Raw genomic sequence first — 119,218 nt, 5'->3', positions numbered from 1 at the left:
GTCTCCAATGTATGGCTCTTTCATCCGTCTACTGGCTTCCCATATAAAAATGATATGTCCATTACCATCCACTACCATCACCTCTCTCTCAAAATTTGTGCTCTCAGGACCACTTTATACTTTTAAAAACTATTTAGGAAAAAACCCAATGTCCTTCAGCTACTGAATGGATAAATAGACTATGGCACATCTGTACAATGGAATACTACTCAGCAATAAAAAAGGAATGTACTATTGATACAGGCAACCATATGGATGAGGCTCAAATGTGTTATGCTGAGTGAGAGAAGACAGAGTCAAAAGACTTCTTACTGTGTGATTCCACTTATATGACATTCTTGAAATCACAAAGCCATAGGGATGGAGAACAGATTAGAGGTTGCCTGGGATTGGGGATGGGGGGAAGGGGTTGACTAAAACCATGTGGCATAGGGAATTATTTTGGGTGTTGGAACTGTAAACGTTGTTGTATAACTCTGCACTCATGGAACTATACACCCAAAAGAGTGAATTTTATGTATCTTTTCACATTTCATCACACAGAATATAAAACAACATGTATGTCAATTTAAAAATAAAGAAATAAGGCTTCCCTGGTGGCGCAGTGGTTGAGAGTGCGCCTGCCGATGCGGGGGGCACGGGTTCGTGCCCCGGTCCGGGAAGATCCCACATGCCGCGGAGCGGCTGGGCCTGTGAGCCATGGCCGCTGAGCCTGCGCGTCTGGAGCCTGTGCTCCGCAACGGGAGAGGCCACAGCAGTGAGAGGCCCATGTACCGCAAAAATAAATAAAGAAATAAAATAAAGAAATAAAAAGTACTAGTTAAAGAATTATTAAAGACTCCAAAACGGCTCCTTTTTATGGGTTCTATCGTTATTTAACATATTAGAAATTTAAATGGATAAAGTTTTTAAACTATTTTTAAATTTAAAATCACAATGATAAACCCACTGCATGTTAAAATAACATATATGGGCATCCCTGGTGGCTCAGCGGTTAAGAATTCGCCTGCCAATGCAGGGGACACGGGTTCGACCCCTGGTCCAGGAAAATCCCACATGCCACGGATCAGCTAAGCACAACTACTGAGCCCACGTACCACAACTACTGAAGCCCACGTGCCTAGAGCCTGTGCTCTGCAACAAAAGCCACTGCAATGAGAAGCCCACGTGCCGCAATCAAGAGTAGCCGCCACTCACCGCAACTAGAGAGAGCCCGCGCGCAGCAATGAAGACCCAACGCAGCCAAAAATAAATGAATAAACTTTCTTTAAAAATAACGTATATTTATGAAAAATTACTATTTTCCAGAACAAAAAAGTTAGCAAGAAAACCGGCATTGTATTACATTTTTGCAAATCTCTTTAATATCTGGTGGAATAAAAAGCAACTGGATTCTCGTACCTGCTCTTGCATTCAATCTGCTGCAATACGTTGTTTTGGTTAAAAGCATTGATATATGAAGAAAATCTAGCTTAACAAAGATATGTAGTTAGAAAAGGGGGTTATTTAATAGCTTTTTAGGCAGAATTCTAAGAATGATCTCCCAAATGACCCTCACCTGTGTATAAATTTCCTCTCCTTTGAGAGTGGGTGTTTACGATGTTTATCATTCCCATGATTATGTTTGTTAGCTATTTGGCAAGGAGAGATCCTCCAGGTGGGCTACTCTAATCATATGAGTCCTTTCAAAGCAGATTGCTTTCTCTGGCTAGTGACAGAAAAGGAAGTCAGAGAGACCGGACGCATGAGAAGTACTTGACGTGCCATTGATGGTTTGAACATGGAAGGGACCACATGAGAAAAAAGATGGGCAGCCTCTAGGAGCAGAGACTGGCCTTTGGATGACAGCCAGCAAGGCAAGAGGGACCTCAGACCTACAACCTGAAGGAACTAAAGTTTTCTAACATTCTGAATGAGCTTGGAAGCAGAACTTTTCCCCCCAGGGCCTCCAGATAACAGCCCAGCCCAGCCAACAACTCGACTAAGGAGAGAACTCAGGTGAAACCCCCTGGACTGTGAAATAATAAATAGGTGTTATATTAAGTTGTTAAGTTTGTGGTAATTTGTTATGGCAGCAATAGAAAACAAATACACTGTGGATATTCTTCTTTGATACTACACCTAAACTTCACAAGTGGTCATTTCTTAATGTTTATTGGCGATGTTGAATCTAAAACCACATCAGTGAGCCTTTTGTACTCGGTTACATTAAAATCCATTGGCTTAACTTGCACTTTGAATGGATCTATTATCCATGATTTTGTAACATCATGCGTTAGTCATTTGGAAAATATTGGTCCACCCAGTTATGCAGATCTTCCAATTGTTGACTCATTTCATGATTATACAATATAAAAACCCACATTCATTAATATCACTACTAATCTTATCAGAAATTTCCTTAGGGCATTGAGAAATTCTCAAGCTTACAGTAATAGACACAGGTTTTCCAAAATTCTACTTCTTACTTGAAAGCTTAGGGTTTATCATTGACAACAGATACTATCAATTGTTTGCCTTGCGATGACAGGCTCACTTGATTCATTTTCAGCAAAATGCTGGCCAATACCCAAGTCTGAGTAACCATAGTTTTTCTTTCAGTTGTTCTTTCAAGTTAAAAAAAGAAAAAAGTTCCATGAAAAACTGGCTAGTTTAGCTTGCAATTCAATCAAACAAGCGCTTTTCCTCATGCCAACATCATACTTCAGTATGCAGTAGAAGTGCTTTATATATCCTTCCTATTTGTCACACAGACCATTAAAAACAACATGTACTCAAAGGGTTGAGACTTATTAAAAATGAATCATCTTTACTGTTCAATCAAGACATTCTTAAGTGAAACTGATATTTCTTCTACCAGGAATACATCGATGATGAAGAATAACGTGAATATAGTTTGGTGCCACCACTTTGATCCATGCTTAGGTGCTTTGACCCACTGTTGCTTTTGCTCCATCAGTGCAAATGTCAACACAGTGAAAACTGCAAATAATGTCTCAGTATTATGTCTCAGTATTATCAAGTAGCTTTGACTGAACCCCCTGATGGAATCTGAGGGACCCCGATGGGTCTTTGGATCATACTTTTAGGGCTGCTGGTCTAGGCCAAGGCTGGAAGGAGAGGGAAAGGAGGGTGGAGATGAAACCTTAAACATGCTTAGAAATGTTCTGTCAAATAGAGCAGACAGCTGGGAATAAAGAGGAGAGAATTTCTGGATTCAAGATCATTTCTAGCTTCCCCCTGCCCGAGGACCTCTGCTATGCAGCTCCTTACTAATAACCTGCCTTGCTCCTGAGCTGTCCCAGCCAAGTCAACAGCTACCCTCTAAAACTCCCCCACCCTGCGATCTTGGATACTCTGTCTTACAGTACTGACAGCGAAACCCATCCAGGCCCGTGCACCTGTCACGGCTACTTGTCACCCTACCCTAGAGCCCCAAGGCTCTGCTAGACTGAATCTGTTAGTCTTCTCAGACCAATTACCCTGTGTCAAATGGCATTCCATTCACATGGAATGAGTGCCTGCGGTGTACCCAGTCCTGTGCCGGGTGCTGATGGGAGGGAGGAGAGATGACAAAGCCACGGCCCCTCCCCTGATCACCTCAATAGGGTACCTTGCTTCACATCTGAGAAGGGAACTCAGATGATAAGGCCACGGAAGTAGGCAGATATTAAGATTTCTTGGAGGCTTCCTGGAGTAAGTGTGGGTTCAAGGAGGACCTGGAAGGGAGAGGTAGAATTTGAGACATGGGGGAGACAGAAGGCATTCCAGACCTAGGCAGGGGTAGAGATGATCACGTGCAGGGCCAATGTAGTAACAAGCCTGCTGGAAGCGAGAGGGGAAGCTGGGTGGAGTCAGAAGTGAGGCTGAAGTTATAGGGAACACTGTGAATGCCTGGCTTATTCTATCAGTCATGGGTTGCCAATGCGATGTGTGAGCAGGATGGAAGCTGTGCTTTAGGAAGCTGAATCTGGCCAAGTATGCAGGAAACACCTGAAAGTGTGTGGGACAAAAAGAATTAATACCAATTTACCTACAGTATTTCATTCCATCCTCACTCAGGCCCTGTGAGATGGGTACTCCTTCAATCTTCACTACAACCCTGTGAGGTAGGCGCCATTACTATCTCATTTCACAGATGGGGAAATTGAGAAATGAGAGGCTAAGTTATTTGCCCCAGGTCACACAGCTAAGTGCTAGAGCTGGAACACACTCCCAAGTCCATCTAACTCTAAAGCCCAAGCTTTTCCACTTTAAGGTCTACTGCAAAAATATAGACGTTAGATGATAAGCTAGTGTGAGCTGAGTCCAGAGCTGTCACGAAGGAAGCACGGACAGAACTTCGGGTTGTCCCTATTTTGTAGTCGAGAGGTGGTGCCATGGACGGATCAGGCCCAGTCCCAGGGCACTGGTGATGGCTATGGTGGAGATGTGCTCAGCTTGTGACACCAGTCACCCACTTTCATTGGCCCCCTCTGCCACCCGCCTAACTCTACAGCAGCACACGGGCCTTGAAGCGGGGTACCCGGGGCAATTGCTAAATGGACCACACTCTCCACACAGCTGGATTCTAAAATCTCAAAGAGCGCTGAAACAAAACAGACTTGAATCCCAGTCTCAGATCTGTTCCTCACTAGCTATTTGGTAAGTCACTTAATCTTCCTGTGCTTCAGTTTCCTGCGTGCCTTTAAATGGGAGGAATCATAGTACCTACCTCATAGGGTTTCCACAAGGAGTAAATGAAATAATAAAGCAATAAAGCGCTTAGCACAGCGCCTGGCACATCGTAAGGGCTCAATACATGTTAACTATTTTTGTTGCGGTGCTGGTTATTCTTACTAGTTTGTCAGGATCCACCTCCCAAGAAGACATCTGGCGCTAGTTACTGGTATCTTTGCTGTTTACTTAGGCAGGATCTGCAGGATGCCGAGACTAAAAAGAAAAGAGAAGAGAATGCACTACTGAGAACGCAGCATCGCTGCATCTTCCCCAGGCCTCAGGCCAGGCTGGGAAAGGAAGCTGGCTCAGAGAAGAGGCTGGAGAGTCTGGCCAGAGGAGCCAGGGATGGGGCTGGATGGATCTGATGGAGGAGGGAGTGACCTTCCCAGGCATCCTCCCTCCCACGCCTCCTGCCTCCTCAGCGCTCTGTTTTTCTAGGCCCCTGCCGTCCAAACGAGGAGCAAATGGGGAGCTGGGAGGGGCTCTGTCCAGAGAGCCCATCACCACATGGGCCACAGCCCTGGCTCAAATGGCGGCCAAGAGGCAAAAAGCGCAGGGGGAGAGCTGACCCGGTGACAAACTGTTCTCCAGAGGGGACCCCCTGTCCCAGGCACCCAAGGGGCTGGGCCCAAGACTTGGCACATTTGGGACATTTGGACTTGAGGGCAGAAGCCCCAGGCACCATTTGCTAGTTCTGCTTTGGGGACAGGCTTGGGTAGGAAGAGAATTGTCCCCTTCCCTCCTCTCTTAGAGCAGGCCCTGCCTAGCTTCTTGCGTCCGCTTGGCCCCCATTCTGGTTTTTAGGCCTCCTGCCCTTAACCCCAGGGACCCTGGCTCAAGAAGCAGACGCTGGAGAGAACGAGTAAGATCTCCTTTCCCGAGGTGAGAGCAGAACCTGTTCTGGGCCTTTCAACCTGGCATTTTAGGTCCTCCTCCGGTTTCCTGCTGGCCTAGGCTCTCCCTCTCCTCTGCTCGGCCCGCTTTCTGCACCGGCCCCCAGTGGCAGGGGGTGCAGCTCAGTGCTTAAGAGCACAGAGACTACCCGAGTTCAAATCCCAGCTTTGTTACCTGTAGTTCTGTGACCTTGGGCAAGTACCTTAATCTCACCTATAAATGAGGCTAGAAATAGTATCTTCTTCACAGGGTTGTTTGTGAGACTTGAATGAATCCGTGCAAAATGCTTAGAACAGGGCCTTGTACATAAATGTTTAACAAATGTTCTGTCCTCTTACTATCCACTCCTGTGCCAGGATTACATTTCCCCTTCTCTCTGCCCACATAAGCCCAGCCCCACTCAATCACCCCTCTTCCATGAGGTCTCCCTGGCATCACCTGTTCTCCTGACCCCTGTTACACTCCCTAGTGAGACTGGACCCATTTTGAGAGCAAAGACTCTGACATGAACAGCACTAGTTAAATGAGTCCCAGAATAACCTCTAGCCCCTTGAGCGCAGTCAAATTTTATGACTGGGACCCACAGTAAGAAATGGATTTTAAAGCGTCATCCAGGACATGCATTTGTGTATCTTTCAATCTAGATCTAGATATTTGGCTAAAGCAAAAGCTTCACAGAACAACATATACCCTTGCCCCATGTGATTCACTTTTCTATCTGCTATTCATTCATTTTGTCAAATGCTGTCTGCAACCCACTAAATCGATTTTAAGCTCTGCCACTGGTTGTGACCCACAGTGTTCCCCGTGACAAGTCGCATACAGGGTGGGATTGAGACCTTCAGCATCTCTAAACCGTGAAATGATTACAGGTGCAAGGAGTGACCTGTTTATAGAGTGGAGGTCTCTAAAGGGGAGCTGCAGTGGAGGATGGGCAACAAAGGGCTTCGACTGCCACACAAAAGAGATTGGACTTTTCCCATAGGCAATTGGGAATCACTGGAAGTGTTTAAGCCCAGGAAGAGCATACTCAGTCCTGTGTTATAGAAAGACCACTGGAGTGGCTGTGAGGAGGATGGATCAGAAAGGCCAAGTCAAGGATGGGGGAGCCTATCTGGAAGCTGCTTCGAGCATCCAGGTGACAGAGGACAGATGAGGCCATAATTGAAGAAACAACCAGGAGAGTGGGGAGCACAGAGGGGACAAGCGTGAGAAATGGTGAAGACTACAACCAATGGGGCTTGGTGGCTGAGGCTTTTAGCTTGAGTGACTGGGCCAATATGATGCTGCTTATCGAGGCAGGTACAGAGGAAGTTTGTGGGAAACAAAACCAGTTTGGTTTTGGAATGAGTTTGAGACACCTATCGGGAAAACTTCAGGCTGGAAATATGGGTCAATTTTTCATTCGTTGAATAAACATTAATGGGACTGACATAGAGAAACTAACACTTTTATTTTGCCAAGTAGGGACATTAAAGAAATAAATTAATATCCATCATTGCCATCGTTTCAAGAAAGAGAGAATATTTTGCCACCCCAAAATTAGGAAAGGCATAATGTCAGAGTAAAAGACAATGTTTTATAATTGAATACATTGAGATTTTTGAAAAGCTCTACCTTTGATGTTTTTCCCATTTTGCCGTGACCTACTGAAAATATTACTGTGTATCAACCTCATTTGTGGACTCTAATTGAGAACCACGGACGTGAGGACTGAGCAGAGGAAGAGAGGTCAGCAAAAGATACCCAGGGGGATGGTTCCAGAAGTAGGAGGGAAACCAGGAGAGAGTGACCAAAAGAGAAGGGAGAGCCTCAGAAATGAGGATTTGGCCAACAGGGCCTTTGGCCACCCAGAGTTCAAAGAGATCATTGAACTTGGCAATTAGGAGGTCAGTGGGGACCTTTGGTAGTGCACTTTCCCTAGGAGGATGGGGCTGAGGCCAAACTGGAGTAGGTTGAGATATAAATGGGAAGTTGGGAAAAGTATAGACTCTACTTTCAACAAATCTGAGGGTGAAGGAAAGAAAAGAGAGAGGGAAGGAGGGAGGGGAAGAGAGAGAAAGAGATGGAGAGAGAGAGAGAGAGCAAGTTAGGGGAGCAAGAGAACACATCTAGGGAAGGAGGGACCTTGTTCTGGGGGATGACAGAGACAGGCACTTTATAATCAGGAGGGAAAGAGCTGGAATAAAGAAGCTGAAGTTTCCTGAAGAGAAAGGCCTGGAGGAAGGCCCCAGAGAAGGAGGGTGGATGAGGCCACGGCCCCCCGGGTGAACAGATTAGCCTTTAACGAGAGGGGCACATCGTCCCCTGAGAAGGGCGGGCTGGAGGGGAAGGAAGTTGGGGAGGCAGGCCAGGTTTGGGTGGGGGGCAGGGCATTGAGGTAATTCACGCTTGAAAGCCTCTGTTTTCTCAGGGAAGTGGGAGCAGAGGTTGTTCTGTGGGGAGAGGGTGGGGCGGGAATGTGGTAGGAGCTGAAGGAAGTTTGGAACGTGGCCCACGGATTGTGGAGACTGGAGCTGGGGAGTCGACAAGGGAACATGCTTCAGGGTGGTGGAGGGGTACCAGGCCTGGCTGAGGTTGACCAAGTCTTCCCCCCCTCCCTAGGTCTTGTCTCCCTCCCTAGGCTGTCAGAACCTTGAGGCAGTGTCCGCTCCTCTTTCTAGACCATTCTCTTGCCTGGCAATGCCCAGCAGTGTCTGGCCCAGAGGAGGTACCCAGCCCTCTCGATGCTCTGGCAAAGCCATCACCGACAAAACCCAGAGGCACTGTAGGGCTGTTAGGGGGAAACAGAGGTAGGATCGTAATTGCCCTGACAGGAAGTGCTTCATTTTGGTGGTCCCAGACCTTTCCTGCCCCCTTGCTGCCCACCTCACTCCTGTCGCGTGCTGAGGGCAATGGAGAACAGCCAGGCTCCCATTTTTGCCCAGCAACCCTTGTCGGCCTTAAATCCTTCAGGCTGGGGAGAGGCCCCCAAGAGGGGCCAGTGGTTTCATCTCCCACGAGCTGAATGAGACTGAGGTAATTCTTAGGAGGTAGTTAAGACAGAGCAGCTGTGTAGGGAGAAGAAAGATCCATGAACACAGGCCTGAAGGCTACCTGGGCTCTGGGAAAGGATGAGAGAGCTGGCGTGAGGGGGGAACTCCGAGGACTGCTGCTCAGGGGAATGAAGGGGCTGGACAGCCCTGATCATGAAAGACTGTGGCTGAGTAAACACAAGTTCACGGTTGGTTGGGAATGAGCCCTGGGCTCTGGAGGAATAGCTACCTCTTCTCCCATTCTGTCCCCGCTCCTGCCCATTTTCAGAGTCCATGGCCACCTAGAGATCAAAAAGATCCCCGGGTGTGACAATAGGTCTGTTTCTTTCTCCTTCACATACCATCTCCTTCCAGCCCAGTCTCTTCAACCTGGTTCCCTCTCAGGCGCTCATCTGAGCCATCGTATTGACACAATACAAGCACATTTTCATCTTCTGGAGGCAAATTTAGCAAGAACCCTCAGAGACTAACAGAAACTCGGGCTCCCCAGCAGAGCAGCCCTGCTCACTATCTCCTGCCCCACCCTCTAGATTTTCCACTCCAGGATCCAGGATCCACGATCCAGCCTGCACTTATACAATTCAGGGACAGAGAGCTTAGCCCAGCCCAAGGCTCCACTCATTTCGCCGCATATAATAAAGCTCTGTTTATTGAGGGCCAGTACAGTGCCAGGTCTCTGGTTTAGGTGTTGGCTGGACTGTTGCAAAGTTTTCCTTTGATTGAGCCAAAATGTGTCTCCCTGTAGCTTCTACCCATGGGCCTCAGCCCTACCTTTGAAGTCACACAGAACAAGTGTAATCTCATTGCAGTCTAATCCTCAGATATTTGAAAACGGCTGTCATTTTCCCAGGAGTTTTCTCTCCTCTGTGGATAAGCATCTCTTTCTTTCTTTCTTTTTATTTTTATGTGTCTTTACTTTTTATTACCCAAGGGGTATCAGGGCTTGCAGAACTTTTAGAAACACTCAGAAAAGCCTAAAGAAGGAAGTAAAAATCTACCACAATCTCACTCCCCAGAATGACCACTGTAACCTTCTCCTTTCTTCTAACCAGTCTCTCTCTTTTTTTTTTTCCTGTATATGCTACACCTTTTCTTTTTTCTTACCAAAACAGGATCATCCTCTAAGTTATATTGTACAGGTTTCTTTTTTTCACTCTTCAATATATTAACTTTTTCCCAATCCTCTACCAAGCCAATTTTAATATAAAATTGTATAACCGTTCAATGATTTATTTAACCAGCTTTCTAAAGTGAGACATTTGGCTTGTTTCCAATTTTCCTTTGCTGCAAAGAACACAGTGGGGCTGGAATTTGAAGTGGGGTGAAGGTAGGGGGTAGGTGAACAGAGAAAAGAAGAGCCCTTGAATCAAATTATTCATACTATTCTAGCATCTGATTTTTTTTTTTTTTTTACATTCTGTGTCGATAATTATACCTCCCAGAACATGGTTGTGAGTGCCCGCTCAGTACTCGGTTACAAGAACTTCCTCTAATTAACGTAACTGGTTTCCTATTATTGGACATTGAGGCGGTCTCTAGTTTTTGACGATTACACACCCGGCTGTGACGAATATCCAAGAAGCTAAATAAATCCGCGCCGGCGCTCGACACTGAGGTTAGGAGGCATATTTTCGGACCTCTAATGCATAAGGAACCTGCCAGTAGTTGTAACTGCAAACTTTTTGACAAAGACCCAGAAGACTGGCTGAGGCCGAGACCGTGGCTCAGCGGCTGGGCTTGCCCGGGGTCAGTACCCATTTATCCAGCCCCCCCGTCGCAGAGCGTTCAAGCTGATGGTGCCCTTTGGGACCACTGGGCTCGCATCCTTCTCTCACACGTGAGGGAGCCAAGGCCCCGGGGCCAGGGATGGTCAGCAGCTTTGCACCCTGGCGCCCCGACTGGAAGCTGAGCTCTGAGATCCGGATTCTGACCTGGAAACCCTAGAAATGCCACCCGCGCTCCTTTCCTGGACCACTGACTGCTGAGGCTGGAGAGGGGATTCAGGCACTTTTGCAAATGAACTGACCAGTAAACAGGAAAGCGTGGAAAGAAGACTTGAGGTTCACCCCCCGCAGGCATCCGGACCCGTCCTACCCACAAACCTCCTTTTTTTCCTTAACCCCGGTGATATGCTTAATGGCAGTCACCCCGTATCAGGTCCACCTGGCAACTCCATTTGGGGTCTGAGCTGAAATAACATGAGTCCCTCACTCGCCTTAGCCGGATCAGCTGTGCCTTCTCACTGGGAACCAGCTTTGCTAAAGGCCTGTCTACCCTGCCCTCTGCGCCAGAGAACTTTCTGTGGTTTCTAACGAGCTTCCCTCCTCCCCTCCCCACCCCTCAGGCCTTGCTACTGCCTGGGGAATTCGCACAAACAGTGTGCGATTTGCCCCTTTTGTGTTTTCCTTTCTGACTTGGAGGTAAAGAGAACCCCTTGCCCCCCACTGACTCTCTGTTTATTCAACTGGGAGAGATTTCACACCCAGCGACACAGTTCTCCCTCCCTGAGCCCCTTTTCCTAAATCTTCATTCCCCTCCCCTCCCCTACCCGTCAGGGAGCCCATCCTTGCACGGCCCTGAATAATTTATGAGTCCAGGCAGGCCTTATAAAAGGGTCTCCCAGGAAAAGCCAAAAGAGTGCGGGAGATTCTGAGAAATAGGAGGACCCCACAGCCTGCCTGGCCGTGACACCCTAAGGATGGACCCTGCTGCTCGCGCCCCAGCCCTGGCCCTGGCCCCGGCCTCAGCTCCAGCCCTAGCACAAGGCCCCCTGGTGCTCCCTGGCCTGGGAAACCCATCGCCCCTTCTCTCCTCTAGACAAGAAGTAGACAGAAGTGAACGGTAAGTGGAACTTGGCCCTTGGCAATTTGAACTCAGTCTTAGTGGGGTTCCTGGGAGAGGAAAGGAAATGAGATGTCCAGGGCACCCCTGTTCTCTGTGCCCTCTCCCCATCTCAGGCGCCAATATCTCAACTGGCTCTTCATGTCACTAATCCTTCCGGCTGGCAGGAGGGGACTTGGGGACAGTGGGCATTGCCAAAGCTGAAAGCCAAGCAGCCAGGCCCTCATGGGCCACGTTGCCCAGTCCACCGAGGGGCAAAGGGGGAGATTGCCATGAAATGTGGGTTGAACATGACCTAGGTTGCAGAGAGGGGAAAGAGGTCCAAAGTCCCCAGAGGTCTGTGACTGAAGGACCGTCTCTTTCCTGACCACCCCATAAGATTTCCATTTGCTCTTTTCCTACCTTTGGCAGGAAAAGGTAGTGGGGGAGCAGTGGACCCAGAAATATTTTTGGCCCCTTTCCCCAGCCCAGGAAGAGGGTAGAACTGTGAGCTCTACTTCCTGGAGCGGGGGCAAGATAGTTTTCACCCAAGCCTCATTCATTCCTCCAAACATTTACCGTTCACCAAACATTTACAGAAACACCTACCGTGTACCGGGCATTACGCTAGGTGTTGGGGATTCAGATATGATTGAACATAAATCTGCCCTTAAGAAGCTCTAAGGCGAGTAAACAGATAATCACCGAACAGCGTGATAACACTGTGGAAGCAGAGAGGAGGGGCGTCTGTCCTGACCTGGACCCAGGGTCCTTAAGAAATGCTTCCTGAAGGAGATGGAGTCCGAGCCACGTTTTTGGCAGGCCTCTTTTGTTATCTCAGGGAGCCCCGTCTCTTCTCCCTCCACCAGCTGATCTCTCCCCTTTGTCCTAGAGGAGCTTGTCTTTGGAGACCCTGGCTCTCCTCTACAAATGACCTCCCAAGGCAGGTGAGGAAACCTGTGGATTTGGTGAGTTTGAGCCCCTGTTCCATGTGTTCGCGCACACACACATGACCACGTGCGGGCACGCTGAACTGGTCCCTTCCCAAAGAGCCCCCGACCTCTGTCCAGGGCTGCAGTCCCCGGAAAGCACCTTCCCAGCCTTGCCGACTTTTGATTCCCACAACAGCTCTGGGAGGAAGGCGGAGCTGAGGTTTCTGGGTAATTTAGAAGATGAAGAGCCTGAGGTCCAGAGGGCAGGAGGGATGAGGCAGGCTCCACAGCACGTCCGCGGTGCAGCTGGCACTAGCGTCCCGGTCTCCTGGCACCCAACCCCGGTGCTCTCGCCCACCTCCACTCCGCCCCTGCGTCTTGTCTGCTCCAGTAGGACTCTGTCCCCTGGATGGTCTCCAAACAGGTGTTAGAACAGGGGCAGGAAAGCAAACAACCCCCCAGACTCTGTCCACTTGTTGTTCAACTAGAACCAGGACAGACCCCCTTACTGGGGGGGTGGGGACTGGACCCCAGAGATGTCTGAGGTCTCTTCTAGACCATCTTACCTACAGGCTGCTGACCCCTGACACGGAAGAGGCAGTTATCTGGCCATGCACTTTGAGCCACATGCTAGCTTTTGCTTTGGACAGGCTGCCGGTGGGGCAACAGGTGCCGAGGTCACCAAGGTTGACTCTGAGTTCCATCACCCTGTCAGGTAAGCTTCTGGCACCAGACTTGGAACTTGACATAGATCCATTCGCCCTTTGAATCCTCACAACAGCCCTGTGAGGCAGGAGGAGGGAGGTACTGCTACGATCACTATTTCATAGACCAGGAAACAGAAGCCCAGAGAGGTTAAGGGACTTGGCCAAGGTTGCCTTCCCTGGGGTCATTGTCAATGACCCCTAAGCCCCTATGGAGGGGTCAGTGAAGAAAGCCTTAGTAGGAGATGGAGGACACAGGGCTAGAAAATGCTTGGCTGGAGGCCTTCGGAGGTGGGCGGTGGGATCAGTGTCAGGACTGATACATGCCGGGGCTGGGGCTCCCCACAGCTATGAGCTATGGACCTTCCTGTCTGGAGCCATTTTGTAACAATCCAGAAGGTTCTGTTACAAAGCACCCTTTCTTCTTTTCCCTCTCATCCCATTACTGCAGGTAGAAGGGGTTTACGGGCTGGCTTCCTTCTTGGCCCTACTGACCCCTCTGCACATATGCGCCCTAAGTGGGGGCCGTGTTTCTTCTCTGTCCACAGGCTCTTCTGGCCTAAATCCCGTTCCTTTGACTACCTGTACAGCGATGGGGAGATTTTACTGCAGAACTTCCCTGTCCAGGCAACCATCAACCTCTATGAGGACTCAGCCAGCGAGGAGGAGGAGGACAAAGAAGAGGAGGAGGAAGCAGATGAAAAAGGGCCAGAAGGGTGTGTGAAGGCGCCAGGGCCAGCGCCGCACAGGGCCTCAGCTCCCTCTCCCTCCCTGCTCCTGACCTGTCCCAACTGAGCCAGTCAGAGTCTAATTGGGGTCCGGTATGCCTGGCAAGGCTTCAGGGCGTCGATTAGCCAGGAATCTCCAGGCACAGCTCTCTGGATTGAAAGTTGGGTCCTCAAGACACCGGCTCACCCTGGCTATACCCAACAGGCCTGCGAGCCCAGGCCTCTGGCATCTCACTGGGCTGCTGTTGTGTTGCCAGTGAGAGCGTCCTAGGAAGCCTAGGGGAAGGAAGACTTGCTTTCTGAAGCCCCCAGGGAGCAGATGAGGACAGAGCATTGCCACGCAGAGGGGAACTGTTACTCTTCAGGGCTTTTTGACTCTCCAGCCTTCTACGTGGCCACATACTCCTGTCTCCCCATGGAAAGCCTGACTTCTGGCTTCACCTCCACGGATTTGATACCAACACCAGATGCAAGCACAGCTGGGGTGCCTTTCTGATGGAACTTGCAAGAAAGGGAGGGGACATCTAAAAACTCAACTTGCTTTGGGGACCTCCCCCCTTTTGGCCCTTATCTACTGGGGTCTGTGTGTTGGCATGAGATGAATCAGGAGAAAAATAAACTAGATGATGTTTACCTTTTTTCCTGGAACTAGACTGATTTCTTAACTGAACTCTGCCCGCGTTGTGAACCCATGGGGAGAGGGTCAGACACCAGCTCAAGGCCACTTCATTGCTCTACCTGAGGTCAGTTGACAGATCCTTATTCATGGGAATGTACCGCGGGAGGCCCAACATGGGGCCAGGCCCTCTTCGTCAGCTTGTGCAATCAGGCTTGATTAAACCTCAAAGACAGCTTGGAAAGGGAACAAAAAGGCCCCCAGAGGGCAGCTTAAATGTCGGAAGCAGGGCTGGGGCTGGGAGAAGAGGTGAGAGGTGCAGCCTTGGTTATGAGCCTGTGCATGTGGGGAGGGGCCTTGGGAGGCTACTAAGTCCTATCAATTTTACCTTCTCAAGTCCCTTTGTATCTGCCACAGCTCAGGCCCTCAGGCCCAGCCCTGCCCCAATCAGCCTTCCTTTTCCCTCTGCAATTCATCGTCTACACTGGCCACCAGATCAGACCATGTTGTGCCCCCTGCTTAAAGCCCTATCATGGCTTTTCATTGCCTCACCAACAGTTGGACTTTTTTTTTTTTTTTAATCACAGGTCCTCTTGAGAATCCATAGCTTCTCTACTCAGACATTCGCGAATCAAGTCCTCAACTTGATATTCTAGGCCGTTCAATTACCTGGTTCTTGCCTATCTCTTCAGATTCCTATCTCAACACTCGAAGCTCATGCTGCCTGTCTTTGAATGTGTCATGCTTTCTAATCCCTCTGTGGCTTTAATCCTCTGTCTGGAATGCTTTTCCACTTTTGTATCTGATAAGCTCTCATGCATGCAACAGGACTAGCTCAGACACGTCTCCTGTGAGAAGCCTCCCCAGACCCCCAAGCCCAGGCTGGGTGCCCCCATCATTCAGTACCTCATCTACCATAGCATCTACCTCCCTTTCTGTGCAGTAAGATGGGACTGTGTTTGTGTTTGATATCCCTACGCGACTTCTTTGCACAGCACACTGCCTGGCACAAGGGAGGTGCCCAGGAAATGTTGAAGGAAAAAGATTCTCAGGTCTTCCTAAAGCAGTTCTTGGTAGAACGAGCTCTGTCCCCCCACTTGCTGGCTTCCCATATCTTTGCTGAGCTACGGACAGGACAGGGTAGCATTATCTGATTCAGTAGCGAAACGCTGGCCATCTCTCTTTCTCTCCTCTCTCAGCTTAAGACAGGCTGCTTCAGTTCTGAGCCCTCACTGGGACTTCCCTGAATTGGACACAGCCTTAAACAGCCCACGCAACTCACACACTGGTGCCACCTATCGGTCAGAATTTAACCTTGTTCCTTAATTAAGGCTGCCAGGCAGTTGCCCTTTGATCACTTTAATTCCTTTAGGCCATTCTGTTTCTGCTTGTAGGTAAAGTGGAATTTACCATGTGCTAGCTGTATGACCTTGGGCAAGTTACTTATCCACTCTGAACCCGTCTCCTCATCTGTAAAATGGGGAAAGTCATGATACTTCCTCTCAGGGTTGTTGTAAGGATTCAGTGAGATAATATATGCAAAGTAATTAGCACAACTCCTGGCACATAGTAAAAGCAAATAATAAGTGGTAGTATTCATAGTAATCATAGTTGTAGTAGTGGTTATTATTACTTTTATAACAGAAATGAATTAGTAGGCTAGAGTCAGCTAATGACTGGTTTTTGTTCAACTAATGACTGATTTATCGGTCATTTCCACCTGAGCTCCTTGGCACCATTCGATGGTTTACCAGTCACAGCATCTTTGTAGTGTTTGTCCCCCATTAAACAAACAAACAAAGAAACAGAGGCCAAATGTGGCTTCAACTTATCTTTTGTGCTTCAGCAGGAACATCCTTCTTTTGAATTGAAAGCAGAAAGCCAACATACCAACCAAATAAAGATGGAGCTGCCCTGGCCGGAGCCACAATGGGAGACACAGAATTCCTGCCTTGGGTGGCGGGATGAATTGGGAGATTGGGATTGACATATATGCACTAAAAGGTATAAAATAGGTAACTAATAAGAACCTGCTTTATAAAAAATAAATTTAAAAAATAAAAAAGAATTCCTACCTTGGTGTCCTCTCTCTGTAAACGAACTCTCTCCACCCCCTTTCTGTGAGGCACCTTCAGAGATCCCTAGATTGTGAGGAAGACTATTTGGAAACCACTATCCTAAGGGTTAAACCAAGACTGATTTGAAGTCAAAGGGGGATTAGTATTTTAACATGTCCACATGTCCAGCGTTCCGTTTAAAATCCTTGTTTTGTGTCCTAAGCTCCCAGCATTTCATTTCATTTGAACACTTCATATCTCAGAAATTGCTCGAGTCCTTGTACCATAGGTAGTAGAGGTTTAAAATCCTTGGAATCCCAATATCCTTGGCTTTAGGGTATTATATAGCATAGAATTACAAATCCTTAAATCCCCAGTGGCTTAAACACCCTAAAACCCTTGGAGCAGTAATTCTTAACTCAGAATGAGCTCTTCTGACTTCCCCCCCTCCCCCGTACTGCGCATGTGCCTTGGTCAGTGGCAGCCATTTTGTCTCATTTTCCTCCCAGTCCCCTGCCCTGAAATGGCTTCCAATCCTCTTCCCCAGATATGGTTGCTAAGTGATTGGAATTCACCGTTCTGACTAATCAGAGCCCAGTGTGAATTACCTTGTTACGGGTGTATCCAGTCCTTGTAGCAACTTCAGATCCAGTGCACAAACTCAGGGGGAAAAATAATCTTTGCAAAACTGAGTCCTTCCTCTGGCTCCACCCTAGCTGGCCCATCCTAGTGCCCCATACTTCCTCATCCCAGCACTGCTGCCTCCCGTTTCGCCCGCCCCATAGCAACCGAAAGAGGGCAAATCAGTTGAGTGTGAGACTTCATTTGAGCTGGGCCTTGAAGGATGGGCTCAGGTAGAGATGGAGAGAGAAAACTTTCCAGAAAGAGGCAGCAGTATAAATTCCTTCATTAAACAAATATTTATTGAGCACCTACTCTGTGCCAGGTATTACTATTGTAGTGATTAATAGCATGGGCTTTGGAGGCAGATGTACCTGGGTTCAAATGCCATATCTGCCACTGTTGGTTCTCTCCAGAGACCCACTCCCCTCAGGTGTCAAGGTCAGCTCTGTGCTCTCAACCCTCTCACCTCCATCTCTGTCGTCCCTGATTATAACACACACACACACACACACACGCTGCACATGCTCATTAAAAGAGTTGCCTATTTTCTCCCCTTTCTCTGGGCAAAGAAAGCCGCCTCCCCGACCCCAGTGGTTGTTACCAACCCCCTCCTCTCTCCCCTCCCCGCAGACTGTACCTGTGTGGTTATCTAGTGGGCAGTTTGTCTCCTCTCCGCCCCAGGCCCCTGCTGTAAAATGGTGGTGAATCCTCCCGAACAAAGTTGTTAGGTGGCCTGAGTTCACTGATTGGACCTATCGGGGGCCTGGTGTTGGTTACTATGTTTTGGGTTTACTCCCCAGCTGGCAAGTCCTGTAGCAACCTCCAGGCAAGCACACAAACCCAGGTAGAAAACCTGGCAAAGAGCGAGTCCTCAGGAAGTGGTAGCCACACCCTCTGCCAGGCACTTGCTGCTCACATTACCCCCATGATCTCCTACAGCACTATGATCGCAACAGTCCTCGGAGAGCGACACCGTTATTATGCCCCTTTATGACGGAGAAAACTAAGAGTTAGGTTTTTGTCCCTGGGTTTGTGTGTTTGCGTAGAAGTTACTAGGAGCATGGCCCCTTCTAAGTGCCAGGCACTTTACATTATTACCTCATTTAATCCTTACAACAACCCTGAGACATAAGTACTATTATTATCCCCATTTTATAGATGAGAAAACTGAGGTCCAGAGAGGTAAAGGAATCTGCTCGAGGTTGCACCATGAATCAGCTGGAGGGAAGTGACTCAGACATTAGGAACAATTCTGGGCCACGAAGAGCTGAGGGCCACTGAAAGGTGTCACCGAGGGAGGGATATTTGGGGGCCTCCTGCTGGGCAGTGGCAGCCTCTCACGCAGCCTGGGCTCTTTGGGGCACACCGCTACCAGAGGCCAGGGGCGGATGAGGGACTTCTGTTCCCGCCCCCCAGCGCTGTGCAGCCTCTGTGTGGACCGGGCCCTGGCTGGGTGAGCTTCCTTCTGGCTGAAGGGTCTGGGCCCAGAAGGAGAAACTACCAGCAGCCCAGCTCTCCAGAGATGCGCCAGGCACTGAACTCGGCACCGCACATGCTTTATCCCGAGCAAGGCTCATCAAATCCCAGCAGGGTGGGCGTGCTATCCTCATGCCTACAGATAGGAAATGGGGGCTCAGAGAGGTCAGGAAGTGGGGCAGCTGGGGGAGACCCGGGACTGTGTAGCTACAGAGCACTGGCTCTTAATCACTTGGCTCCTGCTACCTTTCTACTCATCCCCCTTGAGAGTCTCATAAGGGCAGGCTGCTCACCTGGTCTGTGGCCTACATGGAAGGGAAGCACATAAACTGTCATGCAAAGGCATTTCTAGCCCCATCATTGGGGACATCTGGGGCTTGGGGCCAAGTGTGAAAAGGGGTTGAGGGAGAACCCATGAACAACCTGGAGTCGGGCTCTGGGTTCTTCCAGAAGTCTTCCATCCCTGGGAGAGAACGGCCAGCTCCCACAAGTCCCTAAGCAATTCAACCGCTGTCCATTAACAGCAGGGGAGGCAGCGCCCCCTAGTGGTTGAGCTCTAAACTGAGCCTGGACCGACAGCACCGGGCAAGGGATCAGGAGGCCCACGCACCTTCTATGGCTAGTAATTTAGTGCCCGGTGGTTATAGGAACAGGCTCTGGAGTCACACTACACCTGGGTTTCAAATACTGTTTTTTTCTGGCTAAATGATGATGGCCAAAATAGCAAATTAGTCTGTAAGCCTCAGTTCCTTCATCTATAAGATAGGGATGATAATAATACTAATTTAACAGGGTAATTGTATGGACTAAATGAGACAATACATGTAAAACACTTAGCAGAGTACTTGGCACATTACAGATATGAGATAATACATCTGTGTGTGTGGTGTGTGTGTGGTGTGTGTGTATATATATATCTAATGTGTGCATATATATAATCATTTTCCTTTTTTGACAGATGCTGTCATTTCAGTAATTACATCTTTGACTCCTCTTGACTTCCCCTATCTAGCTCTACTAGGTCCCTGGTGCCTCCAAGCCTGCTGTCTTGCCGAGGGAAGTGCTGTCAACACTTACCTAAGGCTTGTGGGCGAGACATGGGCTAAGACACTTGCTTTTCTCCAGGGATACTTTCAAGTACCTTGGACTGTACATCTTTGTCCTTCACTATCCTGTGAATGTTAGTAAGCTTGTTTTACACACATGCTGGGCTCTTTCTGCACTTCAGAGCAGCTTGGCTTCCATGATCTCATTTGAGTCTCTTACTACGCCCCATGAGATATTCCCATTTTTCAATGAGGAAATTGAATATGATGGGAAGAGAAGTGATTGGCTCAGGGTTGCACGGCAAGTCAGTACAGGAGCCAAGACTGGACCCCCGAATCTTATGCTGAGTCCAGGGTTTTTCCACCAAACCTTGCAATCGTCCAGGGCCTTGAGCTCCGGCTAAACGGGACGTGTCTATAACCCAGGGTACAGCTCTATTGTTTGGTAGCCACATCACTGCACTCTGACAACAGGTTTCCTGCTTCTACTGAGGCCAGGGTATCTCCAATAAACTGTCAAACTATGTTATTTTCCTAAAAGAAATGACAGCAAGTTACTAGGACTGGTGACCCAAGATAGCCACATCTCCAACACATGCCAATAATACAATTAAATGTCAGATGACAGGTTTGAGGAGAGATGAACATTATCTCCCCAGCCAAGCTGTGGGCACTGCTGAGAAATTAACTGCTGTCCTGTACTCACAGCCAACTTGATTTAGCCACTCATCTCATGTTGGACAGAGCCATCAGGGGCTCAGAAGGGCAACTCTGCCCTGAGTCAGTACAAAGATTGGGAGGTGTTGATGTGTGTCATCAGCATGGGTCCCAATGGCAGCACCTGTGTGCAGGCACTAAGGGAAGCAGTATGATAATAGCTCTTGGTGTCGTTTGACATGACTCTGGGGGGTAGAGAATGCATGCCCGAGTGTCAGTGCCAGAGGCAGGGCTCCCCTCATTCTGAGACACTGACAGCAGCACAAGCCCTACTGGGATAACAGATCATTGAGACCAAAGACCTCCTCCTCAGGCCCTATGTTACTTGGAAACCCTGGCAAGCTTGTATCAGCTATGAGGGGAATCTTGTTACTTCCTCCTGGAGCATTGGATCTCTGAGTGGCACTGAATTTGTTTCTGCTGTCACTTGCTCCTCACTCTGTCATTACCATGGAAACCTGAGAGGGAGACAGCATCAAAATCAACTCCTCCGCAACAGACATGTGTGGAACAGCAAGTGTACTCTCTCTCATATTAGGGAAAGGGAACTTTTTTTTTTTTTTTTTTTTTTTTTTTTTTGCGGTACGCGGGCCTCTCACTGTTGTGGCCTCTCCCGTTGCGGAGCACAGGCTCCGGACGCGCAGGCTTGGCGGCCATGGCTCAAGGGCCCAGCCGCTCCGTGGCATGTGGGATCCTCCCGGACTGGGGCACGAACCCGTGTCCCCTGCATCGGCAGGCGGACTCTCAACCACTGCGCCACCAGGGAAGCCCAGGAAAGGGAACATTTTTAACCCTCTCGCCACACTTCAGTCTTGGTCCATGGCAGAGAGCAAAGTTTTTCACCTACAATTCTGGTGTTTGGTATACCTCTTTCTTAGATCTTCCTGCATAAGAGCTGCTAATCTGATTGAGATCAATCATTAGGGTACCAGGGAGCACGGTCATCATAGTGAAAAGTGATATACATCTGTGACCATATTGTTGGGTCCACCTGCTCTGGATGATTGGCACAGGCCACATTTGTACTGAAGACCTAGCTTCTCAGATTCAGAGAAGGAGTAGCTTAAGTTGTGTTTTCCAATCCATTTGTTAAACCAGAGAAACCTACAACAGAAAGAGAGAAAGAGGGGAGGAGGGGTTACCTAGTGTATGCTGAATTCTCGATTCAAGCTTTTATTAATAAATGACACTTTGCTTGCTGTTTTAATCGTTCTGTGCTTTCTCAGTGGAAAGCCTTGAAGAGAAGCAGGGTGAGTGGTGGGATTCAGCCATGAAATCTCCTCCTTCAACCCACAACACCTAGGAAGGTTTGCCAAGGGCCAGAGTCTTGTCCCAGCCCATGTCTATGCTGGACAGAGAGGGTGTACTTGTTCCATTTCCTCACCTTCCCCTGAGGTCTTCTGAGGACCTGGGGAGCAACTTCAATTTAAAATCAAATTTCATATTGAGCTTCTAGTTGTGTGTAGCTCTTTCATGGACACCCAGGAGTGACGGGACTATGTCATGAAATTATGAGCCTGGGAGTAGGGGCTTTGCCTTGGGCTAACAGCGAGAATATCCCCTGCTTACACTGATGCATGGAAACTTGTTTAATTATCAAGCACTTTTGGAAAACTGATGACAATTTCCATAGGTAAGAAAAGTTTACAATAAAAATCCCTTGTTTGTAAACTTATCAGATTTTATTAATGGCTAGTAGTTTCTGAGGTAGGGGCAGTGTTGTGGAAAGGAAAGAGCAGCAGAATCAGGAGACTTGACTCAGGTACTTGTTCAGGTTCTGTAGTATGTTGGACTATTGACTAAGTGTCCTCATCTCTAAAATGGGGACAGTCCTTAGCCTATCAACCTCTTTAGGTTTGCTGGAAATGAGGTTTGAGTGAATAGTTAGATGATGAAGTCAGTCTGAAAATTGTAAAATGTTATATAGAGTTGCATTTTAATAAGCACTGTGAAAGAAACTTCAGTATAATAATCTGCCTTTCAAAATGCAGGCATAGGGGCTTCCCTGGTGGCGCAGTGGTTGAGAGTCCGCCTGCCAATGTAGGGGACACGGGTTCGTGCCCCTGTCCGGGAGGATCCCACATGCCGCGGAGCGGCTGGGCCCGTGAGCCATGGTCGCTGAGACTGCACGTCCGGAGCCTGTTCTCCGCAACAGGAAAGGCCACAACGGTGCGAGGCCCGCGTACCGCAAAAAAAAAAAATGCAAGCATAAGCCCCAGACATTTCTGAGGGAAACCCTTGGAGATCTGGCATAAAAGCAGTTCAGGTAAATTACTGGAGGAACTGAAGCTCGTGGCTTCACTCCTAGAGGTAGCTGAAATATTTCCGTTTTTCTGTCTGCCCAACTTTCCTGGATACTCCATTTCCTAATCAACTTGGGGAAGCTGTCCAAGAGGCTCTGTGTACAAAACTGTGCATATTGGAGCAGTAGCTTTGCTCGAATTGCTAGGGGTGGTGACGTTTGGTAGCTGCCATTGGCAATAGCTTACAAAATCCTCAATTCATGCTATTTCTCCAAAGCTAAGCTGCCTTCACATATGAGTATAATGAACATATGCCATTCCGAACGTACTCAGCATGTTAGCAAAATGAATTCTTTTTCTAGAAACCACCTTAAGGACTCACGCTATTCAAATTCCAAAAAGATACTGGAAATTTAAAAAAGTGCTCTAAAATAGTGGAAAAAATTACAAATAGTCTATAAAAGAATTACCGCAGGCACAAGAGCAACAGTAAAAATGGTAGAAGACATCCCAACTGACCAAAACGTTTGCTGAATGAAACATAAAAAGTAAGATTAAAGGAGAGTAATGGGGGGCTTCCCTGGTGGCGCAGTGGTTGAGAGTCCGCCTGCCGATGCAGGGGACACGGGTTTGTGCCCCGGTCTGGGAAGATCCCACATGCCGCAGAGCGGCTGGGCCCGTGAGCCATGGCCGCTGAGCCTGCGCGTCCGGAGCCTGTGCTCCGCAACGGGAGAGGCCACAACAGTGAGAGGCCTGCGTACCACAAAAAAAAAAAAAAAAAAAAAGGAGAGTAATGGGAATAAAAATAAAATTATTAAAAGTACCACAGGGAGAGTCATATAAGAAGACTGTGGACTCATGGAAGGACAGGAACTTGAGGGATCAGCTTCAAGAGTAAGTGAGGAAAAAGACAGGAGCAGTGAGATGGCAGATGGCTATGTGCTCCTTGATACGGACTTTCTCTCCTATAACCTCACAAATCTTGAGGGAAAATACAAAAGTCATCATGTACTACTTATTGTATTTTGATTTCTTTTAGAAGATAGTGAGAAGGATGGAGTTTTTGGCCAGGTTCTGATTAGAGGCACCAGAAAGCCTGTGTGTGTTTAGAAGCAGAGAATGATTCAGAGAAACACAAGAAAATAGAGACAAAATCACAGAAAGAACTCTGGATTTCCTGTGATCCTGAAATTGGGGTTCAAGGCAAATATACCAAATCTTTGATGAGGTAGATATGGTAGCTTGGTATTCAACTCCATTCTACCCTCATCCTAGTGTGTCATGCAGTTGATAGAAAGTATATCTATCACACACACTCACAAATACACACTTTCCAGATTTCCTTGCAGCTGAGATTCTGAATATGATTTAGGTGCAGCTAATCAGATGCACAGGCATGAGATTTGGAAGGTGTAACACGGCTTGTGCTTCATTTCTGCTGCCAAGCATAGCGGTTGAGATGTTTAGTTATTCTGCAGGAGGGTTAGCAGAAGTCCCACGGTCCAGTCATTAAATACATGGGCGTCAAGAGGCAGTGCACGTGGCACCCATTTTGCTGGTGCAGGTTGTACTATATGTGGCATGTTTCTGGAGCTGGTGGCAGTAGTCATGGCTTCCAGATTGTGGCAATAGTGACATGGCTCTGGAGCCAGAAATTTCTTGACTATATGGAGAGATAGCAGCACTCTTTGATGGCTTGGTTTTGTGATGTGGCCTTGAGAATCATTTTTTTAATTAATTTATTTATTTATTTATTTTTGGCTGCGTTGGGTCTTTGTTGCTGCACTCGGGTTTTCTCTAGTTGCGGCGAGCGGGGGCTACTCTTTGTTGTGGTGCACGGGCTTCTCACTGCCATGGCTTCTCTTGTTGTGGAGCACGGGCTCCAGGCGCACGGGCTTCAGTAGTAGTGGCACACGGACTCAGTAGTTGTGGCACGCGGGCTCAGTAGTTGTGGCGCACGGGCCTAGTTACTCCGCGGCATGTGGGATCTTCCCGGACTAGGGCTCGAGCCCGTGTCCCCTGCCTTGGCAGGAGGATTCTTAACCACTGTGCCACCAAGGAAGTCCCAAGAGTCATTCTTGAAGGCTCAACATAGCATCTGTTTCTTCAGCCCTCCTAAATATAATTCTATACCTATTGATACCCTGTAATAAATTGCTTCCTCGTTAAACTAGCTAGAGTGGCTTCTGCTCTCTGAAACTGAACCATGACCAATGAAGGATGTAGTACCAGGAGTGCTCAGAGGCGATAGTGTTTCAAGAAAATGGGGGGATTTCCCTGGTGGCGCAGTAGTTAAGAATTTGCCTGCCAATGCAGGGGACAATGGTTCGAGCCCTGGTCCAGGAAGATCCCACATGCTGCAGAGCAACTAGGCCCGTGCGCCACAACTACTGAGCCTGCGCCCTAGAGCCTGCGAGCCACAACTACTGAAGCCCGCGCATCTAGAGCCCGTGCTCAGCAACAAGAGAAGCCACCACAATGAGAAGTCCGCGCACCGTAACGAAGAGTAGCCCCCGCTCGCCGCAACTAGAGAAAGCCTGTGTGCAGCAACAAAGACCCAACGCAGCCAATAAATAAATAAAAGTTTATTTAAAAAAAAAGAAAAGAAAATGCAGAACTGGAATTGATTAGATAGCCTGATTGGATTTGAAAGCAGTGATAATTCTGTTAGTATTAGAAGATGAGATACTGGTAGTTCATGACACATAATGGCAAACCAATCAAATCATCACTGGTGGGCATCTACAATGAAGTGCCTGTTGAACGCAAGGCTTGATGGTCCAAGTAGCTGCTACTACAGATTATTTGGGCACTAATGATGAACTCAAGAACTATGGAGTGGGAAAACTTCTAACTGTGCTGTAGAGGTTTAAAAAAAGAAAATGGCAGAAAATGGCAATCTTAGGATTTAAATTCCCAGCTCAAGAAACAGAGGACAGTAAGTTTGTATTCTCTTATCTCTTGTTGACAAAGACCCCAGACCGGTTGGAACCAGAAGGTTGATGATGCTCACTCCCACTTACCTGACCACCAACCAATCAGAGGAATGTCCACGAGCTGCTCATGCCATCTTTGAACCATTACTATAAAACTTCTCATTACCCCCTCCAGGTCAGGACAGACAGTTTTGAGGGCATTAGCCCCTTGTGGCCCCCTTTGCCTGGCAAAGCAATAAAGCTATTCTTTTCTACTTTACCCAAAACTGTGTCTCCAATAATACAGTGTCGGGGTACAGAGGCTAGATTCGGCTTCACATAGCTGAAAATTAGAGTCTTATCCTATGGGTTTTTGAATTGCAGTATACATTGAACTCACAGCCTTTCCAGGTGTCACTTTTGGGAAAGTAAGGGCATTTGTTTGGCTAGATGAGACCTCCTAGAATAGAAATGAGGATGTTTGGGTGAATTCAGATGACTCTAAGTACTTCACCAATGAGACTTCTTTGCCCTAGAAGCATCCCTAGTTTGATGAGGCTGGTCCTGCCTTACCTGAACACCCTCAGGTTACTTGCGAGGGAATGCCAATTTTCCTCATGTACCATGCCTACCACCTCTCGTGGCTTCCAGACCTATAACTAGAGTTAGAACACAGTATGCTCCAAGGATACAAATATAAGTCTGAACTGGAAGGAGGAAATTGCAAAATTTTGCTAACTTATAATGGCAGAAATTTGGAGGATATGTGTAGGAATGTATTTTAAGGATACTATACCTTGGAGGAAGGAATGTAATTTTAGATTGGACCAAATATATCAACACCTGAATACTTACCAGAGGTTCTGGATTCAATTACTAGCTTGCCCAATTGGCAGTGGTTCTATTTGCTTGGTTGGTTGAAGCCAAGGCTGAAAATCAGCCCATAGTAAATGAAGTTGATATGCCAGGTATCCTTGGTATAATGTAGAGGAAGTTCTCCAAAGGCTTAAGGAAATAGAAACGTTGGAATACATTTATGATGTATGATCCACTCACCTACATCCTAACCATGTCCCCCAACAGGACCTAGGGGATGTTCTCTTCCCCAAGACATTGAAAAATACACTCATGAAAGGAGCCTTATCACTCTTGGAACATGCTACAGTGGTGGTCTTGAGTAGGCCAGAGATAGAGAGGAGAGATGCTGCCACTGAAAGTAATTTGCTAATTTCAATGAGAATAATGGGATCTTAGAATAGCAAAGAACAAGCAGCAGCACTTAATGACCAGAGATGGGGTGAGCACGGTGAACATGACAGAAGCATGGTCAGAGGAGTAATCTGAATGTTTTTGACTTGCAGAGAAATTTGGTAATGGCTAATTGTTCTTCAGATACTTTAGATGGAAATAGATGAGCAACCTACTAATTCCTACTTGATCCGCGTAGCCGAAACAGTTCTCTCTGGTGAATAAAGATCTAATTTGAGTTATTATGATGGAGATTCATGGCCTCTTGAAGCCGAATCCTGCCTCTGTACCCTGACACTGAATTAAATCTCGGACAGAGTTTTGGGTGAAGCAGAAAATAGCAGCTTTATTGCTTTGCCAGGCAAAGGGGGCCACAGCGGGCTAATGCCCTCAAACTGTGTGTCCCCGACCTGGAGGGGGTACTGAGAAGTTTTATAGTAATGGTTCAAAGAGGGCGTGATCAGCTCGTGGACATGCTTCTGATTGGTTGGTGGTGAAGTAAGTGGTCGTCAGCATCATCAACCTTCTGGTTCCAGCTGGTCTGGGGTCTACGTGCGTGTGGGCAGCATACAGTTAACTTCTCCCACCTAGTGGTGGTTTCAGTATCTGCAAAACAGCTCAAAGATATTGTAATATATGTCCCTCAAGGGGGAACCAGGACCCTGCCCCAAGGCTGCACTATTGTTTCTCTTGACTGTTCCTTCCTTGTCTCCGCATCCCCTTCCTTCCCTGATTAGCAACTGTTTGAACCTGCTCCCTGGAACCCAGGGAAGGTCATGGAGGCCGAATGAAGCCTGTTTCCTGTAATCAAGAAATGGGGGACACAGGAAGGCTTTTGTGTGCCCAGGAGCCCCACAGGGTCCTGCTCGATATGAGTCTCACCTATTTGCAGATATGAGTCAGTTCACACACCCAGAGGCCCTGGAAGGGAAAGCCAGGTACCCTTGAGGAAGGACTCAGCAATACCATAAGCATGTGTTGTAGATTTTCTTCCTAGATTTCCTTTATCTTTCTAGCCAGAGGGGCCTGTGGTCATTTACCAGGGTAGCCATGCACTGGGCAACTGGAAACACTCATACTTCTCAGTCTTTTGGACACTGACTATGAGTTCACATTCATCCAGGACCAGTGTTGGGGGCAGCGGGAGAGTTTAGAACACAACGGTCATCCATTGGTTGGAGTCAGGGCTCATGGAGTTAAGAAATATAATTTTACCCTGAATCCATCTACAATGGGTCCAGTGGATCTGCAAGTACATCATATGGTTCTTAGTTTATGAATGAATATTTGAAATAGCAATACCCAGCCACTGGCAGACCTACCACTTTTGCTCCCTGACCCGTGTAATAAGGGCTATTTATGGTAGGAAGGGCCAGGTAGAATTCACTGTATCTGTTAATACTGTATCCCTGGGGAAATCACACAGATGAGTGCCCACCAAAGATTTGAAGGATGTGTGTGTGTATGTGCGGTGGGAGGTGGTTCCTAGTACATCCTCATTTAACTTGCCTGTTTGGCCTGTGCAAAAGGTATGCAGGTCTTGGCGAATGATAGTTGATAATCAAAATTTAATAATTAATGCCAAACACGACTTTTTTAAAAGCTAGATAAATCGTAAGAAACTGCAGAACATTGGCAACACCAAGATCTTAAAAGCAGCCATAAAGAAAAGACATTACCCTCAAAGGAAGACAAACAGAATTAGAGGCTAGGAAATCTACTGCTTGGTGCTTTTGGGATGGCGGAAAATGTGTAGTTCTGATGACAGAAATGGAAGCTGCAGTATAATGTGAGATTAAGGATAAAATGCCCTTCTGCCAGTGATTGGAAGCCCAGGAATGTAGCTACCAGGACAATTTGCTTACCTGACCTCGAGGGATTCAGTGCTACAGGGCTCCTGGTGTCACATGTATCAATCTTACTTTAGATAGCCAATGAAATAGATTGTGGCTGGCAAAAGCAGGAAAAGACTTTATTGAACTGTTGGAGCTCAAAGATGCACTAAGAAGCTCCCCCCTCAAAAAAGGGGAGATGAAGTCTGGGCATCCACAAGCACCTTAAGTCCTACTTCGGAACCAGAGTGTTGATGTGGAGATGCCACCACTGCCACCAGAATGTATTCTCCACTTTCCCTCCTGCTTTGCTATAGATTGAGAAATTCAGGCAGAAGCATCTGATTAACCAGTCCTTGGTCACATGGCTACAAGGGGCAGGGATTCTGGGAAAGCAAACATCTGGTCTTTTATATGCTGGGCAGAAAACTGATGAGTGGTTGTTAGGGGTGGGGAGAGAGTGGTGACTATGAAGGGATGGACCGTATGAGGGAGTTTTATGGGGTGAGGGAATTCTAATTGTGCTCTGTATTCTAATTGTGGTGATGGTCACAGGAATACATACCTGCCTTAAAAATTCATAGAATTGTACACCAAAAAGTAGTTAATTTATTGTATAATTTAAATAAATAAAACACAACTATGGTCTGATGACCAGTTGCAGAAATGAGGACTGCAGTAGCTACCCATAGTTTCTGCCTTTATCTTTTAGGTACATAATTATATAGAGTAATCAATTTATTTCCCTACTTCTCCTCTACTATTTTATATAAGGTGAGTTGATAGTAGTTAACTTTTTGTAGTCCACATGTTACAGGATATCAAGATGGGACTGAGATTGAATTAGGAGGAGTGGACATTACCCATCGATGGATCCAAGTGACCAACAGAAACTTGGATTTTCCCTTAGGAGAGAAGATTAGTGCATTTTTGTTGGTATGAGGGAGATTTATGTTATGACAGGCAGCAGCATACCACTGATGCTATTAGTTCTTATGTAGAAGTAAGGGAAGAAGGGTGTGCTGCGTGGGAAAAGAGGTGAATAACATAGATGCTTGTGGTGGACAGACTCTACAACGCACCCCCTATAACCCCTGCCTCCTGATGTTCATGCCCTGTGTAATCCTCCCCCCTTGAAAGTGCATGGGACCTGTGACTTGCCTTTAACCAACAGAATATGGCAAAGGGGATATGTCACTACTGTGAGACTATATTATTATTTTTAAACACCTTTATTGGAGTATAATTGCTTTACAATGGTGTGTTAGTTTCTGCTTTATAACAAAGTGAATCAGCTATACATATACATATGTTCCGGTATCTCTTCCCTCTTGCGTCTCGCTCCCTCTCACCCTCCCTATCCCAACCCTCTAGGTGGTCACAAAGCACGGAGCTGATCTCCCTGTGCTATGCGGCTGCTTCCCACTAGCTATCTATTTTATATTTGGTAGTGTATGTATGTCCATGCCACTCTCTCACTTCATCCCAGCTTACCCTTCCCCCTCCCCGTGTCCTCAAGTCCATTCTCTACATCGGCGTCATTATTCCTGTCCTGCCCCTAGGTTCTTATTATATAAGACGCTACCTTGCTAGCAGACTTGCTTTAGAAACTCTCCTTGCTAGACTGATGAAGTAAGTGGCCATTTGAGGGCAGCCCACATGGCAAGGTTGGGCAGCCTGAAGAAGTTGAGGGCAGTTGCTGGGAGCTGAGTAAAGCCTCTAGGAGCTGAGGGTGGCCTCCAGGAGACCACCTACAAGAAGCTGGGGCCTCCAGACCTATAACCATATGGAAATGATTTCTGTCAATAGCCTGAGTGAGCTTGGAAGTGGATTCTTCCCCAGTTAAGCCTCTACATGAGAACCGGCTTGGCTGACACCTTGGTTTTGCAGCCTTATGAGATCCTAAGCAGAGGACCCAGCTAAGCTGACCCCAGAGGCCTGACGCATTGAAATGGTGAGATAATGTGTGTTGTGATAATTTGTTACACAGCAAGAGAAAGCAAATATAGTGCTCGATGTCCATTCCAGCCTCTTAGTGTGCCTTCCTGTACTGCAGGGGCTAAAAAGCTAAGAGGACATTTCCCAGATCCCCTTGCAACTAAAATTCTGGAGATATTACAGGCCAATGAGATGCACACTCGTGAGACTTAAATGGCAGAAGGAAGGTGGAGACTAAGTTTCTGCCATTTCTGCTGGTAAACATGGTTGTTCAGATGTTTGGTTGTTCTATTGCAATTTAGTCACTAGCTTGTGGGTGCTGAGAGGCAGGATGCTTGGCATCCATTTTGCTGGTATAAATCATAGCAGGTGGAGCGTGGTTCTGGAAGTAGCAGCTGTAGTGCTGGCTTTTCATCATGGAGTAGGAAGTAGCAGTTTCCTAACAGCAGAACAATTAGCAACTCCCTTGGTGGCTTGGTTCTGTGGTATAGTCTTGGAAATTGTTCTTGAAAGCTCAATTTAGAGTCAGTCCTCTTGATAATTCTGTAAGCCACTTAATATCTGGTAATAAATCTTTTCCTGCCTAAACTAATGAGAATTAACTCTGTTCTCTGCAACTGAAACTTAACTAATATAGGAGGGAAGTCCTCAAGTGATAACTGAGTTAAGTATCTATAAAAGTACATCATAATAAATAATAGTAAGATCTTTAAGTAAGCCATTCTTCATATTTATTTAACAGATTTTTAACATTTTTTTATAAAGACCAGTAAAGCCACCTTAACAATTTAATGCATAAGGTATAATGCACTAGTTCAGTGTGACACAACTACATAAGATTTTAAACATTAAGAACAACCCATTTGCTTAACAAGGTAGCAACTACAAAACTATGTGTTCAGCTTATGTCTCCTGCAGACTCAGAAAATAAATGTTCATCTTTTTAACTTGCATTTATAATCTTTCTGCAATTCAGAAATCTTTAGGTATTCAATTTTAATTAATCTAGGCTAAAATACAATACTAAGTAATCTTCAATATTCTGATTTAAAAATCACCAAATATTAATAACGTATGTTCTTAAGAAAGTATCTTTTTTGTAAATACAATTGACAAAATGTTCAACAAAGTATGTGCAATAGTGCCTTTGTATATAAGCATAGAGCCTTGTGTCTTTATAGAGCTACTGTAGTGTAATTTAACAATCATTGCTTAATAGCAGATGTGTGATAGTTCACATATAAACTATTAACTAAACTCTAAAATTTGGACATGTTTCAGGCAAATAATTTCTGAGAAAAGGCACAGATGTTTATTTACCAACCATCTCTTTAAGTGGTAATTTCCTTGAGAAGACAAAGTTGACAAAATAATTTTCAAGACACTACTAGTAAGTGTTTGGCCAAGCTCAATTTACAAAATTTTCAGAGGGTCAACTTGAAAATTCTTGAATATCTCTGAAAATAACATATCCTGTGGTGATGAAGCTCTCTGTGTTAGGCTTTGTTCACAGTGGATTCTTGCCAAAGGCTGACTATACCGATTCTTTTCCAGAAAGGGAGACTTCTTGGGTTGTCCTAAAGGATATCTGCCCTTTCATTGTTCCAAATCTGAAAAGTCAAAAGGCTTGAAACCAAAGTCTTGTGTGAAGAAAGAAGCTCCAGTGGATGACTTCTCCCCACAATTTCCTAAATCAACTGATTAATAAATTGTTCTTATCAGAAACAGCACAGAAGATTGGATAGGTGTGTTTTTTTTCTTTAAAGTGCTAACAAAGCCCATTATCTCTAAATGAACTTTCATTGTAATGACTGAAATATAAGCAGCATAAAGTATATAGAAATTACACATCTAAATCAAATAGATTACAACTTTTTAGATAGATGCCAAAATTCTATACATTATCTTAACAATCATTACGCACAAGTACAGGCATACCTTGGATGTTGCAGGTTTGGTTCCAGATCACTTCGATGAAAGCAAATATTGCAATAAAGCGAGTCACATGAATTTTTTGTTTTCCCAGGGCGTACAAAACTTACGTTTACACTATAGTGTAGTCTATTAAGTGTGCAATAGCATTATGTCTAAAATAATGATGTACATACTTTAATTAAACATTTTATTGCTAAAAAATGCTAACCATCACCTAGGCCTTCAGTGAGTCCTATTAGTAACATCAAAGATCACTGATCATTTAACTCTTTTGTCATTTACAGACAGTAAATGGGTGCACTCTGATGCTTTTGCAAAAATGTTCCTATAAAAGGGTTTCATCTTCAAGGAATTCATGGAAAAGACTGACAAGTACAGGTTTCTGGTAACTGACTATACTGCTGAACTGAATAAATAAGCATTTTCAGAACTCTAATGGAAAACTGATGAATTCATAAAAATGCTAGCAAAAGATCAAGATGAAAAAAAATTAATTACATGGGACTGAGTGAACTGATGAGGATGATAATAATTTTTGTGACTTTCTGTTTGAATAAAAAAAACCCACAAGGAAAAAAAAAAAGACCACAGATCACCATGACAAACATAATAATAATGAAAAAGTTCCAAACATTGCGAGAATTACCAAAATGTGACACAGAGATGCAAAGTGAGCAAATGTTGTTGGAAAAATGGCACTGATAGACTTGCTCAACGCAGGGTTGCCACAAGCCTTCATCTTCAGTAAAACTGTAGTATCTGTGGGAATTCCCTGGCAGCCCAGTGGTTAGGACTCTGCACTTTCACTGCCGAGGGCCTGGGTTCAATCCCTGCAGGCAACTAAAATCCTGCAAGCTGCAGCAGCCAAAAAAACCCAAAAAACAAAAAACAAAAAAAAACAAAAAAATGTCGTATCTATGAAGCGCAGTAAAGTGAAGCACAATAAAATGAGGTATGCCTATATACTTTACGAACTTGCCAGACTAATACAATAATTCAGTCTATCTAACGTAACTTAAAATATGACTGGTGAAAATCCAAAATCTAAAACTAGAACCAAAGCAGTCTCAAGCTACTCTGAGACAAATGCCACAAAGAGCAGTGCTCAGAATTTCAAGTAATTTCTCGGTCTAATGAGAGACCTGTACACAGTTAATTGTACTGTTTATTAACCCTTCTGAATTGGCTGGCTTTAACCAGCTCAAATCCAAATCCAAAATCGTTTTTCCTTGTATCGGCCCAGAGTTTTGAGTTCTTTATTTTTATCAGTAACAGAGCTACAAGTGTGTCAGCAGCTTCTGAACTGCTCAGGTAGGGAGAAGATAGAATTCATTAAAAAGCCATTTATTATTAGAAGACTGAATGAGATTAACTTTAAAAAGTTAATATTATTTCAGTTAGCTAATGTGAAAATGAGGTTCCCATATGGTAATCTTCTAGATAATTAAGGCTACAGATCTAAGAGCCTGCTTTTCTAAAGCATTCTAATAGGACTGAGGCAATTTGGAAAGTAGGATTTATCAATATGATGTGTCAGCATCACTAACACTCAAACATAACACCACATTTTCAAAAATCATCAGTAATTCATATGTAAATAGCGGCACAAGCTAGTAATTTCCTTGCTAAAAGTGATATGGTGGTGCCCTCTGGTGGTAAAATTTAGCATTTAGCATACTCCCCCTGATATTGCATACCTTGTGAAATATAAAAAGTATATTTGTATTAGAGAATATCAAAATTAGATAACACCACAAAGGAATGAATCATTGTGCTTCCAAATATCTTCTTTTTAACCTTCAAATACATTGGTAACAAGAAAATCCCTGATCCCTACTCCTAGAAATCAAGCTGACGCCTATGAGAATCTTGGTAAATGTCTATAATAAGCAATTCCTGTTAAAAGATTTACTTCCTGGTTCTAGAACTTAACTGAGAGGTTTTTGCATTTTCTAGTTTGGCTTTTAGATCTATGGGTTTCTCAAAAAACTTCACCAATGCTGGTTCATTCAACAAAGAGGCGAGAATCTGTTCAAATGCAAATGACCACTGAGGTTCTTCCCTGAGAGAGGAGGGATCTTTCTCTAAGTGGCTCTCTGTTTGCCCCTCATTGGGTCCTCCAGAAGCACAGACTGCACCAGACAATCCTTTGGTTGATGACGCAGGGTTATGGAGTTTCCTTCCAACTTCTTCCATCCTGAGCAAAAGGCTGGTTACAACAGCAATGGCTTGATATAATGACTCTTCTTCAGGGTCCCCGTGAAATAAGTTATATAGTGTCTTTGAAAACTGAATAAATTGTGACTAGAAGACACAAGTTAGAAATATCACATTTGATATTAGACTTAGCAAATATCAGGAGAACTTAGAAGTGAATAGTCTTCTATTTAGAATTTGTACCATATAACCTTCACCACAGAAGTTATAAGAACTGATGATTAATCCACAAATAAATCTTGATTCTAGAAAGATGGGTATGAACCATGAAAGAAAATTCCACTTAAGACTTCTCATCTGTTGCCTAATAACAGTAAATTATATACATATATTATATATACAATAATTCTTGGACAGTATCTGCCAGCATTCCATCAATGTTAGGTGGTACTTTTAATTAGGCAAAGTCCCATATTTCCTTACATGTAAATCATTCATTCATTAACCAATCTTAATGAACATATTAAGAATGAGTTCCCCTTGATCTCCCCAAAGGGCTAGAGTAGGCAGCTCAACTAGGATGACTTAAATATAAGGAAGAATGTTTTGGGACCTATCTAGTAGTACAAGGTAGCTCTAAGGAGCCCATGTGGACATGTTTCTCTTTAAAGGCTAAGGTGGGGCCCAAGTAAAGAAATAACCTGGATTGTCTGCTAATTGCCTCTAGATAATCCATAGACATTCCTAGAAGATGTCTGTCAATTAAGAAAGAAACTATTCCAACACAAAAGTCCTATAAGTCAATCATGCTACCAGAAAAGTTTATATGTAAATAAAAAGCAAATAAAAAAGATAAACTTCATAAAAATGTATTGTACCATACTTTAAGTTTTATTTCTCTTTCTTTCTTAGTCTGTAATACTGTTTATTTATTAAAAATTTAGAATAAATATATCATGATTAATTTTAAAAAGGACTTATTTAACTATCAAATTACCTAGTCCACTGAGAAAAACTAGGCTATTTCACATTTCTCATTTTGGTAAAGTTCTGGGAATCCTCAGTATCTATACCAAAAGATTAAAAAATTTTTTTAAATTTATTTTTTGGCCACGCCGTGTGGCATGCGGGATCTTAGTTCCCCAATCAGGGATCAAACCTGTGCCCCCTGCACTGGGAACGCAGAGTCTTAACCACTGGACTGCCAGGGAAGTCCCTATACCAACAGATTTTAATTAAAAGAATATAAGAACATATAATGACTGAATAGTGTGTAAGAAAGAGATGGATTTAGAATTGTGTCAATAGGGCTTCCCTGGTGGCGCAGTGGTTGAAAGTCCGCCTGCTGATGCAGGGGACACGGGTTCGTGCCCCGGTCCAGGAAGATCCCACAGGCCGCGGCGTGGCTGGGCCCGTGAGCCATGGCCGCTGAAGCCTGCGCGTCCGGAGCCTGTGCACAGCAACGGGAGAGGCCACGACAGTGAGAGGCCCGCGTATCGCAAAAAAAAAAAAAAAAAAAAAAAAAAAAAAAAATAGAATTGTGTCAATAGTAGTCATTAATACTGTCTGAGCAGGTTTAAGATGATTAGGAACTAGGGTGTGACCTATTTTAATTATTATTCCCACTACCTAGCATTGGGCATGTCATCTAGTAGGCACTAAGAAATGTTTACTGAATAAGTGAACATTTCTAATAAAGCGGGAAATAAAAAACACTGAAATATATGTTATACACACATCTTTTCTATAGGTACAGATGTCACAGCAGGGGACTGTAATGAAACTCTAGATGCATTTAAATGTTTACAGTAGAAAATCATTTAAAAATTTACTCCCACTCTTCTATACTCATTTGAAACTTACAGAGATGATGCATAGATTATTTATTTTTGTAATAGCATGTTAGCTATTTTAGATTTGGATACACCCACATTCATTTATACAAAAACACACAAGTAAACCAGAATTTTTCTTTGAAAATACTATACCTGATTCATTCTTGGTAAATCCTTAATGTTTTCTTCTTTTTTCAAAAGCTCATCTTGCCATTGACTTAGATATGCTTGAATGTCAACTTTTTCTTTTCCTCAATGAGGGGAATAAAACCATTTCATAATGAACAGCCCATTATATTTTCCCAAATCCCCAAAAGAACAATTTTGATCGAAAGATATTTCATTGAGATATAAGATTCCCCATTTTTTACTCCAGAAATTGATCTGACTATACTTTTTATTTCACTCACTGGCTCTCAAAATACATTCTCCACTTCCGTTAAACTAAAACTTTTACTTTGGAAAGGCTGGGGACTAGAGGAAGAAGGATGCTTTTTAGATTAAACAGTACATGATGTAAATTTCATGTAGATGTTCTCATGCATACCACTAAGTTTAAAATAGCTTCTATATGATGTTCTTAGCATGCAGTTACCATAGCATACTATGGTGACTCTTTTTCAAAAATTCAAAACAGTACTTATTCATTCATTCCTTTGAAGAGTTTAATCACAATGATATTAATGGGACTTTATTAATAATTATTTAGATCTCTTAGAAAACTAGGATATACTGAACAACCTGGCAAAGTTATCATATTTAAGCAGATCTTCAGCAATTACTTTTTAACTAAATGTTACTCAAAAACATAAAAAGAATGATGGACCTTTGGAGAACAATTTGACAATCTCTATCAAAATATTAATGTACATATTCTTTGTTATCCAGCATTCTCATACCTCTATGAATTTATCCTATCCTAAAGAAATATGTGCAAAAGTATTATAAAATGTAAGTATAAAAATGTTTGTTGGAGAATAGTTTGCAATATAATTAATTGAAGACAACCTAAATGTTCATCAATATTGAGCTAGTTACTGAAATAAATGATGGTACAACCAAACAGTGGAATACTCTGCACCCAGTAAAAGGAATAAGATAGATCCAAATGTACTGACATGAAAAGATGTCCATGATATACTACAAAATCAAAAAAGCAAATTGTACAACAATATTTATGAAATGTTTCTTTTTTAAAAGAGAGATGTCTATATTTGTTTATACATCGAAACAGGTCTGGAAAGAATACAGACCAAAATGTTTTCACATTTACTTCAGGGTGGGGTTGGGTGAGGGTATGAGGATTTCTGTACCATTTAGATTCCTTTTATAAGGATTATCTATTACTTATGTAATTAAAATTAATATTTTCAAATAATAAAATTAAATAAATACAGGCCATTTACAGTTGTATTTTCTATAACTTCTGAGACGTAAGTATCAAGAGAAGAAGAAATTGTTAAACTAAAACAAAGGAACTGAAAAAGCTCTCAGGACAAATCAATCAATAGACTTTAAAAGGAATCCACGTTTCCCCTTTGTGTAGTTAACCCTATTTACAAAAACAATAATTTAAACTAAATGATACTCCTAGATCATATACCTTTTTCAGGGCTGTTTTTTGCTGACTCTGCTTCCTTCTCCTTTGCAGGCTTGGAAACTAGAGGAAAAGAGGACAATTGCATTTTGTAAAATATTTAACAAATAGCTTTTGAAAGTAAAATAATATTTTATATAAAGACTTATAAGCACACTTTATGTTCTTCAATTCATCAAACCAATTATAGCTAATCTGACCTCCTATCATTAGATGGCAAAGTATTCAAGAACTTTAAAAAGAACACTGGGGGAAAATCCATATAAAAAATCTCAGGGCTTCCCTGGTGGCACAGTGGTTGGGAGTCCACCTGCCGATGCAGAGGACACGGGTTCGTGCCCCAGTCCGGGAAGATCCCACATGCCACGGAGCGGCTGGGCCCGTGAGCCATGGCCGCTGAGCCTGCACATCCGGAGCCTGTGCTCCGCAACGGGAGAGGCCGCAACAGTGAGAGGCCCGCGTACCGCAAAAAATAAACAAACAAAAATCTTAGAAGGAAGTATACCAAATGTTAAGTATTTATTTCTGGGTGGTATGTGGTATTTTCTTCCTTGTGATTTTCTTCGAATTAAATTGTATTACTTCTTTTATTAGGGGAAAAAAAAACACACACCGGAAGTCAAAAGACTGAGCTACTAGTCCTGATTGTGGTAAAACCTCATTGAAAACTCTTACACGAGTCACTTCTCCTTTCTTGGCCTCAGTGCCCTCTATATAATTAAGGGACTTGACTAGATGATTTGTAAGGTCACTTCAAACACTAACATACAGTAACATAAACATACATTAATAAGAACTTATCCCTCTTTAAGACATTCATATTTATGAAAAAGAAGCAAAAGACACAAAAATTAGCTCATAACCCTTCCAAATTATGTCTTGGAGACAGATTCATCCCGGTCTCCTACACCTACAGTGATTTATGACAAGTATTCACTGTTTGAATAATAGCTATGACCTTCAATCATCAAAGATTCTATTGTCTTCATCACATTTTAACAAGGCATAAAAAATGGTTGGATACCTTTTAGAAATTTCTGCTACAGAAGTAGAAACAAAATGTATTTTCTTTCTAATTCTCCAGTAAATAAGAAATTCCATAAATCAAAACCCAAAATGTAGTTTAGTTAATCAGTCAAATATTTATAGAGTACTTACCATGCATTTAGGACTGTGCTAAGTGTTATGGTAGCACAAAAGAAGTATAAGATATAATTAACCCAAATTTTACTAGTGGTAGCTGGGTAAAGAATGTTTAAGCCAGAAAGACCTCTGGATGACTAATAATCAAAACAGATAAATTTATTTATTTATTTAGGCTGCACCAGCTCTTAGTTGCAGCATGCAGGCTCTTAGTTGCGCCATGTAGACTTCTTAGTTGCAGCATGCGGACCTCCTAGTTGTGGCATGCAGACTCTTAGTTGCAGCATGCATGCGGGATCTAGTTCCCTGACCAGGGATTGAACCTGGGTTCCCTGCATTGGAAGCAGGGAGTCTCACCCACTGGACCACCAGGGAAGTCCCAATACAGATAAATTTAAAACAGATATTTACCATGGAGCTGACTGAAATAAAGTAATTCTTCCTTGGAAAGTTCATCTCCCTTTGAAGGGTCCTTATACTTCACTTCAGTATAAGCTGAAAACAGATAACCCAAATCACATTTATAACTATGAGGGACAGAAACGAGTCCTATAATAGATCAATTAAATCTGGGGGCAGAGAATCAAACAAAGGGTCCCTGTCAAAGAAACACATATGTGAAGAAATGTGGAAGTAGTATTACTCTACCGTATAGCAAATAACAAGAAGTACTTGATCACTTTGAGTTCTATTATTTTTCCAAATTTCTTGCTTTTTAATAGTTTTCCAAGAGCCACTACAAGTTGAAATTTTAAAATATGGGTTAATCGGATATACTCCAATATAAAATAAAAAGTTTTAAAAAATGTTTAAAAAATCTGGCACTTGGGAATCTCTGAACACGTGACCTCAGTCATTTAAAAATGTCTTTAATAAGAAGGAAAACACGAAGTTGAGTGCTCTAACAGATACACAGTGTTTTTTCTATTTTTGATCCTTCTATTGAAAGTGTACTCATTCCATGGCAATATTAGACATTCTAATTTGACTTGACAATGTAAAGTCCTTCATAGTTATTATTTGGTTTGTCTTTTGTTTTAAATGCTGTGATTGTGACTTGAGTTTGTGAAGGGTTAAAGATGGCTTTTAGATTTCTGGTCTGGTAAAGAATGGTTCCCAGCTATCCTGGGAAGGCTCTAAAAGATCTTAGGTGTAGCTTTAGACAAATTATGAGGTACTTTTTTTTTTTTTTGGTGAATCACCCTATCTAAGCTAAAAGGTACTTTTGCAATGTTCCTTTAAAGTCTAAGACTGGTTTCCCAATTATGGATCAGGCCTGGAAAAGGCTGCCTCTTAAGGTCAGAGGGAAATACTTAAGTAAAGTGGAATGATGTGGTAACATTAAGGCAGTATAGTAGAATAGAAAGAAACCTGTGCTTTGGAGTCAGACTTCAGTTTGAATCTCAGCTAACCAATTTATTAGCTATGTGATCTTCAGCAAATTTAATCTTTCCCTTAGTTTCCGTATCGTCAAAATTGGAAGGATAATACCACCTTTCAAGGATATCATGAGAACTAAATAAAAGAATGCATGTAAAGCAAACACCTCGACAGAGCAAGTGCTCAATAAATGGTAGCTTTTATTTTGCTTCCTTTTTTTTAAAAAAGTATTTATTTTTAGCTGCATTGGGTTTTCATTGCTGTGCACGGGCTTTCTCTAGTTGTGGTGAGCGGGGGCTACTCTTCGTTGCGGTGTGTGGGCTTCTCTTGTTGCGGAGCACGGGCTCTAGAGCACAGGGTCAGTAGCTGTGGCACGCGGGCTCAGTAGTTGTGGCTCACGGGCTCTAGAACGCAGGCTCAGTAGTTGTGGCACATGGGCTTAGTTGCTCCACGGCATGTGGGATCTTCCTGGACCAGGGCTCAAACCCATGTCCCCTGCATTGGCGGGAGGATTCTTAACCACTGCGCCACCAGGGAAGCCCTATTTTGCTTCCTTTTCCAAATGTTTAATATCCCTGTTGCCTGGTCTCATTTTTCTGAATAATTTGTAGTATTTCACAAGTTTAGCAGTTTGTCTAAAGTTAAATTCAACTCTCTAATAACAACAACAACAATAAAAATTCAACATTATGACAATATTCAAATGATAGATAGTTCCTACACACAAACTACTTATCATTAAATTGATTGAACACTAACAGGAAGGAAACTTGTGAACCCATCTGTTGCACAGAAACTCTTCCATAGATGTCAGTGTAACTATATATCAGCAAAAATATTGCTAATATGATCCATGGGCCACAATGAAGCAATGACCTTATATCATATGGAAAATTACGTTATTTGTTAAAATGGAATGATATCTGTAATTATACTTGTTAAAATGGAGTCAACTCCTATATATCACTAACAACTGTTAAATTCTTACCTGGAGGAATATGCAGCTTAAAAAGCACCTTAAGCTTCTCAGTAAAACTTCCATTGTACATTATGTCTGTTCAATAAAATTAAATTGCAAATAATCACAGCCAAAGAACATTCAATCAATTCCAGCAACACAGATTAATTAAGACACAGATACTAGCCAGGAATTAGGATTCAGAAATCTTCTGTTACTTAAACTAACTGTTAAACAACTACCCAGTAGGCCAGATTCTCTCCTTGAAGTATATAGGCAAAATACCCTTTATCAGAGGGATAAATAAAATGCTCTTCTGCTGAACTCTTTCCCCCAATCCCAATCTAAAATTTACTTTTTCTTTTGAATGAGGCCTTATGCTTCATCTGAGGAGAGAACTCCTCTTCAAGGGGCAATCCCTGATAAGAAAGCATGCTAGGTTGTCTGGAAAAGCAAAGGAATGATATAACCAGTGGACTATCTACAGGCACAAAATGTTCATTGAATATTTCTCTACCACTTTTCTAGGCTATGTGGTTGGATTTTTACTGAGGGAGAACGTCCTCCTGAAGAATCCATGTGCCTGAAGGTGGGAAAATCAGGACATTCTCTTCCTTCATGTTAACCATTAAATCATCCACATCTAACAGCTTGTTTTTCTGGGAGGGTTGAGGCAAAATGAGATGAATATATTTAGACTTAGCAAAAAACAAAGAAAATGGTCCAGTTATTGCTAAAGTTGGAGACAATGTAAATCTGATAAAAAATCTGATATCAGGCTGATAAAATCTGACTAAATTGGCAATGATAGGCAGTACTAAGTATTTCTAGGGGTACCTTTATTTTTTTGCTTTAAAAAAGAAGATTATTGGACATCATCCTACCAATTGCAGAGGAGAATTCTTTGAAGTTTATAAGGCAGTCGGAGTTTTCATCCAACAATCTGAATGTCCATAAAGCTAGTGAGTCTCTGTTTGCAGAATGAGCCCAGGGACTCAACAAGTGATACAACACTCTGAACTGCTGGCAGTCAATCTGATACTGTTCCAAATATGGCAGACTAGGATCATGGTGCTTCAATACTGGAGAACTCAAACACCAATAGTAAGAAAAAAACAACTCTCTCTATTTAAGAAATGGAAAAAAAAAAGCAAAGTCATTATATCAGAAAAAGTAACTTTATAAGATTTTTTTCTTTTAAACATGTCTACTAAAGTAATTAAAGATAAAATAGTTGAACAGTTGTGGTAAAATTCTGCTAAGAATATTATTTTTCATTTAAAGAAGGAAAACAGTACCTTAAAGATGACATAAAGTTCATCCAATTCATGAAGGCTCAATTTCACATCTTGTGATACAACACGCAACTTTAAAAGGATTAAAAGCAATTTAGAATTTAACACTTCAGCATAGAAATTCTCTTTGAATCCATTTAGAAATCTCCCTCTGCCAGAATAAAATATATTTTTTTAACTTTTTAAAGGAATAACAAAGTAAATGTACCTATTTTTCCCTTTTAAAAAGTTGTACAGAGACTATAGCTCAATTCTATTCTGATATGTAATTTGACCTTCATCTCTTCATATCCAGAGATAACTGCCAAAGGACAGCCACTTAACGTCTATAAATATAAGCAACAATATTCTATAGTTTTTTTCCATATATTCCTGTCTTGCTACATAAGCAATCTGTCAAGTCACCACATGGGGTTGTCATTAAACACTTCAAAGTCACTGGGAGATGTACATTCCCTCTCTGTGCCAAAAAACGTAATCTATCCCAGAGCATAGAAAAATATGATTTGTTCCAAAATCCATTCTATGACGTGAGCACAATTCTAATATGAAAACTAAAGTTAGCACACACACACTGTAAGCCAATGTCACTTTAACACAGATATAAAGAACCAAGCTAAACTATTTAGGAAAATCATCAAAGCAGAATATTAAAAGAATAATACAACACGAACAAATAGGACTCATTTCAAGAATCCAACGGAAGTCTAATATTAGGAATTCTTTAATGTACTTTACTACATTAATAAATATAACCTCAAGATATGGAAAAGTTATTTGATCAAAGTTAACATTCAATATAGATTTTTTTTAAATGTCCCAAATCCCTTAACCTAGAAACTGAATGAAACTCCTTAATTTGCTAAAAGGCATCCTTCAAAAATCAACAGCAAATATCATACTTAACAATAAAATACCAGAGGCACTTCTATTAAATTCCAGAATGAGACAAGGAAGGCTGCTTCCACTGCTATTATTTAATACTTCTCTGAAGGTCCTATCCACTACAATAACACAAAAAAACTGAAAACAGGTATGTATATTAGGAAGGGTCAAAACTCTAAGACTAGAAATGATATGCTTGTCTATTCAGAAATTCAACTGAAAAAAATTAGAATTAATGAGAGTCAGTAAAACAGCCACTTAAAAAAGCAACATGTGCAAATCAATGGCTTTTACATATACTATAATAAACAAATTAGAAAATGTAAAGAAAAATGATCTCATTCATATTAGTAACAAAACCATAAAATATATGGGAGTAGACAAACCCAACAAGAAATGTGTAAGATCTATATGATGAAAACAATAAATGCTTACTAAAGGACATTTAAAAAGACATCATTAAAATGGATATTAAAAAGGAATATTAAAAGCCTTACCAGATTTCAAAATGGACTATAAAGCCACAATAATTAAAACAGTGTGGGGCTTCCCTGGTGGCGCAGTGGTTAAGAATCCGCCTGCTAAGGCAGGGGACATGGGTTTGATCCCTGGTCTGGGAAGATCCCACATGCCACGGAGCAACTAAGCCCGTGCGCCACAACTACTGAGCCTGCGTGACACAACTACTGAAGCCCACGTGCCTAGAGCCTGTGCTCTGCAACAAGAGAAGCCACCGCAATGAGAAGCCCACCCACCACAAGGAAGAGTAGCCCCCGCTCACCGCAACTAGAGAAAGCCCACATGCAACAACAAAGAGCCAACGCAGCCAAAAATAAATAAATAAATAAAATAAATTAAAAAAAAGAAACAGTTACAGAAAAAAAAGAAACTACAGAAATAAACCCATATTAGCATATGAAAAAGGCAGAGTAGAGTACAGTAATGATGGCGCATTCAATAAATGGTATTCAAATAATGGGCTATTTCAGTTGGAAAAAAATACCATTAGAGTCCTATAACACACTATAAACAAAATATATACTTTACGTGTATTCAAGATCTAAATGTTAAAAAAAAACACAGGGCTTCCCTGGTGGCACAGTGGTTAGGAATCTGCCTGCCAATGCAGGGGACACAGGTTCAAGTCCCAGTCTGGGAAGATCCCACATGCCGCAGAGCAACTAAGCCCATGCGCCACAACTACTGAGCCTGCGCCCTAAAGCCCGCAAGCCACAACTACTGAAGCCCGTGCGCCTAGAGCCCGTGCTCCACAACAAGAGAAGCCACTGCAGTGAGAAGCCCACGCACTGCAACTAAGAGTAGCCCCTGCTCGAAGCAACTAGAGAAAGCCCGTGCGCAGCAACAAACACCCAACACAGCCAAAAATAAGTACATAAATTAATTTTACTGGTGGCGCAGTGCTTGAGAGTCCGCCTGCCGATGCAGGGGACGCGGGTTCGTGCCCCGGTCCGGGAGGAGCCCACGTGCCGCGGAGCGGCTGGGCCCGTGAGCCATGGCCGCTGAGCCTGCGCGTCCGGAGCCTGTGCTCCGCAACGGGAGAGGCCACAACAGTGAGAGGCCCGCGTACCGCAAAAAACAAAAAACAAAAAACAAAACAAAGCAATACCAGTACTATAAGCCAATATGAGAAAGTATGTTTATAAATTATATAATTTTATATGGGGAAGGCCTTGCTAAGTTTGACATGAAACCCACACAATATGTAAAAAAAAAAAGAGATTTGACTACATAAAATTTTGAAAGTTATATACTCTGAAATACATCATAATACATCATAAAAATTAAAGAAACAACAAGATTGGGGGAAATGTTAGCCACAAATATAACTGACAAAGAATTAATACCACTAGTATTTTTTAAATGTGACGCTAGTGGGAGTGTGGGGGAAAAGGCATTCTTACACACTGTTGGTGGGATTATAATTTGATACAAATCTTTTAGAGGATAATTTAGCAGGACCTGTCAATGTTTAAATACTCTTACAAATGTGTAAGATTAGATATACAGTTGACCCTTGAACAACTCGGGGGTTAAGGGTGCTGACCTTCCACACAGTCAAAAATCTGCATATACTTTACAGTTGGCCCTTCATATCCATGGTTCCACATCTGCAGATTCAACCAACCATGGATCTTGTAGTACTGTTAGTACATGTTTATTGAAAACAATCCACATGTAGGTGAACCTGTGCAGTTCAAACCCATGTTGTTTAGATAACATATTACTTGCAAAAGCGAAAAAACATTAAAATGAAAGAGAGAGAGAGGGAGACCTACTAAATGCATATCAACAAGGAATAGTTATATAAAGTATAGCATACCCATACTGTGGTATACTATTCAGTGCATTAAGAAAAGCGAGGTATGCAATAATATGCAATGACCATGATATAGCTCTGAGTGAAAAAAGTTGCAGAACAAAGTAACTGGTATGATCTCATTTGAAAAGCTATATTGTCCCCCTCCCCCCCACCACATACACATTTATATCTATAGATATTTAGAAAAAAGATCCGGAAGGATACATGCCAAATCATTTTAATGTTGGTTACTCCTGGGGTAGGAAACTTCTACTTTTTTACATTTCTATAATGTTTGAATTATTCACAATGAGCATGTATTCAGAAATGTTAATTTTCCCAGATTTGTATCTCTGAGGACTTAACCTTTAAGCAAGTAGGTTTACAAAAACAATACATGCTCATGATAAAAGCTCAAACAGCACAGAAGGATTCATACAGCAAAGTAAAACACTCTCTCTTCCAACCAGAAATCTATTAATCCCATTCACCAGAAGCAACCAATATTAACAGCTTCTAATGTAGTCATCCAAATACTAAAAAGGAGTACTTAAAACACACTGTTTATTCCTTTTTCACTTTATCTTGGGTATCCAAGGATAATAATACATATTAGCAGCCTAGAGTACTATGTAGGTCAGCTGTTCTTATTGATGAAGCACATCACAAATATGTTATGCTTAAATGCCTACATCATAGCATTCAATATTAAAGGTCACATAACACAAAACATGTTGGAAAACCAATGTTTCAACCAGAAGAAAATCACTTATTTCCTCTCAAAAAATTTACAGTAAGCTAAGCTGTGGCAAGAATCTAGCTCAAATGTATAGTTATTTTATTTTCTTAACATGAAATGATAATTTTTAAATGAAGTTCAGGAAAAAAATGTTACTCCAATTGGTTTTCCCCCATTGGGTGGATACTCACCACATTCTGCTTTGTTGTTTCCTCTAGGGTCTGTATCACATACAACCTATTTCGACAGCGCATGCTGTATATATCTTCATAGCGAATATTCCCATATTTCTGCAAAAAATATAATTTCAGTGGATAATCATTCATAATAAATATCCACTTTTCTTACAATTGAATTTCATCAGATTCAATTCTCAGAGGCCTTGGTTCTATTCCTAGCTATTTTCCCAACTTGTTCAGTGATTATGCAAATTTTCACCTCCCACGTTTCAGTTTTTCTGTATATTCACAGGAGAGGATTCCATCTACTATGGGTCTAGACTAAGTACAAGAACACTGGTAAAATTCTTAGTCTCTAAGAAGAGAGTATTTTTCACCTTTTTATGCAGCGATAGATATTTAAAAGTGGTCATTATTTGTAAAACTATGTGAATAGTTTCATTTAATTAAAAGCAAACTGAAGCAGAGGAAGCTATATAACGTAGGAACAGTTCATAGAACTCATTTTTAAAGTGAAGTCAGATTTTACATTACTACATCTTTACATGTATTATTACCTTACTCTTAATATACCACTAGAGATATAACTATAGTATCTATCATTTTAAATATGCTATGTAATTATATTTATGGTATAAGAAAAACTTACCTCATTTGACTCTCTAATCAAATCTGTAATATCCACTCTAATATGACTGCTTTTTTCATCACTTACATTTGAACCCTGCTGCACACTTGAAGGCAACGGGCTATCCTTATTAGTGACATTGTCAAAGAACCTATCCAAAAGTGACAGTAATACAAGAATCAGTAGAAGTAAAATACAGAGAAAATGACAGCTAATTTCTCCCTAGTTTGAGATTAATTTCTACCGAGAGGACAAGAGATAGTCTTATGAGGGAGGAGAATTTGAAGATGGTTGGGAATTAGGAGGACATGGGGAGTGGGAAATGGGATGGTGATGAAATGACTTCAGAGGTGGGGAGGAGAGCATGGGGAAGCAGATAGGCTCAGAGAGTTCTCAGAAAATACCACATGGCCCAGTAAGGGTGGAATATACGGTATGTAGAGGCACGTGAGGAGAAATAATTTAAGAAAGATACACTGAGGCCTTAACATTGAGAGTTCTAAATACCAGAGTGAGGTGTTTATACTTTATTCTGTACATAAATGGGATTTGATGCACCATTACAAGTTACCCAAATATTCATATATTCATTCATTTAACATATACTGTGTATACACAAACACACACACACACATCCCACACATGTGTTTCAATACAAAATAGAATTCACAGAAAAGGCACCAGGAAAATAAAGCTCAGCTTACCTGATTGAAACCACTTGAAAACCAGAAAAATTTCCCCCCACTGGACATTTAATATTATCAACCACCTCCCCCACCTCAAATTACTCTTATACACTTTATAGCTCGAACTGGGACTATGAAAGTCCCAGCATACCAAATCAACCATATTAGATGTTAGTGTAAATGTATATATAACCTAGTGGTTTACTTCAAAGTGACTGACTTACTTTTGTTATATTCTATTTAGAAACAGAGGAGTGGACTTTAGGCCTAGCGTTTTCATTCAACCAGCTTTGTGACTTTGGGCAAATTATTTAAAGTTTCTAGGGCTCAGTTTCCTCATCTATAAAATAAGGGGTTTGAACAACATAAGCTCTAAGGGGCTCTCCAGATTTAAATGTTATGATTCTCACAGTACCTGTTTAAAGCTGTCACAGCTTCAGCATCATCTTTACACGCCAGAAGTTTGTCTAAATTATAGTCAAGTATTGCCAGTCCCAGTTGTAAAATGGCCTTTATTCCATCATAGAAGAAACAGTCCACCACATTCACTGCACTTTCAATAGGCAGCACACTAATAAAAAGTGTGAGGAACCATGAGAGAGAAACTGAGGAAAAGAATGTCATATCAGTCATATGTTCAGTCAGCTGGGGAAGGTGATCTCTGATAAGTTCTTCAAAGACTGCCTGATCCACCAAGGCACCTGGAGAACATAAAAAGAAATTTTAAAATGAACACCTTTCAAAAGGACTTGTTTCCAATACCTTCCCACTTCTATTAGTAGGCTGATATATCTCATTTCTCTTCCTTAAATTATGAACTTCTTCAGTGCCTTTTCTATATTTCATGCATCTCTTTATCTGCTAGCAGTATCATGCATCAAGAAGCACTTGAGAAACTCAATTCATATTCATTGGAACAGTTATTTATGGAATCTTCATTATGTGCAGAAACCTGTAATAGGTACTATAAGAGATACATCAATTAATTAAATGGTCTCATCTTCAAAGCGTTTAATCTCTAATAGAACTTGCAATAAATAGACAAATAATTATAACACAAGACAATACAGTCAACGACCTAGCCATGACACCAAAGGCTTATGAGGGTACAAAGGAGACCACCTATGGTTTTAAGGTAGGGGATCATGGATCTACAAATATTTGATGACTGAAGAAAATATTATATAAGTAACAAACTAAGAACTTGATCCTTCTTTCAAAGCTTGACTATATCTATACAATTCATAAAAATGTGGAGATTTTAAGCTGATTAAAATCTCTCTCACATAAAGAGACTATTAAAATTTTTCCAGTAGCTCCAGATGCTTCAGATTACCACTGTTTTAGCAATACAGAGATAGTAAACTTAAAACTTCTATTTTATATGGAAACAGACCAGGCACTTTATTTTTAAAAAGCAACGTATTAAATAATACGTTTTTCCAATCATATGTTCAGTGCAAAAACCTCTTCTCTTGAGCATGTCAGTGAATGTGACATTTGATATTGCTTGCATTTTGTATATTTTGCAACTTAATTATCAGTTCTTCCATTTGATAGGTAACTGGATAGACAAGAGGCCTATAAATTGTTTAGAAAAGAAATGTGTTCGTATATGTATACGTGTTTTGTTTTTTACCAATGATTCGACGATTAAAATAATCAGGTAACATTCGTTCACATACAGCAACCAGAAGCCAAAAAGCTTCTTCCTCTTTTGCATACAGAAGCAATACTGAAGTCAAAATGTTCATTGCCTAAAATTCATAGAAAAATAAAAAATAAATATTGTTGGGGTAATAATTACATTTCTTATTCAAACATAGTAATTTTCAGCAATAACAACAACTATGAGAGTAATCATAACGGAAACATGAGAACTCTGAGCCAGTCCAAAGCAAAACAAGGTGAAGTCACACTAACGTTTGCTAATCACTTATTTTACACGGTACATTCAAGGAAAATGAAGCAATAATATCATGAACATAGCATACAATAAGTAAAACCTCTCTAAATTTAGACTGATTTCAATGAGTAAAAAATATTAATTATTGCCAAGTCTTAAAAAAAACACTACATACTTTCAAGGACATACTAACATTGGAGAAACAAACTTCATCCGTATTTTCAACTACCTACAGGAGAACATCCCTTAGATGTCAATCATCCTCAATTGTGTCTAAAACTAAATCTTTCCTCTATTAAATAGGATTCTCTTCTTTGCTACCTTAATTTTGATCACGCTAGAAACCCTTTATCTGCCACATCCAATTTGTCTTCACATCCTAGAGTTTCTTCTTATAAAATGTTTTTTTATTTTTATTTTTATTTATTTATTTGGCTGCACCATGCAGCATGCAGGATCTTAGTTCCCCGACCAGGGATTGAACCTGTGCCCCCTGCAGTGGGAGCGCAGAGCCCTAACCACTGGACTGCCAGGGAATTCCTAAAATGACTTTTAGATTTTTTTTATCCTCTCCATTCCCACTACCACCCTAACTTTCTCCTTCTTCTAATCTATCTTCCATACAAATGTCAGATCACTACTTTTATATAACATTTGGCCATAGCCCTTATTATAAAGTTAATAAACCCATAATGTATAGAATCTGGGAAGAATGGAAAGGTGTGAAGAAAATTAAATCTCCTGTATCTTACCTACCTAGAGATCACCACCATTAACAAGTTGATGTACTTTTTTTGTGTTTGTATTTCCTTCCTTTTTCCCCTTCTAAAATTTAGACCAAACTGTATATTAAAGTTTGATTTTTCACTTAACGTTATATTATACATTTTCAATGCCATTAAATAAGTCTTCTAAAACAGTATTTTTAATGACTGTAAAAAATCTATTAAATTGAATATACTATAAATTATTTAGCTATTCTATTATTGAACATTTAGGCTGATTTCAACTCTTCACTATTATATATAACAATGCAATGAATATCTCTGTATATAAATCTTCATCCAAGTGGTTTACTATTTTCTCAGTAAAGATACATAGAAATTAAATTATTTGGTCAATGAATATTATTATTTTTGTGGTATGTGTGTAAGAAGTACTAAATATTCTCTATTTGATGCTATACATAAACCACACTAAAATGCCTTTCATTAAGTAAAAGGCAATATTTTAGATAGATAGAGAATTTTAATTAAATTGGCATAGTTAAGACCAAAAAGAGAAAGTGGACATTGCCAGTGTATCTTCAGCCCTTGCCTTAACAGGCGAATGAACACAACTTGAAACACAGGTAAATCTTGCTGTTCTATGAGACAGTGAAGAGATCTTCTCAATATTTAAATATATTAATATAAACAGTTATATAAATCTAAATATAAAACCAATCTCCTATAGGGTTTGAGAAGGCATTCACTATATGCCTGAAAAGTTTAACATTTCTTATTCAAGTTTAATCATCTCTTTAGAAGGGGAAAGGATAGTACTTGAACTGGAATCACTATCAAAATTCAAAAAGCTGACCATATTCTTTTTTTTTAAATAATCAACATGCCATTTAGGTGCATATATATATATATATATATATATATATATATATTTAACAGCAATTTATTTATTTATTTTTAAATTTTTATTTATTTATTTATTTTTGGCTGTGTTGTGTCTTTGTTGCTGCGTGCAGGCTTCTTCTGGTTGTGGCGAGCGGAGGCTACTCTTCATTACGGTGCGCAAGTTTCTCATTGCGGTGGCTTCTCTTGCTGCGGAGCACGGGCTCTAGGCGCACGGGCTCAGTAGTTGTGGCTTGCGGGCTCTAGAGAGCAGGCTCAGTAATTGTGGCGCATGGGCTTAGCTGCTCCGTGGCATGTGGGATCTTCCCGGATCAGGGCTCGAACCCGTGTCCCCTGCCGTGGCAGGCAGATTCTTAACCACTGTGCCTCCAGGGAAGTCCAAGCTGATCATATTCTTTTAGCCACAAACCAATCTTATTTAAATCAGGACAGAAATATTACCTCAGCCATTCATGATCTGAATTGCAGTGTATGAGATCAATTTAAATATGGTACACATAAAAAATCATGAGACATTTGTTTCGTAATAAATATGGCAGTGGCCAACTACTACTCATTAGAAGCTTTTTTGAGATAAGCTATCAAGTCTGCCCTTTCTCCCCTCTTCTTAAACCCAGTGAAGATGATTTTTGTTCCAGGAATGTACTTCTTGGGATTCCCCAAATACTCCATCAGCATCTCCTCTCCCCAGGTGATGCCTTTGTTCTTGTTGGCATCTGTGTAAGAGAATCTGAAAGTCTGACCTGTCTTTCACCCAAACACACCATGGAGATTTGGCCCAGTCTTGTGCTTGCCTCCCTTTTCCACAGTATGGCACTGAGCACACTTCTGAACAAAAATCTTCTTGCCCTTCTCAACATCACCCATTTTTAAATCGTTCTTTCTCCGTGCACAACTAAGAGGTTCCCCTGAATATTATTATTAAATGACTTGATATTACTGCCAAATTGTATTCCAGAAATTGACTGTACCAATTTGTTTTTCTGACCTATAGCATTTGAATGTTTACTTCACTGCTCCTTTGCCAATACTAAGAATTGTAATAATTAAAATTGCTTTTGCTGATTTGATAGTGAAAATGGTATCTCATGGTTTGAATTTGAGTTTCTTTGATATTGAACTTCCTTTTCTAAACTTTATTATCAATCTGTATTTTTTTCTGTGATTCATCTTTTCATGTCCATTGTTCTTTTTTTTTTTTTTTTTTTTTTTGCGGTACGCGGGCCTCTCACTGTCGTGGCCTCTCTTGTTGTGGAGCACAGGCTCCGGACGCACAGGCTCAGCGGCCATGGCTGTCGGGCCCAGCCGCTCCACGGCATGTGGGATCCCCCCCAGACCGGGGCATGAACCCGCATCCCCTGCATCGGCAGGTGGACTCTCAACCACTGCGCCACCAGGGAAGCCCCCATTGTTCATTTTTATAATTCAACACTTTTCTTATAGGTTTGTATATTAAGTACGTCAATCCTTTGTCAGATCTGGTACAATATTTGACTTCAAGTTCAGTTTTTACTCCATCACTTTCCTGTTCAAGAAGCCATAATGGGAGGAGCATCAGTGAAAATGGCAGAGCAAGGCTCTCCGAAAATGCTTTCCTCTATAAAAGCAACAAGAACACTAGCAAAAATCATCAAAATCAATTTTTCAGAACTCTGAAAATGCACCAAAAGCTTACAGCAATTCAGGAAGCCTTTACTTAATGAAATGGTTGAATCTCAGTAAAAACAGTGAGCTCTGTGGCATTTTAAATCGTCCAAGTCCCATTCCTCCTCAGCTTTACAGAAGCCTGAAAAACCAACACTCAGCAATCATGGTGAAAAGCAGCACCTAGCAGCCATGGGAGGAAACAGAATGGGGCTGGAGCGCCTTCACAGTCCCATTCCCAGAGATCTGTCATTATTTGACCCGTCTGGTCATTCCCTGGAAAACTGCACTCATAAGGCTGTCTTTATTTGACCTGACACAGAGCTCACCCAAGGCAAACAGTCTTTCCTTGAAAAAATGTTCCTTGAAAAAATCAGAAGCAGTTGTTGAACATGCATCTGCCTGAGGCAGTGGATAACAACTGGGCCAAACAATAGGCTAATAAAGGGTTAAAATAAAAAGCTGGGGAATGGGATATCCAAAAGGGGCTTTGGAATGCTCTAACTTATTCCTGGGAATCTAGAAGGCAAAGTGCATGATATGGCTTCATGCCTGCCCAGAGCTGTATGCATGCTCATGATAGAACAGAAAAAGCCCTAAGCTCTTACCTCTGGCTAATCTTGAGGCTCTGCACAAACAGGAAGTGATAGAGAATAGAAAAAAAATAAAGAAAACTCAACAAAACCAAAAGTTGGTTCTTTGAAAAGATTAAAAAATCTGAAACACATGTAGGTAGTCTAACCAAAAAGACAAAAAACAGAAAGATACAGAGAGACAAAGAGAGAGAGACTCAAATTAAAATCAGGAAATAGAGAACATTACTACCAACCTTAACAAAAATAAAAAGGATTATAAGGGAATATGATGAACAACTATATGCTAACAAATTAGACAACCTAGATAAAATGGACAATTTCCTAGAAAAACCACCAAGACCAACTCAAGAAGAAACAGAAAAATCTGAACAGACTTATTATAAGTAGAGACTGAATTAATAATGAAAAAACTTTCTTCAAAGAAAACTCTAGAAACAGATGGCTTCACTGGCCAATTCTACCACAATTTAAAGAAGAATTAACACCAATCCTTCATTAACTCTTCAAAAAATAGGTGTGGAAGAAACACTACCTAGCTCATTCTTTGACACCCTGACACTAAAACCAGACAAAGACATCAAAAGAAAACTATTATCAATACATTTTATGAATATAAATGCAAAAATCCCAAACAAAATACTAGAAAACTGAACTAACATATAAAAAGGATTACACATCATGACCCAGTAAGATTTATCCTGGGGATACAAGAGTGGTAAAACATGAAAGTCCACAAGGGGAGGACCTTCAAGATGGCGGAGGAGTAAGACGTGGAGATCACCTTCCTCCCTACAAATACATCAAAAATACATCTACATGTGGAACAACTCTTACAGAACACCTAATGAATGCTGGCAGAAGACCTCAGACTTCCCAAAAGGCAAGAAACTCCCCACGAACCTGGGTAGGGCAAAAGAAAAAACAGAGACAAAAGAATAGGGATGGGGCTTGCCTTGTGGCACAGTGGTTGAGAGTCCGTCTGCTGATGCAGGGGACACAGGTTCGTGCCCCAGTCTGGGAAGATCCCACATGCTGCGGAGCGGATAGGCCTGTGAGCCATGGCTGCTAGGCCTGCACGTCCAGAGCCTGTGCTCCACAACGGGAGAGGCCACATCAGTGAGAGGCCTGAGTACCGCCAAAAAAAAAAAAAAGAATAGGGATGGAACCTGCACCTCTGGGAGGGAGCTGTGAAGGAGGAAAAGTTTCCACACACTAGGAAGCCCCTTCACTGGTGGAAACGGGGTTGGGGTGGGGGAAGCTTCAGAGCCACGGAGGAGAGCGCAGCAACAGGAGAGCAGAGGGCAAAGCAAAGAGATTCCTGCAGAGGGCAAAGCAGAGAGACGGAGCAGAGGGCAAAGCAGAGAGATTCCTGCACAGAGGACTGGTGCCGACCAGCACTCACCAGCCTGAGAGGCTTGTCTGCTCAACCACCGGGGCAGGTGGGGGCTGGGAGCTGAGGCTCAGGTTTCGGAGGTCAGATCCCAGGGAGAGGACTGGGGTTGGCGGCGTGAACACAGCCTGAAGGGGTTAGTGCACCATGGCTAGCCGGGAGGGAGTCCGGGGAAAAGTCTGGAGCTGCCGAACAGGCAAGAGACCATTGTTTTGGGGTGCGCGAGGAGAGGAGATTCAGAGCACCACCTAAATGAGCTTCAGAGACGGGCGCGAGCTGCAGCTATCAGTGCAGACACCAGAGACGGGCATGAAATGCTAAGGTTGCTGCTGCCGCCACCAAGAATCCTATGTGCAAGCACAGGCCACTCTCCACACCTGCCCTCCCGAGAGCCTGTGCAGCCCGCCACTGCCAGGGTCCCGTGATCCAGGGACAACTTCCCCAGGAGAACACACACCGGCCTCTGCCGCCACAGGCTCGCCCCGCATTCCGTACCCCTCCCTCCCCCTGGCCTGACTGAGCCAGAGCCCCTGCATCAGCTGCTCCTTTAACCCTGTCCTGTCTGGGCAAAGAACAGACGCCCTCTGGCGACCTACACGCAGAGGCGGGGCCAAATCCAAAGCTGAACCCCAGGAGGTGTGCGAACAAAGAGAAAGGGAAATCTCTCCCAGCAGCCTCAGGAGCAGCGGATTAAATCTCCACAATCAACTTGATGTACCCTGCATCTGTGGAATACCTGAATAGACAAGGAATCATCACAAAATTGAGGCAGTGGACTTTGGGAGCAACTGTAGACTTGGGGTTTGCTGTATGTGACTGACTAGTTTGATTTTTATGTTTATCTTAGTATAGTTTTTAGCACTTGTTATCATTGGTGGATTTGTTTATTGGTTTGGGTGCTCTCTTCTCTTTCTTTTTATTACTTTTTAATTTTTTAAATTTTAATAATATTTTTAAAGATTTTTTTATTTTAATAACTTTATTTTATTTTATTTTATTGCTCTCTTTTTTTCCTCCCTTCTCTTCAGAGCCATGTGGCTGACAGGGTCTTGATGCTCCGGCCAGCGGACAGGCCTGAGCCCCTGAGGTGGGAGAGCCGAGTTCAGGACATCAGACCACCAAAGACCTCCTGGACACACCTAACATCAACTGGCGAGAGCTCTCCCAGAGATCTCTGTCTCAATGCTTAGACCCAGCTCCACCCAACGGGCAGCAAGCTCTAGTGCTGGATGCCCCATGCCAAACAAACAGCAAGACAGGAATACAACCCCCCCATTAGGAGGGAGGCTCCCTAAATCATACTAAGTGCACAGACAAGCAAAAGCTAAGAGAATTCAGCACCACCAAACAAGCTTTACAACAAATGCAAAAGGAACTTCTCTAGGCAGGAAACACAAGAGAAGAAAAAGACCTACAATAAAAAACCCAAAACAATTAAGAAAATGGTAACAGAAACATACATATCGATAATTACCTTAAATGTAAATGGATTAAATGCTCCAACCAAAAAACATAGACTGGCTGAATGGATACAAAAACAAGACCCATATATATGCTGTCTACAAGAGACCCACTTCAGACGTAGCGACACATACAGACTGAAAGTGAGGGGATGGAAAAAGATATTCCATGCAAATAAAAATCAAAAGAAAGCTGGAGTAGCAATTCTCATATCAGACAAAATAGACTTTAAAATAAAGACTATTACAAGAGACAAAGAAGGACACTACATAATGATCAAGGGATCAATCCAAGAAGAAGACAGAACAATTGTAAATATTTACGCACCCAACGTAGGAGCACCTCAATACATAAGGCAAATGCTAACAGCCATAAAAGGGGAAATTGACAGTAACACAATAATAGTAGGGGACTTCAACGCCCCACTTTCACCAATAGACAGATCATCCAAAATGAAAATAAATAAGCACAAGCTTTAAATGATACATTAAACAAGATGGACTTAATTGATATTTATAGGACATTCCATCTAAAAACAACAGAATACACTTTCTTCTCAAGTGCTCATGGCACATTCTCCAAGATAGGTCATATCTTGGGTCACAAAATCAAGTCTTGGTAAATTTAAGAAAATTGAAATCGTATCAAGTATATTTTCCGACCACAACGCTATGAGACTAGATATCAATTACATGGAAAAAACTGTAAAAAAATACAAACACATGGAAGCTAAACAATACACTACTAAATAACCAAGAGATCACTGAAAAAATCAAAGAGGAAATCAAAAAATACCTAAAAACAAATGACGGTGAAAACACAATGACCGACAACCTATGGGACACAGCAAAAGCACTTCTAAGAGGGAAGTTTATAGCAATACAGTCCTACCTCAAGAAATAAGAAAAATCTCAATTAGAGTAAGAAGAACAAAAAAACCCCCCAAAGTTAGCAGAAGGAAAGAAATCATAAAAATCAGATGAGAAATAAATGAAAAAGAAATGAAGGACACAATAGCAAAGATCAATAAAACTTAAAGCTGGGGCTTCCCTGGTGGCACAGTGGTTGAGAGTCCACCTGCCAATGCAGGGGACATGGGTTCGTGCCCCGGTCCGGGAGGATCCCATATGCCGCGGAGCAGCTGGGCCCGTGAGCCATGGCTGCTGAGCCTGCACGTCCGGAGCCTGTGCTCCACAACAGGAGAGGCCACAACAGTGAGAGGCCCATGTACAGCAAAAGCAAAAAAAAAAAAAAAAAAACCACTTAAAAGCTGGTTCTTTGAGAAGATAAACAAAATTGATAAACCATTAGCCAGAGTCATCAAGAAAAAAGGGAAAACACTCAAATCAACAGAAATAGAAATGAAAAAGGAGAAGTAATAACTGACCCTGCAGAAATACAAAGGATCATGAGAGATTACTACAAGCAACTATATGCCAATAAAGTGGACAACCTGGAAGAAATGGACAAATTCTTAGAAAAGCACAACCTTCCGAGACTGAACCAGGAAGAAATAGAAAATATAAACAGACCAATAACAAGCACTGAAATTGAAACTGTGATTAAAAATCTTCCAACAAACAAAAGCCCAGGACCAGATGGCTTCACAGGCGAATTCTATCAAACATTTACAGAAGAGCTAACACCTATCTTTCTCAAACTCTTCCAAAATATAGCAGAGGGAGGAACACTCCCACACTCATTCTATGAGGCCACCATCACCCTGATACCAAAACCAGACAAAGATGTCAAGAAAAAGGAAAACTACAGGCCAATATCACTGATGAATATAGATGCAAAAATCCTCAACAAAATACTAGTAAACAGAATCCAACAGAACACTAAAAGGATTATACACCATGAGCAAGTGGGGTTTATCCCAGGAATGCAAGGATTCTTCAATATATGCAAATCAATCAATATGATACATCATATTAACAAACTGAAGGATAAAAACCATATGATCATCTCAATAGATGCAGAAAAAGCTTTTGACAAAGTTCAACACCCATTTATGATAAAAACCTTTCAGAAAGTAGGCATAGAAGGAACTTACCTCAACATAATAAAGGCCATATATGACAAACCCACAGCCAACATCATTCTCAGTGGTGAAAAAGTGAAATCATTTCCACTAAGATCAGGAAAAAGACAAGGCTTCCCACTCTCACCACTATTATTCAAAATAGTTTTGGAAGTTTTAGCCACAGAAATCAGAGAAGAAAAATAAAAGGAATCCAAATCGGAAAAGAAGTAAAACTGTCACTGTTTGCAGATGACATGATACTATACATAGTGAATCCTAAAGATGCCACCAGAAAACTACTAGAGCTAATCAATGAATTTGGTAAAGTTGCGGGATACAAAATTAATGCACAGAAATCTCTTGCATTCCTCCTATACACTAACAACGAAAGACCAGAAAGAGAAATTAAGGAAACACTCCCATTCACCATTGCAACAAAAAGAAAAAAATACCTAGGAAGAAACCTACCTAAGGAGACTAAAGACCTATATGCAGAAAACTATAAGACACTGATGAAAGAAATTAAAGATGATACAAACAGATAGAGAGATATACCATGTTCCTGGATTGGAATAATCAATATGGTGAAAATGACTATACTACCCAAAGCAATCTACAGATTCAATGCAATCTCTATCAAACCACCAATGGCACTTTTCACAGAACTAGAAAAACAATTTCACAATTTGTATGGAAACACAAAAGACCCCAACTAGCCAAAGCAATCTTGAGAACGAAAAACGGAGCAGGAGGAATCAGGCTCCTTGACTTCAGACTATACTACAAAGCTACAGTAATCAAGACAGTATGGTACTGGCACAAAAACAGAAATATATATCAATGGAACAGGATAGAAAGCACAGAGATAAACCCCCACACATATGGTCACCTTGTCTTTAATAAAGGAGACAAGAATGTACAATGGAGAAAAAACAGTCTCTTCAATAAGTGGTGCCGGGAAAACTGGACAGCTACATATAAAAGAATGAAATTAGAACATTCCCTAAAACCATACACACAAAGAAAAAAAAACTCAAAATAAATTAAAGACCTAAATGTAAGGCCAGACACTATAAAACTTAGAGGAAAACATAGGCAGAACATTCTATGACATAAATCACAGCAAGATCCTTTTTGACGCACCTCCTAGAGAAATAAAAAAAAATAAACAAATGGGACCTAATGAAACTTAAAAGCTTTTGCACAGCAAAGGAAACCATAAACAAGACGAAAAGACAACCCTCAGAATGGGAGAAAATATTTGCAAACGAAGCAACTGAGAAGGATTAATCTCCAAAATATACAAGTAGCTCATGCGGCTCAATATCAAAAAAACAAACAACCCAATCCAATAATGAGCAGAAGACCTAAATAGACATTTCTCCAAAGAAGATACACAGATTGCCAACAACAGATGAAAGGATGCTCAACATCACTAATCATTAGAGAAATGCAAATCAAAACTACAATGAGGTATCACCTCACACCAGTCAGAGTGGCCATCATCAAAAAAAATCTACAAACAATAAATGCTAGGGAGGGTGTGGTAAAAAGGGAACCCTCTCACACTATTGGTGGGAATGTAAATTGATACAGCCACTATGGAGAACAGTATGGAGGTTCCTTAAAAAACTAAAAATAGAACTACCAAACGACCCAGCTATCTCACTACTGGGCATATACCCTGAGAAAACCATAATTCACAAAGAGTCATGTACCACAATGTTCACTTCAGCACTATTTACAATAGCCAGGACATGGAAGCAACTTAAGTGTCCATCAACAGATGAATGGATAAAGAATATGTGGCACATATACACAATGGAATATTACTCAGCCATAAAAAGAAACAAAAACGAGTTTTTTGTAGTGACGTGGATGGACCTAGAGTCTGTCATGCAGAGTGAAGTAAGGCAGAAAGAGAAAAACAAATACTGTATGCTAACACATATATATGGAATCTAAAAAACAAACAAACAAAAAAAACAGTTCTGATGAACCTAGGGGCAGGACAGGAATAAAGACGCCGATTTAGAGAACAGACTTGAGGACACAGTGAGGGGGAAGGGTAAGCTGGGACAAAGTGAGAGAGTAGCATTACATATATACACTACCAAATGTAAAATAGATAGCTAGTGGGAAGCAGCTGCATAGCACAGGGAGATCAGCTAGGTGCTTTGTGACCACCTAGAGGGGTGGGATAGAGATGCAAGGGTGAGGGGATATGGGGATATACGTGTACATACAGCTGATTCACTTTGTTATATGGCAGAAACTAACACAACATTGTAAAGCAACTATACTCCAATAAAGATGTTAGGAAAAAAAACCAAGACACAAAAGGACAAATATTATATGATTCCACTTAAATTAGGTACCTGTAATAGGCAAATTCATAGAGATAATAGGTAGAGTAGAGATTAACAGGGCCTGGGAGAAGAGGAATGGGGAGTTGCTTTATGGGTAGAGAATTTTTGCTTGAGATGATGAAAAAGTTCTGGAAATAGCCAGTGGTGATAGCTACACAATGTTGTAAATGTACTTAATGCCACTGCATTTTTACTTATAAAGTGATTAAAATATGTATATTTTATCACAATTTTTTAAATGTTAATAAGAGGCCTAAGAAAGATTTTTTTTTTGGACAAAGCAATTATTCTTGCAAGAAATTGTCCTAAGGAAAATACAAGGAGGTATGTAAAGATTTAGTCACAAGGATGTTTTGTTAAGAGTAGTTTTACAAAACAAAACGAGACAACATAAAACAAAAATAAAGAATACAATTTTCTTTTTTTGGCCACAACACGTGGCTTGTGGGATCTTAGTTCTCCAACCAGGGATTGAACCCGGGCCCTCAGCAGGGAAAGTGTGGAGTCCTGACCACTGGACAACCAGGGAATTCACAAGAATACAATTTTAATGTCCCCAAACAAGCCATTGATGAAATATACTATGATGTATAACAGAGTGCCATAGAGAAATTGAGGAAAGAACTATGTTCTTTTTAAGAACACTTAATTACATGGAAAGACTAAGAGGAAATACTGAAAAATGTTAGTGGTGGTTATTTCTGGGTAGTGGGATTATAGATGATTTTTCTTTTCTTTTATGTAATTTTTATGTTCTAAATTTATTACAATAAATATGCATTTTTAATAAACTAAAAAAAAGGTCAGCAAAAGTAATACACAATGTAAAAAATTAACAAACGGAAACCTCAATTAAAGAGTTGGGAGACCAGAAGGGGGCGCTCTTGTACCCTGCAACTACAGCAGAGACCAACAGGCAGAAAAAAGACTCTTCTTTCCTGGCAAGGCCAATGAAAAGCCATGGACTCTTAGTTTACTATAGCCCTTCCAACTTCCTTTTCTTCTCTATAAAAGTGTTCTCCTCCCCTTGCCATTGGGGAACTTGCCCATGGCTCGCCATGGTTGTAGACCCCAAATTGCAATTCTCTGCTCATCCTGAATAAATCCATCTTTGCTGAAGAAATATCTGGTGGTCTATTTGTTTCAGGTCAACAATGATATTACTAAAATAAAGGGAAAAAAATCACATGATTATCTCGATAGACACAGAAAAATTACTTAACAAAATCCACCACCCTTTCATGATAAAAACACTCAACAAACTAGCAATATAAGGGAACTTCCTCAACATGATAAAAAGAATCTATAAAACGCCCACAGTTAACCTCATACTTAATGATGAAAGACTGATTGCTTCCCCTTAAGGTAAATAACAAGACAAGAATATGCATTCTCACCACTTCTCTTCAACACTGTACTGAAGGTTATAGCCAGGTCAATCAGGCAAGAAAAAGAGGAAAAAAAGGCATCCAGGTTGGAATGGAAGAAGTAAAAAATATCACTATTCAGATTCCATGATCTTGTATATAGAAAATTCTAAATAAGGAATCCACAAAAAAAATCTACTAGAACTAATAAGCTTAGCAAGATTGCAGGATACAAGATCAATATATACAAAAATCAATTGTATTTCTATATACTGGCATTGAGCAATCCAAAAATAAAATCAAGAAAACAATTCCGTTTACTGTAATGTCAAAAAGAATAAAAAACTTAGAAATAAAATTAACAAAGGAAGTAAAGTCTTGCACATAGGGAACTATGAAACAACCTTGAATGAAATTTTAAAAGAATTAAATAAATGGAAAAGAAAAACATCCTGTGTTCATGTATTAGAAGATTTAATATTGTTAATATACAATATCCCCCAAGTTGATCTACAGATTCAATGCAATGACTAAGAAAATTCCAGCTGGATTTTTCTTCTTTATCCAGAAATTGACAACAGATCCTAAAATTCATATGGAAATGCAAGAGACCTAAAAAGCCAAAACAATTTTGGAAAAAAAAAAGTTAAAGGACTCACAGTTCCCAATTTCAAAACTTACTACACAGCTGTAGTAAAAAAGACAGTGTGATACTGGCATGAGAACAGAAACATAAGTCAATAGAATAGAATTGTGAGTCAAGAAATAAACCCTAGGGCTTCCCTGGTGGCGCAGTGGTTGAGAGTCTGCCTGCTAATGCAGGGGACACGGGTTCAAGCCCTGGTCTGGGAGGATTCCACATGCCGCAGAGCAACTAGGCTCATGAGCCACAACTACTGAGCCTGCGCGTCTGCAGCCTGTGCTCCGCAGCAAGAGAGGCCGCGACAGTGAGAGGCCCGCGCACCGTGATGAAGAGGGGCCCCCGCTCGCCGCAACTAGAGAAAGCCCTTGCCCAGAAACGAAGACCAACACAGCAAAAATTAATTAATTAATAAACTCCTACCCCCAACATCTTCTAAAAAAAAAAAAGAAAAAGAAATAAACCCTAACATTTATAGTCAAGTGATTTTCAGCAAGGGTGCCAAGACAATTCAATGAGTCAAAGACTGCTTTTTTTTCAACAAATGGTACTGGGACAACTGGCTATCCACAAGTAAAAGAATGAAGCTGAACCTTTTCCATACACCACACACAAAAACTAAGACAAAATGGTCAAGAAACCTAAATTTAAGCATTAAAACTATAAAACCCTTAGAAGAAAACATAGGACTAAATCTTCTTGACCTTGGATTAGGCAGTGGCTTCTTAGGTATGACATCAAAAGCACACACAACAAACGAAAAACATAAAAAAACAAATATTAAAACTTCTGTGCTTCAAAGAACACCATCAAGAAAGTGAAAAAACTGGGCTTCCCTGGTGGCGCATTGGTTGACAGTCTGCCTGCCAATGCAGGGGACATGGGTTCATGCCCCAGTCTGGGAAGATCCCACATGCCACAGAGCGGCTAGTCCCGTGAGCCATGGCCACTGAGCCTGCGCGTCCGGAGCCTGTGCTCCGCAACAGGAGAGGCCACAGCAGTGAGAGGCCCGTGTACCACAAAAAAAAAAGAAAGTAAAAAAACAACCCACAGAACAGGAGAAAAACTTTGCAAATACTATATCTGATAAAGGATTAGTATCCAAAATATATAAAGAACCATTACAACTCAACAGTAACAAGATAAATAATCCAATTTTTAAAATGGGCAAAGGATTTGAATAGACATTTCTCCTAAGAAGATATACAAATGGCCAATAAGCATGTTAGGGAAATGCAAATCAAAACCACAACGAGATACCACTTCACATTCACTAGGATGGCTATAATCAAAAAGAGAGATAATAACAAGTGTCACCGAGGATGTGGAGAAATTGGAACCATCACACACATTGCTGGTGGGAATGTAAAATGGTACGGTCACTTTTTAAAATAGTTTGGCATTGCCCCAAAATGTTAAAGTTACATAAAGTTACCACATAACTCAGCAATTCCACTTCTAGCTAAATACCCAAAAGAATGAAAAAACACGTCCACACAAAAAATTGTACACGAATATCCATGGCAACATTATTCACAATAGCAAAAATGTGGAAACAAACCAAAATGCCTACCAACTGTTGAACAAAATGTTGTATATCCATACCATGGACTATTATTCAGCCACAGCAAGAAATGAAGTATTGTACTAATACATGCTACAACATGGGTGGACCTTGAAAACAATATGCTAAATGAAATCAGGCAGACACAAAAGACCACATATTGTATCACTCCATTTAGATAAAATATCCATAATAGGCAAACCCATAGAAACAGAAAAGTAGATTAGTGATTGCCTAGGGTTGGGAGTAGGGAGAAATGGGGAGTAACTACTAATGGATGTGGGGCTTCCTTCTGGGGTGATGAAAGTGTTATGGAGGTTAAGACTGTGATGATGGTTGCACAGCTTTGTGAATATACTAAAAAACACTAATGGGTGAAGTTTCTGGTATGTGAATTCTATCTCTAGATAGATGAAAGGAAAAAGGAATGAAAAAAGCAAAGGAAGGAAGAAAAGAAGGAAGAAGATAGATCAGATAGATGGAAGGAAGGGAGGGAAGGATGGAAGAAGAAAAGATAAACAAAGCCAGTCAGCCAGCCATGAGTCAGTATGGCTCACCTGAGTTTTTGGTCAAAAGCAACAAAACCTGCTTATCATATTAAATTCAAACTTCTCCCAAGCTTGAAAGATTCACCATGATCTTGCTTCACACAAACTTATTTACTTCTTGATTCCAGCACGAACCTAGCCAGTCTGATCTCCATGGTAGGCTTATTTTCACCTGAATGGTATTGCTTATAGTGTTACCTAACTCTGAATAACTTTCCTCTGGCCCTCCATGTTTCTAATTTTGTTTTCACTTTTTAGAAGTCAAAAATCAAGTGTTGCCTACTTTGAAGCTGCCTTTAAACTACCACATATAGATAACATTATAGGCTGAGTGTAAGCTCTTTGAGAAAAGAAGCATTATGCTTCTTTATTACCTTTCAGAGATCCTAAAACATGCTAAATACTCATTCAGATGATCCACTCACTTAAATTGCTTTTCAAAAATACCTCTCTATTGATAAGTTTCAATGGATAGGTAGGACTGATATGTAATCATTATGGGTACTCAACCCCATCATAAATGAAGGTGTGGCTGAGAGTGCTAGCTATCCACCATAACCCAATCTCCCCTTCTTCCATAGTATCTGGATGTACATGTGCTCAACCACGCTACATTTTGCAGACTTCTTTATGAATAGGTGTGGCCATGAGACCAAGATCCTCCAATTAAATGTGGGTGAAGTGATGTATGCAACTTCCAGGCCTGGCCAATAAAATTTCTCATAATTGTTTCTCCATGCTCTCTCCCCTCTTCCTGTGAGTAGTAATGGCAATGAAAGAGCACCTTGGAAGCCATGTTTTGAAGATGACAGAGCCTGTTGTCAGCCTAAATCCCTGAATAATCACATGGAGGAGAGCTACCTACTGACTTGAATATTTGCACTCCTCTGTTTATTCCTTTAAGTAAACTTCTATTGTGCTTGAGATTATTTGTGTTAGCAGTCTGGCATACCCTTTAGTGTCCTAAAGGATTTTTTTCAGTGATTCCCCCACTGTCTACAAAGTAACATTCAAACTCCTGACCTATCCCAATCTACCTTTTTGATTTTTTCCCTCAATTACCTCACTTCATTCACTCTACAATTCTACTAAACAGAACATGGTCCTACATATATTCCACATTTACCTCTGTGTTTGGTTACACTGATCCCTTCACCTACAAATGGTATTTCATTCCATCTCCATATATCTAAAATTCACCAATTTCAAGACCTAAAAATGCCACTTCTTCCATGCAGCCTTCTCTGTTCCTCCAACTTATCCCTATTATAAATCCTGGTGAGATTTAATATTTCTCTAATAAATTGTCTCATTTGTTTTTCTTTTGCCAATGAATATGCTTTTTTGTTTTTAAATTTTTAATTTATTTTTGGCTGCATTGGGTCTTTGTTGCTGCACACAGGCTTGCTCTAGTTGCAGCAAACGGAGGCTACTCTTGAGGTGCGAGGGCTTCTCATTGCAGTGGCTTCTTTTGTTGCAGAGTATGGGCTCTAGGTGTGTGGGCTTCAGTAGTTGTGGTGTGTGGGCTCAGCAGTTGCGGCGTGTGGGCTCTAGAGTACAGGCTCAGTAGTTGTGGCACACAGGCTTAGCTGCTCCATGGCATGTGGGATCTTCCCAGACCAGGGATTGAACCAGTGTCCCCTGCACTAGCAGGTAGATTCGCAACTACTACACCACCAGGGAAGTCCTTGAATATGTTTTAATACCTACCAGTCCATATATTTTTAAGGGCAGGATTACTATCTGATTCAGCTTTATATAGTCTTGAGCACCTAGCACAGTATCTTTTACAGAGCAGGAATTCAGTAAATATTTGTTAAATTAAAAGAAAAATGAATTAATGGAATATCAATTCTAAGTATTCCCACTATCATTCTTGCATTAATAATATCCACTATCAATCTCAGCCCAATCTCTGTCCTTATTAGTAGAGTTGGATTTGATGTGATTTTATCATTTGGAACACGATAACAGTTGAGCTCATAATGAAATCATACCTGGCAGTATCCAATTTTGGGATTCCTGAATGCATAAGCAGTGAGTACCCGCCTCAGAGCAGATATGCCAGTGTCACTCTGAAAGGCTGGATGCTCAGGCAGGGAGCGACGCAAATCACGTTCAATTTCTTCAGTAGCCAAGTTGCAGGTCCCTAAAGACTGCTCAACCACTTCAGCATAATAGCCAGGATTAGCAGCCATGTCATTAACAGCACCTGTACAGATGATCACATTAACATACAAAAGAAGAGGAACATAACAAAGCTACTACTTGCCTATATACATGAAGAACTGGATTACTTGTAAATTAAGTTTTATGCTCAAGTGTTATCTGAGTACAAACAAATAAAAGGAAAAGCTTCCCACTAGAATCTATAACATTAGGGCAGGAATCTTATCCAAAAGAATAACATTTTCATGAACTGTCTTTTCCCTTTAACTTCCTTCTGATACTAGAGATTCCCACGCTGTCTCTTGCAGTTAGCTATTGCCTAATAAACTAATCTGCTCAGACAATGGATGTATGGATATATAGGTAAGTACACATAACTACCGTACTCTCTGTGACTAGTCTGAACTCATGATAAGACTTAGTCCTAGCCATCTTTGTAATTATTTTTATTTAGCTTAGTACATAACTCCTAGAAGGGGCATAGATAATGTCTGTTAAATGAATAAAGTGAATAAATGTAATACCTGAAAAAAGCATCCAGAGCTCTCCTCTTAAGGTCTCTGGAATCCCTCTTACAACCAGATCTTGAGTCTTTTTGGTCCTAAACATGCTAACACCACGCCCACATTCTGTAAACAGGATGTTCCAGGACTGTTCCTTCATCTTTTCTTTCAACTATAACAAAAAAATCAAAGCAACTAAACATGGTGAGAAATTAACTTAATTTGAAATTAAGTTTCAAATAACTCAATAACTCTCTTCACCATGAAACAATACCTATGGAAAACAAGAACACAGAAAGTCAAAATCAGTATTCACAGATGGGCTAAACCCTGCACCACTGTCATCACAAAAATCTTTAAAATCCATGTGAGCATAACAGGTTTAATTTACTATTTTAGTTCTTCTCATATTAAAATGGTAAAACCATGACACCTAGGAGGTAAAGCTTTGAACCACCATTCTCACCAATCACCCCAATTAGGACTGACTATTAGAAATCTATGCAAATAAAGCCCAAGGTTCAACTTTCATCTTAATTCTTGATAACAGTCCTATTTTGTAATGGAACCAAACATGTCACACAGTAGTACCTGCTAGAAAACCTCTTCAAGCCCAAAAAGAAGAGTTTTCAGTCTGATCTAAGATTTTTATTTTTGATCAACTGTTTCAATCTATAGATTTAAATATTTTGTTTTCCTACCATTTTGGAATTAAGAGTCTCCAAATTCTGAGGGTGAAATACTGTCATTAAGGCTTCAGTGTTCACAGTTTTGCTGCATTCTCTCTGACATATCAAAGATTGTACCTCAATATCATCAGATGGGTCTACAGACTCAGAACTAATAGGAACCTGAAAAAGAAAGAATATAATTGTCCTAAATGTGTGCCTAAAAGTTTCCGCAAAAAGAAAAAGTGCTAATGTTTTATCTGTCATTTACAAACCACAATTTATATACATAATAAATATTAAAGCAATGTCTCAGAAGAACATTGTTTTTCCACCAAAATTAGAGATGTCAACAAACTAATGTCCAGAACATCAAGCTCACGACCTTAGTGAGTGAATTCCCCTACTTGGGCAATAAAATACAGGAAAAACATTAAAAAAAACAGGTCAGAACATTGGAAATTAACCAAAGGCACAGAATGAACTGAAAAGTATGATTCAAAAAAAAAACTAATGAACTTCAGTAAGAACACCAGTCTGTGAAGTTTTAACTTGAGGTTATTCCCATCCTCCCTCCCTTCCAAGCTCGAGGTATGGTAGCCAAGAAAGTCAGCATTATCACACCAATGGATCTTTTGGAACTTTATTAAAAGCTCCATCCCCAGAACACAGTCAATATTTTCACCAAACTAGCAGCTACCTGGAAAATCTCCATTCCTAGGGTGTTGTTATCATTTGATTTGACTCAGAGCTCAGCTCTATGTAAAAAGTCCTTTCCCCCGGGCATTCCAAGAAAACCATAGCAATCTTCTGATAATATCACAGCTGCCTAAGGCTGTGATTTCAATTTGGGGCAAACAAGAGCCTGGCTAAAAATTTAAAAGGAAGACCTTGAAAATCAGATGGCCATAGGGGAACTTTGAAAGGTTCCAACATATTCTTGGGGATCTGAAAGTATGCATGAGTATACAAGACTGTGAACCTACCCAGGAAAGAAATGGGACAGGAGAAGGCCCCAGTCATTCAACTCTGGAAATAAGAAATGAAAACTAAGGCTGATTTATAAACTATAAACTTCCTAAGTATGAAGTATACTTTCACACAAAGATCCTCTTGGCAAAAGGTGGAGAACTTACTGGTTCAAGGCATTTAAGGAAATCTTCTGGCCCATCATCGACTGACCACTGATTTAGACTGACTCAGGGCGTGATCTGAGGAAGCCATGCTTAAAAATACAAACAAGAACTAAAAATAAAAGGCAACCAACAACAAAAAATGTCCCAGAAGGGGCTTACTTCTTAGATATTTTTAAACTAGGAATGGAAAGCAGCTATTATATATATACATTCAAAGAACTAAAGGAAACTGTTTAAAAAAATAAAGGACCAAATTTAAAAGTAGGCAAAATACCTAAGCAGAGACCTCACCAAAGAAGATATAAAGACGACAATCATATGAAAAGATGCTCAACATCATATGTCATTAGGTAATTGCAAATTTAAACAATGAGATACCATTTCACATCTATTAAAATGGCTAAAATCCAGAACACTGATAACACCAAGTGCTACTGGGGATGTGGAACAAGAAGAACTCTTATTCATTGCTGGCGGGAATACAAAGCAATACAGTACTTTAAGAGATGGTATGACAGTTTCTTATAAAGCTAAACATAGTCTTACCGTATAATTCAGCAATTGTGTTCCTAGGTATGTACCATAATGAGTTGAAAACTTATGCCCACATAAAAACCTGCACATGAATGTTTATAGCAGCTTTATTCAAAACTACCAAAAACTGGAAGCAACTAAGGTGTCCTTCAATAGGTGAATGGATAAACCCTGGTATATCCAGAGAATGGAATATTTTTCAACAATAAAAAGAAATAAACTATCAACAAAACTAAGAGCTGTTTTTTTTGAAAAGATAAACAAAATTGACAAACCTTTAGCTGGATTTACCATGAAAAAAAGAGAAAGGATTCAAACATAAAATTAGAAATGAAAGAGACTTTATACCTGATGACACAGAAATTAAAAGGATCATAAGACATTACTTTGACCAATTATATGCCAACAAATGGGATGACACAGAAGAAACGGACAAATTCCTAGAGACATACGATTACCAAGACTTAATCATAAAAAATAGAAAATCTGAACATAACCAATAATATGTAAGGAAACTGAATCTAATACAAAACCTCTCAACAACAACAACAAAAAACCCTGGACCAGATGGTGTCATGGGTAAAATCTACCAAACATGTAAAGAAGAATTAACGTTAATCCTCAAACTCTTGCAAAATATTAAATAGGAGGGAAGACACCCAAACTCATTTTACAAGGCCAGCAGTCTCCTGAAACCAAATCCAGATGGGAACACTACAAGAAAAGAAAACTAGAGGCCAAAATCCCTGATGCATACAGATGCAAAAATTCTCAACAAAATACTAGCAAACTGAATTCAACAGCACATTAAAAGGATCATACACCATGATCAACTGGGATTTATCCCTGGGAGGCAAGGATGGTTCAAAATACACAAATCAACAAAATAAGATACACCACATTAATAGAATGAAACGTAAAAATCATATGATCATCTCAATAGATGCAGAAAAATTATTTGACAAATATTCAACATCTTTTCATAAGAAAAACTATCAATAAAGTGGGTATAGAAGAAACATACCTCAATATAATAAAGGCCATATATGACAAGCCCAAAGCTAACATCATACTCCATGGTGAAAAGGTGAAAGCTTTCTCTCTAAGATCAGGAACAAGATAAGGGTGCCCACTCTCACCACTACTTTTCAACAAAGTACCATAAGTCCTGGCCAGAGAAATTAACAAGAAAAACAAATAAAAGGCATCTAAATCAGAAATAAAGTAAAACTGTTTGCTGATGACATGATCTTGTATAGAGAAAATCCTTAAGACTCCATCAAAGAACTGTTAGAACTAATCAACAAACTCAGTAAACTTTCAGGATACAAAATCAGTTGTGTTTCTATACACTAACAATGAACTATCTGAAAAAAAAAAGAAAACAATCTCATTAACATCAAAAACAATAAAATACCTAGAAATAAATTAACCAAGAAAGTGAAAATCTATACATCAAAACTGATAAAACACTGATGAAAGAAACTGATGAAGACACAAATAAATGGAAAGATAACTTGTGTTCATGGATCAAAAGAATTAATATTGTGGGACTTCCCTGGTGGCGCAGTGGTTAAGAGTATGCCTGCCAATGCAGGGGACACAAGTTCGAGCCCTGGTCCAGGAAGATCCCACTGCCATGGAGCAACTAGACCCGTGTGCCACAACTACTGAGCCTGCAGTCTAGTGCCCGTGAGCCACAACTACTGAAGCCCGCCTGCCTAGAGCCTGTGCTCTGAAACAAGAGAGGCCACCACAATGAGAAGCCCACACACCACAATGAAGAGTAGCCCCTGCTCCCTGCAACTAGAGAAAGCCCACGTGCAGCAATTAAGACCCAACACAGCCAAAAAATAGGAAAATAAATAAATTTATTTTAAAAAGGAATTAATATTGTTAAAATGTCCACACTGAAGGGTGGAGTCAAGATGGCGTACTAGGAGTACGCAGAATTTGCGGCTCCTCACAACTAGGGAACCTACCAGGCACTGGTGACGGACTATCGACACCTAAGGGAACAGGAGGAACCCCCAGCAAACAGGCTGTGGGATCTTGGTTCCCAGGCCAGAGGTCGGGGCCGAGTTCCTGTGGTGGGAGCTCTGAGTCCAAACTGCTGGACTAACAGAGAACCTCACACCCCGGGGAATATCAATCAGAGTGAGGCCTCCCAGAGGTCCTCATCTCAGCACCAAGACCCAGCTTTATCTAACTGCCTGCAAACTCCAGTGCTGGACATCTCAGGCCAAACAACCAGTAAGACAGGAATAGAGCATCACCCATTAAAAAAAAAAAAAAAAGAAATGACAAAAAAATTTGTTACAGATGAAGGAGCAAGGTTAAAAACCTACAAGACCAAATAAATGAACATGAAATAGGCAACCTACCTGAAAAAGAATTCAGAGTAATGACAGTAAAGATGATCCAAAATCTCAGAAACAGAATGGAGAAAATACAAGAAACATTTAACAAGGATCTAGAAGAACTAAAGAGCAAACAAACAGTGATAAACAATACAATTACTGAAACTGAAAATACTCTACAAGGAACCAATAGCAGAATAACGGAGGCAGAAGAACGGATAAGTAAGCTAGAAGATAAAATGGTGGAAATAACTGCCAGGGAGCAGAAAAAAGAATGAAAAGAATTGAGGACAGTCTCAGAGACCTCTGGGACAACATTTAAGTCACCAACATTCGACTTATAGAGGTCGCAGAAGAAGAACAGAAGATCCCACATGCCACGGAGCAACCAGGCCCATGAGGCACAACTACTGAGCCTGCACGTCTGGAGTCTGTGCTCCGCAACAAGAGAGGCCGTGACAGTGAGTGGCCTGCACACCGCGATGAAGAGGGGCCCCTGCTCGCCGCAACTAGAGAAAGCTCACGCACAGAAACGAAGACCCAACACAGCCCAAAATAAATAAATAAATAAAATTTTTTTAAAAACCTACACTAGAAGGAATCAATAGCAGAATAACTGAGGCAGAAAAACGGATAAGTGACCTGGAAGACAGAATGGTGGAATTCACTGCTGCGGAACAGAATAAAGAAAAAAGAATGAAAAGAAATGAAGACAGCGTAAGAGACCCCTGGGACAACATTAAACGCAACAACATTTGCATTATAGGGGTCGCAGAAGGAGAAGAGAAAGAGAAAGGACCAGAGAAAATATCTGAAGAGGTTATAGACAAAAACTTCCCTAACATGGGAAAGGAAATAGCCACCCAATTCCAGGAAGTGCAGAGTCCCAGGCAAGATAAACACAAGGAGAAACACGCTGAGACACACAGTAATCGAATTGACAAAAATTAAACACAACGAAAAGTTACTGAAAGCAACAAGGGAAAAATGACAAATGACATACAGGAGAACTCCCTTAAGGTTAACAGCTGATTTCTCAGCAGAAGCTCTACCAGCCAGCAGGGAGTGGCATGATATACTTAAAGTGATGAAAGGGAAGAAACTACAACCAAGATTACTCTCCCTGGCAAGGATCTCATTCAGATTCGATGGAGAAATCCAAAGGTTTACAGACAAGCAAAAGCTAAGAGAATTCAGCACCACCAAGCCAGCTCTACAACAAATGCTAAAGGAACTTCTCTAAGTGGGAAACACAACAGAAGAAAAGGACCTACAAAAACAAACCCAGGGCTTCCCTGGTGGCGCAGTGGTTGAGCGTCCGCCTGCCGATGCAGGGGACACGGGTTCGTGCCCCGGTCCTGGAAGATCCCACATGCTGCAGAGCGGCTGGGCCCGTGAGCCATGGCCGCTGAGCCTGCGCGTCCGGGGCCTGTGCTCCGCAACGGGAGAGGCCACAACAGTGAGAGGCCCGTGTACCGCAAAAAAAAAAAAAAAAACCAAAACAATTAAGAAAATGGTCATAGGAACATACATATGGATAATTATCTTAAATGTGAATGGATTAAATGCTCCAACCAAAAGACACAGCCTTGCTGAATGGATACAAAAACAAGACCCATATATATGCCGTCTACAAGAGACCCACTTCAGACCTAGGGACACATACAGGCTGAAAATGAGGGGATGCAAAAAGATATTCCATGCAAATAGAAATCAGAAGAAAGCTGGAGTAGCAATACTCATATCAGATAAAATAGACTTTAAAATAAAGAATGTTACAAGAGACAAGGAAGGACACTACATAATGATAAACGGATCTATCCAAGAAGAAGATATAACAATTGTAAATATATATGCACCCAACATAGGAGCACCTCAATACATAAGGAAAATACTAACAGCCATAAAAGGGGAAATCGACAGTAATACATTCATAGCAGGGGACTTTAACACCTCACTTACACCAACGGACAGATCATCCAAAATGAAAATAAATAAGGAAACAGAAGCTTTAAATGACAAAATACACCAGATAGATTTAATTGATGTTTATAGGACATTCCATCCAGAAACAGCAGATTACACTTTCTTCTCAAGTGTGCATGGAAACGTTCTCCAGGATAGATCACATCTTGGGTCACACATCAAGCCACAGTAAATTTAAGAAAACTGAAATCATATCAAGCATCTTTTCTGACCATAACACTATGAGATTAGAAATGAATTACAGGGAAAAAAAACGTAAAAAACACAAACACATGGAGGCTAAACAATATAGAACTAAATAACCAAGAGATCACTGAAGAAATCAAAGAGGAAATCAAAAAACATCTAGAGGCAAATGAAAGAGAAAAAATGATGATCCAAAACCTATGGGATGCAGCAAAAGCAATTCTAAGAGGGAAGTATACAGCTAGACAAGCCTACATCAATAAACAAGAAAAATCTCAAATAAACAATCTAACCTTACACCTAAAGGAACTAGAGAAAGAAGAACAAACAAAAACCAAAGTTAGCAAAAGGAAAGATATCATAAAGATCAGTGCAGAAATCAATGAAATAGAAACAAAGAACACTATAGCAAAGATCAATAATACTAAGAGCTGGTTCTTTGAGAAGATAAACAAAATTGATAAACCATTAGCCAGACTCATCAAGAAAAACAGAGAGAGAACTGAAATCAATAAAATTAGAAAAGAAAAAGGAGAAGTTACAATAGACACCGCAGAAATACAAAGCATCCTGAGAGACTACTACGAGCAACACCATGTCAATAAAATGGACAACCTGGAAGAAATGGACAAATTCGTAGAAAGGTATAACCCCCTAAGACTGAATCAGGAAGAAATAGAAAACATGAATAGACCAATCACAAGTGATGAAATTGAAACTGTGATTTAAAATCTTCCAAAAACAAAAGTCCAGGACCAGGTGGCTTCACAGGTGAATTCTAACAAACATTTAGAGAAGAGCTAACACCCATCCTTCTCAAACTCTTCCAAAAAACTGCAGAGGAAGGAACACTCCCAAACTCATTCTATGAGGCCACCATCACTGCTACCAAAACCAGACAAAGATACTACAAAAACAGAAAATTACAGACCAATGTCACTGGTTAATATAGATGGAAAAATCCTCAACAAAATACTAGCAAACAGAATCCAACAACACACTGAAAGGGTCATATACCATGATCAAGTGGGATTTATCCCAGGGATGCAAGGATTCTTCAATATACGCAAGTCAATCAATGTGATACACCAAATACCAAATGGAAGAAGAAAAACCATATGATCATCTAAATAGATGCATAAAAAGCTTTTGAAAAAATTCAACACCCATTTATGATAAAAACTCTCCAGAAAGTGGGCATAGAGGGAAACTACCTCAACATAATAAAGGACATATAAGACAAACCCACAGCAAACATCATTCTCAATGGTGAAAAACTGAAAGCATTTCCTCTAAGATCAGGAACAAGACAAGGATGTCCACTCTCACCACTATTATTCAACATAGTTTTGGAATCCTAGCCATAGCAATCAGAGGAGAAAAAGAAAAGGAATACAAATAAGAAAACAAGAAGCAAAACTGTCACTGTTTGCAGATGACATGATACTATACACAGAGAATCCAAAATATGCCACCAGAAAACTACTAGAGCTAATCAATGAATTTGGTAAAGTTGCAGGATACAAAATTAGTGCACAGAAATCTCTTGCATTCCTATACACCAATGATGAAAAATGTGAAAGAGTAATTAAGGAAACACTCCCATTTGCCACTGCAACAAAAAGAATAAAATACCTAGGAATAAACCTACCTAGGGAGACAAAAGACTTGTACACAGAAAACTATAAGACACTGATGAAAGAAATTAAAGATGATAGCTACAGATGGAGAGATATACCATGTTCTTGGATTGGAAGAATCAATATTATGAAAATGACTATACTACCCAAAGCAATCTACACATTCAATGCAATCCTTATCAAATTACCAATGGCATTTTTTATGGAACTAGAAAAAAATTCTTAAAATTTGTATGGAGACACAAAAGACCCCGAATAGCCAAAGCAGTCTTGAGGGAAAAAACCGGAGCTGGGGGAATCAGACTCCCTGACTTCACACTAAACTACAAAGCAACAGTAATCAAGACAATATGGTACTGGCACAAAAACAGAAACATAGATCAATGGAACAGGATAGAAAGCCCAGAGATAAACGCACGCACCTATGGTCAACTAATCTATGACAAAGGAGGCAAGGATATACAATGGAGAAAAGACAGTCTCTTCAATAAGTGGTGCTGGGAAAACTGGACAGCTACATTTAAAAGAATGAAATTAGAACACTCCCTAACACCAAACACAAAAATAAACTCAAACTGGATTAGACACCTAAATGAAAGACCGGACACTATAAAACTCTTAGAGGAAAATATAGGAAGAACACTGTTTGACAAAAATCACAGCAAGATCTTTTTTGATCCACCTCCTAGAGTAATATAAATAAATGAAAAAATAAACAAATGGGACCTAATGAAACGTCAAAGCTTTTGCACAGCAAAGGAAACTATAAACAAGACGAAAAGACAACCCTCAGAATGGGAGAAATATTTGCAAATGAATCAATGGACAAATGATTAATCTCCAAAATATATAAACAGCCCATGCAGCTCAATATTAAAAAAACAAACAACCCAATCCAGAAATGGGCAAAAGACTTAATATCCAAAGAAGATATACAGACTGCCAACAAACACATGAAAGAATGCTCAACATCATTAATCATTAGAGAAATGCAAATCAAAACTACAATGAGATATCATCTCACATCATCTCACAACAGTCAGAATGGCCATCATCAAAAAATCTAGAAACAATAAATGCTGGAGAGGGTGTGGAGAAAAGGGAACACTCTTGCAGTGCTGGTGGGAATGTGAATTGGTACAGCCACTATGGAGAACAGTATGGAGGCTCCTTAAAAAACTACAAATAGAACTACCATATGACCCAGCAATCCCACTGCTGGGCATACACCCTGAGAAAACCATAATTCAAAAAGAGTCATGTACCAAAACGTTCATTGCAGCTCTATTTACAATAGCCCGGAGATGGAAACAACCTAAGTGTCCATCATCGGATGAATGGATAAAGAAGATGTGGCACATATATACAATGGAATATTACTCAGCCATAAAAGGAAACGAAATTGAGCTATCTGTAATGAGGTGGATAGACCTAGAGTCTGTCATACAGCATGAAGTAAGTCAGAAAGAGAAAGACAAATACCATATGCTAACACATATATATGGAATTTAAGGAAAAAAATGTCATGAAGAACCTATGGGTAAGACAGGAATAAAGACACAGACCTACTAGAGAATGGACTTGAGGATATGGGGAGGGGGAAGGGTAAGCTGTGACAAAACGAGAGGCATGGACCTATATACACTATCAATCGTAAGGTAGATAGCTAGTGGGAAGCAGCCACATAGCACAGGGAGATCAGCTTGGTGCTTTGTGACTGCCTGGAGGGGTGGGATAGGGAGGGTGGAAGGGAGGGAGACGCAAGAGGGAAGAGGTATGGTAACAAATGTATATGTATAACTGATTCACTTTGTTATAAAGCAGAAACTAACACACAATTGCAAAGCAATTATACTCTAATAAAGATGCAAAAAAAAAGGAACATGCAGTGGAGAAAAGACAACGTCTTCAATAAGTGGTGCTGGGAAAACTGGACAGGTACATGTAGAGGTATGAAATTAGAACACTCCCTAACACCATACACAAAAATAAACTCAGAATGGATTAAAGACCTAAATGTAAGGCCAGACACTATTAAACTCTTAGAGGAAAACATAGGCAGAACACTCTATGACATAAATCACAACAAGATCCTTTTTGACCCACCTCCTAGAGAAATGTAAATAAAAACAAAAATAAACAAATGGGACCTAATGAAACTTCAAAGCTTTGGAACAGCAAAGAAAACCATAAACAAGGTGAAAAGACAACCCTCAGAATGGGAGAAAATATTTGCAAATGAAGCAACTGACAAAGGTTTAATCTCCAAAATTTACAAGCAGCTCATGCAGCTGAATATCAAAAAAACAAACAACCCAATCCAAAAATGGGCAGAAGACCTAAATGGACATTTCTCCAAAGATGATATACAGATTGGCAACAAACACATGAAAGAATGCTCAACATCATTAATCATTAGAGAAATGCAAATCAAAACTACAATGAGATATCGTCTCACATCATCTCACAACAGTCAGAATGGCCATCATCAAAAAATCTAGAAACAATAAATGCTGGAGAGGGTGTGGAGAAAAGGGAACACTCTTGCAGTGCTGGTGGGAATGTGAATTGGTACAGCCACTATGGAGAACAGTATGGAGGCTCCTTAAAAAACTACAAATAGAACAACCATACGACCCAGCAATCCGACTACTGGGCATATACCCTGAGAAAATCATAATTCAAAAAGAGTCATGTACCAAAATGTTCATTGCAGCCCTATTTACAATAGCCAGGATATGGAAGCAACCTAAGTGTCCATCAACAGATGAATGGATAAAGAAGATGTGGCACATATATACAATGCAATATTACTCAGCCATAAAAAGAAACGAAATTGAATTATTTGTAGTGAGGTGGATGTACCTAGAGTCTGTCATACAGCATGAAGTAAGTCAGAAAGAGAAAAACAAATACTGTATGCTAAAACATATATATGGAATCTAAGGAAAAAAAATTAAAAAAGGTCATGAAGAACGTAGGGGTAAGACGGGAATAAAGACACAGACCTACTAGAGCATGGACTTGAGGATATGGGGAGGGGGAAGGGTAAGCTGTGACAAAGTGAGAGAGTGGCATGGACATATATACACTACCAAATGTAAAACAGATAGCTACTGGGAAGCAGCTGCATAGCACACAGAGATCAGCTCGGTGCTCTGTGACCACCTAGACGGGTGGGATAGGGAGGGTGGGAGGGAGGGAGACACAAGAGGGAAGAGATATGGGAACATATATATATGTATAACTGATTCACTTTGTTATAAAGCAGAAACTAACACACCATTGTAAAGCAATTATACTCCAATAAAGATGTAAAAAAAAAAAAAGAAAAAAGAAAATCTACGAACAACAAATGCGGGAGAGGGTATGGAGAAATGGGAACATTCTTGCACTGTTGGTGGGAATGTAAATTGATACAGCCACTATGGGGAACAGTATGGAGTTTCCTTAAAAAACTAAAAATATAATTACCATATGATCCAGCAATCCCACTACTGGGCATATACCCAGAGAAAACCATAATTTAGAAAGACACATGCAACCCAATATTCATTGCAACACTATTTACAATAGCCAGGTCATGAAAGCAACCCAAATGCCCATTGACAGATGAATGGATAAAGAAGATGTGGTACATATATACAATGGAATATTACTCAGCCATAAAAAGGAACGAAATTGGGTCATTTGTAGAGACGTGGATGGATCTAGAGACTGTCATACAGAGTGAAGTAAGTCAGAAAGAGAAAAACAAATATCGTACATTAACGCATATATGTGGAACCTAGAAAAATGGTACAGATGAACTGGTTTGCAGGGCAGAAATTGAGACACAGATGTAGAGAAGTAACATATGGACACCAAGGGGGTAAAGTGACAGGGTGGTGGTGGTGGTGGTGGTGGTGGTGGTGGTGGTGGTGGTGTGATGAATTGTGAGATTGGGATTGACATGTATACACCGATGTGTACAAAATTGATGACTAATAAGGACCTGCTGTATGAAAAAATAAATAAAATAAAATTCAAAAATTTTAAAAGAAGAGTAAGAAATGACAAAAATCTGGAATGCGATAAAATAAGAAATGTTTGGAAAGGTCATGGATTCAGTTTAATAAATTACGGTGTATAGAGCAAGGGAGATAAAATAAATAAATAAAGTGATGTAAGGGAAAAACCTACAACCAAGATTACTCTCATTCAGATTTGATGGAGAAATTTAAACCTTTACAGATAAGCAAGAGCTAAGAGAATTCAGCACCACCAAAGCAGCTTTAAAACAAATGCTAAAGGAACTTCTCTAGGCAAGAAACACAAGAAAAAGAAAAGATCTACAATAACAAACCCAAAACAATTAAGAAAATGGAAACAGGAACAAACATATCGATAATTACCTTAAATGTAAATGGATTAAATGCTCCAACCAAAAGACATAGACTGCCTGAATGGATACAAAAACAAGACCCATACATATGCTGTCTACAAGAGACCCACTTCAGACCTAGGGACACATACAGACTGAAAGTGAGGGGATGGAAAAAGATATTCCATGCAAATAAAAATCAAAAGAAAGCTGGAGTAGCAATTCTCATATCAGACAAAATAGACTTTAAAATAAAGACTATTACAAGAGACAAAGAAGGACACCACATAATGAGCAAGGGATCAATCCAAGAAGAAGACAGAACAATTGTAAATATTTACGCACCCAACGTAGGAGCACCTCAATACATAAGGCAAATGCTAACAGCCATAAAAGGGGAAATTGACAGTAACACAGTAACAGTAGGGGACTTCAACACCCCACTTTCACCCATGGACAGAGCATCCAAAATGAAAATAAATAAGGAAACACCAGCTTTAAATGATATATTAAACAAGATGGACTTAATTGGTATTTATAGGACATTCTATCCAAAAACAACAGAATACACTTTCTTCTCAAGTGTCCATGGAACATTCTCCAGGATAGATCATATCTTGGGTCACAAATCAAGTCTTGGTAAATTTAAGAAAATTGAAATCAGATCAAGTATATTTTCTGACCACAATGCTATGAGACTAGGTATCAATTACAGGAAAAAAACTGTAAAAAATACAAACGTATGGAGGCTAAACAAAATGCTAGTAAATAACCAAGAGATAACTGAAGAAATCAAAGAGGAAATCAAAAAATACCTAGAAACAAATGACAATGAAAACAGCACGACCCAAAACCTATGGGATGCAGCAAAAGCAGTTCTAAGACGGAAGTTTATAGCAATACAATCCTACCTCAAGAAAGAAGAAACATCTCAAATAAACAACCTAACCATACACCTAAAGCAATTAGAGAAAGAAGAATAAAAGAACCCCAAAGGGCTTCCCTGGTGGCGCAGTGGTTGAGAGCCCGCCTGCTGATGCAGGGGACACGGGTTCGTGCCCCGGTCCGGGAAGATCCCACATACCGAGGGAAAAAAAAAAAAAAAAAAAAAAAGAACCCCAAAGTTAGCAGAAGGTAAGAAATCATAAAGAGCAGATCAGAAATAAATGAAAAAGAAATGAAAGAAACAATAGCAAACATCAATAAAACTAAAAGCTGGTTCTTTGAGAAGATAAACAAATTTGATAAACCATTAGCCAGACTCCTCAAGAAAAAAAGGGAGAAGACTCAAATCAACAGAATTAGAAATGAAAAAGGAGAAGTAACAATTGACACTGCAGATATACAAAGAATCATGAGAGATTACAACAAGCAACTCTATGCCAATTAAATGGACAACCTGGAAGAAATGGATAAATTCTTAGAAAAGCACAACCTTCCAAGACTGAACCAGGAAGAAATAGAAAATATGAACAGACCAATCACAAGCACTGAAATTGAAACTGTGATCAAAAATCTTCCAACAATCAAAATCCCAGGACCAGATGGATTCACAGACGAATCCTATCAAATATTGGCAGAAGAGCTAACACCTATCCTTCTCCAACTCTTCCAAAATACAGCAGAGGGAGGAACACTCCCAAACTCATTCTATGAGGCCACCATCACCCTGATACCAAAACCAGACAAAGATGTCACAAAAAAGGAAAACTACAGGCCAATATTTCTGATGAACATAGATGCAAAAATGCTCAACAAAATACTAGCAAACAGAATCCAACAGCACATTAAAAGGATCATACATCATGTCAAGTGGGGTTTATCCCAGGAATGCAAGGATTCTTCAGTATATGCAAATCAATCAATGTGACAGATCATATTAACAAACTGAAGTATAAAAACCATATGACAGGGCTTCCCTGCTGGCGCAGTGGTTGAGAGTCCGCCTGCCGATGCAGGGGACACAGGCGCGTACCCCGGTCCGGGAGGATCCCACATGCCGCGGAGTGGCTGGGCCCGTGAACCATGGCCGCTGAGCCTGCGCGTTGGGAGCCTGTGCTCCGCAACGGGAGAGGCCACAACAGTGAGAGGCCTGTGTACCGCAAAAAAAAAAAAAGTGACAATCTCAGTAGGTGCAGAAAAAGCGCTTTTGACAAAATTCAACACCCATTTATGATTAAAAAAACACTCGAAAGAGTAGGCATTGAGGGAACCTACCTCAACATAATAAAGGACATATATGACAAACCCACAGCCAACATTGTTCTCAATGGTAAAAAACTGAAACCACTTCCTCTAAGATCAGGAACAAGACAAGCGTGCCCACTCTCACCACTATTATTCAACATAGTTTTGGAAGTTTTAGCCACAGCAATCAGAGGAGAAAAAGAAATAAAAGGAATACAAATTGGAAAAGAAGAAGTAAAACTGTCACTGTTTGCAGATGACATGATACTATACATAGAGAATCCTAAAGATGCTACCAGAAAACTACTAGAGCTAATCAATGAATTTGGTAGAGTAGCATGATATAAAATTAATGCACAGAAATCTCTTGCATTCCTATACACTAATGATGAAAAATCTGAAAGAGAAATGAAGGAAACACTCCCATTTACCACTGCAACAAAAAGAATAAAATACCTAGGAATAAACCTACCTATGGAAACAAAAGACCTGTATGCAGAAAACTATAAGACACTGATGAAAGAAGTTAAAGATGATACAAACAGATGGAGAGATATACTATGTTCTTGGACTGGAAGAATCAAGATTGTGAAAATGACTATACTACCCAAAGCAATCTACAGATTCAATGCAATCCCTATCAAACTATCAATGGCATCTTTCACAGAACTAGACCAAAAAATTGCACAATTTGTACGGAAACACAAAAGACTCCAAATAGCCAAAAACAATCTTGAGATAGAAAAACGGAGCTGGAGGAATCAGGCTCCCAGACTGCAGATACTACAAAACTACAGTAATCAAGACAGTACGGTACTGACACAAAAACAGAAATATAGATCAATGGAACAGGACAGAAAGCCCAGAGATAAATCCACACACATAAGGTCACCTTATCTTTGATAAAGGAGGCTAGAGTATACAATGGAGCAAAGACAGCCTCTTCAATAAGTGGTGCTGGGAAAACCAGACAGCTAAATGTAAAAGAATGAAATTAGAACACTTCTTAACACCATACACAAACATAAACTCAAAATGGATTAAAGACCTAAATGTAAGGCCAGACACTATCAAACTTAGAGGAAAACATAGGTAGAACATCCTGTGACCTAAATCACAGCAAGATCCTTTTTGACCCACCTCCTAGAAAAATGTCAATAAAAACAAAAATAAACAAATGGGACCTAATGAAACTTAAAAGCTTTTGCACAGCAAAGGAAACCATAAACAAGATGAAAAGACAACCCTCAGAATGGGAGAAACTGTTTGCAAGCAAAACAACTGACAAAGGATTAATCTCCAAAATATATAAGCAGCTCATGTAGGTCAATATCAAAGAAACAAACAATCCAATCCAAAAATGGGCAGAAGACCTAAATAGACATTTCTCCAAAGAAGATACATAGATTGCCAACAAACACATGAAAAGATGCTCAACATCACTAATCGTTAGAGAAATGCAAATCAAAACTACAATGAGGTATCACTTCACACCAGTCAGAGTGGCCATCATCAAAAAAAATATCTACAAATAATAAATGCTGGAGAGGGTGTGGAGAAAAGGGAACCCTCTCACACTGTTGGTGGGAATGTAAATTGGTACAGCCACTATGGAGAACAGTATGGAGGTTCCTTAAAAGACTAAAATAGAACTACCATATGACCCAGCAATCCCACTACTGGGCATATACCCTGAGAAAACCATCATTCAAAAAGTCATGTGCCACAATGTTCACTGCAGCACTATTTACAATAGCCAGGACATGGAAGCAACCTAAGTGTCCATCGACAGATGAATGGATAAAGAAGATGTGGCCCATATATACAAGGGAATATTACTCAGCCATAAACAGAAATGAAATTGAGTTATTTGTAGTGAGGTGGATAGACCTAGAGTCTGTCATACAGAGTCAAGTAAATCAGAAAGAGAAAAACAAATACCGTATGTTATCACATATATATGGGATCTAAAAAAAACAAAAAATGTTCTCATGAACCTAGGGGCAGGATAGCAATAAAGACACAGACGTAGAGAATGGACTTGAGGACATGGTAGGGGGAAGGGTAAGCTGGGACAAAGTAAGAGAGTAGCATTGACATATATACACTACCAAATTTAAAACAGCTAGTGGGAAGCAGCTGCATGGCACAGGGAGATCAGCTCAGTGCTTTGCAACCACCTAGAGGGGTGGGACAAGGTAGGTGGGAGGGAGACGCAAGAGGGAGGGGATATGGGGATATACATATGCATATAGCTGATTCACTTTGTTATACAGCAGAAACTAACACAACACTGTAAAGCCATTATTCTCCAATAAAGTTGTTTAAAAAAAAAAGTCCATGCTACCCAAAGCCATCCACAGACTCAAGGCAATCTCTATCAAAATTCAAATGGCACTTTTCATTGAAATGGAAAGAAATCCTAAACTTCACATGTAACCACAAGAGACCCTGAATAGACAATGAAATCCTGAAAAAGAACAAAGTTGAAGGCATCACATTTCCTGATTTCCAACTATATTGCAAAGTTACAGTAATCAAAACAGCATGGTACTGGCATAAAAATAGACACACAGGCTAACAGAACAGAGGTGAGAGCCCGAAATAAACCCACATATATATAGTCAACTAATATCTGAAAAGGGAACCAAGACTACTCAATGTGGAAAGAACAGTCTCTTCAATAAATGGTGTTGGGAAAACTGATTATCCACATGCAAAAGAATGAAATTGGACTGCTAGTTTACACCATGCACAAAAATTAACTCAAAATGAATTAAGGACTTAATCATAAAACCCCAAACTATAAAATTCCTAGAAGAAAATATAGGGGAAAAATTCCTTCATATTGGTCTTAGCAACAATTTTTAAGATAGGACACCAAAAGCATAAGCAAATATCAATAAGTAGGACTACATAAGGTTAAAAAGCTTCTGAAAAGAGAAAGAAATAATCAACAAAATGAAAAGGTAACATATAAAACAGAAGAAAGTATTTGCAAACCATAAATCAGAAAAGGGATTAACATCTACAACATATAATGGACTTTACACAACTCAACAGCAAAAAACAAAACAGAACAAAAAAACCTGATTAAGAAATGGACAAGGGACCTAAATAGATATTTTTTACAAAGATATACAAATGGCCAACAAATACATGAAAAGGTGCTGAACATCACTAATCATCAGGAAATGCAAATCAAAACCACAATGAGGTATAATTACACACCTGTCAGAATGGCTATTATCAAAAGACAAGAGTTAAGTGTTGGCAAGAATGTGGAAAATAGGGAGCCAAAGCACACTGTTGGTGATGATGTAAATTGGTACAGCGCTATGGAAAGCATGTATGGAGGTCCTCAAAAGATTAAAATTAGAACTACCACATGATTTGGTAATCCCACTTCTGGGTATATATTCAAAGGAAATGAAGTCACTATCTTGAAGAGATATCTGCACCCCTATGTTCATTGCAGTATTGTTCACAAAATCTAAGACAAATCTAACTGTTGACAGATGAATGGATAAAGAAAATGTGGTGTGTGTATATATGTGTGTGTATATGTATATATATGTGTATATATATATATATATATATATACACACACACACACACACAAAGGATTATTATTTAGCCATAAAAAGGAAGTTCTGCAAGGTGCAACAACATGGATGGACACTGAGGGCACTACACTAAGTGAAATAAGTCAGACAGAGAAAGACAAATACTGTATGATCTCACTTATATGTGGAATATAAAATAGCCAGCTTTATAGAAGCAGAGTAAAACGGTGGTTTCCAGGGGCTAGGAGTAGGGGAAATGAGATGTTGGTCAATGTGTACAAACTTCCAGTTTATATGAAAAATAAATTCTAGGAATCTAATGTACAGCATGGTGACTACAGTTAACAATATTGTATATTTGAAAGTTGCTATGAGAGTAGAATTTAAATGTTTTCACTACAACAACAAAATTGTAATTACATGAGGTGGGGGATATGTTAACTAACCTTACTGTGGTAATCATTTTAATATATGTGTATCAAATCATCACATCGTACATCTTAAACTTACACAATGTTATATGTCAATTATCTCAATAAATCTGGGGGGAAAAAAAGAACCCAGCAGTTCCTTACACACATAGTTGAAGTTTAACAAATACTTGTTGAATTTTTAAAAATTCAAAAAAAAATAAATGAGGTATCAAACCACAAAAAATATGGAGGAACCTTAAATGCATATTGCTAAGGAGTCAGTCTGAAAAGGATACATATGGTATGATTCCAACTATATAACATTTTGGAAAAGGCAAGAGTATAGAAACAGTAAAATGATCAGTGGTTACCAAGCGTTTGGGAGAGGGATAAACAGGTAGAGCACAAGGGATATTTAGGGCAGGGAAATTATTCTGTATACTATAATGGTAGATATATTATGTATTTGGCAAAAGCCATAGAATTGTACACCACCAAGAGTGGATCCTAATGTAAACTATGCACTTTAGTTAATAATGTATCAATACTGGTTCATCAGTTATAACAAATGTACCATACCAATGCAAGATGTTAATAATAGGGAAAACTGGGCATAGTAGAGGGCGGGCGGGTGTATATAGGAACTCTGTACTTTCTGTTCAATTTTTCTGTAAACCTAAAACTGCTCTATTAATTAAAATGATTTAAAACAGGAAAGTATGACAACTATGTCCCATCAAATAGAGAATATCAACAAAGAGAAATTATTAAAACAAAGAATCAATCAACAATGTATGAAGGATTTCAATTTCTTCACATCCTCCTCAACATTTGTTATTGTCTGTCTTTATTATTAGAGCCACCCTAGTGGGTGTGAAAGGGTCTCTAATTGTGGCTTTGATTTGCAGTTCCCTAATGACTATTTACGTTGAAGATCTTTATGTGCTTACTGGCCATTTCTTTATCTTCTTTAGAGAACTGTATATTCAAATCCTTTGACCGTTAAAAAAAATTAGGTAACTTTGCCTTTTATTTTTGAGTTGTAAGAGTTTTTTATATATTCTGGATAGATGTCCCTTATCAGATATATAATTTGCAAATATTTTCTCTCATTCTGTGTATTGTCTCTTCACTTTCTTAATGGTATCATTTGTACAACAAACATTTTTAATTTTGATGCAGCCAATTTGCATATTTTTTCTTTTGTCATGTTTTTATGTCACAGCTAAGAAAAAAATTGCCTAATTCAAAGTCATGAAGATTTACTCTTATGTTTTCTCTAAGAGTTTTATAGTTTTAGCTCTTACATTTAGGTCTTTGATCCATTTAGAGTTAATTTTTGTGTATGGTGTAAAAAAAGTTTCAACCTTGTTTTTTTGTATATGTATGTGGATATCCATTGTGCCCACACCATTTGTTGAATAGACTGTATTTCCCTCTTTGCATTTATTTGGCACTCTGTTGAAAAATCAATTGACCAGGGACTTCCTCGGTAGTGCAGTGGTTAAGAATCTGCCTGCCAATGCAGGGGACACAGGTTCAATCCCTAGTATCGGAAGATCCCACATGCCGCAGAGCAACTAAGCCCGTGCGCCACAACCACTGAGCCTGCGCTCTGGAGCCTGCGAGCCACAACTACTGAGCCCATGTGCCACAACTACTGAAGCCCACGCACCTAGAGCCCGTGCTCTGCAACAAGAGAAGCCACTGCAATGAGAAGCCCGCACACCACAACGAAGAGTAGCCCCCACTCGCCACAACTAGAGAAAGCCCACACGCAGCAACGAAAACCCAACACAGCCAAAAATAAAATTAATTAATTTTAAAAAATCAACTGACCATAAATGTAAGACTTTATTTCAAGACTCTCAATTCTATTACACTGATCTATATGTCTAACCTTACACCAGGATAATGCTGTCTTGTTTACTACAGCTGTGTAGTAAGTTTTGAAATTGAGAATTGTGAGTCCTCCAACTTTGTTCTTCCTCTTGAATACTGTGTTAGCTATTCTGGGTCCCTTGCATTTCCACATTAATTTTATGATCTCCAAAGCTTTACTCTGAACACATATCAGTTACCCAGCTTCTGTGGATTGTGACTATACCAGAAGTCTGAAGTTACCACTAGAGGTACTAAAAAAAGGCTCACTTAACATCATCCCTTTAAATTTAGTAGCTTAAGAAAGATGAAAAGAATGTCCATGCCTAAGGTGGAGGAAAAGTAGAAGTTTAGGGTAAAGCAGTCCAGTAGTATTTCACCTTGAAACCCAAGAAGCCAACAAGACCTAGAAGGGTTGGAAGTTAAGAGGATTCAGGGAAAGTTTAAAAGGAGGATTCAAATCAATGTCTGAATATAAGGGTAGGACAGAAGAATCTTACAAAGGAAAAAACTATTAGTGAGTATACGTCCTATATTACAACACTTTTCTTTTTTAAAAAGCTTGTTTTGACAAGTCTACTTTACTATTAATGTTACATTTTGCTGTTCTAATGAGGGATTATGTTTTTGCAAAACCGATTTAAAGATTCATGGCTGGAGTCTGGGTCTCAAGCAAAGTACATTCCCTTAATTTAGGCCATATGACTGAGGAACCAGTTTATCTATTAGTAGTATATCTAAACTACAGGAAAAGTAGCCAAGAAGGAAAAGAAAAATTAACCCTTAAGTTATGAAACCCCAAACATCAATATATAAAAGGGATGACAAGTGTGCTGCTTCTATCCATGATTACCTTTTAAGTATTCACAAAAATCACATCAACATATTCACCTTCAAAGATGCTGGTTTAAATCAATTTAATATTTGAATTGTTTGAAGAGCATAATAAAGTATTCAGGAAACTAAGCTTAAATTACTTAACTTTTTTTTTTTGGCTCTGGCTCTTTTGAATGGGAGGATTTTGCCCCACGGCCATACCAATTTTATATATCCATTTATTCGGGTGCTCACACTTGTGACAGTTATAAATTTGGCACTCATCAGACATTTGGTGCCTGAGCAAAATCCAATCACATGAGGAAGCAACACAGGTTGTTGACTTTATAACAGGTATTCTTAGACTTGGTTTGGTTTTTGGTATCTGCTATTGACTTTAGAAATAGCATATGGCTTCTAAAGGTGAAGAAAAGGCAGGGTAAAGATTAATATTTCTTTATGTGTAACTTTTCTACAAACTATTAGATTTAAATTAGAATATCTCAAGAACTCAGCATAATAATGATGGTTGGGGGCCAGAGTTGACCTGTAAAATAAAAAATTACACCAAAAATACAAGGAAATACTTCTCTTAGATATCAGAAGCTTATCTTAAAATAGGCTCCTGTTCATAGCACGTAATTTTAAATTAGCGCTAATTTTATTTTTAATAAAATTTCTGAGTTCCTAACGTTGAAATAAATCTACTCCACACAGCCTAATTTATATTATAGTTACAGAAAACATATTACTTTATTCTTATTAAGGCAAACAAACACCAGTTTTGTGGGTTAAACTCTTATTCTTATCTGCATTATTGTGTAGGATAAGGAAGCCATTACTTCTAATTTTAAAAACTTAGAAAGATAGGGCTGGTTATGAGAACTAATGAAACAAGTATGTTTATATATGCTTTGATAATCTGTAGAAGATATTTGCCCTTCTAAACACTTCAATGCATACATAGCTCAACTTCTACGTCTTCTTGACATTGTATAGTTCCTATGATCCACTTATAATGTAGTCTCAAAGCATCAAGTAAAGGATCTTTAGCAGTATTTTCCCTCTTAGGCCACTTTGCTTAAAATTAAGCTAAAAGGGCCCACTTTTATTTCATTTTGTATAGTTTTGAAAAATTACCATATCTGGTAATATTTCTTGAGTATATGTGTTAATAAAAAAATAAAAAATTAATGTGTTTTCTAAGCATTTGATTAGAATTTTTCAAAACCCATGTATGCACCCAGATTTTAACATAACTTAACAAAATGTGGAGAATTTTAATTGACATATTTAAAAATTTAGACAGAACTGGTATGTACGTACAATCCCAATTGTTTCTGGGAGCATTTGTTCTTTGTATCACATTTTGATGTACTCACAGGAAAAATTTCCTAGTCCTTCCTGTATTCATATTTAGATTTGTTGATTTAAATTTCTTTGAGATTTAGAATAAAAAGTCTTGTTGTTTGTGTAAATTTTACCAGATTGGTAAAATTACAGAATATAATTTTTTTCTTTTTGTTTTAGTATGCTAGGTATAGCTATAAAATAATGTAACTACAATTTCTGTCATTTAGAAATCAAATGGAACCAGCTCCTGTTTAACAAGCTCTCTCTTTACTATTTTAAAAAATGTACTATAAATAAAGCTAGACATATACAGATAATACTAAAACAAGTTAATATTCTCCCTCATTGCTAAGATAAAAGTCTTCAGGGAAAATAGAATGTAACGACAATTTAAAAAAAACACATTTCCAAGGACCCAGTATACCAACTGGTATTTTGTACATATCTTTATTAAAACCTTTAAAAATGGTTAAGAGAAACTAGAAAGCTTAGAACTTTGACATACATCTGAAAAGATGGTAAACATTTTGAAACAAAATCCTTTCTTAACTGCTGAGCATATCCAACTATTAGAGGGGCCTGAGAGTTTTCAGGGGAAAAAATTCCAGTTATTCAGGTTTAAGAGACACAGATAAATTACAGAAGGAAAGATAAGCAGAGCATTACACCCAACATACAGACTGAATCTGAAATGGACTAGGACAGAAAAACAAAAGTGAGATAAGCAAGAATATGGGAGCAAGACTGATCAGATTTTACTTATGTCCTCACATCAAACTATGGTATATCCTGGGTATATATTTGAAGAGAGTGAAAGATTAGTAAATTGGGGCAAGAAAACTCTTAATGGCCAACATGAAAGTTCTGTGTCTGGAACTGAGATACACATATTTTTTAAAATTATGTTTTCATTGTGCTTTTCTATTATCAAAGGAAGAGTTAGTCTTGTCAATCCTGCATTCTAATTGACTTAGCATAACATTTTCAGTCTCTGCTCTGGAGAAAGAAGTAAAAGCCTCTATAATCCAATCCAAGTAAAATAATATAGCCAATAAAGCCAATGTTGATTTTTTTCTTTGAATTTTTAATTAAAATATAAGTAGTGGGGGCTTCCCTGGTGGCGCAGTGGTTGGGAGTCTGCCTGCCGATGCAGGGGACGCGGATTCGTGCCCCGGTCCGGGAGGACCCCATGTGCCGCGGAGCGGCTGGGCCTGTGGGCCATGGCCGCTAAGCCTGCGCGTCCACAGCCTGTGCTCTGCAACGGGAGAGGCCGCAGCAGTGGGAGGCCTGTGTACGGCAAAAAAAAAAAAATAATATATATATATATATATATATATATATATATACACACACACATATATATATATGTAGTTACAATGTGATGTTTTATCAATCTATTAAAACATGAGATTCCTTGGCATTGAAAAAGAAAATTAATGTGAACTGAAACTATCTACATTTCCATAAAAGACAAACATCAAAATCAGGCTTTTAATCACCCTCTCTGCCAAGAATATTTGTCTTCTCTAATATTTTACTAGTAAATAGATATGTCATTATTTTGCTTCGGCCTAGATTATGCAAATAAGGCTGACCTACTTGATGTTAAATAAAAAGATAGATTGTCTCTCTACAGCAATAAGAGGAAAGTCCTTCTTCAATGCCTTATTGAATTCTCAAATATAGTTTGAGTTGTTAAAAGCCATGTTATGTGAAAGTACAAGGAGTGAATATATGATAAATAGCAAATATAGTCAAGAAAGATCAAATGATAATAATTTTTTAAAAAGTCTGAGTTCCTAAAAAAAGATAAAGTCCTTAATTCTCACTTTTACTTTATGATGTGCCTTAGAGAATATAAGTTCTTTGGTATTCATCTTTCAAAAAAACTCAACCTAAGTATAAATAGGAAAGGTACTACGAATTCCTTTTGAAAGTATGGACCACACAAAACACAAACCTTTTTATCAAAATGACTTGATTGCTAGATACTTACCTCTGTGCTAATATCGTGATACTGAGTTGAAGCTGCCCCGCACTTGAGCCAGAGTTTTGCCACCAATTGCTCAAATTCTTTAACTTCACTGAAGCGAAAAGCTGTTTTTCCTTTGATGCTAATGATGACAGATTTGCTGGAATCATTTGTCTTATCTATAGCTAAGACCTGGGGGATGAAAACATAAATGAATCGCATTTTCCCTTGTTACTGACAAGGTCAGGCAAAATGTGTTTAGCTTATTTTTTTGTGGCTACAAGTTTTGGTCTGTGGTAGGACTTAGTAAGAAATAGACTTTGGGTACTAGTTGTACCACTAATACAAGCAACCTTAGTGCAAGATATTTCACTTCTAAAGGAAAAGTTTAACTAACATGTAACCTTTAAAAATGACAATACAAATGTAAAAATTCAGGGCCGCAATATGAACAATTGATTTCTGACTTACACAAAAGCTATCAATTCTATTCTTTCTGACCATGCGTATCAAATATGATAGTATAAATTTTGGTATCCATGTCATAAACATCTGAGTGATCATGCTCCGTGTTGAGTCATCCCAAACCCTTATCTTGTTTATTAATTTTTAATTTTTTTCTCTTTTCATTTTCAATAAGAGCTGTAACGCTCTTATCCTAGTACTCTTATCCTCAGGAATGGTACTCTTACCCTGAAGAATATAACTGCACTCAAAAATTATTATTTAAAATTACTAAAAGGATGTTGCATATTGAGTTTTTAATAATTTACAGAATTAAAGGGTATTTTACTCTGTGAATGGTAACATTTTTGAACTAAAAACTGATATGTAACTAAATTTATTTTACCTCTCGTAATGGAATGATTACACTACATAGATTGCCATCCTGGCTAGCAAAGCAGATATAGTTTTCTGAGATGCACATTTTTCCATGAGTGTTGAAGTGGCTGAATGGTACCCATAAGAAACATTCATGTACTTCTTTCAAAGTCTCTTCTTTGGGCAGCCTAAAAAAAGCATTAAACTGCTCACTGTGGGCTCGATTTTCCAGACCTCTATAGGAAAGAAAAAAAGGGGGGGCTCAAATGATGACTTCTAAAGGATACACATGTCCATATTGATTAATCTAAATGCACTGTAAAGCAGAATGATTAAGCATTACATGCTATGTTCTTCAACAAATTATGAAATGGAAGAAACACTGATTCCTAACCAATTTATTTTGTTTGTTCTCTTTTCCAATTTTGTATTATTATTAGTAGATTACAATGCACAACAGTTAGAGGTGATGTAGGTCTTCAAACCATCTATTAAAGGGTGATTTTCTGGAAGATTACTATATTATTATATATTCATAACATGTGAGTATGGCTAAAATCAATCCTGGCAGACAATAATTTTTACATCTGGTTATCAGAAAATCAAAAGAGTTACCCAGTTCAAACAAAATAAAATAATGAAAATTTATGGCATCAAAATTTAGATGGGAAGACTAGTACATAAAAATAATATTAAAGGGGTTTCCCTGGTGGCGCAGTGGTTGAGAGTCTGCCTGCCGATGCAGGGGATGCGGGTTCGTGCCCTGGTCTGGGAGGATCCCACATGCAGCAGAGCAGCTGGGCCCGTGAGCCATGGCCGCTGAGCCTGCGTGTCCGGAGCCTGTGCTCTGCAACAGGAGAGGCCACAACAGTGAGAGGCCCGCGTACCGCAAAAAAATAAATAAACAAATAAAATAAATAAATAAAATTAAGTGAAGCAAAAATGTAAATGAATATTTAAAAAATTCAAAAGTAGAGGCAAGATAAAACAACACTTCTTGCACAGTATTGGGCACAGAATGGGTGTCAATAAATACAGATGATTTGTTAACTGATACATAAGTATATAATAAAAAACAATTGCTTAAAATAGTACAATTTTTCTAGAGGCAATAAACACTTGTGCTAAGCAGCAATGCCATCTGCGGTAGTGAGTAAATTATGCAAGTTCTAACTCAAAGCCAACAAAGTTAAAAACTAAATTTATCCTTCCAGCATATACAATTTGAATATGTGGCAGTTCACCATGTCTTTCAAAAATAATTCTGATAAATATGAACAGAGAACCACATTAATTTTTACTTCACTTAAATTGTAATTTGGTGGGCTATTTCACTGTTACTTAAAAGGATAAGGACTTTTTACATGAATGAAAAGATGTCCATGATACATTATTTTAAGGGGGAGAAAAAGCAGATTGTAGAATAATATGTGATGTTTAGGTCCCCTCCATGCTTTTGGCAAATAGTTTTAATTCATGCATTAAAAGGCCTGGAAGGATATACACTGAATTTAGCTATTGTAATACATATTTGTAAAAACAATAAGCCAAAGCAATAAAGATACTCCAGCTTATAAAAAAGTCATTTGGAGACTAAGTCTAAATAAGCTATTGTTCTTTTTAACTTACTAGAAAAAGGATTTAGATATATACAATTTTCAATAGGCTCTTTTAAAACTGCACACAGACAAAAATGAATTTCCTATACCTCATTTAAATACAGACTTGGTAATGAATAACTCATTGATAGCTGGCCTTTTAGAATATTTTAAGGGAAATAAAATGGCTAAAAATGTTTGTTTATGGTGGCCAATCAAAACCACCTACAGGGCTTCCCTGGTGGCGCAGTGGTTGAGAGTCCGCCTGCCGATGCAGGGGACACGGGTTTGTGACCCGGTCCGGGAGGATCCCACATGCCGTGGAGCGGCTGGGCCCGTGAGCCATGGCCACTGGGCCTGCGTGTCCGGAGCCTGTGCTCCGCAACGGGAGAGGCCACAGCGTTGAGAGGCCCGCGTACCGCAAAAAAAACCTACAAAAACAAATGCCTCACTATTAACATAACATAAACTGTATTTTTAATCCTTATAGAGTTCTATGTATAATTCATGCACACTGGGACCTAATTTTGGTAATGAGGTGTAAAAAAATTCACCTCGGGCTTCCCTGGTGGCGCAGTGGTTTAGAGTCCGCCTGCCGATGCAGGGGACACAGGTTCGTGCCCCGGTCCGGGAAGATCCCACATGCCGTGGAGCAGCTGGGCCCGTGAGCCATGGCTGCTGAGCCTGCGCGTCCGGAGCCTGTGCTCCGCAACGGGAGAGGCCACAACAGTGAGAGGCCCGCGTATAGCAAAAAAAAAAAAAAAAAAAAAAAAAAAAAAAATGCACCTCACTGATCTATTTCCAGAAAAGCAGAAAGGCTCACAAAGGAACCCTTATGTATATAGCTTTTAGGAATGGTTTAAGAATAGGCAAGAGGAACAACTGTACCCAAGTTAGGGCTATGTAGCAATCACACAACCATCCAGGTCACTTGTTCTGGTCTATCCATAGGACTGCAGCTTAGGTTTGTCTCATTTACACTTTCCCGTGCAGTCTATACCCTCATCCTCCTTGCCAGAAGTGGTTCTCACTAGCTATTTCTGGATCCTCTCCGCCCTCCCTCCCCTTTGGCATGCTCAGCTCACTTCAGTCAACCGTTCTGAGTGTTGAGCAGGATGAAATGGCTCTGGTCAGTTTCAGCAAACCAAATATAGTGGCAAACAGCTACCAGACAGATACTTCTGATGCAGGCATTAATAATGATTAACATTTATCTAGTGCTTTATATTTTACAAAGTGCTTTCAAACGTTATATTGCTCATTCCTCACAAGTGCTCTCTGAGGTACAAATGACTGCTGAGAAAACTGAGGTCCTGAGAGATTATGACTTGTCCCAGGGTTTCTCTACTCTCATTCTGAAGCGCATGTTCCATTGACTCTACTAACTTACACTTTTAATAAAAAATGAAGCTGCTGGCGGCGGGGGGGATGGTGGGAGAGGAAAATATTGGAAGTTTGGGATTAGCAGATGTCAACTATTATATATAGGATGGATAAACAAGGTCCTACTGTATAGCACAGGGAACTATTTTCAATATCCTGTGATAAACCATAATGGAATGGAGAGGATACTATTTGTGAAATGCACATGAATAAACTAAAAAAGCCCACACATCTATGATTACTCCAAAGAAAAACTATCATATAACATAGAACAATTAAATTTTTTAAAGAAGAGTTAACTTTTAATGCTATTCAATGCTACCATTCTTTGGTCAAACAATACTTAAAAAGTAAATATTAATTAAGCTTTGAATACCTTTTAGTAATTTGTAGAGGATCATCAAGGATTGGGTCATTATCAAATGTTTCCTTATCAAAAATTCTTTTTATAGCATAGTTTGCCAGCTGTTCCATAAGAAGGTATGTTTTGTTAATATGCAAAAACATTGAAAAGTAGTGATTCTCTCCTTGGGAACACACATGAATACTCTCTGTCAGTATGACATTTGAAGTCTTTTCAAGTTTTGAGACCGCATCCCAGGAGATAATGAGTTTTACTGCAAATAAGAATTATAAACAGATATGATTAAATTTCTCAATGTTGATTCATATTATCAATCAGGTCTTTCAAAACAATATTTAACCACTTGAAAAATGCTATGAACAACTAAAATATTTTAGAGTTCAAGATATTAGTTAAAATTTTGAAGCATAACAATGAACATACAATAATTGGTGATCCTAGGAACAGATATAATTTTAAATAATTTTTAATTTTTTCTGATTTGATATTTAAACCTGATATTAAATTTGACATTTCAATTTACACAATTATAACCATTGGTGTAAAAGCTATACATGTGCTATGAACAGTACTGTTTGATTCTTCTTTGTAGTTGTGAGCCATTAGGTACTATGATTACTATATGTATATTGTATGTTTAAAACAAGTATTAAAACATAGATTAAAGAAAGTAGGTAGTTTAGAACAAGTGAAAGAAAGGAGTCACATGCTAGATCACCATCATCATTTAATATTCATTTGTCTCCCACAATATGCAAGGCATTCTATACACAATTCTAATGGTTCTTATGTTAAACAACCAGTCTTAAAAGTATTCTTTCCCTAGATGAAGTGAACTTTTTAATGTACAGTTTAATTACCCTTAATATCTATCCTATTACTTTATATGCAACCTAACACCACCACAGAGTTGATAGGTCAGTCTGCAAGTTCAAAGTCATAGTAAGCAACAGAAACCACTTACTTTCTGATCCCAACAAAAAAGAATAGAAGCTCAGAAAGTTGGTGCTAAGATATAGCCAACCCTGACAAGGAACCCGTCCTTTCCAATAACTGCACGAGTAATAGGTCACTAACTTTTCCTGCTCTGGTAAACCAAAACATTTTTCAAATTTCAAAAGGGCTTCTCGAAATTTCTCAGGGTCATCTTCTTTTGCAAAAGAATGTTTTCCCTCTTCAGCAATTAATCCCTAAAGGAGACAAAATATTTTCTGAAAATTAGTAATTACCTACCAACAAAAATATCTCACATATTTAAACAATTCATTGAATAAAACTGTGTACACACACACACACACACACACATGCATGTGCACACACATCTCTTAGGACAGAGGTGAGCAGATTTTGTTTAATTTTGTAATTAGGCTTTTTCTAATGCCTCACAAGGAGCTACCACAAATAGAGGTGCTAAATATTATTTTGATTGAGTGAAGGGTTCATTCAAACTGCAAACGCAAAAGATTCTGAAATGAAAATATCCCTAATAGCACTCACAAGGGCACCAAAGACTAACTGCTAACTTTACAATGTCTTTAGTTCTGATTCTGATATTCATATATGTGCTTCTGCCAATCCTGAAAGGTGGCAGTAAAACAATGACCTGCCATGCAGCTTCGATCCTCAAATAAGAGGGTCAAAGACTTTAGTATTCCATCTACAAAATATATCCATGCCACTTACTCTTATCTTTCCTTGTACAAAATTAGTAATATCTTCATTAGAATCAAACACAGACAAGGTCTTCATGATATTTTGTTCTAACCATTCCCAATGTTTGGTTATTTCTTCTCTGTTGGCTCCTGATTCATAATAAAAGAGAATGGAAGACTCAAAGAAAACTCCACACACAAAAAACTGCTCTTGATATTTATAAGTTTAGTTTTAAAAGAAATAAAATTATATTTGCTCATTTTCAAAAATGATCATCATAAAAGAATAGGGTACTACATTTATTCTCTATTTCATCACTATATGTGGGTAGGAACGCTATAAGTAGAAAGGATAAAATATTTAAGGAAAGTGGAGAAAAGTAAATACAACTCATGAGAAAAGATATAAAATTCTGAAAACAAGGTGCCAGTAACTGGTGCCTACGGTAACCAGTCCTTTTAAGAGAATATATAGAGTACCAAAATATAAATAAACATAATTTAATCTTTGGCCTTCAAATAATACAGTCAGTACTGTGCCTATCTGTGTGACTGAAAACAGCATGCACATGACAATCCTATGCACACTGTGTAAATGTGGATTTCAACTGTGGCAACTCTATCTCAGAAAGTATGAAGCCTTTGCTCAGAGTCAACTCCTTCATTAAAAGGTCTATTCAACTTAAAGAAATTTTATGAAAGAGGTTAGAAATCCTGTAGCAAGGTTAAATCCTTGTGACCTCCTGCATCAGTGCTAGGTGGTTTATTGAGGGTCAGACTAAATAAATACTACACTTAGCTCTGGGTTGTTTTGGCTTGAAGAACATTTCAATATCTATCAATTTCCCCCTATAACCCACATACCTTTAAGATCTCTCTAGCACTGCAGATTATACAAATCTCATTCAAAAGAAATATCCTGACTTCTAAGTACGTTTTATAATATATGGAAGAGTGATACATTAAAAAATTTGACACTGCAAAATCACCTATTTCCTACAGTTCAGTTAGAATTGTATTCATGTTTCTCAAGTCATCATACCATGTGTAATATCTTTCTTTAATGAACAACAAATAAAAGCCATGGGGAAATTTTAAGGCCTTTATTTTGGTCCTTTAGGTATAAAGAAGCTTCATTACTAGGTAACTACCATATTTCTGTATCAGGTTAATTTGGGGGAATAAGTTGTATTATCATCCATTTTTTTTAAGTAAAAAAGGTATTTTTTTCTAAATAATTTCTACCAACGAGATTTAGAGTTGAGGTTATAGACATCTCATGATGTCAGCAGGTGTAATATCTTCTGCATTTAGTTTAAACAGCATTCAATTTAAAAGAGCCAGGAGAAAACACTCACCAGAAACACTAAAGGAAGTTTAGAGGGAGATGCACAAAACAAGCCACACATTTAAAAAAATTAATTGTATGCTGTATGTTCACACATATGAACTGTCCAGAAATTGACAGGCTTTTAGTTTTTTTAAAAGTATGTATACTTAAAAGAAGAGGGGGGGAGAAGGGAGAAAGAATGAGAAAAAGGCAGCCTTTCAACATTAAAAAAGCCACAAATCTCGGATTCTAATTTAAACCAACATTGTAATGGCATCATAAAAGAAGTAAACTGTCACTGTATTTTTTTTAATTTTGAGTTTCTTTGTTAGGAAGAACCATCCTAATTCCTTTTCTACTACAAAAGATATATGTGGAAGCATCTGAACCACCCCAGCATAGATGAATATGTAGCATTATGTGTAAGATATTCCTTCATATTTCAAGGATATGGTGCCTTTTGCGAGAAAGTCGGTGTGTAACTAAAAAAGGTTCAGATTTTTAGGCTTAAATTTTCTTAGGGATCAACCTTTAAGTTTTGAACTTGATTCTCCTCATCTGAGTTATTAGAGATGAAACAAAGTACTTCATGGGGGAGGTTCTCATCTTCCTAGCAGTTGGGTTAAGCAGGAGAGGTATTGGGTTAGCCAAAAAGTTCGTTTGGGTTTTTCCGTAAGATGGTATGGAAAACCCAAATGAACTTTTTGGCCAACCCAATAAGTTGAAGAAAGGAGTCATACAGCAGTAGCACTAAGCAAAATTTACTCTGAATCAGCACTGCTGGAACACATGCTTTAGGTCCCTCACATTAATGGATTTTTAAAAAATAATTTATAATCCTTCTTAAATAAATATCTTTCTAGTCTCTCAAATAGAGCTGCACATTTAACTCGTTTCTAAATCAAAACAACTGGGGAGATTCTATTCCCATATAAGTCATTACAGAGTATTGAGTAGAGTTCCCTGTGCTATACAGCAGGTTCTTATTAGTTATCTATTTTATATATAGTAGTGTGTATATGTCAATCCCAATCTCCCAATTTATCCCTCACCCCCCCACCGTTTCCCCCTTGGTAACCATACGTTTGTTTTCTACATCTGTGACTCTATTTGTAAATCAACTATACTCCAATAAAAATCAATTTAAAAAAAAACAAAACAACTGGGAAGTATAAGTAAATTTAAATATTCAATTTCTTAAGATCCTTATTTGTTTGAATTCCATGTTTTAAAAATCATACTCACCACAAGCAATTGACAGGTAAACTTGAGAATCTGGTGTCTGATGTAGGATGCGAAATGGAGCTACTTTAGCAGTGGAGTCTAAGACTGAATCCAGAGTCCCAACCAGAAGCCCTATTGTAATAAAGAGACTGTTGAAACAAGGATTTTACAAGAGATAAAATCAATATCGCTTCATATGACTAACAACCAATGTTTTTTTTAAAATTTCTAGCCCAAAGCTTCCTTATAGAGATTTTTCTTAAAGAAAAAATATACTCAGAATGAAGAGATCACGCTGCTCCAATGTCAGTAGTTCTTGAAAATATTATCTTTCAATAAAAGAATAAGTCAGGTTCAGTTGTCTAAACCTCATGATATATTTGCAGCACTTATTTACCTCCTTTACAAGGTTGTGTATAGAGCAGATAAGAATGTAGATTCTGGGGTTTCCCTGGTGGCGCAGTGGTTGAGAGTTTGCCTGCCGATGCAGGGGACACAGGTTCGTGCCCCGGTCTGGGAGGATCCCACATGCCGCGCAGCGGCTGGGCCCGTGAGCCATGGCCGCTGGGCCTGCGCGTCCAGAGCCTGTGCTCCGCAATGGGAGAGGCCACAACAGTGAGAGGCCCGTGTACCGCAAAAAAAACAAAACAAAACAAAACAAAAGAATGTAGATTCTGGTACCAGAGATTACCTAGGTTTGAATCCTGGCTCTGGTACTTACTTGTGTCAACTTGAGCCAGTTGTAATTACGTTTTCTTCATCCTCATTTGTAAAATAAGGGGGTAAAAATGGAGCCCACCACAAAAGGTTGTTGTAAAGATGAAATGAGTTATTATTACACATAAAACACTTAGCACAATGCTTAGCACATAGCAGAAGACTCAGTGTTAGCTAATACTATTATAAGAAAACAATGGATATTTAAACAAGATAAAAAACCTTGATTAATTAAAATGCTTAGGTAAGGGGAATTTCTTTTTAACATTTAATTTCTCAATTTGGAATTCAAGGCTTTGATCATTTAGCTTTTTCAATTTAATTATCTGATATTTCCTACTCCTCCCTAGAATAAAGTTTGCTGTTTTCTTAAACAACTAATTTCTCCCTTAAAGTCTTTGCTAAGCAAGTCTCTTTTTAACCTAGAAATGCTAACGCAAGTCTTGTAGCCCAGTCTGGCTAATCCAAATTCTACATTTTCTTCAAGACCCAATTCCCCTATGAAATCCTCACTGGCAACCCCAAACAATTATGCCTTCCCTTTTGTCTGATTACTTATGGCACTTAAAGTCTATATGACACAACCTAGAATTCTGATTATTAGGCTAGTTATTACAACTACTTTCTAAGTGCTTCATGTATATTTATCTTACCTCCTTATCTAGATTATTAGTTCTCTGGGGACAATAACCATGTCTTCTACCTCTGGGTTTGTATTCCTAACTTTCAACATATTGCTGGACACAACAGGAGCAAAATTTGTTGACTTAACTGTATCAGTGAGATGGCTGAAGTACATAAATTTACCTTCCTTTTCTGGAAGCTTTGATTGGTTGAGTGTTTGTTTTACTTTATGAGGCATTCCTCTTTTATTTAGCATATAGACTTAGAAAAAATAAATCAATTATAAAACAGGCCTTTGGCTATTTCCCTATCTTTACCCACTTAAAAGGAGTTAAGACTTCAAGCAAGCTTTGAATGAGAAGATAGGTAGGTTGGCAGATGTGAGGTAGGAAGTTATTATAAGCATAGAAGGAGGTAAATTAGAAGACTAGGAGATAGAGCAAAGAAATAAAGAGAAATTTGGCTCAGCTGAAAAAAAAGGGTGCGAAAGTAGATGTAGGAATTGGTAAAAAGTAAAAATAGGGGTCACAAATGCAGCATAACATCAATTAGCAATCTTACAGAGGGTTTTGATAGTGGAGGCCAAGTATCAAGAAAGATTTTGGCAATCACAACACGTGCAGCTTATAGAAAGAAGAAATTATCTGGACTTCCCTGGTGGTCCAGTGGTTAAGAATCTGTCTTGCAATTCAGAGGACGCTGGTTCGATCCCTGGTCGGGGAACTAAGATCCCACATACCGTGGGGCAACTAAGCCCACGTGCCACAACTACTGAGAGCCCGCCTGCCACAAACTAGAGCCCATGCCCTCTGGAGCCTGCACGCCACAACTAGAGAGACGCCCGCGCACCGCAAGGAAGAGCCCGCATGCCGCAACTAAGACGACGCAGGCAAACAATAAATAAGTAAAGTTTGCATAAAAAAAGAAATTATCTGATATGAAAAAGCTTTAATATCAATTGAAGACTAAGAAAAAGAAATATGAACATCCAAACAAATATTATGAAAGAGACAGTACCAGGAAAGAGAGAATGGGAATTAAGAGAAGAGACAGAGGAAGTGATTATATATCAACTAATAATGAGGGAATTACTGAAGAGCTTGAAGATAAAAGGCAAAATCTATCACTTTCAGAGTGAAAAAGTGTAAGAAATTGGAGATCTGGCTAAGAGATCAAGGATAAGGTAAGAAAAGTGGAAGTTGGTGAAAGACAAAGAAATAAACATGGGGGCTTCCCTGATGGTGCAGTGGTTGAAAATCTGCCTGCCAATGCAGGGGACACGGGTTCAAGCCCTGGTCTGGGAAGATCCCACATGCCGCGGAGCAACTAGGCCCGTGAGCCACAACTACTGAGTCTGCGCGTCTGGAGCCTGTGCTCCGCAACAAGAGAGGCCGCGACAGTGAGAGGCCCACACACCGCGATGAAGAGTGGCCCCCGCTCACCGCAACTAGAGAAAGCCCTCGCACAGAAACTAGGACCCAACACAGCCAATAAATAAATAAATAAATAAATAATTTTTTTTTTAAGTCTTTTAAAAAAAAGAAATAAACGTGGGAGCTAAACATATGCAGCTGGCTTCTTCAGAGCAATGTAATTGAAATTATTCGGGAAATGGAAAAAAGGAGGATGTTCTCAATTTGAAGATGGGAAAGTGAAAATACTAAAATAGATAAAAGAGTGGTAGTAAAAAACAACCAAAAGAGTTAACTATCTTCAGGTTGAAAAAAATGGAATCAAGTGTATGAATGTCTGTTTATATAAATAAACATGCAATACCTTGACAAAACTGTCAAAATAAAGGAGTTCAAACAAAAGCATTCATTAAACACGGCACTGTTAAAGCTGCTGGATTTGGCTTCCAAGAATTTAAGATCTAAAAAAGCTTTCAAAATTTTTTTTTCAAATTTGCGAGGAAAATCATTTATTTCATGTTTACCACATTTTAAATAAAAGTAGCTCAAATTCTATTTTCTTCTTTATATATCCTAGAAAAAGCAGTATTAGAAGAATGAGAAAAAGAACAAAGAGGTAAAGAAAAGTTTGGCTCAGCTGAAAGTTAACAGTGGAAGTGTGGATGTGTGAGGAGGTAGAAAGGAAAGGAGAGGCCACAGATAATCATTCCTGAGTAACAATAACAATTAACTCTTTGATAGAAAGTTTGAGACTGGGGACAAAGTGGTCAAAACCACTGGCAGGAAAGGTCATTTTTTTGCAACAGAAATGTTTGCAAGATTATAAGTGCTTTACACTACGTAGAAAGGAAATTGTTCGGTTTTTGTAAGTGCTTTAAATCAGGCAGTTAGTGTAAAATCATGCAACAAATAATTTGGAAGCTAGTGCTAGAATACATTTCTAGTCACTTGGGGAAGTCTTCCAGCGCATTAAGCTATAATCATCATCAAGTCCCTGCAAGTCATTTAGGAATTAATATGTGCCAGTGTCTGGGTTCTAAAAGTACAAGAAAACAAGCAGACAACTTTGGGTTGCCTTTCCATACACACAGAGGTTTATCATCTGACAGCCTGAATATCCAAGGTCATGAATCAGCCTACATATGGGAAGTTCTATAGCAATATTAAATTGGGAACAGAATAGATACGGTCTCTCAGCTGCATGACAGAACAAGAGATTTAAAAATATCAAGAAATTCAAATCATTCTTTGAATGTCTATAACTGAGTAAGGTATCAATGTTCTAGACCCTATTAAAGGTCTATGTGGTTTTGGTAGCATCCTGACATATAAGTAGCAACAAACTTCTTAAGGAAACTCATCACCATAAGTGATGTGAAATACTTTATTAAATGACACAGCAAGATAACAAAAAAAGCAAGGTTCTGTGATTTTAAAAAATAGGCAATTTACAGGTAATGATTATTGTTCATGAACCAGTTATTTGGATGGATAGAGATAGAGCATCACTGATGTCAGAGATGAAAAACACCCTAGCATGTCATGTAGTACAACTACCCATACATTCGTCTGTTCTATGGTATCCCTGATAGAAAGCCTGGCTTTTTCCTGTAAACTCCAGAGTTCTCCCAAGGCAGCCTATTGCATTGGTGGGAATTTCTACTAATTAGAAAGTTATTTCTAAAATATTTTATGGTTGACCCTTGAACAACACAGGGGTTAGGGGAGGTAACCGCCACACAGTCAAAAATCTGCGTATAACTTCATAGTCGGCCCTTCTTATCTGCGGTTCTACATCCTCGGGTTCAACCAACCGCAGATCATGTAGCACTGTTGTATTTACTGGAGAAAAAAACCCCACATATAAGTGGACCTGCACAGTTCAAACCCCATGTTGCTCAAGGGTGAACTGTATATATCCAGATGTTATAATCAGGGCTGGCTTTATGAGCTTGTGGCCTGTCCATTAAGGCCTCATGCTCAGAAGGGCCCTGTGCTTGCTTTAATACGCTACTGTCACCCATCTTAAAATTCTAAATTTTTGAACAAAGAGCCCTGCATTTTCGTTTTGCACTGGGCCACACACATTAGGTAGCCAATCCTGGTTACAGTGGTTATCTCCAGGCAGCAGGATGATGGGTGATCATTATTTTCTTTTTTACACCTACACATATTTTCTGAAATTTTTACAATGAACATTTTTTAACCCTTAAGATAGAAAAATGAAGGTATTTCTTATACACTTAAAAAAAAGAAAAAGGAAGGTCTTTCTTAGGATAAGTAAAATGCTATTCAATACTTCCTTGCAACTTTGGGGTAATACAAAACATATGCTCTATTCAGTATGATGGGTCTTCAAGTATTATTATAGTTACCTTGTCTCCCCTTGCTTATTCTTCTCCTCGCCTACCTTAAAATATACCTAGTTCTTTCACCAGTTTGTTGCATGAGATTGTCTGGAACTCTTATTATTTCTTCTATCATTCTCTTAACACACCTATTTGTCAAAGTCTCTTATGAAATGTGCCACTCAACCTGAATACCAGGTAAGATCTGAACAAATGCAGGCTTTTTATATTGTGGGCTACATGGTTCTATTAATGCCGTCAAAGATCATACCAGCTTTTTCAGTCCCTATGTCATATTATTATCATACTAAGCTTGTGATCAACCAATCCACTGTGATCTTCTTCACAAACATAAGCACCAACCTAGGTATTCTCTGTCCTGTACAGCTGATTTTTTAAAAAACCTAAATGCAGTTTACATTTACCTATGATAACTTTTAGCTCACTGATTTTAACTGAGCCTTCTAACTTGTCCAGTTCTATCTGAATCTTGATTTTACCTTCTATGATAGTGATTCTCAACCCTAACTGCAGATTTGAATCATTTGGAGGACTTTCAAAAACTCCTCAAGCTCGACTTTTAAAATTACTAAAGCCTGGAGATTCTAATTTAATTCATCTGGGACAGGGCCCGGGTATTCTGTTTTTTCCTTAACTTTGTATTATAAAAATTTTCAAAAACAGAATAATAAACTAAAACTTCTATGTGCCCATCACATAACTTCAATAATTATCAACATTTTGCCAATCTTCTATCATTAATCCCTTCTAGAGTATTTTAAAGTAAATCCCAGATATCATATCATTTTACCCATAAATATTCCAGTGTCATTTAGTTTGTTTAAAAGGTTCTCAGTTGAATCTACAGCCAGTGTTGAGAAAACTGATCTATGGTATTAACTGTCCCTTTCCATTTTCAGACACCTGCAAATTTGATAAACATTTCTTTTTTATATTAGGTTAATGATAATGATGAACAAGTAGGACCAAGAGCTGAGTGTTGGAGGAAGGGCCACTATAAAAGAGCCAAAGCTTGAAGATGGTACTCATTATCAATGTGCTAGTTTAGTACACTTTCATTTGACAAGTGGCTCTTTCTGCTTGTAAAGTAGATTGAGGACACTGTGTAAGGCAACACTGCTCTAGCTACAGAAGTCATTAAAATGAACTTCCTAATACAAACAAGATTTAATTTCCATTCTAAGTAAAATGTTAGATTATAATTTGGGGCCATAGAAATGATTACTGGAACTTTATAGTGGATTTTGTATCTTGCCTTAAGTTGCCGTATTTACAAAGTCAAACAAGTACACCTTTACTGAATTTTTTATAATCTCAAGTTCATTAAAAGTTGATGAACAAACTAATTAGTAAAATGACAGCACTCTTAGTAGGAAATACATTCAAATAGGAGAAAGTAGTGTTCTCAGTAGAGGTTGTAGGTTTTCCTGTTTCTACTGCTTTTGCTGCCAGTTCTAAGTCCTTAAAACAAGACTGTGAATGCTTATTTTACAACTATCCAATAGCCACAGCTGACATTTTGAAAGCTGCCAACTTTACACTAAGAGCTTTGGAAAACTGTTAATAAAAATAACTCTTTTGTCCTGTTTTCTCTCTCCCTTCATTTTTTTAAAGACATTTACTTGAAAACTAGATATACCTAAGCTCTCCTTTCCTTCCCTAACTGAAATTTTTGTTTCATTAAAGGATTTAGAATTTTTTAAAGGTAAGTAACTGATGACATAAATGGCAGATTACAGTGTCAAGGGGATAAAAAAGCATAAATGAACTATTAATCGAATCCAGCTATACTTCTAAAGATTAAAACATGGAGAAATATGAGAATTGTTACCATCTTTATTTACAGCACCTTAATACACTTCAAGACTTATGCATCACTGTACAAAATGAGTAGCCCTCAGAAAATTTTTAAAAATACAACATCTGAATTCCCAGGTGCAAAGCAAAAAGCACGTGTGGCAGCAAATGAAAACTCATACATAGTACAGTGCTTTAAAATCATTATTTAAAAGAACTAAAGCTGGCCCCATGATTTTGGTTAGTTTAAAACAAGAGAAGAACTAATGATTAAAACTTCACTTTTTTATACTGGAGTGAGAGAGGAAAAAACAAGACCATCTAGGCGGGAATTGAAATGGCAGTGGAGACAAAAAACAACAAAGGTTTAATTCTCAGGTCCCTTTGATATTCTCTCTCTGGTTTTCCGGGTTTTCCTCTTCTATAGATGAGGACATTGCTCTTCAACAACCTTTCTGGTTGCTAAGGGCACTGTATCTTGAGTCTCATATTTTCAACCACAAATAAATGAATCTGGAGTACTTGCTGTGTCCCCAACAACTGCCATCTTTTGCTTTTTCACTACCATATTATTCCTCCCACTTAGAATGTCCTCCCCAGTTCTCTCTACCAAACCACAGCCCAGATATTGTTGGTGCTGAGAGATGGCTGATTTAATTTTAAAAAACAATCCAAACTGGCTTTTGGCAAGTTGCTCCACAGATGTCACACTGGGATTCTGCCACCAGAATACCACCTATTGTTATTAATCACTGCTTTTAGGAAATCTTTGTATCATTTAACAGGACATTAGATAAGCATACTTTACACCAGATCTGGTCCTGGAAAATTGCTTTGGGAGTTTCAAATACTCCTCATGCATGACTATTTATAAGCCACTCAAACCAGGCTGATGTTATTACTGACTACCTCAATAATTACGTTTTTTGCTTGCTTACTTGTTTATTGTTTGTCTGTCCCACCAGATTATAAAGTCTGTGGGGGTAGAAACTATTTCTGTTTTATTCATCACTGTATACCCAATACCCAGGACAGCAGCCAGCTACTACCCATTTCTCTGCTTCCCTTCACAGTGAAATTCCCAGACAGAATTATGTATATTCACTCTGCTCCCAAAAACCTGCTTGGCTCATATACTCTAGTCCCTCTGGTCGCTGCGCATAGGTTACCTTAAAGAAGTGTTCCTACACCAAATTTATCTAAAATACCAATCCCCTCCCCTCTCTATTACTATACCTTACTTTATTTTTCTTCATATCCTTTACTGCCACCAGCCATATATTATTTGTTTATTTGCCTCCCTCAACTAAAATGTTAGTCCCATGAGAATGGGGATTTTGCTCTGCTCACTGCTGTTATCTCTAGCACCTAAAACAGTGCTTGATTTTTAGAAGACACTAGGTAATTATCTGTTGAATGAATGTATCTTGTAACATCACATTTAGGATTTACTCTTACCTGTCGTGCTCATATGACAGCAGCAAAAGGTGAAAAACTGGGCAGATTTTCTAACATCAAGGTAATATAAAATCCATGTCATAGCTGTACAGCAACATGGTAAACTTTATAGTGCCCTTTATTTTACTAATTTTTAGCTTACTTTACATCTATACTCCTTCCACAACTGTCCACCAGAAACACGGGCTCTCACCAGCTGAATCATTATTTCTTCTTCAAGTATTATGTTTTGAAAACTGTAACTAAGATAACTAAAGTTATACATACTCTTCAATACCACTAAGACAAGTGATGCTTATACTTGGATCTACAGAAGCACTGTTTGAGAACTTCTGGGTTTGGGGAAATTGTAGGTCAAAAAGAAATTCTGTCCTGCTATTTTATTCTAATTGCTGTATATTATTTTGATTAAAAACCATAGATGCAGGAATTCCCTAGTGGTCCAGTGGTTATTACTCTGCGCTCTCACCGCCGAGGGCCTGGGTTCAATCCCTGGTTGGGGAACTAAGATCCCAGAAGCCATGCGGCCAAAAAACCACCCAAAAAACCATACATGCATAGTCATTATCATATCAAAATTCTTGAGTGATTAACTATCAGTGTTTTGATTTTGTAGTGATATCACTGCATATTGTATATACTCAAAGTTACTACTCCAAATCAATTTCTATATACAACATGGGAAAAGTAATTACTAGGGAAAATGGTACAAATACAGATCCTCATTTGGTCTTCGGGTAAAGAAAATGGCACTTAACATCTCGTACCTTCATTAATAGATAAATGAACTTCAAATGTCTATATAGTTGCTCGAAGGTTTCAAAACTCATTTGACTCACATAACAATGCCATGAGATAGGGAAAATAAGTTTTGTTCCCATTTTACAAATGACAAAACAAAGCCTTTGTAAAACAATTACAACTGAATAGACACATAAAAATATTAAAGAAACAGGGAAGATAAAGGAAGCAGGGTGAATGGGGTAAGTGGAATCACTGGACTAGGTGGTGTATTCAAGCATTTGTGGATTTTAGCTTGTAGTTGACTTATTTTTTAAAATCTCATAGGGTAACCCCTGGGGAGGGCAAATCACACTGTGCTCAGTTCCCTCCCTGGGACATTTTGATACAGGTGAAATCAAGTAACACATTACCTTTAAAGATCTCTTTGAATGATACAATAAAGAACAACTCTGTAGGTTTTGAAAAATGAAGGATGGTCAGTATCAACACTTTTAAGTCTTGATTCTCTTTTCATTAGAACGACATCTACTTGACAGCAAATATTGATTTCCTACTTACATTATAAATCTCCAATATCTTAACAAAAAAGAAGAAAAGAAAGAAAGAAAAGAAACCAACCTAATTGCATACAATCTACATCATTATTACTTTAACGTAACTCTTGAGGATTGAGGATTCAGGACCCTAAGGTCAACTGGAGTGGTGGTTTCCAGCCTATGCTTAAGGGAGGAAAGACCCCAGCAGCAAGCAGGGGAAGGGAAAGGGAGAGAGAGCAGTGTATTACCAGGTATCTGAAGAAAGGCCCAAAGCTTATAGGTATGCAGTCAACAATCCTTCCAATGGAACAGGATAGAAAGCCCAGAGATAAACCCACACACATATGGTCACCTTACCCTTGATAAAGAAGGCAAAAATATACAATGGAGAAAAGACAGCCTCTTCAATAAGTGGTGCTGGGAAAACTGGACAGCTACATATAAAAGAATGAAATTAGAACACTCCCTAACACCATACACAAAAATAAACTCAAAATGGATTAAAGACCTAAATGTAAGGCCAGAAACTATCAAACTCTTAGAGCAAAACATAGGCAGAACACTCTATGACATAAATAACAGCAAGATCCTTTTTGACCCACCTCCTAGAGAAACGGAAATAAAAATAAACAAATGGGACCTAATGAAACTTAAAAGCTTTTTCACAGCAAAAGGAAACCATAAACAAGACGAAAAGACAACCCTCAGAATTGAAGAAAATATTTCCAAATGAAGCAACTGACAAAGGATTAATCTCCAAAATATACAAGCAGCTCATGATGCTCAATATCAAAAATACAAACAACCCAATCCAAAAATGGGCAGAGACCTAAATAGACATTTCTCCAGCGAAGATATACAGATGGCCAAGAGGCACATGAAGACATGCTCAACATCACTAATCATTAGAGAAATGCAAATCAAAACTACAATGAGGTATCACCTCACACCAGTCAGAATGGCCATCATAAAAAATCTACAAACAATAAATGCTGGAGAGGGTGTGGAGAAAAGGGAACCCTCTCACACTGTTGGCGGGAATGTAAATTGATACAGCCACTATGGAGAACAGTATGGAGGTTCCTTAAAAGACTAAAATAGAACTACCATACGACCCAGCAATCCCACTACTGGGCATATACCCTGAGAAAACCATCATTCAAAAAGAGTCATGTACCACAATGTTCATTGCAGCTCTATTTACAGTAGCCAGGACATGGATGCAACCTAAGTGTCCATCAACAGATGAATAGATAAAGAAGTTGTGGCACATATATACAATGGAATATTACTCAGCCATAAAAAGAAACGAAATTGAATTGTTTGTAGTGAGGTGGATGGACCTAGAGTCTGTCATACAGAGAGAAGTAAGTCAGAAAGAGAAAAACAAGTATCATATGCTAACACATATATATGGAATCTAAAAAAAAAATGGTCATGAAGAACCTAGGGGCAGGACAGGAATAAAGACGCAGACCTACTAGAGAATGGACTTGAGGACACGGGAGGGGGAAGGGTGAGCTGGGACAAAGTGAGAGAGTGGCATGGACATATATACACTACCAAATGTAAAATAGATAGCTAGTGGGAAGCAGCCACATAGCACAGGGAGATCAACTCGGTGCTTTGTGACCACCAGAGGGGTGGGAGGGAGACGCAAGAGGGAGGGGATATGGGGATATATGTATACGTATAACTGATTCACTTTGTTGTACAGCGGAAACTAATACAACATTGTAAAGCAATTATACTCCAATAAAGATGTTAAAAAAATTCAGTTGTAAGCATAATTAATGTTTTAGACAGATAATAATATAGATGTATCCCTACCAAAAAAAATAATAATCCTTCCATTACTACCTAGAAAAATTGGTGACACTGACCATCCTTCATATGTCAAAACCTCCTACAAAGCTGTCCTTTATCATTCTAGGAAATCTTTAAAGGCAATTGTTTGCTTGATTTCACAGGGATCCAGGTTCCTGGGAGGGAAAAAAGGAGCGGAGCATACAGTGTGATTTGCCTCCCTAGGGGTTGCCCTATGGGATTTTCTCTTTAATAAGCCAAAATTATATTTATTAATTTACAGTGTATGTGTGGTGGGGGAGGGTTGATCTTTCCTTATGTAAAATGAAATGTCAAGGCCACCGTTTGTGCACCCTGGTCCCAGTAATGAGGTACCTGGGAGGCCAAAATTTTACCAGATGGTTCCTTTGTGAGCATGGAATGCAGGGATATTTTGCCAAGGAAAACTGAGAACATTTTCAGAGTTTGGTCCTTGAGCTCGGGGTAGGGAAAAAGGAGAGAAAAGCCTTGTATTTTTGAGGGATGGTCATTAACAACTTTTTTAAAAGGCTACCTTATTGTTTTTTATATATGTGTTTATTAATTATGATAACTCACATAGTGATTTATTAAGTTTATATAAATATCATAAAACATTTTGAAATGGAAAGCTCATTTCAAACATTACCATGTTCTAGTTTCTACAGATGGTTTAATTTCAAAGTAATGATGCCAAGATGAAAGAAGAGATAAGGAAACATCCTCCATTTTCATGTTTTATTTCTTAGTCTTGTTCTACATCACAAAAAAAGAGGCCTACTGAGGGAGGCTGTCAATCCAACACACAAGAACCTGCTTACACTGTTCAGATACGGAAGATTCAAGAGCAAAATACTCTCAACAAACTATCTAAATTAAAGCTTCCTAATTGGCAGACCTCCCTAAGTCCCATACACTAGAACACTTAATAGAATGTAGCCCCATAATTTCACTCATGTAGTAGCTCCCATCTGCCAAGCAGAGCAAATTGTTCATTTGTGCTTAATAAGCCAAATATGCATAAATTATTTTTAATTACATAAAGCCAGGTGCTAAATTTAGGTGCCAAAGAAAAGTCATCACACTTATCAGACAGGAGGAACAAGGAATAATGCAAGGTAACTGCAAAAATACAGTTACAGAAGGGTGAATTACTTCTCTAAATGAGAAGTAATAAAGTACAGATCACTTTATCTGAAAAATAATCTTATGTATAACAAAAATTTTCACAAGATATTCCACCCTGCTGTGAACCAGGACAATTAAGTAAGATACAGTCAGGCAAATGGTAAGTAATCTACCAGATATCCACTAGAAGTGTTTCAGAAATTTAGAAAAGGATTTAAGAACTCTAACTTCCAAATTAGTCTCTTGCTAAAACCATCCTAGGGTTCTCTGTTGCTCCAATTCCATTATTAGAATGAAAGAAAAAAAAAAAGAGTCAACTAACTTCACCAAATCCACAGCTAAAGTCATTACATTGCTGGTGCTTATTGCCAATTATCACATGGCCAAGAAATGAAATCTTAAAGAAAGTACAACTATTAACATTTCTAGATGGTCATTATCTTTTCTTCATTAAAAAATATATAAACGAATATCTTAAAGGGGGAGCATGTAACATTGGATTTTAGCAAACAAAATGGACAAAGGCAAGCTTATGCTGGCACACAGTCAAACTCCTGTGAGAGCTAATCCAAATGTGGATTTGTGGTAAAGCACATCAAAGCTTTTGGCTTCACGATTTTAAGTAAGAATACAGTAATCGAGCAGCCATGAAAATCAGCACACTTTTGCTCTGGACCACAAAGAACCAAACGAACCTTAAAAACACCTCTTTGTTCCATTCTGATCCATTTTGTTTAATTTACACGAAATATAGTGGTAGCTCTCATGTGGTAATTTCAAGCATCTTGACAATACAACAGATAAAGCAAACATGCAGAGATAACGAACTAACCACAAAATGGGGCTGTGGCTGTTCTCAACATAAATGTGTGGCAGAAATCTTGGTTTAGGGCTTCCCTGGTGGCGCAGTGGTTAAGAGTCCGCCTGCCAATGCGGGAGACACGGGTTCGAGCCCTGGTCCGGGAAGATCCCACATGCCGCGGAACAACAAAGCCCGTGCGCCACAACTACTGAGCCTGTGCTCTGGAGCCTGCGAGCGATGACTACTGAGCCCGCCTGCTACAACTACCGAAGCCCGCGCACCTAGAGCTGGTGCTCCGCAACAAGAGAAGCCACTGCAATGAGAAGTCCGCGCACCACAAGGAAGAGTAGCCCCCGCTCGCCGCAACTAGAGAAAGCCCACGCGCAGCAACGAAGACCCAACGCAGCCAAAAATAAATAAATTTATTTTTAAAAAAAGAAATCTTGGTTTTATTTCTTCAGATAAACACTCTCTTATTCTAAAGAAATGGGGCTAGAGTAAATGGGAGTGGGTAGGATAGAGATAAGAAACTGGTGCAACTGATCCATGCTCTATGAAAGCATGTCAAAGGAATCCCCTCGAGGTCCAGTGGTTACAACTCCCGAGCTCTCACTGCCGAGGGCCCAGGTTCAACCCCTGGTTGGGGAACTAAGATCCCACAAGCCGCGTGGCAAAAAAAAAAAAAAACTATGTCAAATGAAAAACCAAACACAGAAAGCAAGGAGTGATTATATAAAGAAAATTTGCAACAGTAAAAAAACATTTACTACTACATAACAGTGATTTGATTCTCAAAAAGCTGATTTACTTATTAATTTTCAGGAACACAGTAGTTGTAACAAGTGAAATACATTTCTTTGGTAGATGAGGCCAGGAGTACCAGAAAAATTCTGGTAAAGTAAGATTATGGGGAACCAAAATATTGTGCTGTAACACTGGGCTGGAAAATCTGTTTTAAATATATTCCGATCTGTTCTCAACGGACTCAAGTGGGTGAATTGTCACTGGGTAATTATGACCATTGATTCTCAAGTTTTAATCTAGTAAACATATATATCTAATAAATGGAAAGACTCCTCTGCAAAATAACACTGGTAATTTTTGAGAATGAGAAAACGACAAAATGTGAAATTTAATCAGGCAATTTTTGTTGCCATATTTTCAAGAGAGCTTTTTCAGACGCTGGATAGGATGAATAGGTCATGCAAGATTTTTTTTTAAATGTCCCATAGAACCTCAAAATTCTCTCCACACTGCTGGGGTCTTGGAAAAAAAAAGGAAATAACAGCACATGTTCATCACCATCTTAACAAAACACATTGATTTGGCTCCTGTTAACTTTCATTTTATCCTCTCATCTCTGAGGTAGACACCATTTACCGGAAGAGAAAAAGCAATGTCCCTCCTCCATGAATCTTTACCCCAACCCTTCAGTTATTGTGGTTCTAATTACAATTTTGCCTGGTTTAGTAGTTAACGGGTTATAATTATAATTTGCCTGGTTTGCTGGTTACTTCCCCCAAACCCGACCCTCTGCCAGATTAAGAGCACTTCGAAGGCAGGGAACTGAATGTTAATTATCTTTGTACCCTAGCATTCCATGTGGCACATAGTAGGCGCTTCAGATTGAATAAATGAAAGAATTTGTCGAATGTAATTCAACAGGAGATTAGGATGGGACTAACATGAAGGTTTTGGGACTCTTCCCTCTTCCCGTTCAATCTCGCTGCTGAATTAAGCCTGGTTCATCACTTCAAGGCCACAATATCAAACTAGAAGTTGTCACGATAAAGAGCTCTGGTCTCCCAATGACCAAAAGTTTGCATGCCCCTGCCCAAGACGACAGGTCTCAGACCAAAACTCTTTGGAGGCTTTAAACACTAGACCCAGAGTTCTTGATTTGTAAATCAAAGAAGTGAAGGCAGGATAGATTAGGCGGGAAGAGAAACTTCCGTTTGTTTAACTGGTTTGCTTACAACCTTGGTTTTGAAAGAAAGGGCATTTGTCTCTTTCCTCCAGAGAGAAATGAATTACGAAGGTTACTTTGAGAGGGGATCCCAAGGATTGAAAACTTGAAGACAAAGTGAAAGATGATAAATCCGAGGGTTCAGCAATTCTGAGACCTACCCCTCACCCTCCCCCGCACTCGGACCCTCCCCGACTCCCTAACCTCTCATTTGATGCCTATTCCTCGAGACAGGATTGGAGCTCCTCCCTTTTTCCTCATCATCTCTCCTCCCACACAATTACACCTCCCACCCCCAGCGTGGCTGTTACCGATGGGGGGCAGGGGAGGAGCTGGGAGGCTTGTGAAAAAAGTTAAGTGCACAACTGCGAACTGGCCCGGGTCACCAGACTAAATGCGACCTGCCCACGTCTAACGCTCGTTACCAGCCCCCTCCCCCATGGAAAGCGACAGGGCAGGGGCTTCAGAAGGAATCCCTCCTCCCTTTCCCCGTTCCACCCAAAGATCGACTGCTGGTCCAGGGAGGCGTTCTCAGGATTCAGTGAGGGCGAAGGAAAGGTGGTGGCGGGAGAAGAACCCCAGTACCCCCCCACCCCGCCCAGGGTTTAGGATCGGGCGGCGGGCGGCGACGACTGTGTCCCTCAACACCTTTTAAGTACCAGCGAACACGTCCCAGAGGCGAGGGGGTGAGGGGGATGGCCAAAGCTTACCTGTGAGCCCCCCGCCGCCTTCCTCCCGGTAGCCCCGACGCCGCTGCAGCACGAAGTAATCGTTGGACCTTTCCATCAGCCACAGCTTCAGCGCATTTTTCAGGAGCACTTCCTCGGGCTTCAGCCACATCGCGAAGAACTTTATGCCGCCCGGAAGCAGCGACCCAGATGCCCTCCTCACCTCACCCCTCCACCCGTTTCCTCCCCTCTACTTCTCCCACCAAATCTGCCTCAGGCGGCAGCCGCTCTGGTTCTGCTTTTCCACACTTCCCCCAACCCTCCCTTCCCTCCCACGTAGGCAGCGAGACTGCCAATTCCCTCCCACAGCGCTACCGCCCGACTGGGAAATAGTCCCGTTCCTTTCCCTTCTGGGAGTTGTAGTTTACTCCCCGCTTTTCTGTACTCAAGCACCTGGAGCTCTGGACTACACTTCCCACAATGCACTGGGGAGAGAACTGGGTTGGGGTGCTTTCAAAGCGGGTCCCGCCACCAGTGAAGTGGATTTTGCCCATCGAAAGTTTAAAGCGTTTTCTAGCAAATAAGTGAGCCCGGGTATAGAAGTGTTGTTTCTTCTCATCCTTTTACAGCCAAGGGTGTTAAACTGTCGAAAACAGTTTCCGGAATTTGGGAGTAACGAACGGCCATTCTGGGAAGGAGCAGTAGCTGCAACTAACGTTTAATGAGCTCTTACGTACAAAAGAGATTTCACACAATGTCTCACATAATCCTGGCAGAAGTCTCACGAAGCATATCTCATTCCCCAACTGGCACATAAATAAACAAATGCGCAGTCGGGTTCGGTGACTTATCCAAGGTCACACAGTAAGTGGAGTTTGATACGATCCCTTGTCTGATTGAGAACCTTCCTTAGATTAAGCTCTTTCCTCGTGTACAATAAGAATATAAAATCTCCAGAAGCCACACAGTGTTGTTTACGCAGCGCTCCTCCCTTCCCAGATTTGTTCTATTTAACTGTTGTAATCAGCCACAGAAAATGTCATCCAACTTTGCTTTACTGGATATAAACAATTTATGAGCGATTTTTTTTCTTTCTTAAACTCTTTAAGAAAAAAAAAATCCCTTTCAGGGCAAGCTGCACCTCTTTGTACCTTGACAACGATACGCAGCTGCTTAAACACTAAGGTGAATGAGGTCAGTGGTTTGTGAGACATCATAGTGAGAAATTACTTGAGGGACGTTTTTATTTACTGCGATAACTAAGCCCACCAGAATTAAAGAGTGCACTAAAAGCGAAAACACGTTTATAGGAAGGAAGGAGTTGGGAGGCAGTCTACAAAAAACAAGGGGCTCTTGGCAAGCTATTTTGAGAATGAAGCCTCAAGGATCTGGCTTTTTTTTTTTAAATGGGGTGGGGCACACCCGGATGCCGAGTCATGGAGCCAAAGAATTCTGCCTTGGAGTTGCGTCTGTGTCTTAACCCTCGCAAAATGTGGGCCAGCCCAAAGAAGTCAGGCGTGCGCTACGAGCAGGGATTTTTCTTGGAGGTGAGAAAAAGGTCAATTTGGGATTCTCTCAAACGCAGTCGTTTGTCCGAAGGCAGCTTTCCGGACAGGGTGGGAAGAGGCAGTCTTCCCACAGCCCAAA

General features: G+C 39.9%; 2 protein-coding genes and 1 pseudogene across 5 annotated transcripts; 1 reads left to right on the top strand and 2 right to left on the bottom strand.

Annotated features, from left to right (window-relative positions):
* Positions 1-11,346: 11,346 nt before the first annotated feature.
* Positions 11,347-13,899, top strand: RIPPLY1 (ripply transcriptional repressor 1). Its single transcript, XM_032618952.1, has 4 exons — positions 11,347-11,489; positions 12,361-12,436; positions 13,051-13,115; positions 13,653-13,899. Exons 1-4 carry the CDS (start codon positions 11,347-11,349, stop codon positions 13,897-13,899), a joined length of 531 nt encoding a protein of 176 aa, XP_032474843.1.
* Positions 13,900-31,258: 17,359 nt separating this feature from the next.
* TBC1D8B (TBC1 domain family member 8B) lies at positions 31,259-117,903 on the bottom strand. Of its 4 annotated transcripts, none has more exons than XM_032619868.1 (21): positions 117,614-117,903; positions 101,548-101,658; positions 99,004-99,122; positions 98,285-98,510; positions 97,333-97,573; positions 94,004-94,211; positions 93,178-93,345; positions 68,794-68,943; positions 68,114-68,264; positions 67,418-67,632; positions 49,921-50,038; positions 48,697-48,982; positions 47,617-47,746; positions 46,980-47,078; positions 42,848-42,916; positions 42,434-42,674; positions 41,580-41,645; positions 39,623-39,706; positions 38,075-38,131; positions 36,625-36,722; positions 31,259-34,783 (listed from the first exon to the last, which is right to left on the bottom strand). In XM_032619868.1, exons 1-21 carry the CDS (start codon positions 117,741-117,743, stop codon positions 34,388-34,390), a joined length of 3,363 nt encoding a protein of 1,120 aa, XP_032475759.1. In that variant the 5' UTR covers positions 117,744-117,903; the 3' UTR covers positions 31,259-34,387. The 4 variants fall into 4 exon arrangements, with proteins under 4 accessions (XP_032475759.1, XP_032475760.1, XP_032475762.1 ...); XM_032619869.1 differs by having other exon boundaries at positions 94,004-94,163; positions 117,614-117,853; XM_032619871.1 differs by having other exon boundaries at positions 101,548-101,675; positions 117,614-117,741.
* On the bottom strand, positions 52,159-53,004 carry LOC116747539 (annotated as a pseudogene).
* Positions 117,904-119,218: the final 1,315 nt, after the last annotated feature.

This window comes from Phocoena sinus, chromosome X (genome assembly GCF_008692025.1).
Source record: "Phocoena sinus isolate mPhoSin1 chromosome X, mPhoSin1.pri, whole genome shotgun sequence".
NCBI classification, from domain to species: domain Eukaryota; kingdom Metazoa; phylum Chordata; class Mammalia; order Artiodactyla; family Phocoenidae; genus Phocoena; species Phocoena sinus.
The sequence above is the reverse complement of the archived record's forward strand: the minus strand, read 5'-3'. Positions and strand labels throughout refer to the sequence as shown.

What these genes read in the sequence shown, in the direction of transcription:
- TBC1D8B (XM_032619868.1), bottom strand. Translation starts at nt 117,743, where the DNA reads ATGTGGCTGAAGCCCGAGGAAGTGCTCCTGAAAAATGCGCTGAAGCTG. An exon ending in TTGTACAAGGAAAGATAAGA is followed by an intron (nt 98,511 to 99,003) that starts GTAAGTGGCATG and finishes TGTCTCCTTTAG; the next exon opens with GGATTAATTGCTGAAGAGGG. An exon ending in TTATTTCAGTCAGCTCCATG is followed by an intron (nt 38,132 to 39,622) that starts GTAAATATCTGT and finishes CTTTTCCTCTAG; the next exon opens with TTTCCAAGCCTGCAAAGGAG.
- RIPPLY1 (XM_032618952.1), top strand. Translation starts at nt 11,347, where the DNA reads ATGGACCCTGCTGCTCGCGCCCCAGCCCTGGCCCTGGCCCCGGCCTCA. An exon ending in GAAGTAGACAGAAGTGAACG is followed by an intron (nt 11,490 to 12,360) that starts GTAAGTGGAACT and finishes CCTTTGTCCTAG; the next exon opens with AGGAGCTTGTCTTTGGAGAC. An exon ending in TGAGGAAACCTGTGGATTTG is followed by an intron (nt 12,437 to 13,050) that starts GTGAGTTTGAGC and finishes TGCTTTGGACAG; the next exon opens with GCTGCCGGTGGGGCAACAGG.